The following is a 121,896-nucleotide window of genomic DNA, read 5'->3' as shown; positions in this document are numbered from 1 at the left end:
GGTTTGTGGATGAAGACTGACAGGGTGACAGTATGCTTTATTTGGCAAAAAGTACTCTGCAATACTTTGCCTTCTCTCCAATAAATACCACCTTGAGAGAGATGATCAATTTAAGCAGGTGTAATAATACACTTAATGTAAAAAAACAACACTAATATATGGCAGTCAGTGCTTTATTTCCACTGAATTCCAAAAATTACTATTTCACCCTCACCGAAACTCACAGTCAGGAATTATAACAATCTGTAACTTTCAATTTGAGTCAAAAGTTAGCCCCTGCACTTTACATTTTTGTCACTTACAGTTAGTGCATGTCCGTGGGACAACCACAGAGGTGGAAGAACAGAGCACTCTGGTTGGGGTGTAGGGTTTGAGCATAGCCTGAAGGTAGGGAGAAGCAGTTCCTCTTGCTGCTCTGTAGGCAGGTACCATGGTCTTGTAGTGGATACGAGCTTCGACTGGAAGCCAGTGGAGCGTGCCGAGGAGCGGGGTGACATGGGAGAACTTGGGAAGGTTGATCACCAGGCAGGCTGTGGCATTCTGGATAAGTTGCAGGGGTTTGATGGCACAAGCAGGGAGCCCAGCCAACAGAGAGTTGCAGTAGTCCAGGCGGGAGATGACAAGTGGCTGGATTAGGACCTGCGCCACTTCCTGTGTGAGGTAGGGTCATACTCGATGGATGTTGTAGAGCATGAATCTGCAGGAGCGAGTCACTGCTTTTATGTTTGCAGAGAACGACAGGGTGTTGTCCAGGGTCACACCAAGATTCTTTGCACTATGGGAGGGGGACACCGTAGAGTTGTCAACCATGATGGAGATGTCTTGGAGTGGGCAGGCCTTCCTTGGGAGGAAGAGGAGCTTCGTCTTGTCAAGGTTTAGCTTGAGGTGGTGGGCCGACATCCAAGCTGAGATATCTGCCAGGCATGCAAAGATGCGTGTCGCCACTTGGGTGTCAGAAGGGGGAAGGAGAAAAGTAATTGAGTGTCATCCGCATTACAATGATAGGAGAGACCATGTCAGGATATGACGGAGCCGAGTGGCTTGGTGTATAGAGAGAAAAGGAGAGGGCCTCGAACCGAGCCCTGGGGGACAACAGTAGTGAGAGTATGTGGTGCAGACACAGATCCTCTCCATGCCACCTGGTTTGAGCGGCTTGTCAGGTAGGATGCAATCTAAGAGTGTGCAGAGCCTGAGACGCCCAGCCCTGAGAGGGTGGAGAGGAAGATCTGATGGTTCACTGTGTTAAAGGCAGTGGACAGATCTAGGAGGAGGATGAGAACAGAGGAGAGAGAGTCAGCTTTGGCAGTGAGGAGAGACTCACTGATACAGAGGAGAGCAGTCTCAGTTGAGTGACCTGTCTTGAAGCCTGACTGACATTCTGAGGGAGCTAGCGAGAGAGTTGGTCAGAGACAGCACGCTCAATTGTTTTGGAAAGAAAAGAAAGAAGGGATACCAGTCTATAGTTTTGGATGTCAGAGTGGTCAAGGGTTTCTTGAGGAGGGAAGCGACTCTGGACATTTTTAAGTCAGAGGGGAGGCAGCCAGTGGTCAGGGATGAGTTGATGAGGGAAGTGAGGAAGGGGAGAAGGTCTCCACAGAGATGGTCAGGAAAAGGGAGGAGGGGATGGGTTGATCGGGCAGTTTGTCGGGTGGCCGGACATCACTAGTCTCAGGATTTTATCTGGAGAGAGAGGGGAGAAAGAGGTTAAGGCGTAGCGTAGTTGTTCTGTGTCAGTGGGACCAATAGACTCACTAGGCTGAGTGAATGAGGAGCTGATGTCATCAACCTTGTTTTCAAAGTGGTGACAAAGTCGTCTGCAGAGAGGGATGAGGAAGGGGTGGAGGATTAAGGAGGAAGGAGAAGGTGGAAAAGAGTTTCCTAGGGTTAAAGGAAGAAGCTTTACATTTGGAGTGATAGAAAGTGACTTTCACAGCGGATACAGAGGAAGAAAATGTAGAGAGGAGGGAGTGAAAGGATGATAGGTCCTCCATAAGTTTAGCTTTTCTCGATTTTCGTCCTGCTCTGTATGCTCGCAATAATTTTCTCAGCAATGGAACTGGAGGGGAGGGCTGAGTCGGCCGGGAGGAAAGGGGACAGTACGAGTCATAAGATACGGAAAGGGAGGAAAGTAGGGTTGAAGAGGCAGAATCAGGAGACAGGAGGGAGAAGGATTTAGCAGAAGGGAGAGATGATAGGATAGATGAGGATAGAGTAGTGGAAGAGAGAGAGAGCGAAGATTGTGACAGCACATGACCATCTGGGTAGGGGCTGAGTGGGTTGGGTCGGAGGAGGAGAGGGAGACAGAAAAGGAAATAAAATAGGGATCTGAGACCTGGAGGGGGGTTGCAGTGAGATTAGTAGGCGAACAGCCTCTAGTAAGGATTAGGTCAAGCGTATTGCCTGCCTTGTGAGTGGGAGGGGTCCGGGAAAGGGTGAGGCCAGAAGAGGAAAGAAAGAGGTGGAAAGAAATTAACCGAAGGTAGATGTAAGTAGGTTGAAGTCGCCTGGAGATATCAGGAGTCCTCTAGCTATAGATTGAAAGCTGCTATCCAGTAGTTTTTCCTGTCCAGTAGCTGGCCATGTTCACGCAAGCTTTAGTTCTGGGTCGTGACAAATGTTAGGCTGCGTTTACACAGGTAGCCCAATTCGGATCTTTTCCCACATATTGGACCAATAACTTTGCAAAAGATCAGAATTTGGCTGCATGTGTAAAAACAGACAAAGTATGCATATGATGTTGTGTATTCTTATGAATAAATATAGTTAAATGAATCAACAATAAATTTCATTATTATACTGAAGTCATCCAAATTGAACATGCTCAGAAAGTTAATACATTATCATCTTTATTATATTTTTTAATAACAAAAACAGTACAAAAACATATTTAAGATATGATTGGTTTCAAGGGTAAGACAGGTTCTGGTGGAGTAAGAGAAGATATTACATGGTTTGATTAACACTCTGCACATATGACCCAAAGGGAAATGAATAGACAAACCGTTTCAGTAACAAATTAATCCAAATTTGTAACGGCTTTCTTCCTGGGATGAAGGAGAGGACCAAAATGCAGTTAGTGTTCAACATGTTTAATTAAACAATAAACGATAAACATTACAAAACAACAAACGTGAAAGCCGAGACAGTCCTATCTGGTGCAGAACACAAACACAGAGACAGGAAACAACCACCCACAATCCCCAACACAAAACAAGCCACCTTTATATGATTCTCAATCAGGGACAACGATTGACAGCTGTCTCTGATTGAGAACCATATTAGGCTGAACACAGAAACAGACGAACTAGACACACAACATAGAATACCCACCCCAACTCACGCCCTGACCAACTAAACACATACAAAACAACAGAAAACAGGTCAGGAACGTGACAGAATTGGTGTGGATGTAGCCTACTTTTCTCATTGTATGAAAACGGGCTTGTTAAGTCACTAGATCTACTGGCAGTCCAATGAAAGGATCCTCGTGTAAATCCTCAGACGTTTACAGTATACCTAATGCCCACTAATAGAGATAAAGAGGCACGGTTGAGCTGCTAAGCCTGGTAGTCAGTGACGTCAGTCCATATACCGTCAGAGAGGAGGGGGCTTGCAACCCAAACCTTCAGACAAAACTTACAATAAATAAAACGGGAACATTTGCAGTAAAAATATAATCTCACACAGACAGAAGTCACACGATATTTGTTCTGACATTCATTAGCATGTAGCTAGTTAACGTTGAAATAGTCACATATTAAATAACGTTAGGTATCTGAAATTAAAACATTGTGATAAAGCTTAAAGACTCCCTGCATTGGTCATGCATGTATGGTGTGCACTTTAGACTACCATCTTAGATATAAATGTAAATGTTTACATCACTTTATTTTACATCATAGTTGATATGTACAGCAGGAATCTAATATCTTACTCAGTAAAAAAAGATTTACACATCCGCAGGCTCAGGCTCAGTCCTCTGAGTCTCTTCCTCCAATAACAATGCAGACTCACTCCTCTGAATCGGTTCCTCCAATAATAACACAGACTCAAGCCTCTGAGTCTGTTCCTCCAATAATAACACAGTCTGAGGAAAACCAATAGCTTCACTGTTGCGCCGCATCAGGGCATGGCCCCTCACAGGGTACTGCATCTCTGTGAAGGTCAGTGATGCCACCGTGATGGAACAGCGGCCCTGCACCTTGAAGCCAGACTTCTGGTAGAAGGGAACCAGGAAGTCCTCACACATGAGCACTGCACGGCGCACATAGGGCAGGCAGCGTAGATACTGCAGGTAGCGCCACATCAGGATAGGGCCCTTGCCCTGCTGCCGGAAGGTCCGGTGGACCGCCAGCACATGGATATGAACTGTGGAACCTTTGGGCTTGTGAAGAGTTAGGGCGTCCTGCAGCAAAGGAAAAATGCAAATGTAGCTCAAGTAAAGTTCATTCAATAATGTGTACGGTGATGTAATACAGAGCACCTGATTTCGAAAAACGATCAGTGAGCTAATAAAAACACAGGAAGATATAGAGTAAATGACCTATGAATCAATAGGAAATGATATAACATCATAGGTGTCTTACTAGGGTGAGTCTGTCCTGGTCCCATTGGGACCCAATGATGAAGGCTACTAGTCTCCCCTCCTCAAACCAGCCCATGGACAGCTCTGGACACAGCGTGAGGAAATGACGCACCTCATCAAGGTGGAGCGGGCAGTCTCCTGACACAGAGATAAAGGCTGGCGGAGGAAAAGAGAGACACACGTTTTCATCATCTTTGAACTCACTGTATTTAAGAATGCCAAGGCGGATCCGTATCAGTGCATTAAACCTATAACAAGGGATTAATACAAAGTGTTATGGAAATCAAGAGACAGACTAGCGAGCCCAGTCAACGTGCGTAAAGCCCAAGGAGAGGCTGTTGGCACGAGTTTTACGCGTGACTTGAGTACCCCTGATAACGCTCATACATTGTATATTCGTGCCATTAATTCATAACACATAATACATACACACATTTAGAACTGAATCTATGGACAACTTACCCTCTTTCTCGATTTCGAACACGCTGATGGCATCTTGCGTGTTGAGCGGTCGGAACTCACTTGCTGGCAGTGTGTGTCTTCTTTGGCGCCCAGGAGAAACAGAAGGGGAAAGGCGCGGTTTCAGGAAAGGCAGGGCGCCCACTAGAGACATTTTACAACTTTTATAACTCCAGTTGGATTACTTCGATATTCTTCTGTTCCTTCTATTGTTGTTTGTTTGCGCAAGTCTTCTCTCTTGGCTGTTACACGAGGGTTAATCTTCAGTTTCCTCCTCTTGTTGGGACAGCCTGTGCACAGATGACCAAGAGGGAGTAGAATCCGTATTTATAGGATGTGGTCCATGTAGATGTGAGTCATTTTACCATTTAGAATATGAATAGTACGACGTCGGTGCTCATGAATGAAATAATAGAATTTGGAGCGAGGGGGAGTGGAGAGCAATTAACTAGAACCAGAAATTAAGCGACCTGAGGTCAGCTGCTTTACGCACAAATGGCAGTGTTGTGACAACCTGTTTATTAATTGCCTAGAGAATTAATGTAACACAGAATAGAGAATTAACACACTGAATGTAATGCATTTACAATATGTTTTTTCCTCTGCCATTCGCTATTTGATTGCCATCATGTGCAGATACTCATATGCAGATACTCTGAAATGATATGGTAACCGACAAGAGCACTGTAACTGAAAATAACGTTGCTTTACTTACCTGATGCAATCTCATTCGAACACTCTCTACCTGCCTTATTGTCTTATCTCACCCTCTCGTTATCTCCTCCCTCCTCTCTCTCTTGCGTGCCCTGAAAGACGTCCACCTCTTCATTATAAAGCCAGTGATTATTACTATGTCACGTGACAGATTATAGAAATTGTTTCCACAACTCGACGTATTAGCTTCTATCGTCATCCCTTGAGTTTGACTGACACATGGCAAAGTGGATATTCTCCTGTATATTTGGGAGATATAGTAGGCATGGAGTAATTGTGGTCAACTCTTGCTCCAGCCAAGTTCTCTATACAGGTCTCCTTAGTATAGGCCTACAAATGATATTATTTAGTGGTTACTCTCTCAACAGGTGGATATTTAGAATGGGTATCCATGGTTAGAGGGAGAGAAGCTATCAGCAGTACTGACACTGAAACACTGCTATCATAAAGATAAGATTAGTCTGGTCCTAAAAGCAGAACTATAATACACCCTCAAATACACAACACCTGTAATGGACAATATTAACCCCTGGATTATCATTTTCACTTTATATAAAAACTAAAAAGACAATTAACATTGTTGATGCTCTCTGGAAAAGATGGTTGCTAATGATGAACAAGACAGAACTCTTGAAGAATTTGGGAATTTTATTACCATTCAGACAGTCGATACAGCATGATTCATGTATTTAGTTGTGGTTCTTACTAAATGAAACACTGGAAAAATATAGATCTCTCTCCTACACAGGAATGATGACATAAAAAATGACATGAATGCAATGAGAAGACTACAGCAGTATTTGAATATTAATAACAGTACTATGATGTAGTCACTCCACAGTCCACCCTACCAGACAAGGGTACAGGACACAGAAGATAACAGTAGTTCAACACAATTGCAATTACTCCACTCAGATGTGTTGAGACCGGTTGTTTTTTGTACATATTACATAACAGTCACTAGGGTCAGCCAGGGTCAGCAATGGATGTCCGCTTGTCTGTTCGGTTGAGGAGAGATTATATTCGGTTGAGGAGAGATGATACTCAGTATACACTGTCTAGCATGAGCTACCGTACCAGAGGTGATTCAAATGCAGGTTTTTGATATTCAGATGGAAATATGATAAGTGATTGTTTTCATAACCTGGATACCAGTATGCTAGTGAATCAATGCAACCAAACATACAATGAATGAAAGTGAGCTATCATAAGATTTTATACATTACTACTGTTGTACCATAGAAACAAATGTGCAAGTACTTTGTCAGAACTTCCACCACTTGCACTGCAATGACTGGTTAAGGTAAATCCACTAGGGGGACCCCTCACACTGCATAAAGAGCAGTGAGGCGTCCCAGAACGGGCCACATTAAAATAATTTGCATAGCTAATCTCTCAATTTGGATATGTGCTTTTACTTGTGTATGCATGGTCTATGACCTTGTCAACACCACCAGCAGAGCCTGACACATGAGGATTAGGTAGGTAGATAGGTATGTATGGGGTAAAAGGTACCGTACAGTATGTTTAATATTTTTATCATAAATTATTTATCCAGCATTTCACTGTACTTGTGCATGTGACAAATAAAACTTGAACTTTTATTTATCTAAAGGTATATCAAAGTAAGGTACAGGCACAGAAATGGAAGATTGAAATCAGAATGGGAGAAGTTAATATCACATCTGCAGTCAGCATACCTTCAGGAAGAGTCATTTTAAGCATCCTTTTAGATTCATTATACAGTACATTAAAACCATTCCACCCATATGACATTTTGATCCAAACCAAACCAAGTGTGGGCTCTAGGATTAGTTAAACCAGTAATTGTTATATCTCTGGGGTGAACCCAACCTGGCATGAACTGGTGCGAGTAGAACTGATGATAATGCTCACATCTGCTCCAGTGCACTAAGCTCATCATCTCCGCCCTGACAAGAAAAAGGCCCCAGCAGAGAGCACAGCACTCTGGCCTGGTCGCTCCAACTCTTATTGATCGAGTCAATGTGCAAAACCCACTGACCCATGCAGTGCTGCGTAGTGCAAAACCCTGTTTCCCTTCTTAGTGTGTGCTTGGACAGAAAACAACAGAAATATTTATATTATTTTATCTACAATAAAACCGTTCATAAAAATCGACAATGTGCTGTATCTTCTTCAACTGCTTGTAGTTCTATCAGCTAGTATTTTTCATTCACCCATAAAGCTTCAGAATAAGGACACATTAGGTGCTGATGGCTCCAAAATCTTGTGAAGGAGGACGGAGTACAATCTTAACACAGCTAGAAGAAAGGGATCATATGTAGCAGACGAGACCATCCCCCTCCTTGCTAAGTGCTCCAGATCTGAAAGGGAGAGTCAAGCCTGTGTGTTTGTGTGTCAGGAAGGAGGTGGTCCAAGAAGCATGTTGGCTAGAGCTGCAGCAGCAGCAAGAAGCATGTTGGCTAGAGCTGCAGCAGCAGCAAGAAGCATGTTGGCTAGAGCTACAGCAGCAGCAGCAAGAAGCATGTTGGCTAGAGCTGCAGCAGCAGCAAGAAGCATGTTGGCTAGAGCTGCAGCAGCAGCAAGAAGCATGTTGGCTAGAGCTGCAGCAGCAGCAAGAAGCATGTTGGCTAGAGCTGCAGCAGCAGCAAGAAGCATGTTGGCTAGAGCTGCAGCAGCAGCAAGAAGCATGTTGGCTAGAGCTGCAGCAGCAGCAAGAAGCATGTTGGCTAGAGCTGCAGCAGCAGCAAGAAGCATGTTGGCTAGAGCTGCAGCAGCAGCAGGAAGCATGTTGGCTAGAGCTGCAGCAGCAGCAAGAAGCATGTTGGCTAGAGCTGCAGCAGCAGCAAGAAGCATGTTGGCTAGAGCTGCAGCAGCAGCAAGAAGCATGTTGGCTAGAGCTACAGCAGCAGCAAGAAGCATGTTGGCTAGAGCTGCAGCAGCAGCAAGAAGCATGTTGGCTAGAGCTGCAGCAGCAGCAAGAAGCATGTTGGCTAGAGCTGCAGCAGCAGCAAGAAGCATGTTGGCTAGAGCTGTAGCAGCAGCAAGAAGCAGGTTGGCTAGAGCTGCAGCAGCAGCAGGGTAGGAGACAGGCAAGATATATAAGAAGGCAACCTCAGCTGGCCAGGTTCCTGAACCTCCACGCTGCTTGAACACAACCTCACTAGCACCTAACCCCTTCCACCCCATCCATTAAACGAAGAGGTAAAGTGGAGGTTTTCACTGATGAGAGAGAGAGAAGAGTAACCTAATATCATTGGTGGAGGTCTACAATGCTGCATTCTCCAACGTTGTGCTTCTCCATAGAGAACCTACATCCATGACTCGAACAGTATATCATGAGGTGGGAAGACCTTCATGTCAGGCCCGTGTCTCATCCTCCACAGAATGATTACCCCGGGGCTAGACAGCGGGCGTAGAGCTGGTTGCCTGCCACATCCTCGCGGGACAGAAGAATGTGCTTCTCTTCACGTGTGTCACACTTATTAAGTCAGACAGCGGAGCACACAAGGTACTCCTCAGCCATGGGCTCCTCCCTACTAAACACACCGCTCACAACACACTATCATACACACACACTCTTAGCTGAGACCAGCCAGCTGCAAGAACACCCATGGCTTTGACCCTGAATGAAGCATGGAGAGGAAAGGGAGGATCTCTAAACAACAGGACACAGAGACATTCAGTATCTATATCTGTAGAAAAAAAGAGGGGGGATTTTCCAAAGGCTGATATAATGTCTTTGGCACTTTGTATATACAGTAGACAGAGTAAGAAAGGGAGTGAGAAGTCAGAGCTGTGGGGAGGACAGACTCTCCGAGTAGATTCTCAGCCTGAGATGAGCCTGGCGATTCCTTCATGAACCTGGGCCTGTACTGGCCCGTACTCCACCATCTCCCCGTCCACAGTGATCGCTCCCTCGGGGGACAGAGGCTCCAGGCGAAAGGCCTTCACCCTCTCATACACAAGGTGTGGGCAGCCGATAGCCAGGTGGCCCCCCTTCTCCATGGTCATGAAGAGTGTGAGCAGGGCTAGCCTGGAGATGCCTGCACGCACGTACAACAGGTGGATGAAGCCGTCGTCTGCTGCGGCCCCAGGGGCGGCAAACAGGTCCTCAGCCAAGTGGGACTGGAACATGGCCAATACCAGTACAAAGTCTTCCTCATTCACTACTGTCCAATGATCAGGCACCGGCTGCTCTAAGGCTGGTAGGAGCGAGTCAGGAGGCCCCTTCTGGTTGACTGGTTGGGGCTCGGTCCTCATGGTTGTGATGGCAATGTTGGAGGAGTTGTGGGCGGTGTTGTGGTTGGAGTTTGTGCTGTGGTTGTGGCGAGAGTTCTGATTGGGGGAGCTGTTGGGCCCACAGGGTAGAGAGGAGCAGAGGGAGGAGTTCTGGGGTGTGAAGGTAGGAGCAGGCAGGTATGCCAGCCTACCCTGATATACCTTGAGGGAGGCCAGGCGCATCAGCGTACCCACCAGGAATCGCATGGGGCCAACGAGGCGGTACTTCTCGCTCTCGATGTCGACGTCGGCCACGAAGCCCCAGGCCAGGGAGAGGAAGGAGAAGATGCGCTGGCTGGAGGCCAGGTGGACAGAGACCAGGTCCAGCCGAGTCACCAGGCCTTTACACAGCAGGAAGCCACAGCTCAGCAGCAGCTCCTTACCCCAGGCCGGGGGAGACCTGCAGGGAGTAGCAGTCAGCTCACAGTAGACTGGGGCAGTTCGGTATCAGTCTGTGGTTCAATTGAGCCGGAGCTACTCCTTCACTTAAAAGTAATGACCCTAACCCTAACTCTAGAATGGTAATACATTGTACTTACAGCAGTAACCCTAACCCTCGCCATAACCCTAACCTTAGGTTCATGTCCACAAGCCGGTTAAATCCTAATCCCATTGTTTTAAAGTAACTGTTCAGTGAAAATCTCACTTTTAAATTCATATTCTGCTAACTCATACCCAAATAATGTTGTTGACTTGTCCTATACTCGTTTTTGTGGCCAAAGTATAACTTGGAGAAAAACTCAAAGTGACCGTTTCAAAAAGGCTTGCTATCTCCTCATAGAGTATGATGTCATACTCCTGAGGAGGATGAGCTGGCCAATCAGCAGTCTAGAGGAGGATGAGCTGGCCAATCAGCAGTTTACTCACATTAATATTTTTAATGACCGGTACACTGTACACCCACACCATTCCAACACAGAAAAGCTGCTTTTTAACATTCTTAATTACATTTTTTTTTGGAAGGAACACTATTTAACTCATATTGTAATTAACTATAGGTCATATTTCATAGAGATCTGGAAACGCTGGACAGTTACAGTACTTTAAACATAACCATCTTCACTGTCTGACTGTAAGATAATGGGGTTAGGGTTGAACTGGGGTGTGGACATGAAGCTAGGGTAAGGGTTGTGGCTAGGGTAAGGGTTGTGGCTAGGGTAAGGGATGTGGCTAGGGTTAGGGTTGTGGCTAGGGTAAGGGTTGTGGCTAGGGTAAGGGATGTGGCTAGGGTTAGGGTTGTGGCTAGGGTAAGGGTTGTGGCTAGGGTAAGGGATGTGGCTAGGGTAAGGGTTGTGGCTAGGGTAAGGGTTGTGGCTAGGGTAAGGGATGTGGCTAGGGTAAGGGATGTGGCTAGGGTAATGGTTGTGGCTAGGGTAAGGGATGTGGCTAGGGTAAGGGTTGTGGCTAGGGTAAGGGATGTGGCTAGGGTAAGGGTTGTGGCTAGGGTAAGGGTTGTGGCTAGGGTAAGGGATGTGGCTAGGGTAATGGTTGTGGCTAGGGTAAGGGATGTGGCTAGGGTAATGGTTGTGGCTAGGGTAATGGTTGTGGCTAGGGTAAGGGATGTAGCTAGGGTAATGGTTGTGGCTAGGGTAATGGTTGTGGCTAGGGTAAGGGATGTGGCTAGGGTAAGGGTTGTGGCTAGGGTAATGGTTGTGGCTAGGGTAATGGCTGTGGCTAGGGTAATGGATGTGGCTATGGTAAGGGTTGTGGCTAGGGTAAGGGATGTGGCTCGGGTAAGGGATGTGGCTAGGGTAAGGGATGTGGCTAGGGTAAGGGTTGTGGCTAGGGTAATGGTTGTGGCTAGGGTAATGGATGTGGCTAGGGTAAGGGTTGTGGCTAGGGTAATGGTTGTGGCTAGGGTAAGGGATGTGGCTAGGGTAATGATTGTGGCTAGGGTAATGATTGTGGCTAGGGTAAGGGTTGTGGCTAGGGTAAGGGTTGTGGCTAGGGTAAGGGATGTGGCTAGGGTAAGGGATGTGGCTAGGGTAAGGGATGTGGCTAGGGTAAGGGTTGTGGCTAGGATGTGGCTAGGGTAAGGGTTGTGGCTAGGGTAATGGTTGTGGCTAGGGTAAGGGTTGTGGCTAGGGTAAGGGTTGTGGCTAGGGTAATGGTTGTGGCTAGGGTAAGGGATGTGGCTAGGGTAAGGGTTGTGGCTAGGGTAAGGGATGTGGCTAGGGTAAGGGTTGTGGCTAGGGTAAGGGATGTGGCTAGGGTAAGGGTTGTGGCTAGGGTAAGGGTTGTGGCTAGGGTTAGCTTGGTTCGGGTTGAACAGGGGTGTTAGGGTTAGGGTTGTTCATAGGTTGCAAACCTTTATTCAACTGTGATAGATATCTGATGTTATACAACTCGCTGTGTATTTTTTTTTTTTTTTTCTGTTGATGTTGTATATGTAGGTGGCTCATATTTCACAAACAGCAGTAATAAAGGCGGTCCAGACACTACCTCAGTAGTAGTCCACTGAATTTCTAGTTGCTCTAGAACCCATTACATCACTCCATTAAAAGTAGCTATCAGCAACCGTCAAATAATGACTCTCCTTGGACTTTATGAAGTGTGAAGCTGAAGCAGACACTATCTCTCTCCCTTGTCTCTCGAAGAAATGTGCCTAATCTGCCCAGTCAGATAATTACATCCATAGAAAAGGGATAAATCACCTTCTTTGTCCAGGCCAGTTTTCCTATCGCATTCCATTCTACTGTACTCTATGCATTTAAATGTCTCATTAGTGGACTTACTTAGTGTAGTGGTGGACGGAGGCTGCCAGGGCGTTGCCCGAGCCCCCTGGTAAGATGCCCAATGGGGTCTGGATGGCCTCCTCCCAGTCCTCTCTCTCCAGAAGACCATTCAACACCTGACCGGACAGGCAAACACACACAAACAGCATCAGGCCATGACCCTCCAACTGAGAGTTGTACCCCACAAACCCCACTGCTTATTCAAACAGTCTTAGGGAAACTTTAGACAAGTTAGCTATGCTGGAAATGTGTTCATGCAGTGTCTATACTTTTGGCACCTCGAACAGCAGCCCGTCTCCTGACAGGATGACCAGAGCGTCCCACTGTGACAGATCAGTCTCTCTCACCAGGTCCCTCGCATGGTTCTGGTGCTCTATGTGGGACAGAGAGAAACACCATGAGAGAGGGACAGCGAGAAGGAGGGAGGAAAGAGAGCGAGAATAAGGTCCGAGAGATGGCCTCCCTTCACCAGAAGCCCCCAGGGAGGGATCAGTGGGATGGGAGAGAAAAGAGATTCAATTTCCCTCTATCAGTCCATACATATCACATTAGACCATGCAGTGGCTATTCAACTGGCCGATGGCAGTCTTCAAAGCAGCCAGGCCTTAGTGCAAACATCTGCCACTGCTGTGACGGTTAATGTGACGACTGGGGCCGACTCTGTTTGTTTAGTGGAGTTTTTATTGGAGATGTCCTTGAGACAGTCGCGCTGCAGGGGGTCTTATTGGATCCCCCCTAAGCACACTGTCTAGCACCATTCTGCCAGCTGAGACTCGTGTTCTGCAGCAAATATCAGCTCTGCTAAAGGCAGTACTGTGTTTGTTTGTTATTGCAATTGTGTGTGTCTATGCCTGTGTCTGTGTGGGTGTGTTGAGGCATTGTCATCACAAGGGCATTACTTTTCTGCTTGAGTTACCGTATGTTTTGAGGTTTGAAAAATGACCAGAAAAAACTCCATTACTACATCCACCCCCCTCTCCTCCTCCTCTTCCTCTCCTCTTCTCCTCCTCTCCTCCTCCTCTCCTCCTCCTCCTCTCCTAGCATAACATGTATCTGTCCCCTAGCCCTCCCTCACCCACTGAGTTACCTTTAAGTCCATGCTGTTTTGTATGTATGGGGAGACTGACAGCGGAGTGATGTGGTCCTGTGCTGTCAGGCAAAAGCAGAGGGAGGTTGTTGCGGCTGACTCAGCACTCTATGCTGCTGGCTGGAGGCTGAGGCTGCACTTCCCAGCCCTCTCCTTATTCACGGGGTCAGTGCCACATGCAAACACACATAGACAGGGGCTACCTCACCATCTCTTGACTTTCTGGATTTTACGTAATCCTCTCTTCTGATGAGCTATAGCTTGGTAGCTACTCTCTGTTAATGTGATATGAATCAAGGTCCCTTTTGGGTTAGGATGATACCGCATGCCCAATATAACGTTTTTTTGCTTTCAGTTCCTGAATACATAGCTACTTGAACATTGAACTGTTTTCCACATGAGCTCCCTCAGTTTCTGAGGGAGACACACACATGCAGGTGCACACAAGCACATGAACACACACCACAGAAAACCCCAGATTCACCCCCTCGCTGAAAGACGATCCTCTCAGTGTGCCTTAGTCCTCTGGCAGAGACTAGTAGGTGACATGATAGTTCTGCAGGGCTCCATTCTCTAAGTGGAGGCAGGCAGGGCAGCGAGGTGGCGCTGGTTAATCCACTCAGACAGGCTAGCTACAGTACCCAGGCAGTGGAGGGGGAGCAGTGCTAGCTGAGCGCTAGCTGAGAGAGCCTCTGGTGACCCATATTCTCCCAGCCCCAGCTCCCAGCAGTCCCAGGTCGGCATCGTCACGCCGACTGTCGGTAATTAGACTGTCTTTGTTCATCACCACCCAGATGCTAACCTTCCCCATGTCCCCTGGGACTGAACTCACACTCTTTCTCCTCTCTCTCTGTTCTCTCCTTTTTCAGTTGTTTCAAAGATTAAGAAGGCATTGAACAACTCATAGGTGTCTTGGTGATGGTTTGTAACGTTGGCAGAGATAGCTTCTTGTCAGCTATACCGGGTGATGGTTTGTAACGCTGGCAGAGATAGCTTCTTGTCAGCTATACTGGGTGATGGTGAAGTATAGGTGGTGGTGTTAATATGTAGTTGAAGGGATTTTTAAAAGTCTTTCTGGCTCCTTGGATTGTTCCTGCTGCTCAAAGATACCTGACTTTTATTCAGTGAAAGGTTATGCAGAGTTCAGTGACTTTGAACTCATTGCTACTGTTAGTGAAAAGCAGTTGAGAGTATATAATACTGGGAGCAGGGGATCCAACAAGGCAGTGCCAAACAGTCAAACACTGTGTGTGTGTGTGTGTGTGTGTGTGTGTGTGTGTGTGTGTGTGTGTGTGTGTGTGTGTGTGTGTGTGTGTGTGTGTGTGTGCAAGCAATCAGGGCAGTGCGATAATAGGGTTCAAGCAGGTAGGTGTGTAAGGGACTGAGTGTTGACCAGTGATGACTAGTGTGTAGGGGACTGAGTGTTGACCAGTGTGTGTAGGGGACTAACCAGTGATGACCAGTGTGTAGGGGACTGACCAGTGATGACCAGTGTGTGTAGGGGACTAACCAGTGATGACCAGTGTGTAGGGGACTGACCAGTGATGACTAGTGTGTAGGGGACTGAGTGTTGACCAGTGATGACTAGTGTGTAGGGGACTGAGTGTTGACCAGTGTGTGTAGGGGACTAACCAGTGATGACCAGTGTGTAGGGGACTGACCAGTGATGACCAGTGTGTGTAGGGGACTAACCAGTGATGACCAGTGTGTAGGGGACTGACCAGTGATGACCAGTGTGTAGGGGACTGACCAGTGATGACCAGTGTGTGTAAGGGACTGAGTGTTGACCAGTGTGTAGGGGACTGACCAGTGATGACCAGTGTGTAGGGGACTGACCAGTGATGACCAGTGTGTGTAGGGGACTAACCAGTGATGACCAGTGTGTAGGGGACTGACCAGTGATGACCAGTGTGTGTAGGGGACTAACCAGTGATGACCAGTGTGTAGGGGACTGACCAGTGATGACCAGTGTGTGTAGGGGACTAACCAGTGATGACCAGTGTGTAGGGGACTGACCAGTGATGACCAGTGTGTAGGGGACTGACCAGTGATGACCAGTGTGTGTAGGGGACTAACCAGTGATGACCAGTGTGTAGGGGACTGACCAGTGATGACCAGTGTGTAGGGGACTGACCAGTGATGACCAATGTGTAGGGGACTGACCAGTGATGACCAGTGTGTAGGGGACTGACCAGTGATGACCAGTGTGTAGGGGACTGACCAGTGATGACCAGTGTGTAGGGGACTGACCAGTGATGACCAATGTGTAGGGGACTGACCAGTGATGACCAATGTGTAGGGGACTGACCAGTGATGACCAGTGTGTAGGGGACTGACCAGTGATGACCAATGTGTAGGGGACTGACCAGTGATGACCAATGTGTAGGGGACTGACCAGTGATGACCAATGTGTAGGGGACTGACCAGTGATGACCAATGTATGTAGGGGACTGACCAGTGATGACCAATGTGTAGGGGACTGACCAGTGATGACCAGTGTGTAGGGGACTGACCAGTGATGACCACTGTGCAGGGGACTGACCAGTGATGAACAATGTGTAGGGGACTGACCAGTGATGACCAGTGTGTAGGGGACTGACCAGTGTGTAGGGGACTGACCAGTGATGACCAATGTGTAGGGAACTGACCAGTGATGACCAGTGTGTAGGGGACTGACCAGTGATGACCAATGTGTAGGGAACTGACCAGTGATGACCAATGTGTAGGGAACTGACCAGTGATGACCAGTGTGTAGGGGACTGACCAGTGATGACCAATGTGTGTAGGGAACTGACCAGTGATGACCAGTGTGTGTAGTGGACTGACCAGTGATGACCAGTGTGTAGGGAACTGACCAGTGATGACCAATGTGTAGGGAACTGACCAGTGATGACCAATATGTAGGGGACTGACCAGTGATGACCAATGTGTAGGGGACTGACCAGTGATGACCAGTGTGTGTAGGGGACTGACCAGTGATGACCAGTGTGTGTAGGGGACTGACCAGTGATGACCAATGTGTAGGGGACTGACCAGTGTGTAGGGGACTGACCAGTGATGACCAACGTGCAGGGGACTGACCAGTGATGACCAATGTGTAGGGAACTGACCAGTGATGACCAGTGTGTAGGGGACTGACCAGTGATGACCAGTGTGTGTAGGGGACTAACCAGTGATGACCAGTGTGTAGGGGACTGACCAGTGATGACCAGTGTGTAGGGGACTGACCAGTGATGACCAATGTGTAGGGGACTGACCAGTGATGACCAGTGTGTAGGGGACTGACCAGTGATGACCAGTGTGTAGGGGACTGACCAGTGATGACCAGTGTGTAGGGGACTGACCAGTGATGACCAATGTGTAGGGGACTGACCAGTGATGACCAATGTGTAGGGGACTGACCAGTGATGACCAGTGTGTAGGGGACTGACCAGTGATGACCAATGTGTAGGGGACTGACCAGTGATGACCAATGTGTAGGGGACTGACCAGTGATGACCAATGTGTAGGGGACTGACCAGTGATGACCAATGTATGTAGGGGACTGACCAGTGATGACCAATGTGTAGGGGACTGACCAGTGATGACCAGTGTGTAGGGGACTGACCAGTGATGACCACTGTGCAGGGGACTGACCAGTGATGAACAATGTGTAGGGGACTGACCAGTGATGACCAGTGTGTAGGGGACTGACCAGTGTGTAGGGGACTGACCAGTGATGACCAATGTGTAGGGAACTGACCAGTGATGACCAGTGTGTAGGGGACTGACCAGTGATGACCAATGTGTAGGGAACTGACCAGTGATGACCAATGTGTAGGGAACTGACCAGTGATGACCAGTGTGTAGGGGACTGACCAGTGATGACCAATGTGTGTAGGGAACTGACCAGTGATGACCAGTGTGTGTAGGGGACTGACCAGTGATGACCAGTGTGTAGGGAACTGACCAGTGATGACCAATGTGTAGGGAACTGACCAGTGATGACCAATATGTAGGGGACTGACCAGTGATGACCAATGTGTAGGGGACTGACCAGTGATGACCAGTGTGTGTAGGGGACTGACCAGTGATGACCAGTGTGTGTAGGGGACTGACCAGTGATGACCAATGTGTAGGGGACTGACCAGTGTGTAGGGGACTGACCAGTGATGACCAACGTGCAGGGGACTGACCAGTGATGACCAATGTGTAGGGAACTGACCAGTGATGACCAATGTGTAGGGGACTGACCAGTGATGACCAATGTGTGTAGGGGACTGACCAGTGATGACCAATGTGTGTAGGGGACTGACCAGTGATGACCAATGTGTAGGGAACTGACCAGTGATGACCAATGTGCGTATGGGACTGACCAGTGATGACCAATGTGTAGGGGACTGACCAGTGTTTAGGGGACTGACCAGTGATGACCAACGTGCAGGGGACTGACCAGTGATGACCAATGTGTAGGGAACTGACCAGTGATGACCAGTGTGTAGGGGACTGAAGCCTCGGTGAGCATGGGCTCGATTTGCCCAGAGAAAAGCTGGAGAGCCTGGCCCCGCCCACTCTGGGGGTTCACCAGAACCATGACCCTGCAGGGCCGCCGTACCTCATAGTACTTCACATCTGAGAGCGAGAGAGAGAGAGAGAATAGAAAAACAGAGCAATAGAGTGAGAGATGTAGATAAACAGAAGAGGGAAGAAAGAATAGTTTGTGAGTTGGTATTCTCAAGCTGTCAAGGGAATAATTGCTCCACTTAATTTTCTAGTATCAAGGAAACATCAATCATGCAACTCTCCATTGTCTTTCAAAATGTTTTTCTGACATCAATCTCAGACATGTCAAAGTGGTTATGAAAGGAGTCTCTACCCTCTAGATCTCTTGGCAGAAAACCATTGTTCAAAAAGATAGCATTAAACAGTGATACCAAGGGCAGTGACACCATTCACTCACAGATGGTGCTTGACGTTATTGTTTTTGTGACCCACTTATTTTTCCCCAGAAATGTAAGTCAAACAAAACACATGCCACCTCAACTCATTCGCCTAATGTTGTAGTTGATGATATGCTCTGGAACTTTGGCGAATACTAAGTATTTTTTAAACCTGCCGCTTTGGGCTGGATGTGTCAATCTGCAGTTTTACCTAAATTAGCCACAAATCCCTAGTTTGAAAGCAACAGCTTTTCTGTGCTGCGCTATTTTCCCTACATTTTCCCACAGGTGGGCCAGCCCCCTAGCAATTTGAGTTGCAGCGAATGAGCTTCAGCCCCTCGCAATTTGAGTGAAAGCTAGCAAGATGCACACAGAGCAGAGCGAGAGAGAAAGCATTGACGTGGTGCACATATCTGCACATAAGTGAGGTAACACAATTTTCGGGGACCACTTTTGGCTCATGAGTGCTACTTTCAGAACTACTGGCTAAAAAGTATACAAAACTACCGGAGAATGTGGTTATCTTTACAATTATTACCAGACACCAACGGATTAATTAAAAGCTGGCTGAACTTGTTCAGATGTTGCAGAGCCCCATGAGAGATAATTTCAGGGACAGTTGTTTTTAACTCAGGATGAACTCCTAGCCTCTGATACTGTAGTTACTATAGATGCCCTTGTCTTTCTGCACAGGGGACAGTGTCTTCTCAGAGGCCATAGTAAATCATAAGAGAGATTTAGGGCTGTCCCCGACAAAAACAAATCTTAGTCGAGAGTCGTCTGTTCTTTCGAACAATAGATTGCTCCAAATTTAAAAACATGTGTTTTTCCATTTATAGACACACCCTATGTTTGAATACAATCAACTATATGCAGGCTACTTATCTTGTCTGATGCTTTAAGCACTGCGATTAAAAATTAAGACACACAAATGACTAAAGAGGAAGCTAGAGATCAATAAGCCTAACCTGTTCCTGACCCGACCCTCCTCCTCTCGCTGCTGCTGGGCTTCGCAGATTCTGCCATTATGCTCCTGAAGTTGCCGGTAATAGGATACACCAGCGGTTGGCAACCTTTTCCATTTGGAGTGCCAAGTTATCATACCATTTCTCCTGATCTGCGTGCCAGTTATGATTTTCATATGCACATATTCGTGGAACAGTTTCATTTAATTTATATTAAAGTCCTCATGTCTCAAAATCAATTTCATGTGGTTAATCACAATTCTATCTAAATTAATATTATTCAAATAAAAAAATTACTTCTATTGCCATTGCTAATATGTAAAAATATCCTGGGCTCTCAGAGTTTCCCAAACAGACAAAGCTGTAGGCTATTTGCGCAAGGGATAAGAAGTAATCAGGCAGGCTTATTTTATGACGTTTCAACCGGATCAGAGCATGAGATTTTTTCACCCTTTCATGCTGAGTGGTTATCAAAAGGGAGCAAATTTTTCAATTAGGCTACGTTAAGGAACTATTGTCATTCTCAATGGATGTAAAAACAGACTTTGTTTATTTGCTGTTTGAGGCGAAGGAAAAATGACTTTGAGAAACTCCACAGTGACGGTGAGTTAAGACAATCAGAAATAGTATCAGATCCCCAAATGGGCACATTTATAGGTCTACATTTGTGTGCAGGCCAGGTAGCCTAGGCCTACTTCTATGTGTAATCAGGTGCATGTACTTACTCAAGATTGACAGTTAAGACAATCAGAAATAGTATCAGATCCCCAAATGGGCACATTTATAGGTCTACATTTGCGTGCAGGCCAGGTAGCCTAGGCCTACTTCTATGTGTAATCAGGTGCATGTACTTACTCAAGATTGACAGAAGCGCTTCAAACAAAAGACAGTGAATAAATTGACAACTCGGAAATGGAATGAAATAAACCAAAACTTAGGTTGTGCACCCTGCCAACAACGTTTCCACTCCTACAATGACAAGACTATAAAAATAATATAGTTTTTAGCTTACAGCACCTGGTATTCCCAGGCGATCTCCCGTCCCAGTACTAACCAGCCCCGACCCTAAACAGGCAGTTTGTCACAAGCATATTTTGTTTACCCCGTTTTCTCCCCAAATTAAGTCCCTTGGCTCATCTCTGCAACTCCTCAATTGGCTCGGGAGAGGCGAAGGTCCTCCGAAACATGACCCGCCTGGCCACCTACTTCTTATGACACTGCTCACTTAACCCGGATGTCAGCCGCACCAATGTGTCAGAGGAAACACCGTTCAACTGATGACCGGAGTCAGCTTGCAGGCGCCCGGCCCTGTCACAAGGAGTTGCTAGAGCACGATGAGCCAAGGGAAGCCGCACCGGTCACCCTCCCATACCCCGGATGGCCAATTGTGAGCAGTCCTATGGGGTTCCCGGTCACGGCCGGTTGTGACACAGCCTGGGATCGGAACCCCGGGCTGTAGTGATGCCTCAGTAATGCGGTGCAGTGCTTTTTGACCGCTGTGCCACCCAGGACCAGTAATTATGATAAGATATTGAATGTATTAACATAAATTACCATAACCAAACAAACATTTCAAATGAGAATTTATAGTAATTAACGGTAAATGTACTACTGGTGATACTGTGGTCTGCCATCCCTGCGGCCTCAAAATGGATTAGTCCACATAATTTAAAAAATATATATTTGCCACTGCTCGACTAAAGAAATCTTGGTCAAGCAACAGCCTATCGACCAAACAATCGACCAATCGACTAATTGGGGTCATCCTTACAGAGATTACACTTGTTTGTGGTTATGAGTAGTACTTCAGACGCAAATTAACCTTGTCAGACATTATCAGTACCGGATCAAGGTTGGCAGTTGAGCATTATCCTCTGAACCCTGCATGTGCCACATGCGGAAGCAACTTCCCACCAGTGAATGTGAGTCCGGTTCTGCTGGGCATTGGGACCGGTCCTATGGGCCTAATTGGACCCTTGGGAGCAGTGAAACAGCCATCGCACTACCCTGTGAATTCCATCCTGTAGCCTCATGCCAACAGGACTGGCACCAGTACACCCTTACCCTGCTGTGCCACTGTCCCTCCACACAAGGCCCCTCTGTCTGGTTCATGCCCAGTGCCGTCTGAGCGGAAATGGCCTCCCCTGTCCCTGCCCAGAAATCCAATTACCAGCCGGCTGACCTGGAGTGGCACCTCCTACTCATTTGGCTCCTGTGCAGGGACAGCAGAGGTACCGAAATATCTCAAAGTGAGGTGTAAAACCATCAGAAAGAGCAGTATTAAGACAGTATCAAAACACAATCTTGCCAACTCTTCCATTCATACAAAGGGTTGCCATTGTATTTTTTTCTTCACACTACACAATGTGGCTTTTATACACTAAAGGCTCTGACTTCATGTCTTTCAGACACAATGGTGGATGCTGCCGTTTGGTACATAACTTTTAGGGTCCGTTTTTCCACTCAAGTGAGGTCAAATGAGCTCTATAAAATGCTCTCAATACAATGAGCCAAATAAAGGCTTCAATAAAACAGTTCAGGGATGACAGAACAATCGCTGCCTCCTCAGGGGTCAAAGCCAATGCTGTAGTCCTTGTGCCTCAAATACAGAGGCGGTTTAACATCCTCCCCTGACAGCTTGTGAGTAGGAATTCAGCACCGCCTTAACCACCACAGAACATGAGATATTTCCATGTAAGCAATATCATGCTCTGCTGTATTCTGCTGTGTTTCCTGTCTCCTGACTCCTTCAGTTTCCTGTAGCAGTACATTAATAGTTGCTTGGGGCTAAAACTAAAGACGCAAACTAGACGTTGGTCTACTCATTAACTTGGTAACGTTAGTTTTAAACATAGGGCCTCCCATTGTTCAAAAGCCTTCAGCTCCCAGAAGCCTCAGAGTATATTTCGAGGAAGCATTTCCATGGTTCCTGGGTCAGTAAGAGGTGGGCTCTAACATATGTGCTTACAGGTGATCTAATCAGTCAAAGACCGGTTATCATTATTAGGTCTATTTATGGTACAATTGGGTATGGAAAACATATTAAGTTGACATTAAAAGAAGTGTACGTTTGTGCACCTATGGACTGCAACTAGAAATACTGTATAGCTTGGTGTTTCACTTATCACAGGAAAAAAACTCCTTCACATGGATACAGCACGAAAGCAAAGCTATCCGAATTGAAGTTGGTTATCAGAGCTTGATAGTTACAAAAGTTTCAGTAGCAGTCATACAGGGTTCATTATAGCATTGTTTACACCTAGCGCTAACATGTGATCTGATCAATATGATCCAATAACTAGGTGATCAAGGTTTGTCGTGTCTACACATTGTATTAAAATGTGTCTCTTATCCGTTCACTGTGTCCGCATTGTGACCAGATTAGCTGGTGCCTCCCTGTAAGCAAATTATTTGACAGATATTCTTTCAAAATAACATGAATGTATTTATTTTAAGACAATTACTGATGCCGTAAATCAATGGTGGTATCTGTCAATGATGTTTGAGGCTGGTATAATGATAATTTAAATAGTTTGACCATTGCAGATCTGTTTACACTTGACTGATATCCAGACACAATCCGTGCCTGACTACCCCAGGAAGATCTGATTACAATCAAATCACAATGTGTCTTTTCATTGTCTACACCTGTCTAAAAATGTGGGCACAATCATAATACTGACAAGATCAGTACAAAAGGCGCATGTTAGAACTAGGTATGAACAGGGCTTCTGTTTCAGGCGGTGATCTTCACCAGCCAAGTTGGTTACAGAAACAGTGAGGACCCTAAATAAAGAGCCAGCTCAATATTGTTTTTGATTTAATAATTAAAGCTTTGATGCCCATTCCCTAAGTCATATTTTGTAACATGCTGCCCAGAGTCATTTCTGTGGAAACAACCTTTTAGGCCCTGTGTGTGTGTGTGTGTGTGTGTGTGTGTGTGTGTGTGTGTGTGTGTGTGTGTGTGTGTGTGTGTGTGTGTGTGTGTGTGTGTGTGTGTGTGTGTGTGTGTGTGTGTGTGTGTGTGTGTGTGGCTGTGGTTAAGTGCCTGTGGGCAGATGTGACCCTGACTCATGCTGAAGGGCTGTCTGACAAGCAAGCTAGTGAGTGTGTTTCTCTGAGGAAAAGAGTAAACAGAGAGGTGAGGTGGCTGAGTAGGTGTGAGTACTAACAAGTACTGAGGCTGGGATCAAATTAACGGAACTGATTAACTGATCAACTTTGCTGTGTATAATCACTCTACTACTAAAGCAATAAATATAGTATTACCAAACACATGAATTTAGAACATAATATCTCTCATTATGTCCACACACTATTGCATTATTGCTTTGACACATCAATATAAGTGAAAACTAGCCAGAACACTGAGGAAAACAAAATACAATGCTGGTAGAAATGGCTTTAAGTGAAAGCTTGCTGTCTCAGGTGTCCCCAAGGTGTAACACTACCTCCATGACTCAGACATAGCTGGCATATCTGCAAACAAGCTTGAGTGAGTCCAAGATTAGGGTGGGGGGTTAGACACCCAGCCCACAGAGGTAGAGCCAGGGGCCCTGACAGCCTGTCACAGGCAGGCCTGTCTGAGGGAGCAGAGCAGGAGACGAGGGCCCCGGGGGACCAGCCTGGCTGGGGTGAGAGGCCACTGATGTAGCAGGGGCACTGTTCAGCTCTTGTCTCCATCACTGAGAGACACTGTGGCGCCAGCAGAGCATTGGGCCGTAGGGCGATATCACAGTGACAAATACATACCCTCTCTGTGGAACACACACGGAGAGACAACATTTTGAAGTTTTAAAGCTAATTTCCTGCAATTTTACACATTTTGCCATGGCTTATGACATGTTCTTATGCTATCTGAGTGACTCAAACATTATAACAAAATCAATGGGGGCCATGACGTTTTTTGAATTTTAGATTCTCCCAGAGTTTTTATTTTGGCGATTGTTAGTTATCAAAGATGATCTTATTAAAAATATATAGGTCCATTATCTTTTTTACATACTTCATATCTGGTTTTAGTCGTTTAAGTTCACACTGAAATTGTTTTACCTTCCTGAAAGTCAAGACAGACTGAATTTCTTTACAAAAATGCAGACATTCATTTTATGGTACCTCTAAGCATGGCAAATAGCAGGATATTACCTTCCATGGCCTTTGATGTGCAAAAGTACATCACGTTTGAGGATTTCGTTATTTACACCTCATTCAGTCCGTTATGACCTGGCTGTGACAGGAACTGAATGGTAGACTGCAGATACTTAAACACACAATGTGCAGTCCTTACACAGTCAAGCTGTGACTGAACCACAATAATAAAAAATAAAAAAAGGAATATCTAGCATCTACAGTTTCAACAAAATGATGTGGTATTACGCACTGAAAGTGTCTGATAGCTTTTCCTAAACATTAACCTTATAGCAAAAAAAGCAATTGCCTTCTTAATCCAATTCCAATTCTTAATCCAGATAAAATGAAATTAATTAACATAAATATTCCTTTTGGGATTAGTCGGTCCCTCTGACTTTCATACACCCTCTAGAACAGGGATTAGTCGGTCCCTCTGACTTTCATACACCCTCTGTCCCTCTGACTTTCATACATTAAGGTCACTCCCCTCACCTGGTTGTCTAGGGCTTACTTGAAGGGCAAAACAAAAACCTGCAGACACTAGGCCCTCTATGGAATGAGTTTGACACCCTTGCTCTAGAACAAGGAATTAATGTGGCATATATTGTTGCATCTATTAGCTTCCCATTACTCATTTAAAATACATAATATATTCTGTTGAATACTGTATTATTGTCTGGCCCGAATCTTGAATGCTAAAAAAAACGTATAAATTAATGATATCATTGCATTATGCAGTAGTCACTGTACTACAGATGGAGAAGCCTTCTTGTACTAGAGAAGGAATCCTGAGTCATGCCACAGTTCATCAATTGTTAGCATTTCAATGGCTTATCATCAGTGGCTATCGATAGACACTTCATTAATATACCTCTCAGGTCAGGTTACCATCTGTCTTCTTGGCAAAGCTCTGAAACTCCAACTCCTTTGTGTGAGTTGCCTAAGGTGCAACTCACACAAAGACCCTTGTCTCAGTTGCCTTGGACACCTAAAGGGCAATTCACGGGGCGACCTCATTCCACCAACACCTGACTCCATTTCTGGCAACCAACATTCCAAATCCGTCACTGTCAAATCAAATATCCGTTTCCTCTAGAACTATGCCACTGAGGGGTCTAGAGAGTGCCCCTAAGCATGGGCCCCTAAGCAGATAATAGCCAGGCACCCCTGTTGTATGGACAATTATCTTCACTCTGTCTAATGGGGAATATTTAAGATGAATAAAGTTGATATTCAGTTAAGATAATTAACACAATGCTTAGCATATGTATATGTTTTCCCGTTCTGTAATATATGATTTACAGTGCTCTATTTATGTTACTCATTTGTGTAGGGGTTGATGGTCACTAGTCCTGTCACTGAATGTTATGGATTGTTCTCATATCGTTCGATAGTGATTGACGCCAGAGCTACTGAAGAAACAAGGACCGAGGACACAATGACATTATGAACACTGTGTGATTCTGTAGCGGCTGGCAAAGTCACTGTCTTTTATTTTGACTTCATACAAGGCTCTCGGGCTGATGTTTAGAGAATATTTGGTACTGTCTGATTAATATATAAGTGCCTTCTCAGAGAAGGACTGTTAGATGTTTTTTATGTTTCTATGCTGGAGGGTGTCTCCTTGTTGCAACTTAAACCGAATAGATGTATGATTGACTATATCCTCGACAGCTCTCCTTTTTTATTCAGATGGAAATTCCCTTACATTCTGCCTATTTAGGCCCATGGCACATGCACTCCTATCTTATTTGTGTGACTGTTCTTGTCTATCAGCTTATCAGTGTTTTGTTCCTTGTCATGTTCTATGTTTTTGTGTGGAGCCCAGGAAGAATAGCTGCTGCTTTGCAAGAGCAAATGGGGATCCGAATAAACCAATAAAACCAATCTAATAATGCAATTTAATGAAGCACACAATAATGTGAGACATTTCATCTTGTAGCAATAACTTGGATAAACTCAATTCAAAATAATGTGTGATATTTTGACAGAATGTCAGCATAATATTTTGTATATGGCTCTCCCTGTGGCAGCTTCATCCACACCAAATGATCTCCTCAGTGAGTGATAACTGGGTAACTAGCATCAGCAGCACTCTGTTTCATGTTCAGAACTGAAGGGTCAGTCGGGTCTCTGCACATGGACCTAAGTCTATGACATGGACCGAAGATTTCAAAAGCAGGCATTTGAATACGGTTGTGTTGTAATAAGGGTTTTCCTGATCCAAGACAACCAGCATAAGCACCATTAGATGAAAAACGATGAGTTCAATCACTTGAGTACTTGGGTTCAGCAATGTTGCTTTTGGGATGACTAAATTACCCCTTACAAATTATACAGAAATTTCACAGTTGCAAATCTATGCAAATGATTTCACTCCGAGAAGGGTAACTGGCAGTCATCCTCCCACAGCAGGTAAAGCTGGTTCTTGGGTGTGAGAGATGAACAACATTCCATTTCCAGGACATTCCATTTCCTTCTCCAAGCTTGCCCAGTCAGTTGGCACTTAAGCCTATCCTATTCTATAGAAACCGAGTAAGCAGGTTGTGAATTACTGGACCTTAGGTACAGTATGGGATAAAGGTGATGGAAAGTTACCCTCACATTTTGAACTGAATTTATAAGCCCCATTTCCCTGGGCAGAGTATACAATTCCTCCTAAATAAATGAGGAAACATATAGACCCACAGTATATGGCAATGATGACAGACTTTTCAGATTATCCATATAAATAGCCTAAAGTTTGATGCTGTTTGGCTAAATTAAATTAGAACCTACGCCCTCATCAAACATAACTAAACCAGAAAGAAACAACTGTTTTATTTAAACTATGCAGCCTTGCTTCTCACCATGTCGTCGGGGTATCTGGCGGATAGAAGCCTCTCTGATGGCACGCGCCCATCTCTCTGCCTCTTGAAGATTGGTGAGAGGGTCCTGGACCAGTGCGACCCGAAAGCACTGCTCTACTTTCTGCCGGGCCATGCCTGTGCTTATCCATCGCCTCTTGAACGGGTAGAAATAGGCTGTAAAGAACGCCCCAACGTCCGCTTCGTCCTCCACTTTATAAGCCCGGCAGCCAAGACAGTCAGCTAAATGGAAAACCACCTCATCCTGTCCAGGTGACGATGAGATCTTTTGAATAGTGAGAGCACTCTCAGTCAAACTCACAGAATATCTGACCTTTGCGTTGAGCGAGTCCGTGAATTCTCCATAAAGCCCTTCCACGACACCATTGTGCTGCCGGGATGGGTCCGGTTCGGCGATGTCGTTATCCATCCCGTGGACGATGTGATCCGCAGATCGGCGTGCGGTTGATGAGGATAACTGCGGCTGGCTGCCCCTGCCTGTTTGACTGCTGTTGGACCCGGAGTCAACCAGCTGTTTTCATTGTTGAAAGGTCTCTCCCTAGTGACTAAAAGGGGAATCACACACTGAGAAATGAAAGTTGGACAAGGATGCCCCATGCCAGGAATCCACCTCTTCTCATGGAATATAATAAATGTTTTGCATCTTGAGCAAATATTACCATAACCCATTTTCCTGCAGGCTACTGGTTACATTGTTGATCAATTAGGCCTATTTACCGCTTTGCTATTTACCTCGTGGATAATGAATAGGCTAGGCTACTTCAAGGCCCTATTTTACCAGTAGCAAATAATACGATCTATTGATGTTAGAATATTATTAGGAAAGACGAGATGCAATGCTTTAGATTGATTACTCTCTTACAGCCTCACCAAATGCAATTAGGTATTTTCAAACCAAGGCTCTCATTTGTCTATTTGTAGGCTATATGGTCAGAATATCCTATGTTGTTCAATCATTTAGGTCTAGACTACCGGTATATATATTTCCATTATTATTTCACAAAGTCGGATATATGCCTGCTATGTCCTGGAGTTTATGCCCCCCAGTGTGCCACACGTGCATAAATGTGCACCAAGGGACACTGGCTTGCAACAGAGGGCAAAGAAAGAAGAAAAATATGTAAATTAAATCACAAATATGTATTAATAGGTGCATTCACTGAGACAGATTGCAACCACTGATTAAAACATTGTCACCCAACCCAACCACTGAGAGAGTAACCTTCCTGATATGTGCGCCACTTGAGGTCTGCTCTGGGAAATTCAAACCCACTCCCTACTGGTCCAAGATTGGTCACATGGGGGGTATGACGTATTGAAATGTATAAATACCTACCATGAGCACAATTTCAGTCTTTCGAACGTATGTTGTGCGGAGGCTATGTGGTCGGTAGAATTTTTTTTTTTTGGGGGGGTAACTATCTGCATCAACTCATAGCAAAATGCTTCAAAGACACTACGAACTCCAGTGTCGACCAGCCACCATGAGTGTAAATTGTAAGTTACAACTGTTAGCCATGTGCAGAAGTAGCTAGTTCGCTAACTGCTAGCCACATGGCAAGCTAACGTTAACTAACTTTCTAACCAAAAGTCTAGGCCTGGCCTGTTTAAATAACATTCTAGAACCCTGGCGTTTCTGTAGATCAGGTTCGAACATATGTTACCTGATTTTCCTTATCACGTAACGGGTTTTAGTTAGTGTTCGGATTTTGTTTAGTAATCACTGGTGCAGGTCGCCTGAGGTGTGGGAACGTGGTGGTCTGCGTCAACATTTGCGGCACACTTATGATTAATTTACTAGCGCGGAAACATTGTTTACACTCTATATTGTATCTTATTGCATGTGGTTAGCTATGTATCAGTCTGATCTTTATCTGCACCTTTCAGAACCGTTTGAACGGACTCCCATCTTAACTACGTGGATGGACGTCAGAAGTCCTATGAGCTGTGGCCAGTCAAGAGGTGAAACAATCTCCATGATTACGTTTGACCAGTTCAAAATTGGGCAGTTTGATGACAGTCAGATTTGAACAGGTCTGAAGTGTCTACCTAGCTTAATTAACAAGCCTGTGATGAAACAAGTTATCCCTGTCTGAACAACAGTGTTGACTTACTGAAACCCCTGAGGCTTGATGGAAGAGTCATATGATTTGAATGGGTACGTTTTGGCAGTAGTCAGTTGAGTGACTGTATTGTGTGGCGTAGTTTAATAAGGTTATATGTAGCCATGTTGCTTAGCAAGATCATTAATTGAAGTTGTGCAGTAATTGACTAATTGATACCCTTTCTTGTAGTGTTGTGGCCTCAGAGGGTGAAGGGACAGTTGCTTGGTGAGTACTTAGCTAGAACCTCTATGGGTCTCTTGTGACTCAAACGGAGACATTGATTAGTTTACTTTGCACTGAAGATGCTCTGAGAAATGCACAGCCCTGAATGTGATAATGTTTTTGACCGTTGTGGTAATGTGAACCAAACATGGTAATTTCTTTACAGGTCTGCAAACCTGGGTGATCCCATGAAAATGTTCCAATGAAGTTACTCCCGTGAGAGCAGGTAACTGTTACTTTGGCCATTAAGTGACGGTCAGATTGCTAAGTAAAGGTGTTAAATCTGTGGAGGGTGTAGTAACAAGTCTGTGATGAAACAAGTTATCCATGTCTGAACAACAGTGTTGACCTATAGAAACCCCTGAGACTTGATGGGAGATTCATATTGTGGGATAATGATTCATTAAAGTATTACCATGATGAACACGTATTAATATTTCAAATGTTTATAGTGCCGGAGAGTCAAGAGGACAGTTGATTGGTAAGTGCTCAGCTAGGTTTTAGGTTTACTTTACCGTGGATATAATGGTGGCTGTGGTTTCAGAGATGAAATTGCTGCATAGGAAGTGCCGTCTGATGCGATAACTGACGCCTGATAAAGCTGCTCTGAGAAATTCACAGCCCTGAATGTCACCATGCTTTTGGCAATTGTAGCATTGAACCAAATTAATGTAATTTCTCTACAGGTCTGCCAACCTGGATGTGAACCCCTGAAAATACAGCAAGTAATGCCATTGGAATCAGATCAGGTAACTACTACATGAACTGAATTAGTCTTATGGCTGATAATTAAATGGTATGAGTAATGGCGGTGCAGATGTGAAGAGGGTAACAAGCCTGTGATGAAACAAGTTATCCCTGTCTGAACAGAAGTGTTGACTTATAGAAACCCCTGAGGCTTGATGGGAGATCCATATGTACTGACTTTCTGGTTTTATAAGGTAACAGTTGACTGCTGGAGCCCTTCCTTGGCTTACTAGATGTTTTTCATTTTAGGTAATGGGGTCAAAGACGTTGTGCCAAGGACAGGACTCAAGAACTGAAATTACCAAATGAATGATCAGTGACTGACTAAAAGAAACAAGTTCAATGCAAACATTAAAGAATGTCAAGTTTAATGGTGTACTTAAAACCAGAAAGTCACAGGGCTCTAAGCCCCAAAGTTAATCTGTGTGAAAGGCTGAATTGTAAGGTGCTTTCTTGAGTGCGTCCAGGAAGAACTGCTCGTCCTGCAGAAAGTCACGATCCTAAGAAGATAAAACAAGTACATTGATCGACAATAAAGATTTTGAAACTATTCTGCTTGGTCCATCTTTACTAGATCATCTAGGGTAATTTTCAAAGCTGACTTCTGTTGTAAACTGTTTTGGCCCTCTGAAATTGGCTCACACTGTCCAACTTTAAACTGATTGTAAGCACTCAATTTGATTAGTAATGCATTAGTTACCTTCTCTGCTGTGTGTCTGAGCAGGGCCAATCTGGCCTGGAGCTCTGTAGAATCCGGACTAGAAAACTGGGGTGAGGGCTGGCGAACAGCCTTTGTGGAGGCCATCACTGGTCTGAATTCTGCAGTATTTACAATATTGTAAAATATGCTGTTCTGTGTTAATTCAGTGAAAAATATTTGTTTTGTAAAAGGCTCAGCCCACCTGTGAATATAGGGTCCATAGATTGAGGGAAAGGAGTGATTGGAAGGCTGTGCTTGAGTCTCTCCATTTCTCTAAGCTGCTCAGTCATCTTCATTCTCTCCTGCAGAAGGGGAAATGGTTAGTTGATATACCACTAACATTTCCATGAGTCTGGATATGATTTCTACACAATTCAAAGGCGCTATAGGAGGACTGACTGGAACCATTCCAGATGTGTACCAGCAGAGGCTGGTGGGAGATTGGCTGGTATACCCCCCACTTATTGACCTGATGGAGGTGCTGCTCCTGCTGTCTCAGTCTCTCCATCTGGGAGTGGATGCTCCTCAGCCTGGTCTGGTGCTCAGTCTCTACATGTCTGGACTCCTGTAGGGCCTTCTCCCCCTCAATATATTTTTCTGATGCCAGCTGCAAATACCGAAGCAGGGCGTCCAGTCAAAACATTGTGCTACCTCCACTCTATCGCATACAACAACCAATGATTTATATACATTACTGTCAACCCAATAGCTAGCTAATTGTGATGTTGTGGTCCAGACCTTGCTGAAGGCCTCTACCTCCTGGACACGTGTCTTCAGCTGCAGGCCTGTACCACTCAGCCTCTCCTTTTCCTTGTCCAGTTCCTCCCTCTGTCTCTCCAGAGCCTCCCTCTCCCGTGCTACAGCTGCCTCATGCTGCTTTAGCTCCCCAGCACGCAGCTTCAGGTCCACCTGTTCCTGGTGATTACAGAAGACAGCCTGTTTCAAAGCTCTGCAAATCTCAATTGGTTGAAATGTAATGACGATTGGGTTAAGTTCACTCCATTGCCTGAACATGTTAAAACGCTGGCAGTTTGCATGCGACAATGCTAGACATACAAGCCTCTTGTCCTATCCTAGTCTGCAGTACCTGTGCCATGCTGATGATGGAGCCCTCTCTGTGGGCGTCCCTCTCCAGTGCCCGGCTGGCCTCCCGCTCTGCCCGGTCCTGCCTCTGCTTCTCCTGGGTGTGGAACTGGGTCCACTCAGCCGCCAGCTTCCTCCTCTCCTCTGCACAGCGCTGCATTACCTGCTGCTGCTCCTCCAACAGGGCACTCTAGACATGGAGGGGAGTAGGGGTCTCCTAAGTCAGTGTTTCCCAACCCTGGTCCTCCAGTACCCCCAAAGAGTACACCTCATTCAGGGCTTGATGATTAGTTGAATCAGGTGTACTGTAGGGGGTACTTGAGGACCAGGGTTGGGAAACACTTGAGTAGGTATCTGGCAGACATCTTTAAAACCACTTCTCTCTCAGTATCTCTTACTTTTGCCCTCTCCAGCTCCTCTCTCTCCATGCTGATGTGCTGAGTTAGAGAGCGTCTCTCCTCGTCCAGGCCTCTCTGAGATGAGTCGGCCTTAGCCTGCTCTGCATTCACTCTCCAGCGCTCCTACAACACAATCATATTTAACATTCTGGGGAAATGGAAGGAAAAGCTAACCATTTATGCAAATTAAGACAACCTCTTTGTGAATATAATTGTGACCCTTTTGACTTGGCTGTGCAAGTACATCTTATTGGTGGCACTGGTGCAAGCTGTACATTCTACCTGGTCACCTCAATCAAAACATATTTTTGTTCAACAGTGAAGTGCTTTATCCTCATAAATGTGTCTGCTGTGCTACTGTACCTGCCTGTTTCAGTGGGTCTGGATGCTGTAATGAGCGAGCCTCATGCATTTGCGGGGAAAATAACGAAGCAAGCTAGTTATCCATGTTAAAAATGGAAGGGTCTCTGCTTTCTGTAGGTATAATACACATTTCTTAACGATCATTATTGAGCTCAAAGCGCACTGTTTTACACAGGATCTGATATGGCTCTGAAATTGCGCATCGGCCAAATCTTTTAGAATGTTACATTTACTGTTAGATGAATGTATGCTTCTCGCAATAGGTGTTTATTTAGGTCTAGCTAATGTGTTTTGGGTTTCCATTTCCTCGGGTGAATTAGCGCCAATTGAATTAGGTCTATATAATATTAGCGCTCATAAAGATGAAGGTACATTCATGTCTATATGCTAAAATGTCTGGAGCCCTATTTTTGAACCAAAAATTCATGAATCACTGGATTAGGTTGCATTAAAAAAATAATTTGAATCATTCATTCCTGCTTGGACATGTTAGATGTAACGTATTTGTTGAATAACATCTGTTACACTTAATCAAAGTTCATTTGTCACATGTGCAGAATACAACAGGTGTACAGTCGTGGCCAAATATTAATTTTCACGAAGTCTGCTGCCTCAGTTTGTGATGGCAATTTGCATATACCCCAGAATGTTATGAAAAGTGATCAGATTAATTGCAAAGTCCCTTTTTACCTTGCAAATGAATGGAATCCCCCACAAACATTTCCACTGCATTTCAGCCCTGCCACAAGGACCAGCTGACATGCCAGTGATTCTCTCATTAACACAGATGTGAGTGTTGACGAGGACAAGGCTGGAGATCACTGTCATGCTGATTGAGTTCAAATAACAAACTGGAAGCTTCAAACGGAGGGTGGTGCTTGGAATTATTGTTCTTCCTCTGTCAAACATGGTTACCTGCAAGGACACACGTGCTGTCATCATTGCGTTGCACAAAAAGGGCTTCACAGGATAGGATATTGCTGCCAGTAAGATTGCACCTAAATCAACCATTTATCGGATCATCAAGAACTTCAAGGAGAGCGGTTCAATTGTTGTGAAGGCGGCTTCAGGGCGCCCAAGAAAGTCCAGCAAGCGCCAGGACCGTCTCCTAAAGTTGATTCAGCTGCGGGATCGGGGCACAACCAGTACAGAGCTTGCTCGGGAATGGCAGCAGGCAGGTGTGAGTGCATCTGCATGCACAGTGAGGCGAAGACTTTTGGAGGATGGCCTGGTGTCAAGGGCAGCAAAGAAGCCACTTCTCTCCAGGAAAAACATCAGGGACAGACTGATATTCTGCAAAAGGTACAGGGATTGGACTGCTGAGGACTGGGGTAAAGTCATTTTCTCTGATGAATCCCCTTTCCGATTGGGGCATCCGGAAAAAAGCTTGTCCGGAGAAGACAAGGTGAGCGCTACCATCAGTCCTGTGTCATGCCAACAGTAAAGCATCCTGAGACCATGTGTGGGGTTTCTTCTCAGCCAAGGGAGTGGGCTCACTCACAATTTTGCTTAAGAACACAGCCATGAATAAAGAATGGTACCAACACATCCTCCGAGAGCAACTTCTCCCAACCATCCAGGAACAGTTTGGTGATGAACAATGCCTTTTCCAGCATGATGGAGCACCTTGCTATAAGACAAAAGTGATAACTAAGTGGCTCGGGGAACAAAACATTGATATTTTGGGTCCATGGCCAGGAAACTCCCCAGAACTTAATCCCATTGAGAACTTGTGGTCAATCCACAAGAGGTGGGTGAACAAACAAAAACCCACAAACTCCAAGCATTGATTATGCAAGAATGGGCTGCCATCAGTCAGGATGTGGCCCAGAAGTTAATTGACAGCATGCCAGGGCGGATTGCAGAGGTCTTGAAAAATAAGGGTCAACACTGCAAATATTGACTCTTTGCATCAACTTCATGTAATTGTCAATAAAACAGGCTCTAACCAATAGTGCAAAAAAATGTATTAGGTGAACAATAGGTAAGTAAAGAAAGGCTATAAAAGTAGCGAGGCTACATACAGACACTGGTTAGTCAGGCTGATTGAGGTAGTATGTACATGTAGATATGGTTAAAGTGACTATGCATATATGATGAGCAGAGTAGCAGTAGTGTAAAAGGGGGTGGCGGGAAACAATGCACATAGCCCGGTTAGCCAATGTGTGGGAGCACTGGTTGGTCAGCCCAGTCGAGGTAGTATGTACATGAATGTATAGTTAAAGTGACTGCATATATGATAATAAAGCATTGTGAATGATTTTATAAGATGGTGCCTCAAATGTATACTATTGTGAAGCTGCCAATTAATTTTTTTTTAGGGGCGTGGTGCCACCAACTGAAAACGTTAGTCTGGAGCCCTGTGACACACAAGACCTCAAATGAAGTCACTCGACACGTTTTTATTTCCAATCCCATTTTTTCCCAGGGTGACATGGCAACATTTTTATTTTACCTTTATTTATACAAGTAAGTCAATTAAGAATCGTATTTACAATGACGACCTGTCATAGAAGCACAGTCAACAAAGACCTAACCTCTGAGTGACTCCTGACCTTCTCTAGTTGCCTCTGCTGCTCAGCCAGCTGGGTGTCCATCTTGGCGATGACTTCTTTGAGCCTTGTTCTCTCCTCTGCCATGGCCCTCTGCTGCTGGCCCAGACGGTCCTGCATCACTGAAACGAGTAGACAAGCTGACTTTCACATAACATTCTCACTGACTGAAGGGAAAATAAATAGAAACTACTGTATTGTGAAAATCCTTGTTTTCTTTTCATAAAACTGAGTAGTGGTATGATACCTCGGAGCTGTTCGTCTCTCTGCCGTGCCCCCTGCTCCAGCCCCTGGGCTGTGTTCTCATGGGTGCTCTCCACCCGAGACGAAAGGTCCCCCAGCCTGTGGGAGAAATGCTCCATCTGCTCAATCACCACTGTCAGGGACCTACAACACCAATACACAGAATGAGAGAGGCTATATGATGTCAACTTGTAGTAAGTTACGAGTTTGGTTACATGTAGCATGTCCTCTGTATAATTCTTATGCAAAGGTCGGATATTAAGCAGAGTATGGTTAAAAATGAGTATTGAGTAGAAATGCATGTGTGACCTGGTTTGTGATGTGGCACTGGTCACAGCATCAATCTCCTCATCCTTCAATCTCTTCAGCCTCTGGACCTGATCCTCGTGGTCTTTCTTCATCTCCAAAATAGACTTCCTAGAGGAAGGAAACCGTGACACAGAAAAATTTAAGGAACATTATGGAAATATAAAGATAACATACATTATTTATCCACAAGCAGTGAAAATAGCTGAGCTTTAGGGAGAAAATACAGGCATGGCCACAATCTCTTGTTCTCTAATATGGTATCTTGCAGCCCCTTACCTCTGTAGGTCTCTGAGTCGCTCCACCTCTCGGTCTCTGTCCTGCTGGGTTTGGGCCAGTCTGCGCTGGTGCTTTGCCTGCAGCTCCATACGCTCCTGTTCAGCTATACGTGTGACGGTGGCTAGGCGCTCTGCTAGGTCCTCGCATTCCTGTCGTGCCCGTGCTTCTCGCTGTGCCGCGGAATCGTCAAGCAGCTTCACACGAGCCCTGGTGGATGCACACACACTCTTTTGGGTAAAGAGGTAGTGATTCAGTCTGTGGTGGTGGCAGGACCTCTATAGGTCTCTGAGCTCCTGTCATACCTGTGTGTGTTCTCCATGAGCTCAGTGTCCTGCTTGTGTCTCTGCTGAACACTCTCCAGCAACATCTGGTTCTGGTCTAGCTCCTGCTGTAGAGATCTCACCTGGAAGAGAAGACGCAGTAGTCAGAGCTGAATGTTGTTTATGGAAGTGGCAGAAAGAGGAAGAGCACTGTCAAAAAGACAGTTGATAGATACCTGTCCCTCCAGTTTGATGATGCGGGCCTGTAAAGCTAGATGTCCATTCTGCTTCTCAGTCTCTCTCTTCTGTCTCTGCAGCCCAGCTACATCCGCAGCTCCCCCTAACCCCAGCAGCTGGGACTCCAACTACGGTCAGAGACGGATACCAAAGTCAAGTTACCGAAGACTCTCAAAAGGGAACATCTGATAAAACCTGAGGTATCTGTGTTCACATTAGTAAAACGAATGAAATGCGAAGTGTTTCCATCAAATGAAAAGGTAATTGTGATTGAAGATTTGTTTCACCTGCTGCTGTTGTAGTAAGAGTTGTTGCAAACTGTTGGCTGAAAGAGACACCTGTTTAAAAGAGAGGAAGAGTTAAATAAGTGACTTATGGTTTCCAAACATATGTCATTATGGATGATTTTAGGGCATATAAACGAAAAATAGAAAGGCCTCTACATACCTGTGGTTGGACAACAGGTGCAGTGTTCTGCATCTGGCTTTGCTGTGGCACTGGGAAACCAAGAACAGTATGTGTCAATCAGGACAATCTGCCCATCATCAATGCCAGTGATTGATAAGAAACTAGAGGCATAACTATTAGAAATACGAATACAGTTGGAAAGTTATTCAAATGACTACTGTCCATAAGCTATCCCTATGTTTCCCTAAGAGTACCTACACTGCATAGAGCCAGGCATCATAGCATGGGGCATGGGGCCAGACATAGACTGCCATGGCTGGGCAGGGTAGTTAGGGGGCAGCTCTGCTTGACTTGGCCATCCTGGCTCCCTGTGATCCTGCAGGGCTGGTGGATGGTACTGCTGGGGCAGGGGGAAGCTAATGGTAGCAGAGGTTGGCAGGGGAGAGGGGTCTGGGGTCTGGTCAGGATAGAAGCCTACTCTAGCAGACACAGCTGTGGATAAAAAGGGGGAGACTAGTTGAGAGGAAGGGAAAGGCTGAGGTTTGGTGGGTGGATGTTGGATGACTATTGTGGGGGATTGTGGAGGAGATGAGTGGACTGCTCGACTGGTATCTGTGGGGAGGGGAGAGCTGATGTGTGCCTTTGACATGACTGTGGGTTGTGGATGTGTGACAAGCTCAGTACGGGTCTTAGGTGAGTGAGGGGTGTGGTCTGTGTGTGAATTCTGCCTGATAGGCTCGGTTTCTTCGGCAGTGGAATGAGCTGGTCGGGGCTGGGCATGACTCTTTGTCCCTATTGGCTCAGCTGCGTCACTAGTGAATGTGTGATTGGTTTCCTGTGTCTGCTCAGGAGGGTCAGTTGGGATAGGGGTAGACATTCTAGTAGGCTCTGGGTCAGCCAAATGACTAGAAAGAGACTTGGCTTGGAAAAACAAAACATGTTTGTTATAAAAGATGCTTCCCATGAGGTAGAAGTTGAATAGCACAACGTGTAGGGAAAATAGACATGGTTAGCTGGGTCCTCTAAGACGGGAGTGAGTAACATACCAGGCCTGAACTGGTCCTCTCTCACTGGGGTAGAGTGAGCAGTAGGGCTGGGCTGTCTGTGGGAGGGCTCCCTGGGCAGAGGAGAATCTCTTGAAGAGAAGGAACATAATCCTGACCTCAATGTCCAAAAGCACCAGAACTCATATAGCTCACTGGGGCAATATTGCAGTGGTAGATATTATACATCACAGCTATTTAGATTTAGGTTGATCATACCCTGGTTCCTTGTTGGGGGTGGATGCATCCTTCCTCTTGGAAGCTGGTGAAGAACCACGTTTGCTGAGGAAGTAACAGACAATCAATGTCAACATACTGAGATGTAAGCAGTCACTTCTAATGTAGGTGTTTCTCTAGAACTGTGGTAGTATGACCCAGCCTTCACTGTAGAGTACCCTAGTCCTAGCCTTACCTAGTCCTAGCCTTACCTGAGAAACGACTCCAGATCTACCTCGTCTCCAAACCCCAGAAAGTCTTCCTGGGTTGTCCTCTTTTCCTCTGACTGTGTGGATGATTGAGTCTTCTTCCTGCTCAATGCCCCTGATAGCCAATCCTCTTCGTCCTTTTGGCTTGCAGAGAACTCTACACTGGGTCCTACTGGTTTGGGGGATTTGAAGGAGGTGTTTGGAGTCTCTGTCGATGGCTGTGGAATGCGGTTGCCAGACGAGGAGGGTTTGCTTCCCACTGACGAAGAGGGGGTCTTCAAGGGTTCTGGTACAGGCGGGGGCTCTTCTTCCTGCTCATCATCATCCTGCGAGAGCCCCAGCCAGTCTGCAGCAGGCCGGGGAAAGGTAGGGGTGAGTGTGGTGGGGGTGATGGGTTTGGGTTTCTTCTCAGGAGAAGAGGCACTGTTGTCCTCAGTGGAGAATCTGAAAAGGAGTGGCTAATCTTAGATGGTGGCCATTTCCTTTGTCATACACTCTGGTCCAGTAGCTGACATAAATAAGCTTCAGGAACTCAGATTATATCTAAATATGATGGACTTTTTATTGACCCAACTAAGCATTGATCCAGGCTTTGACCAAAACAAACTGAGGAGGGCTTCTGCTAGAGCTCTGACTTACCTGACCGACTGTCTGCGTGAGTGTCGTCCCTCAGGTGTAGTGACCAGTGTAGGTTGATAGGAACCAAACGTCAGGTCTTCTTCTAGGAAGGGGTCTGACAAAGGGAAACAACAACTCTCATTTAATTCATTCAAGAATACTATATCACACTTTAAATACAAAAACATGGAGTGTTAGCTACCTTTAGTAGTGGGGGTCTCCTGATGATGCTTCTGCTTTTCCTGCTGCTGCGGAGGGTCCTTCCTCTCCCCTGTTGGAGGGCGCTCCAGAAGGCGAGGGGACGTCCCACGCCCCAGAATCTCATCTAGCCTGGTGCGTGCTCTTTGAGGGAGCTCACTGCTGCTAGAGACAGTCAGCGCAGAGGAACAGGGAGGGTGCATTTCAAATGAACTTTTTGTTGGGTTTATCATAGTCCATAGGTTTTGTGATAGCCTTGGTTGGAACTTATGATGTTGACTGAGGCATTTGAGACCCTACCTCTCATTCTTTGGTATGAGCACGGTCTCATTCTTCTTAGGGCTCTCTTTGGGACTCTCCCCAAACCCCAATGCATCCATTAGGTCATCCTCGTCATCATCAAACATAAGCTCGTCCCGCTTTTTTGCAACTGGAGCTGGTGAGGCTACAGGAGAAATATATGCATTTGATACATTCTGGCTCTCTTCTTTTGGGCATTTATAAATGTATAAATTCACAAATAAAACACACAAAAAAGTTCACCAACCTGTTTCTTTTTTCTTTATGATAGGGGAGTCTGGGGGCAGCACTGATTTCTCTGTAGGAGCTTTTTTGGTGATTTTTGGCTCATTTTTGTTTTCTATGGGTAGATCATCTAACAGGTCAGCCAAAGGGTCATCAAAGTCTGTAGACAACAGATATGATACCAGAGCTGGGGATACTGTTTTGATATTGATATGCTTTATGGTGTTAAGAACTCTACACTTAGGGCCACTCTAATGGATTTTACAGTTGGCCTGATATTTTTTGGTCTATACATGGGTCCAACTGTTAGCTTTGGTACCTTTTGTGTCAGTTGTTGGGGCAAGAACGTCATCATCATCTGAAGCAATGCAGCAATAGGGAGAAATAATGTACAATTATGTATATTCGCATTGTATTAATACTAATTTGGTGGCCCGGGTCATTGATAACCAATGGTGTAGCCAGACTAGCCAAAGACCCAGACAGGACAGTCAGCTCACCAGTGAAGCTGAACCTCTGGTAGCCACGTGCTGTCGATGCAGGAGCAGAACTTGGCTTCTTCTCCTCAATGTGTAGCTCATCTGAGATTCCTCCTCCTTTTAACTTGTTTCCTGATTTAGGAGGATTTTTCGTAGGTCCTCCAATGCCGGAGCCTTTACTCTGAGCTGGGGCTGAACTGGGCTTTTTCTTTGATCTAAAGAGATCAGCGTCCATATCATCTATGTCCTATGTAAGGATAGAACAGACACAGCTGGGTTATGAACGTTCACACATAAAGCCTGGAGGCTTACTCCCTGGGGATTTGTCATTAGAACAAGGCATCATTACCTTCATGCTCTCCAGTAAGGCTGTGGGATCAGCCTCAGAAACATCAGAGCCCTGGATTGGAAGTGAATATAAAAGATGTATATGAAGGAAAACATAGTCAACTGCCTCTCTGCCATACTTAATGTATGACCTGCCAACTCACCTCATCATTTTCAGCTTCCTCAGCCAGTTTGCTGAAGAAGTCGTCGTCGCCCAATAGTGAGCTGGAGAACCGAAACGCATAGAATTAGCAAGCAGACTGACAGTATCCTCTATCTAAATAGTCACGAAAGAAAGAGTTGAGACTACTCTCTGATCTGGCAGTAAATTTTTTCAGTCCCAGTTAACTCACCGTTTTCCACTGCGTGATGGTAGAGGAGGTCCTAGTCTGCCTGCTTCACGGGCCGGAGCTTTGGCCTTCACTGGGAAATCTGTACAAATAAACAGGAAAACTTTACCATCACTACACAGTGTGTACGTACAGTATATTATACTAATGATTTGTCAGTTTGAATGGTCATAGATCTGTTGTAGGGATGTAATTACATACCATCATCTCCCAACAGGTCTCCTAACATGTCATCAATTGAACCTGTAGTACAAAAACATCATATTGAATGAATCTGTGAGCTCCATTCAAGTTGTATTGTGCAGGATTTAAATGGGTAAATAACAACATCAGAGGGACTTACTCTTCTGCCCTTTCTTCTGTTTAGCCTGTATCGATTAGGAACACATAGAATAGGGGGTGGGTTTAATTTGTGGAACTTTCCAAAAACGTAGTAAAATACAAGATGGCCAAACAACGCATACAAAGTAGCTCGATAAAATCACCTTGCTAACTAGCTGTCGAATAGGCATCAACTCACCACATAGCTTATTCTTAATGTTTGTCCATAGGCTACCAGAGCGAGGACAGACATTTTTCGGAATAAACGTGGTGAATGAAAAACGTAATGACATTTGTATGCGTTGTTTGTTGACAACCTTGTTATTTACGAAGTTTCTGTAACAGATTCCTGTTGGAACGTTCCATAAATTATACCCACCCAGGTTAGGGGTTTTAAAACAAATTTCACTGCAGTCAATGGGGGTGACTGGCACTTGAATAGTTATAAACTGTAAGCTTTAACTAGACGCTATTTTGTTGTGGGGAATTGGCTAACGTTTGCTCTCAACAACCTATACTGAGCACTATTACATCTCAAGAGGGTTGATCTTGCAGAATGACCAAGAATGTATTAGGAGACTTGTGATAAATTACTCTTATCTTGATTTAGATAGTATACGATACTTACCATGATGTTTCTCTGACTGCAGCAGCGTTAAATCTGAGCAAATGTAATAGCTAATGTTAGCTAGCTAGCTAAAGTAAAGCGTCAAGGTGACTATTGGTAACCACAACGAAGGGAAATCCCAGCAAGTCTGCAAATTTGCTTTGGCTAGACGACTAGAAGCTACTGTCTGTAGCTATTATTTCACAAACTTTAGCTAGTATATTTGGTCACTAGCTACCTTTTAAGCATTTAGAAACAACGGACAAATAATGCTGAGTGTGGACAGCTAGGTGTTGTAACGTTACCACCAGCACTAGCTACATTCAAATGACATGGAAATGCGGTTGTCTCATCAGGAATGCATTAACGTTAACTGTGTAGGTAACGTTAGCTAACGTTAGCTAGAAAGTCAAAACCTACTCCCTCTGATTGACCAGGTTGAATGACTGAATACTAACTTAAATATTTAGAGTAAATCTAACCATCCCTCATTTTAAGTTCATAAAATACCAATCCATATGCTTTTGTCAGTGTGTTTACCTGCAGGTTCCTCTGTTGTAGCATTTTCAACGTACACTCCCTGTTTACCAATGAATTATTGGTAATTAAACGTTCTGTTTGGTCACCACTAGGTGGCGTTTCAGGTTAGAACATTTCAAGATATCAAGATATATTATTGTACAGAATAGCAGAATATAGAATAACAAATATTGTTTTTATCTAGCTAAATACTTTGTGTTTAATTGCAGGTCAGTATTGGTGTACAGAAGCGAAGTAACTGATTATATAACAACATTGTTAATTGGTCTACATAGCTAATCATTCAGTCAATGGTGGTGATGGACTGTATCAACTATACCCAACAAAATCTCAGTGGCACGAACAGATGAATTAAAGGAAAACTCCACCCAAAACTAACTTTTGGTATTTGTTTCTTTAGTCCATTGTTGATTCAGTCCCAAAATGTTTTGCATGTCAGAAATCAAGTTTTCAAGATATATAACTTTCGAAATACAGCCGGTATGATGCATTTTGCATCATATGATGCTGCGTTTTGTATTTGAAAGTTATAGATCTTGAAAACTTTATTGGTTACATGCAAAACATCTTGTCCCCTTCCTATTCCAGCACCAACAACACAGAGCACTTAAATTTGTGAGGTGGGATCAAACCAATTCTATTTGAGCTCCTAACAAGTAGGGCAGGAGAGATCATGAAATTGTGTCAGAAGGTAAGTGTCATGCAAATAACTGTCGGTCTCACGGTAATTGACCGTTAATTAACATAAACACATTTAGCGTACATAGGCTTCCACACATAGCCTACAAGCCACTGATGCAGACCTTTGGAACATCTACATAAAAAAAACTCTTAACAAATCCATTTAATATAGCCTACACATTACAATCAATCTATTTATTTTAGGCAGGTCTAAAGAAAATTATGATATGAAGAAAATGTTGCCTTTTTCAGAAGAACAGAATAGCATATTCTGAGTTGTCCTTATGTTAGGCCATGATCTGGCTATGCAATATGGCTGTAGGCTACACTAGTTCATTTAGCAGACAAGGTTTCCTTATAATTCCCATGACATTATTTTATATAATTTTATAGTAAGAGGAATACAATTGAATATAGCTGAATAAAATATAAAATATATTTTTCCCAAACGATTTCAGAGGGAGTGCGCACGTGCAGCTATTCTGTATTGAGCACAGTTAACAAAGTGATTATTTGAAACAGGTCCTCTTATATCCTTAATTATTTATGCAACTTTAGTTGTGATACAAACCTTAAGCTGTATGTTTTGATTTCTAATACATTCTAAATCAAATCAAATGTTATTGGTCACATACACATGGTTAGCAGATGTAAATGCGAGTGCAGCGAAATGCTTGTGCTTCTAGTTCCGACCGTGTAGTAATATCTAACAATTCCTAACAATTTCACAACAACTACCTCATACAAACAAGTGTAAAGGAATGAATAAGAATATGTACATATTAATATATGGATGAGTGATGGCCGAACGGCATTGGCAAGATGCAGTAGATGGTATAGAGTACAGTATATACATATGATATGTAATGTAGGGTATGTAAACATTATATAAAGTGACATTGTTTAAAGTGACTAGTGATACATTTATTACATTTATTTTTTTATTATTAAAGTGGCTAGAGATTTCTAAGGCTGCATGATGCAACTCCAATGTTCAGAACAGGTCGATTTGCCCCCCCCCCAATAATTACTTTAAATGTTTTTATTTTTTTAGTTAGGGCCCTGCAGGTAGCATATGAACACTTCATAAGCAATGGCAAAATGTAGGAAATTAGCTTTAAAGGTTGACTTTGGGCACAAAAAACAGTCGAACTCCTCCTTTCTCAATTTTCAAACATACATTTATAATTTAAAACATTTTTTTTTAAATTAGGTATGTTAAAAGCAGCTTTTCCGTCTCGCTTTTGGTGGTTCATCGATTTGTCATTCTGGTCATGCGCTCGCGACTGCGGTAGCTAGTTGATTAGCTAAGCTAGCCACTTGTAGCTAGCCAGTAACTCCTCCAGTATGTGTTGAGGTCATTTCACAGGATTTGTTTTTGCACAGAAACTGTAGAGATTGGTAAGAAATCTCACTTCTGTAGCCAAATATCTCATTCATGTTTTGTTTTTAAGCATTAAATGACCTGATATAACTATATTATATATATATATATATATTATATATTATATTTGTGGTTTTGTCCAAAGTCGACCTTTAAAGTAACTGTCCAGTGTTTCCAGATTTCTATGAAATATGACTTATAATTAATTACAATATGAGTGAAATAATTTTCCTTCCAATTTTTTTATTATTATTATTATTAAAGAGCAGCTTTTCTGTCACACCCTGATCAGTTTCACCTGTCCGTGTGTTTGTCTCCACCCCCTCCAGGTGTTGCTTGTTTACCCCAGTGTATTTATCCCTGTGTTTCCTGTCTCTCTGTGCCAGTGTATTTATCCCTGTGTTTCCTGTCTCTCTGTGCCAGTTTGTCTTATATGTCCAAGCCTTCTCTATTCTCTTTTTTTACCCCCTTTTTCGTGGTATCCAATTGTTAGTAGTTACTGTCTTGTCTCATCGCTACAACTCCCGTACGGGCTCGGGAGAGACGAAGGTCGAGAGCCATGCGTCCTCCGAAACACAACCCAACCAAGCCGCTGCTTCATTAACACAGCCCTCATCCAATCCGGATGCGCAGCCACACCAATGTGTCGGAGGAAACACTGTACACCTAGCGACCTGGTCAGCATGCACTGCTCCCGGCCCGCCACAGGAGTCGCGAGTGCGCGATGAGACAAGGATATCCCTACCGGCCAAACCCTCCCTAACCCGGACGACGCGAGGCCAATTGTGCGTCGCCCCATGGACCTCGCGGCCGGCTGCGACAGAGCCTGGGCTCGAACCCAGAGTTTCTGGTGGCACAGCTAGCACTGCAATGCAGTGCCTTTAGACCACTGCGCCACCCGGGAGGCCCTCTCTATTCTTTTTTTGCTAGTCCTCCCGGTTTTGACCCTTGCCTGTTTCTGGACTCTTTACCCGCCTGCCTTCTGCCTTGACCTCGAGCCTGCTTGCCACTCTGTACCTCCTGGACTCTGAACTGGTTTTGACCTTTTGCCTGTCCACGACCATTCTCTTGCCTACCCCTTTTTGGATCAATAAACATCTAAGACTCCAACCATCTGCCTCCTGTGTCTGCATCTGGGTCTCACCTTGTGCTCTGATACTTTTCTGTGTTGTAATGAAGTGTGTGTGTGTCCGTGTGTCCGTGTGTGTGTGTGTGTCCCAACAACAGAATGGTGTGGGCGTATACCAGTCATTAAAAATATTATTGCAGGTAGACCAGGTAGCCTAGTGGTTAGAGCGTTGGGCCAGTAACTGAAAGGTTGCTAGATCGAATCCCTGAGCTGACAAGGTAAAAATTAGTTGTTCTGCCCCTGAAGAAGGCAGTTAGCCCACTGTTCCTAGGCCATCATTGTAAATAAGAATGTGTTCTTAACTGACTTGCCTAGTTAAATAAAAATAAAGACTGCTGATTGGCCAGTTTATCCTCCTCAGGAGGATGACATCATCCTCTATGAGAAAATAGCAAGCATTTTTTAAATGGTCTGTTTGAGATACAAGTTTGAGGTGGGGTGTTTTTTCTAAAATTCATGCTTTGGCCACCAATACCAGTATAGGATGAGTCAACATTATTTGGGTATGAGCTTACAGAATATTAACTTTTAAAGTGAGATTTTCACTTCAAAACTGCAACATTTTCTCTCAGCATCATGGCAAAATGTGAAGAGTAGCAGAATATTACCTTAACTGTACATTTTTCTCAGACTCATGAAAATATGTGTAGAATAGCATTATAAAACTGCAGATTTTTCTCTCTGCCCCATGGCAAACTGTGTTGAAATGCAGGAAGTTAGCTGTTTTCCTAAAACATAACATAAATAGAGGCCAGTCAAAACTCTGTTTTCAGACGAAATTGCCTAATGATACGGGTTTATAAGAATACATGTTTCAACAAGCTCTATAGACTATGGGCTCTCCAACCCTGTTCCAGGAGTCTTGTTTCACCAAGCTCTGTAGGCTATGGGCTCTCCAACCCTGTTCCAGGTGTCTTGCTTCACCAAGCTCTGTAGGCTATGGGCTCTCCAACCCTGTTCCAGGGGTTATTTGGACACTTTAGGTGTGATACAAACATGATCAAAACATATAAGCCTATAGGCTAGGATACAAGTCGCAAAAAAATGCATGCACTGTTTATTTAGACTGCACACCAGGGCCGTTGCCAGAATTAATCCGTTGGACGGGCCTTTGATTTCCGTAGGTGGGCACGTTTTTTCACGGGACCTCCTCTGTGTGCACATGCTTGCACGTTCATAATTTTTTTATGGGTGTTATAGTAAAGACCATAGGCAGCTCCTGAGTTTCAAGTTTGGGGAGGCTTATAATTTATCCTACCATTTCTACCGATCTGTGTGCCAGTTATGATTATTTTTATATGCGCATTTTTGTGGAACAGTTTAATTTCAATAATAACGTCGTCTTTATTCAAAATCATTCTGACGTGGTTAATCATAAAATCTGAAGTAAAATTATACAAATCTAAAAGTTAAAATATGGGCAAATTGATACACTGTGGTCCATTGGCGGCTAGAGAAATTAGTGCATAGATAGCCTATAGGCCAATGCAGCAGTAGACCTATAACTTCCATGTCAACTAAGTAAAATACAACTAAGTAAAATACATAGGCCTAAAGCCGAAAAATAAAAACAGCAGGAAATATCTTGATGAAAATTCTGTTTCTTTCAATCACATTCATCTCTCTATTCCGACTGTCTGCCTCCCTTTCTATCTATCTTGCTAGTGAAGTGCCACATTGTATCAAAACATCAACTTGGTATGGCCCGAAGCCATAACTAACTTGCAACAGTTTCCTACATGCCAGTGAGCTCGCGACATACAGCAGTTTTAATGACTCAGGGCATTCAGAAAGTATTCAGACCCCTTGACTTTCTCCACAATTCGTTACATTACAGCCTTATTCTAACATGGATTAAATACAAAAAAATCCTCATCATTCTACACACAATACCCCATAATGACAATGGGTCCCTTTGCTATGAGACTCAAAATTCAAAATCCTGTTTCCATTGATCATCCTTGAGATGTTTCTACAACCTTGATTGGAGTCCACCTGTGGTAAATTCAATTGATTGGACATGATTTGGAAAGGCACACACCTGTCTATATAAGGTCCCACAGTTGACAGTGCATGTCAGAGCAAAAACCAAGTCATGTGGTCGAAGGAATTGTCCGAGACAGGATTGTGTATAAGCACAGATCTGGTGAAGGGCACCAAAACAATTCTGCAGCATTGAAGGTCCCAAAGAACACAGTGGCCTCCATCAGTCTTAAATGGAAAAAGTTTGAAACCACTAAGACTCTTCCTAGAACTGGCCGCCCGGCCAAACTGAGCAATCGTGGGAAAAGGCCTTGGTCAGGGAGGTGACCAAGAAACCGATGGTCACTTTGACAGAGCACCAGAGTTCCTCTGTGGAGATGGGAGAAACTTCCAGAAGGACAACCATCTCTGCAGCACTCCACCATTCAGGCCTTTATGGCAGAGTGGCCAGACGGAAGCCACTCTTCAGTAAAAGGCACATGACAGCCAGCTTGGAGTTTGCCAAAAGGCACCTAAAGACTCTCAGACCATGAGAAACAAGATTCTCTAGTCTGATGAAACCAAGATTGAACTCTTTGGCCTGAATGCCAAGCGTCACGTCTGGAGGAAACCTGGCACCATCCCTACGGTGAAGCATGGTGGTGTGAGCATCATGCTGTGGGGATGTTTTTCAGCTGCAGGGACTGGGAGACTAGTCAGGATAGAGGGAAAGAACAGAGCAAAGTACAGAGAGATCCTTGATGAAAACCTGCTCCAGAGCGCTCAGGATCTCAGGGTGAATGTTCACCTTCCAACAAGACAACAACCCTAACACAGGAGTGGCATCAACCCCACCACAGGAGTGGCTTCGGGACAAGTCTCTGAATGTCCTTGAGGGGCCAAACAAGAGCCCGGACTTGAACCTGGTCAAACATCTCTGGAGAGACCTGAAAATAGCTGTGCAGCAATGTTCTTCATCCAACCTGACACAGAGCTTGAGAGGATCTGTAGAGAAGAATGGGAGAAACACCCCAAATACAGATGTGCCAAGCTTGTAGCCTCATACCCAAGAAGACTCAAGGCTGTAATTGTTGCCAAAGGTGCTTCAACAAAGTACTGAGTAAAGGTTCTGAATACTTACGTAAATGTTTTTCTAAAATTTTTCTAAAAAACTGTTTTTGCTTTGTCATTATGGGGTATTGTGTGTAGATTGATGAGGAAAAAAAGCAATTTAATCTATTTTAGAATAAGGCTGCAACGTAACAAAATGTGGAAAAAGTCAAAGGGTCTGAATACTTTCCGATGCACTGTATATGGTATCATCAGATCATGATATTATGGTCTTTCATACCAAGGTTTGGTGATTATGGAGGCTGGCGGTGTTGGAATGATGTTTCAACAAAAATATTTCAAATCATTCGCAATGGATGTTAAAAAAACAGACTGACTTACTGTGTGAGGTGAAGAATTTTTTTATGAGAATCTCATTTTATTTGTGGGTGGACGTGGTGAGTTAAGACAATCAGAAATCAGACATTGCCAAATGGGCACTTTCCTACATTAACTTGTTTCTCACAAGTGTAGGAGGTTGTGAATTTTGCAAACAACGTTTCCATTCCGAGAATGAGAACGGTAAATTACTGTAATTAATACATGCATTAACAGAAATGAATGTAACAAAATGACTGGAGATTAACGGTACATTTTCTAGGCCTACTGGTGACATAGAGTTGAAGTCGGAAGTTTACATACACTTAGGTTGGAGTCATTAACTTGTTTTTCAACCACTCCACAAATTTCTTGTTAACAAACTATAGTATTGGCAAGTCGGTTAGGACATCTACTTTGTGCATGACACAAGTCATTTTTCCAACAATTGTTTACAGACAGATTATTTCACTTATAATTCACTGTATCACAATTCCAGTGTGTCAGAAGTTTACATACACTAAGTTGACTGTGCCTTTAAACAGCTTGGAAAATTCCATAAAATTATGTCATGGCTTTAGACGCTTCTGATAGGCTATTTGACATAATTTGAGTCAATTGGAGGTGTACCTGTGGATGTATTTCAATGCCTACCTTCAAACTCCGTGCCTCTTTGCTTGACATCATGGGAAAATCAAAAGAAATCAGCCAAGAACTCAGATTTTCTTTTTTAGACCTCCACAAGTCTGGTTCATCCTTGGGAGCAATTTCCAAACGCTTGAAGGTACCACGTTGATCTGTACAAACAATAGTAACCAAGTATAACACCATGGGACTACGCAGCCTTCATACCACTCAGGAAGGAGACGCGTTCTGTCTCCTAGAGATGAACGTACTTTGGTGCGAAAAGTGCAAAGCAATCCCAGAACAACAGCAAAGGACCTTGTGATGATGCTGGAGAAAACAGGTACAAAGGTATCTATATCCACAATAAAACGAGTCCTATATCGATATAACCTGAAAGGCCGCTCAGCAAGGAAGAAGCCACTGCTCCAAAACCGCCATAAAAAAGCCAGACTACAGTTTGCAACTGCACATGGGGACAAAGATCGTACTTTTTGGAGAAATGTCCTCTGGTCTGATGAAACAAAAACATAACTGTTTGGCCATAATGACCATCGTTATGTTTGGAGGAAAAAGGGGGAGGATTGCAAGCCGAAGAACACCATCCCAACCGTGAAGCACAGGGGTGGCAGCATCAATATTGTGGGGGTGCTTTGCTGCAGGAGGGACTGGTGCACTTCACAAAATAGATGGCATCATGAGGAAGTAAAATTATGTGGATATATTGAAGCAACATCTCAAGACATCAGTCAGGAAGTTAAAGCTTGGTCGCAAATGTGTCTTCCAAATGGACAATGACCACAAGTATACTTCTAAAGTTGTGGCAAAATGGCTGAAGGACAACAAAGTCAAGGAATTGGAGTGGCCATCACAAAGCCCTGACCTCAATCCTATAGAACATTTGTGTGCAGAACTGAAAAAGTGTGTGCGAGCAAGGAGGCCTACAAACCTGACTCAGTTACACCAGCTCTGTCAGGAGGAATGGGCCAAAATTCACCCAATTTATTGTGGGAAGCTTGTGGAAGGCTACCCAAAACATTTTTCCCAAGTTAAACAATTTAAAGGCAATGCTACCAAATACTAATTGAGTGCATGTAAACTTCTGACCCACTGGGAATGTGATGAAAGAAATAAAGGCTGAAATAAATCATTCTCTCTACTATTATTCTGACATTTCACATTCTTAAAATAAAGTGGTGATCCTAACTGACCTAAGACAGGGAATTTTTACTAGGACTAAATGTCAGGAATTGTGAAAAATGGAATTTAAATGTATTTAGCTGAGGTGTATGTAAACTTCCGACTTCAACTGTATGTAGTGGGACATTGATTAAAAAAAATAACAATCAAAGGGCAAACAATTCACATAATGAAACAATTAATGCGCAATAATTGTTAGGAGACCACTGAGCGCATTCTAGAGAGCTGAGTGCATGCATTCTGGAGAGAGACATCTTCTCCACCCACCCTTCCTCTCCTTCTTGTTGCAACATTTTATATTATACTCAATACATATTATCTTCACACATTTTAGTTGCTTGTCACTGACAGACGCATCTCAATCAGCTAAACATATTGCCGTTCATGTTGCCAAATTCCGTGATTCCCAAATAAGCATAGACTTACACACTTGTGATTTGAAACTATCCATAGCAACATTTTTAAAACAAGCTAATGATCCTGTGTGGCTAAGTCATGCTCTCTGGTGAAATATTTTGAATATTTTTATTTAGACAGTAGTAATTATTTACTGAGCAAAAATATAAACGCAACATGCAGAGCATCCCAAACATACTCAATGGGTGACATTTCTGGTGAGTATGCAGACCATGGAAGAACTGGGCCATTTTCAGTTTCCAGGAATTGTGTTCAAATCCTTGCGATATGGGGCCATGCATTATCATGCTGAAAAATGAGGTGATGGCGGCAGATGAATGGCATGACAATGGGCCTCAGGATCTCATCACGGTACAGCATCTCTGTGCATTCAAATGTCATCAATAAAATGCAATTGTATTCGTCGTCTGTAGCTTATGCCTGCCCATACCATAACCCACCATGGGGCACTCTGTTCACAACGTTGACATCGGCAAACCACTTGCCCACACAACACCATACACGTGGTGTCACGCCCTGGCCTTAGTTATCTTTGTTTTCTTTATTATTTTAGTTAGGTCAGGGTGTGACATGGGGAATGTAGGTGTTTTTGTCATGTCTAGGGGTTTTGTATGTTTATGGGGTTTTGTCTAGTCTAGGTGTTTGTATGTCTATGGCTGCCTAGATTGGTTCTCAATTAGAGGCAGCTGTTTATCATTGTCTCTGATTGGGAGCCATATTTAGGCAGCCATATTCATTGGGTATGTCGTGGGTGATTGTCTATGTGTAAGTTGCCTGTGTCTGCACTTGTCATTATATAGTTTCACGTTCGTTTGTTGTTTTGTAAGTCTGTTTAAGTATTCTTCATTACATTATAATAAATAGAAGAATGTATTTATATCATGCTGCGCCTTGGTCCTCCTCTCTTCAATGTTACGACGAACGTGACACGTGGTCTGCGGTTGTGAGGCCAGTTGGACGTACAGCCAAATTCTCTAAAACGACATTGGAGGCGGCTTATGGTAGAGAAATTAACATTAAATTCTCTGGCAACGGCTCTGGTGGACATTCCTGCAGCTAATTGCACGTTCCTGGAAAACTTGAGACATTTGTGGCATTCTGTTGTGTGGAAAAACTGCACATTTTAGAGTGACCTTTTATTGTCCCCAGCACAAGGTGCACCTGTGTAATGATCATGCTGTTTAATCAGCTTCTAGATATGCCACCCCTGTCAGATGGATGGATTATCTTGGCCAAGGAGAAATGCTCCCTAACAGGGATGTAAACAAATTTGTGCACAACATTTGAGAGAAATAAGCTTTTTGTGAATATGGAACATTTCTGGGATCTTTTATTTCAGCTCATGAGACATGGGACCAAAACATTTGTTGCATTTATATTTTTTTACAATGTAGTAGGCCTCGCCTATAGAAAGCTTATGGGATCCTCCTCTTTTTAATATAGGCCATCAAAACTCTGTTTTCATAGTATAGCCTGTAGAAATGTTGTACAACATGGGCTTATATGAACACAATATATTCCGCTCAAACTCTGAATTCCAGGGCTCTCATGAAGTGTTTGATTTGATTTTCAATTGCATTTGCATTTTGCATTGATGCCAGAGTGATTAGCGGGACAACAGAGCGCTGAGTACCAGGCCATTAACGACTGGCCGTTAGCAAGTTTGGTAGGCTGCTAATGACCACCAGCACGCCGTTTTGAAGAAGCCTATATACCTCAACAGTCACGTGGAATTTGACTGTGGTCATGACTCGTGACTGCCGGTGTGGCGGTTGGTTCAACGTAATTTCATTGAAATAACATGGAAACAACGTTGATTCAACTAGAGTGTGTCTAGTGGGACAGTAACAGCCTTACTAACAACTTTCCCCCTTGACCACTTCCCCAGCACTCAAAGGCCCTTTCAGATGTCTCCACTCCAGGCCTTACTCTGAGGAGGCTTGTAGAAGATGGAGGGACCTCTAACCACCGCTTCACGTTTTTTGGGTTGTTCATGGTTGTTGTAACAGCGACTGTTCCATTTATCTCTAGTGGGTATTGCCATCCCTTTGTAGTTTTGAGGGAGGTGGGGAGATCAGAGGTAATGAAAGTCTTCTATACCCTCTCCCAAAGTCTGCATTTGCAAACTATTTATTCAGGAACATCTTGTTATTGTCAGGAAGCTGGTGTTATTAGCAAAGATAATATTGTGTTGTCTGTAACACCATAGGTGTTTTCCTTTGGCTTCTTCTTGTTTTTGTTGTTTTTTGTACCCATTTTTCTCCCCAATTTCGTGGTATCTAATTGGTAGTTAGGGTCTTTTCCCATCGCTGCAACTCCCGTGTGGACTTTGGAGAGGCGAAGGTCGAGAGCCGTGCGTCTTCCAAAACATGACTCGTTTGGCTTCTTTATGGACCTTTTTCAAGGTCCTTCAATCAATTTGTGGGGTCATTTGCCACTCTAATGATTTGATAGTAGCCACTGTCATGTTGACGCCTGGTGAGATTGGAAGTAAATAACACAAGGCTGTTGTGTCAGCAGCAGAGCTATATTTACCTGCTCACGTTTGTGATCAGTATTTTATCCTTATGAGGTCAAATGACATCTTCCTAGGCATCTACTTAATTCTTCTTGTTTGGAGTGGTTCAAAAAACAAGCATGAACAGATTCAATATCTCAGACTGTGTATGTTACATGTTGAAGGGTCTCTTATAAGTGGTAATACAGTAACGGTCATCATGCAGTACATACAATGCAACATTTGGGAGTAGATATCCTACAACAAGGGAAAATTAAAACCAAGGCCATAAAAATATGTACAAACTAAATACATTTTTTCCAATCTCTTTATTTGATCAGGTGGGGAGAGCAAAGAACAGACATCATTTTTGCTTTAGAGAGAAAAAGCAGGTTGTAAGATGACATGTCAAAGGAAAGTCGATTCTGTAACAAACCGTCCTACCAGTAACCACCATCATAACCAAGCTCTGACTCAAGGCAGACGTTTACTAAGGTGACACCTAGCTGCTTTTAAAAATGTAAAGTAAAGTTGGAGCTGTGTTTTGAACATAGGCAGACTAGTAACACACCTCTTTCTGACTGTTGCTCCTTCAATGGGACCAACGGGATGCTAAAGGTGTAGGGAAAGAGGTGATTCATTGCAGGCTTTCTTTCATCACATAGAAATGCATTGTGACTGGAGAGGGTTGACAGAGAGGTACAAAACAGATGCCTCTTTCCATTGCGCTTTAGATTGAGTAGCCATGGCACACACATCTTCACTACAAGACATTTATGTTCTCTGACATTTGGTCAAATATTTATGGGTTCAAGCGATTCATTTTAAACATATTGCTTATCCATAGCTCCTTGTTTCAGTCAAAAACAATATTTAGGTCACTTTAGGAATGTGAAAGATTACCAAAAACATCCTACCATTTAAAGTGCAGAATTTGAAAGTTCTGCCTCTTCTTTAAAAGCCATTATAATTTACTCAATGGACACAAATCTGTATAGCCCTATTTGCTGAAAGACAAAAAATGACAATCAAAGAAAACTACTGTTTTTTGAGGCACGGAACACTTTCCAACAGTTTTACATTGACCATTGGCCTTCTTTAAGCCTTAAGAAAACGTCCAACTCTACAAAACAAGAAACCCACAATAAACCAAGATGTTGTTCTGTAGATTCAGCTCCACCAAGATGTGATTGGTGGAATTCTCCTGCCTCAAGAAGGAGGAGGGAGGGAGGCCTCCTGGGACTGTCCTCTGCCGAAATAACATTAGAGGGATCTGAGGAACAGATGGGGGATTGAAGATGTGATAAAAAAAGATCCTTGTTGTGCTGGCCTGCCCTGGCCTGTTATTAATTCCGGATGCTTTTCATGTGGCAATGCACAGTCTCTGAACACTGGAGAGACAATGGCGCCAGCTGCATCAATTCCAGATGACTGAGATGGAGCTGCTGCTGTTGTCTGTAACATACCCATTTTGGGGTTTAGGTTATAGAATGTTTGCCTGTCAAACTAGACTGAAAAAATACCCAAAGCACAGGAGTTAACATGTTAGCAAGGAGCTTCAATCAACAGTGGTACATTCAGAGGTGGAAAACTACTCAATTGTCATACTTGAGTAAAAGTAAAGATACCTTCATAGAAAATGACTCAAGTAAAAGTGAGACACCCAGTAAAATATTACTTGAGTAAAAGTCTAAAAGTATCTGGTTTTAAATGTACTTAAGTACAGTGGTGGAAAAAGTATACTTGTCATACTTGAGTAAAAGTAAAAATACATAAAATTCCTTATATTAAGCCAGAGGCACACTCCGCCACTCAGACATAATTTACAAACGAAGCATTTGTGTTTAGTGAGTCTGCCAGATCAGAGGCAGGGACGTTCTCTTGATAAGTCTGTGAATTGGACCATTTTCCTGTACCGCTAAGCATTCAAATTGTAACGAGTTCTTTTGGGTGTCAAGGAAAATGGAGTAAAAAGTGTACTATTTTCTTTAGGAATGTAGTAAAGTAAAAGTTGTCAAATATAAATAGTAAAGTAAAATACAGATACCCTCAAAAACTCCTTAAGTAGTACTTTAAAGTATTTTTACTTACTGTAAGTACTTTACGCCACTGGGTAAATTAGCCCTCATGAAAAAGTACTACTGAATTATTATACAAAACCTATTCGTGCAGTAGTGACTATGTAGAGACTTGTAAGGATTGTGTAGATGATGCACTACTCAAGATACACAAGTAGTGTTTTGTAGTGTTCAGCATGAAAACAGTAGTGATTACAGTAGTAATCAGGTAGAGCTTTTTACTACATGATGCATGTAGTAAATATGTAGTCAAAATTCTACAGCTTTTCTACACAGGCTTTTCAATAGTAATCAGGTATAGGTTTTACTACTTGATGTTGGTAGGAAATAAGTCATTTCAACACTATTGCCAGATTACACAGGCTTTTCTCAACCGCAGATGAAGGCAAAATAGGAAGTAGTTGGTTGTTGTTGGCTAGCTACTGTTTTTGACAATTCCGAATGTAATCATCTTCCATCCTTCATCATCCTGTCTTTCATATCCTTTATGTGGGCACCATCTGTAAGTTTAACTCTTGTTTATGTTTTCTGAATAGTTTCATGTTGTTGTATAGCAGTTTATATAAACTTTTTACCACAACAAAAAGATTGCTAGCCAAAACGGTGTTGTGTTTAGCCTAGTTGTTTGCTAGCCCCATTGGAATGTAGCTATGTAGCCTCTGTTTTCGTCATGCTAGCTAATAAGTATGTGTGCTTGTATGCAAATGTTTTTCTGTGTTGTCTTATATGACCTCTGATAGCAAATTATTGATAATGGCTTATATTTTGTTGTCTCTGGTGCTTGTCTTTATTTTCTAAAAGATTACGTGGTGGAGAAACGTGGCTGCAACAAAAAAGAGAATCTGAAGATAGTTAAAAACCTTTTAAGGATCGGACCCTTTTTTTCCAATTTTCACCTTAAATGACATACCCAAATCTAACTGCCTGTAGTTCAGGCCCTGAAGCAAGGATATGCATATTCTTGATACCATCTGAAAGGAAACACTTTGAAGTTTGTGGAAATGTGAAGGGAATATAGGAGAATATAACACGTTAGATCTGGTACCATCATCTTTGAAATGCAAGAGAAAGGCAATAATGTATTATTCCATCCCAGGTGCAATTTAGATTTTGGTCACTAGATGGCAGCAGTGTATGTGCAAAGTTTTGGACTGATCCAAGGAACCATTGCATTATGTTACATTTTTGGATCAAGACTGCCCAAATGTGCCTAATTTGTTTATTAATAACTTTTCAAGTTCAAAACTGTGCACTCTCCTCAAACAATAGCGTGGTATTATTTCACTGTAATAGCTACTGTAAATTGGACTGTGCAGTTAGATTAACAAGAATGTAAGCTTTCTGCCAAAATCAGATATGTCTATGTCCTGGGAAATGTTCTTGTTACTTACAACCTCATGCTAATCGCATTAACGTACGTTAGCTCAACCGTCCCATGGGGGACCCACTGATCCTGAAGAAGTCAAAGCTGAATGAAGACAAGGCCTCAAAGGGATTAACAAAAGTGTAAATATGTCATTTAATCAGTGGCGATTCGTCATTCAGGGCAGTTTTTGAGCACCACACTTTTAGGTAAAATAAATAAATATACAGTATATAAAAAAATTTGGTGGGGCTTGCCTGTTTTGCATATTATTTTGGCATTAATACATGTTACATATCAGTTTGCAAACAATGTAAAAAAAAAAATATCATTGAGTTAATAAAGCCGCATACAAACATGGTCTCTTTTTTGTTTTCATGAGTAAGGTAGCTTCAAAATGCAGGTGTTTCAGCCTGGCTCAGTGCTCTCTGTGGTGGTGGGGCAAGCCAGCAGAAAATAGTGTTGCAGCGTGATTGGCTCAGTGTTCTGTCACTCATGGGGACACTACATCACTGCCAAGTCTAAGGGCAGAGCTAGAAAATTATATCCCCTTGGGTGCTACCATAGAGTTACATTAGAAGTGCCCATCCAAGAAGGCTCAAGGTCATTGGCCACAGGTAAAATGATTTCAAATCACGTTATATGTACAGTAGTTTTGATTGGACTGATCATGTCAACATCATACTTCCAAAATCTTAGCTAGCAGTCATCATCATGGATCAAGTTGATAATCTACTGGCAAATCCTTTTTAATCCTTGTCATATGAAGAGAAATAGTAAAGATAAAACATATCAGTGCTCATCGGCCATTGGACATAAACATTACACAACAAGTTGGAAATCACGAATTCAAAAACGAGTGGTTTGGAAGGAATCAGTGACAGTGGCTAACTGCAACCATTGCAAAGCAATCACCGGCCTGCTATTCAGTGGAGTAGCTGTGTGGTCACAGAACTTGTTCTCAACTGGCCTACCTGGTTAAATAAAGGTTAAATCATATATATTTTTTTAAATCTGGGATTAAGGGGCTCTTTTACAAGTTTAAAATGATAAACATTCAACCTTGGCCATGCTGTCAATGAAGCATGATTTGTGCCGCGCTCAAAACAACTGTTAACTCGGAACTGCGAAAACTTGACATCAGTGAGTTCAAGACAACTGGGAAGTCGGGAATAAACGAGATCCGACTGGGAAAATAAGTTTTGAACGGTCATCCAACTCGGAATTGTAAATCCGGCCTTTTTCTAGAGCTATGACCTGAAGATCAATGTCGTCATCATGATTCTACCTTGTTTTTTACAGAGTCCCCAGTTGTTTTGAAAGCACCATAAATCCAGAGAATGCCAGACTTTGATGACAAAATTTGCCCACGAAGGACCGCCGTGCCCACCTTCCTGTTCAAGTGAGCACAACACAACAAGGTGAGCCCAAAAGGTATTGTATGCTGCTGCGTAAATGATGTAATATGCCAGGGAGATATTTATACTGTAGCTAAGAAAGTAATACTAAGTGTATGTTGTGTAGTAAGATGTTAGTAGCCCATGTGCCTCACCCTAATAATTTGGTCTATTTACCCCTCTTAATTTCTTCTACTTCGTTGTGCACATGTAGCCTATAACCTGTTTTAGAGAAATGTAATCATTGAATAATGTAAGAGCTTTCATTGTCTGCTTATATGCCCCCTTTATTTATCCTACGGTTCTGACTTGGGGTACAGGGAGAACACTGTAAGAACGGCCCATGTTCTGAATTCTGTCCCTGTACATTTCAAAAGTGCAAAACAAATAGTTATATTGACTAGGTCCGTCCTAGCTCGCTCATTAATGTCTTAATCAAAATTACGGATTGCCTCTAATCCGCTTGTCGTCCCCTTATGCCATAGTTTGTACATCTTAATTGTCATTAGAAACCACATTTGGAAGTCAACCATATCAGCTATGGCAAGTCAGCCATATCAGCTATGTTGTTCTAAAAGGCAGTAAATGAGGCTGAATGAACTGTTTCACTGTGAGACTAAGCTCCGCTGATAGCCAGGTGTGGCAGTGGTAAGATGTTGGGACTGCTGTTGAGACAGCTTTATGTAGGCCATTTGTGGGCACTGTTTGCTTCAGTGCAATTAATGTATTGTTTAGTGTTGTGTTGTGTAATGACTTTGCTGGCATGTATCCCACTTTTTTTTCAGTAGTGATCAGTAGTGACATAACACTTCACACACAAATGGCAGTAGTTATTCATTAGGGATTGAGTAGGCATAGAGCAGTAATGTGAAGGCATTACATAGTTATTCAATAGTGAACATGTAGGAATTGTGTCGGTATGTGTAGGTATTAAAGGATCGGACCCTTTTTTTCAATTTTCGCCTAAAATGGCATACACAAATCTAACTGCCTGTAGCTCAGGCCCTGAAGCAAGGATATGCATATTCTTGGTACCATTTGAAAGGAAACACTTTGAAGTTTGTGGAAATGTGAAAGGAATGTAGGAGAATATAACACAATAGATCTGGTACAAGATAATACAGAGGAAAACCAACCATTCTTTTGTATTTGTTTTGTACCACCATCTTTGAAATGCAAGAGAAAGGCCAAAATGTATTATTCCAGCCCAGGTGCAATTTAGATTTTGGCCACTAGATGGCAGCAGTGTAAGTGCAAAGTTTTAGACGGATCCAATGAACCATTGCATTTCTATTAAAATGTTTGTTTTAAGACTGCCCAAATGTGCCTAATTTGTTTATTAATAACTTTTCATGTTCAAAATTGTGCACGCTCCTCAAACAATAGCATGGTATTATTTCACTGTAATAGCTACTGTAAATTGGACTGTGCAGTTAGATTAACAAGAATGTAAGCTTTCTGCCAGTATCAGATATGTCTATGTCCTGGGAAATGTTCTTGTTACTTACAACCTCATGCTAATCGCATTAGCCTATGTTAGCTCAACCGTCCCGTGGAAGGGACACCGATCCCGAAGAAGTTTAAGTAGCAGATACCCAAAAGCTCAGTAGTCATCAAGGAAGAATTATGTATTGACTTGAATAGGAAATATGTAGTGTTCACCAGTAGTGAAACGTCTCAATGTATCACTCATTACTACTTAAATTACTATATAAATCACTACTGGTTTACTACACATCTCAATAGCAATCAAGTAGTAAAACCAGTAGGTTTTGTGTAGATCTCAGGTAGTAGTAATGAGTAGTAATCCAGTAGTACTTCTCCATTTCTGGTGTTTAAGTTTGAGACATAGAATGCAGCCATTGAGAGAACTCACCAGATGTGTAGCCATCAAGGTGAAGACCTGTCTTCAGTTCGTGTCTGGAAGAAAAGAGAGAAAAGAGGGTGCATAAAAGCTTACATGCGGGGGGACATTAATCATTTAGGGAGATATCATGCTATGAATAAATGAATAAACTCACGTCTCTTCATTTGAAAAGACCCGCCTCAGATCTGAGAGCTTCTACGCACAGGTAGGGTGAAAGTTCACACTAATACAATAAAGCCTATTTCATTCATCCTGAGTCTTTTGTGTGTGTTCCTTTATTGACCCATATTTATGAGGCCCTGCACGACTCCATTGAACTGGTAGGCTTGGGGAGGTAATGCATTTATAATAACCTTCCACAGAGCTGATGGATTGTTGTTCTGCCACTAAATCATTTAGTGGGAGCAGCGTAGTGGTGAGTACTTGAAAGCTTAATGTGGAACGGGCATACATCTTCTCACTTCATGCATCTCTACTTCTGCCACATGTTCCATTTTCCCTCCCTCTCTCTTCCCCTCCTCCTCTTGCATTCCTTTCCACATCTTGAAATATCAGACAGCATTCAGTTCTGTGGCTACTTGTTATTTTACTTTTATGTACCATGTAGACTGTAGACTAGAGCTACGTCTGCTGTGAGGGTTGTTATTTCTTAGGGTCCACTCCATTGCTCTTCATGTAGGGCACCTCATTGGCATCATCAACATTGTGCCTGAAATGGGAGATGAGGGACATTCATCAATCCAGTGTTGTTGATGTTAGCACATATTGAAGCTTCATTACAATTCTTGACTTGTCAGTAAGACTGATAAAACTATGGATCCTAATTTGATATAATCAGATAATGAATATTTGTCCATGCTTTTGAGCTTGATATGTTGCTGCAGCCACATGACATTATGTGCTGTTGCCATGTGAGATGTCATGCAGGGCCAGGGGGGCTGAGAGGATTGCACTTAGAGTCAATTAGCAGCCCTCTGCTCAAGAGCTCAGATGCATTTTTGAGCTCAGATGCAAGAGCTCAAGAGCTCAGATGCATCCCTACATTAGATGCAATTTTGTTAATATATAGTCACTCTGTCAGGGACACTCAAATTAGTATGATATGTTGTGTTTTGTGTGGTTACATAAGACAGAAGGTTATTTAAGGAGGGAGGTATAACATGAACGTCTACCAACCCAAAGGTTGCATGTTCGAATTTCATCATGGACAACTTTAGCATTTTAGGTAATTAACAACTTTGCAACTACTTAGCACCACAAATTATAATACATACCATACCAAACGTAGCATATCATACTAATGTGAGTGTCAAAGATTTTTGTTTACTATGTTACGTCTACCCCTGAGTCCAGGTTGCAGCCGCAGCGCTAACCTGGAAACTTTCCACTTGATGTTCGATCAAGATTGTGTATTATTTGAGGAAGACAAGCCATGACTTTCAGGATAGTTTCAGTGATATAGCATAATTTATCTACCATTTAGATGATTACCCCTTAGAGTAATCACATTTTGATCAATGTTTGATTTCATGTTTGATTGGTAATTAGATATCTGTTCAAATAATTTACATTCAGTGCTATTGGGATATTTGCTGTAATTTTCCATGAAGGGCATGAGAACACTTACAAACAGTACACAAATTCCATGGCAGTATCAAAATACACTACCGTTAACAGTTCTGATGCACTGTGTGACATAACACCGTGATGCAAGAGGTAAGTACAAAGCAACCAAAAACTATTAAAACATATATATATATCGAACCAACCAAGATACATTTCACAAAATCTGTCACCCTTACCTGTACATGTGACCAGATACATTTGGCTCTGTGTATTATCAACTAGGTTTTCCCTCAAGAAGTGAACGTGACCAGAGCAAGAGGGAGAGGATGATAAAGAGTAAAAACAAGAGTACTTACGGTTCGACTCGGTTTGAGAACTTTCTGTATAGGATGACAGCAATAGTGGTGAGGACCATCGTAGTGGTGCACATGGTCCTATCACATGTATCCCGTTTTGGGACTGCAGCTGGGTTAGAACACTGGGACCATTCCTCCCATTGAGGGAGAGTAGAATGATTCCTGTGGCTCTCAAGCTAGTGGCAAGATTAGCCTGTGGGATTAGCTCAGATCAGGGGAAGGCCCTGTTGCAGGGGCAGGAGGTAAACAGAAAGTAGTGTTTGTGGTCTGAGCTCAACCTTTTAATCCTCCATCGCCACTAGTGTAGCTTTACAGGGGCGCTATGTACTGTGGCCATTCATGTGGTGTGGGTTGAACTAGCACTGCAGGGCTGTCATGGACCTTGATTTTGCTGTAGTAGCATACTCTCATGCTTAAAGTCATAATGAGTGTTTTGTCTTTATTGTGTAATGTCTCAGGGCTTTGATAGAGTAGAGCGTGTAGCCTATATTAAACAAAGAATGCATGCACTTGTAGGCTACTAGAATTCTTGAGTTTACTTGAACTTGATCTTGTGTAAAATCATTTATGTAATGAAAACCTAGATTAAGCCTTCATCTTGGGGACAAAGCATAGCTGTCTTAATGTTTGTGTGTGTTCATGTCTGTAACGGTTGTTCTCCTCCTTTTCATCCGAAAAGGAGGAGTAGTGATGGAACCAAGGCGCAGCGGGTTGTGAACACATAATTTATTTAAAGACAAGACGAAAAAACACGAACTTCACTATAACTAACAAAACAACAAACGGAGTAGACAGACCTGGACGACGAACTTACATAAACACGAAGAACGCACGAACAGGGAAAATAGACTACACAAAATGACGATGTACAAAAACAAACGAACAGTCCCGTATGGTGCGACAAACACTGACACAGGAGACAACCACCCACAACGAACACTGTGAAACAACCTACCTAAATATGACTCTCAATTAGAGGAACGCCAAACACCTGCCTCTAATTAAGAGCCATACCAGGCAACCCTTAAACCAACATAGAAACAGAAAACATAGAATGCCCACCCAAACTCACGTCCTGACCAACTAACACATACAACAAACTAACAGAAATAGGTCAGGAACGTGACAATGTCATTGTTTTCAGTATCAGATTCGGCATATATGTAAATAACATATCACTAGTAGTTCTATTGCACCTTCATAGAAGTCATTAAGTAATCCAGACTCATTATACTAATGTATTGTTACTGCACCTTCTATTGTGTAATGATATCTATATACAGTAGGTTGGTATGGGGGAGCACATACGGTACACAAGTCTTTATTGATGCTGGTGTGAAAGGCAACGTGTGCACTTGTGTTCCCACAACAATCAATGATGTGCAGGGAGAGGTGGCTGGATTCAGAACTGAGCAACTCTCTCTGAGTGTCTGGTGAAATGGGAGGTATAAATAACTTTAGGCCTCCTGCTAATCCACCTATCGTTAGGACTGCTGACTCACAGGGAGTAGGCCACAGCAGGAAAGAGAGTGCTAATACCTCACAGTGAAAAACAAGGGATTAAGAATAATATGCATGTCATGATTTCATTATAGATATAATCATTGTTTTGGTTTATTATGTTATTATGCAGATACAGGCATTGATTAAAAAAAACATTTACATTGCTTAAATGTGGACACCACACCTCACAAGTTATTTCTCATTTTGTGAGACAGTGAAGTGGATCTGATTCTGAAGGGTGACTGATTCTGAAATACAATATACTGCCCAGGAAACACCAGCAAAGCATCACATGAAATGAACAAAGGTCTTGATGTCAGTGTCAGGGATAAAGAAAGGCACAACCCAGGTTAACAACTGAGTGATTAGCAGAAGACATACTCTCCCCTGTATATCTGTTTTTGGTGTAAAGATAAAAACATGTGTATGAGAGTGTACGTTTAGACTGTCTCTATGACATAATACAGTTCTTATGTCTGCCCATCCTCAATCTTCAACATAATCTCATGGCAATGTACCTGAAGAGACATCCACGATTCTATCAGTCTGTGTAGGGCTTATGCTCTACCTCAAACATAAACGCATACACACATATGGCCATTCACACACATTCCAACCAAAGTCAGCACAAACCACCACCCCATCATTCATAAGAGAGTCCATCAGAAGAACACACCCCACAGTGGGGCATGGGAAAGATACAGGGAGGGAGCCATGATGATACATAGGAAGATTCTATGAGCTCTGGAAAGATACATTTCTTCCCTTGAATGGTCAGACGTAGATCGTCCTCCTCCTAAGCCAAGGTCCAGTAGTAGTCAGTCTCCGGGAGTCCACAGTAGTCACTGACGGTTACTTTGACCCAGACAGACAGATGGTTCACACAACAGAGCTGGAGGCCCAGCCCACCTCCTCATACACACCTTTCACGTGCCAGTAGACGGCATCCAGCAGTTTGGTCCATGCCCCTGCCACCTCTGGAGTGATGTAATCAGGAAAGTCTTCAACCAGCACCTCCAGAATCACCCCACACAGGATCTGAGAAAGAGAGAGAGGGAAATGGAATGAGTGATACATTTGCTTTGGTGTGCCTGTGGATAATGGTTATGTGAAAACATATTGCCTGGTTCTTCCTCACCTTGAAGTAGACAGGCTCCACCTTGTGTCTGAGTGCATGGGCCTTGCCCAGCAGCTTCAGAACAGACACCATCTTGTCCCCGTCATGGAGGTTCTCCACCAGGGTGTTGATGGCGTTCATCACCCTGCGTGAGTGCTTCCTGAGCTGGGCACTCCTCTCCAGCTCCTCAGGGTCCTCCACTTGTTGGAACTGGCTAAAGTACTGCTTGGAGGAGGGGAAGTTCACAAAGAGCCTGTAGAAGAAAGGAGGTGCATTACTTGGCCCAGTGAGATATTATAAGTAAACATAGTTGGAGCGTGTTGACACAGCTGCAGAGCATGTTTTCCCTTTTAATGTTTAACCACTTTCCAGGTTCTGTAAAGGTTATGCTTCATTTACTCAACCATGGCCTGAGCACAAGCATGTGCTATTCAAATACAAGATAACTGTGTTGATAAAAACATACATTTCTTCTAGCTGATAAGGCAGAAGAAATGTTTGTCAGTTTACAAAAAAACTAAGTGAAGAAGAAAAAAAAAAAGCACAATTATATCATGTATCACAGTATCACACCCAGCCTGTGATATACAGTATCACACCCAGCCTGTCATCGTGCTACAGGTCTGTGTACATCCTGGCATTTCGGTGGCTACTGCTATGTTCTCCTAGGTCTAGGAGACCTGTTGGTCCAGGTGATTGATTTATTTGGAAAAATATGCACTGGGTACAACCTAGGCGATAACACGGTATAGCGATTCCACTTGTTTCCAATGTGGTCCCTGATGTCTGGTCTCAGTGGCTGACAGTGACTGTATACAAGCTGCACAGCTCTCCCCTAAAACTCACAAAGCTGGTGTTTCATCATCTCCATGTCTGGCCATAGGATTAGCAGACCAACAGTGAAGTGCGCTAATGAAATTGAGATGGTTAGTTGGTTGCTTGTGTAATTACACATTGAAATAAACGGTCAGAATGGCTGTGTGTACTCAGGCAGCAGTGACTTCATCTGCTGCTTCCCTCTCACTGTGTTACTGTCGGGGTTGGAGACAATTAGCTCTACATCATAGGGATATACCATATGGTTGGTTTGGACGGATGCACCTACACCCACACTCATGTTCAACATTGGTGTGCTACAGTATTTGTGTATTCCTGTCAGCTCTTGTAAACACCCCAACAATGTATTAGGATAAGACATATTCCTTACGTACCACACATCTGATTCTCTACAATATAAAAACAGAATAACTCCAATTCCAATGATGATATAGGGTTTCTTTGTGGCATAAACTGGTTTGAACACTGGAGACCACATTGTGAAAGAGAATAGTATTGAGCAATAAACTACAGCCTACAGTGACCAGGACAGATACAATACAGCTGTCTGTGTGTATCTGTTCCAGATGTCCCATACCTCTATCCTTTTAAAACCCACAACAGAAAATGGAAGCTTTATGGGGAAGCCATTGTGCTTCGATGAAAGCACATGGCTTCCACTACCTTCACCTGTGAAATCAAGTGTTGGCCATAGAGAGGCTTTTATTCTCTATTTTGGTTTGGCCAGGGTGTGACTAGGGTGGGCATTCTAGTTTCTTTATTTTTATGTTTTCTATCTCTTTGTGTTTGGCCGGGTGTGGTTCTCAATCAGAGGCAGCTGTCTATTGTTGTCTCTGATTGGGAATCATACTTAGGCAGCCTTTTCTCACCTGTGTTTTGTGGGTAGTTGTTTTCTGTATAGTTTAGTTATCTTACAGAACTGTTCGTTTTTCTCTTTGTTATTTTTGTTCAAGTGTTCTGATTAAATAAAATATCATGAACATGTACCACGCTGCGCTTTGGTCCAGTCATTTCCAGGAAGAGGAACGTGACAGAACTACCCACCGCAAATGGACCAAGCAGCGTGGTAAGGAGGAGCAGCGTTTTTCGGACTCATGGACTTGGGAGAAAATCCTGGATGGTAAAGGACCCTGGGCAAAGGCTGGGGAATATCGCCGTCCAAAGGAGGAAATAAAGGCAGCGAGGGAGGAGCGGCGGCGATATGAGGAGGCAAGTCATCGAAGCAGGCACGAGAGGCAGCCCCCCAAAAGCACACGGGGAGATTGGCGGAGTCAGGCTATAGACCTGAGCCAACTCCCCGTGCTTACCGCGGGGAGCGAGTGAACGGGCAGGCACCGTGTTATGCGGGTAAGCGCACCGTGTCTCCGTTGCGCATGCACAGCCCGGTGCGCTCGGAGCCAGCTCTCCGTAAGTACCACAATAGAGTGGACATCCAGCCAGGGCGGATTGTGCCAGCTCAGCGCTCTTGGTCTCCGGTGTGCCGTTTCGGCACAGGGTATCCTGCGCCGGCTCTGCGCACTGTGTCTCCGGTGCGCTGTGACTGCTCAGTGCGTCCTATGCCTGCGCTCCGCCCGTGCCGGGCTAAAGTGGGCATTCAGCCAAGAGGAGAGGTGCAAGTGTTAAGCACCAGATCTCCAGTGCTCCCCCACAGCCCGGTCCATCCAGTGCCTCCTCCAAGGACCAGGCCTCCACTAGGTCTCCCCAGCCTGGTTCATCCTGTGCCTCCTCCAAGGACCAGGCCTCCAGTAGGTCTCCCCAGCCTGGTTCATGCTGTGCCTCCTCCAAGGACCAGGCCTCCAGCGACGGTCCCCAGTCCGGAGCCTCCAGCGACGATCCCCAGTCCGGAGCCTCCAGCGACGGTCCCCAGTCCGGAGCCTCCAACGACGGCCTCCAGTCCAGGGCCGCAACGAGGGTCCCCAGTCCGGGGCCCGCAACGAGGGTCCCCGCACCAGAGGCGCCACCAAAGTGGGGGGAGCCAGAGGCGGAGGGGGGTCTACATCCCGCACCAGAGCCGCCGCCGTAAAGGAAGCCCACCCGGACCCTCCCCTTTAGAGTCAGGTTTTGCGGCCAGAGTCCGCACCTTTGGGGGGGGGGGTACTGTCACGCCCTGGCCATAGAGAGGCTTTTATTCTCTATTTTGGTTAGGCCAGGATGTGACTAGGGTGGGCATTCTAGTTTCTTTATTTCTGTTTTCTATCTCTTTGTGTTTGGCCGGGTGTGGTTCTCAATCAGAGGCAGCTGTCTATCGTTGTCTTTGATTGGGACTCATACTTAGGCAGCCTTTTCCCACCTGTGTTTTGTGGGTAGTTGTTTTCTGTATAGTTACCTTACAGAACTGTTCGTTTTTCTCTTTGTTATTTTTGTTCAAGTGTTCTGATTAAATAAAATATCATGAACATGTACCACGCTGCGCTTTGGTCCAGTCATTTCCAGGAAGAGGAACGTGACAGAGGAAGCAGACAAGGAAGACAGAGGAGCGGGTATCTCATTTTCTTCTGCATAAAATGGAGGGTCTATCAATGACATTCAATTGTAAAGCCAGATCCTCTGTTTCACTCATAAGTAGTGAAGACAGTGGTGTTTAATCTCTTCCTTGACCTATGGTGGCTGCATATAAATATCCTCATTAGTGTTTTATAATCATCAGTCTGTTAATCCTACTCTACTCTGGGATAGGGCTGATTTCTGAGATAGTTGCATGGCTGTTCTAAAAGTGACATACTTGCCCTGAGTGGAAATTGTATAGGTATTTGATAAATGCAAATACAACTACATATGGATACCCTGGATTGTGTTACAATGAGATGCATCCGTAGCCGGATACAACACTTTCAGAGAGCTATGGGTATTTCACATTGGATATTTTAATTATTGAGAGAGCTAAATTAACCAACCATAGCTTTTAGTATTAAACTGACAGAGAGAGCAGTTGAGGTTTCAGGTTTGACATTATACTTGAACATGCCTTCAAATCTCCAAAGATAGCTAAAGTTTGCTCCTTGTAAGTGCTCCATGTCACCATGTAATACTACAGGCATTTGGAATGCCTCAGAGCAATTTGAGGCTTAAGAAGTACCGGTATTCAAGTATTGCATCAAATGAAAGCATTGCAATTTATGACCCAGATTATGTCCTTTTAACTATTTAACTAAGTATTTTTTTATTTTTTTTTTATTAAAAAAAAATGTTCTCCCATTTTTCGTGGTATCCAATCGCTAGTAATTACTATCTTGTCTCATCGCTACAACTCCCGTACGGGCTCGGGAGAGACGAGGTCGAAAGCTATGCGACCTCCGAAGCACAACCCAACCAAGCCGCACTGCTTCTTTAACACAGCGCGCCTCCAACCCGGAAGCCAGCCGCACCAATGTGTCGGAGGAAACACCGTGTACCTGGCCCCCTTGGTTAGCGCGCACTGCACCCGGCCCGCCACAGGAGCGCGATGAGACAAGGATATCCCTACCGACCAAACCCTCCCTAACCCGGACGACGCTATGCCAATTGTGCGTCGCCCCACGGACCTCCCGGTCGCGGCCGGCTGCGACAGAGCCTGGGCGCGAACCCAGAGACTCTGGTGACGCAGCTAGCACTGCGATGCAGTGCCCTAGACCACTGCGCCACCCGGGAGGCCCTATTTAACTAACTATTTAGCAGTTTTATGGCTTGTGGTGGAAGCTGTTCAGGGTCCTGCTGGTTCCAGAATTGGTGCATTGGTACCGCTTGTCGTGCAGTAGCAGAGAGAACAGTCTATGACTTTGGTGGCTGGAGTCTTAGACAATTTTTATGGCCTTCCTTTGACACAGCCTAGTATAGAGGTACTGGATGGCAGGGAGCTCGGCACCAGTGATGTACTTGGCTGTCCGCACTACCTTCTGTAGTGCCTTGCGGTCGGATGCCAAGTAGTTGCCATACCAAGTGGTGTGCAGCCAGTCAAGATGCTCTCAATGGTGTGATGTCGGCGAACTACATGATGGTGTTGGAGTCGTGCACAGCCACGCAGTCATGGGTGAACAGGGAGTACAGGAGGGGACTAAGCACGCAACCCTGAGGGTCCCTGTGTTGAGAGTCAGTGTGGCGGATGTGTTGTTGCCTGCCCTCACCACCTGGGGATGTCCCGGCAGGAAGTCAAGGACCCAGTTGCAGAGGTAGGTGTTCAGTCCCAGGGTCCTTAGCTTAGTGATGAGCTTGGAGGGCACTATGGTATTGAACGCTGAGCTATAGTAAATGAACAGCATTCTAAAGTAGGTGTTCCTTTTGTCCAAGTGGGAAAGGGCAATAGAGGTTGCGTCATCTGTGTATCTGTTGGGGAGGTATGCAAATTTGAGTCGGTGGTCTGGTGGTCTGCTAGAAACATGTAGGTATTACAGACTGTTTCAGGGAGAGGTTCAAAATGTCAGTGAAGACACTTTCCAGCTGGTCAGCACTTGCGCTGAGTACACGTCCTGGTAATCCGTCTTGCGGCCTTGTGAATGTTAACCTGTTTAAAGTTTTTACTCACATCGGCTACGGAGAGAGTGATCACACTGTTGTCTGGAACAGCTGGTGCTCTCAGTCATGGTTCAGTGTTGCTTGCCTGGAAGCGAGCATTGAAGGCAATTAGCTTGTCTGGTGGGCTTGCGTCACTGGGCAGCTCGTGGCTGGGTTTCCCTTTGTAATCTGTGATAGTTTGCAAACCCTGCCACCTCCGACGAGCAACAGAGCCGGTGTAGTAGGATTCGTAAGCGGCAGCTGTAGCCTTTAGCTCAGTGCGGATATTGCCTGTAATCCAGAGACTGATGTGAAAAACTCCTCAATGTCATCGGATGAGTCCTGGAACATATTCCAGTCTGTGCTAGTGAAACAGTTCTGTAGCTTTGAAAACAATACAAATTATAATAAAGATCTGCTGGTAGAAATGAGGTAAGATGGATTTCAGTTTTCCTGCCTCAAAATAACCAGCCACTAGGAGCCTCTGGATGTGCATTTTCTAGTTTGCTTATGGCCCTATACAGCTCGTTGAGTGCGGTCTTAGTGCCAGCATCAGTTTGTGGTGGTAAATAGAAGTCTACGAAAAATATAAATGAAAACTCTTGGTACGCAGCTATTGACTCATGAGGGGCAATGCTGTCTCATGGTGCAAACATCACCACTACAAAGGCCTTGCTCATCACAAATGGTCACAGAGGTTAGCAACTGCTTGTCTGCTGTAATATATATACAGTAAGTCATGGACGGTAGTATACCCAAAGCTATCTGCCTTTTAATGGTTTGATACAGTATAATGACCTCCTGTCCACTATGTAATGATGAATGGAGGGAGTGTCCCTGATCACTGATCTTCATGGGGCTCAATGAGGGATTAGACAGAGACGGGTTGTGAGGGTTCAGTGAGTCAGGTCAGAAATCCCTGGTCTGCAGATATGTGAAACATGATCTGCCCTCAGAGAGGGAGCACCTGCAGAGCCAAATATGTCAGATTGGAATAAGCAGCAAGATGGATTGAGCTGCACGCTTTCCCCTCTGATTCTGCCAACTGATAGGAAGGGAGCCAATTTCAGATGCAATAGCTCAGATATGAATGATGGCGCTCTCTCTAACAGACTGAGAGCATGCAAGTCAAGTCAATCGTCATGTTACAATCTTCACACGTTGTTAAAATAACTTTCAGTTCCCTTCACTTATAGTGGGGATCATGCAAGGGTCATGGAGAGATTGTAATCTAGGTTGCAAGAACATTGTGATTTATTACACTCAACTATTGCAACACGATTTGGTAAAACAACTATTGAGCAAGATAAGGAGCCATGTGCAATTGCCATGTTGGCAATGTAATAATTAAGGAGAAGCAAACTTTAGCCTGGTTCTAAATCTGCCTTGGTTGAGGCCCTGAACATCCCTATGATAACAAGATGCTGCTGAGAGTTTTGCTCCCTGTGGTGGCAGAAGCTGTTGCCACTGGTCAGGGGACTGCAATCACCAGCTCTGTTTGTGTGTGAGTGTGTGTGTGTGTGCAGCAAGAACAATATGTGTGTGCTGTGTTGAAACAGTCAGCATGCAGTAAGTTACAGCTCTTCTGTCATCAGCCCTCCACAACTCCCCAAATGGAAATGGGTGCACCTAGGCAAGTTTTTCAGTGTCTTTGGACTGACAATTTCAAGATGTTATAGGCAAGAAACAAGGGAAAGAGAGTATAGGTAAAGTTTACCTGATGAGAATGGCCACCCCGACATCATCACAGTTCTGGTAGACTTTGGCCCAGGTGTCCTTGATCATCTCTCTCTCTGAGTCACAGAGTGGGTCTAGGCGCTCCAGGCGATCTGCCTTTACCTCTCCCTGCTGCCTCTCCATCCAGGAGTCCTATAGTGCTGCAGGAGCGGTGTGTTGAAGACAGGTGATAAGAGTCCCCAAGAACCCAACCCCCACCCAGTTCCCTTTGTTTACACAGTCTCTCTCGTTCAAACAATCACCTTTTTATTACCCTTCTCTTGCTGAGACCCTCTCTCAACCTTTTCTGACTGAGTGAATGAGGAACACACTAAAAAGCGAGAGGAAGAGAGCGCACACAGAGTGAGGAGGAGCCACACACCTCTCTCTCTCTCCCCTTCTCTCTTTCTCTCCCCTCTCCCTCCCCACCCAATTTGGTACTTGCCTATTTTCTGTTTTTGTGTGTTCATCAAATCAAATTTTATTGGTCACATACACATGTTCAGCAGATGTTATTGTGGGCGTAGCGAAATGCTTCATGTTTGTGTGTGAGTGAGTGTGTGTGTGTGTGTGTGTATTGGAGGGGATATTGAGAGGAAAAGCATTCAGATTTTTCAAGAGTAATATGTGAAAAACAGTTAACAGCTATAGGGCATTGTGAAAATGATCTGCATTAGACAAAATGTTATGTTTGCTCTCATATGAACACAGATAAAGGGCATTGCTCAAAAGATTAAGGTACGCTAGAAATGGAGCAGTCTTTTGTTGGTTTAGTTTTCCTCCATAAAAAAGGAAAGATCATATCAGTGACTAGAATTTTGTCCACAGGTACACTCCCTGAAGTATCAAGTTGCACATTTACAAACCTCGACATTTCATGGCCTGTTTACTGTTGGCAGTGTTATCTCCAGACATGTCTTGTTATGAATTAACTTTCATCCTCCTTATTCTTTTGAGATTGTGCTTTGACATTAGTGTAGAAGTGACCTTATTATCTCACAATCTCCTTCTTTCCGTCCTTGTGGTTTGGTAATAATAGATACAGTAACAACATACTTGTGGATTGGATGTGTAAGCAGAAAGTAGGTTACATGGGAGTCAAAAAATCACTATCATATAAGGGTTGCAAGCTTGAGCTAATACATGTTCAACACCTTGCTTTGTGAGGTCCAATTCCTGTAAGAGTTCTTCTAAACTTCTCCATCAAGGAAATCTATGTAAAACATGAACGATGTCCATAGAGAGGACAGTTTTTCACTTGTACTTTTTCATATGAGAGGGATCGATGTTTTGCAAGATATAAACTATAAAGTAGTGTGAACTTGAACACATACCCAAGGATTAAGGGCAGGTTTGCTGGGTGTGGACGTTGTATTGTAAATTCAAAATATATGGGGAATAGGTTAGTCAAGCGGTGAGCAGTGCAAGCTGGAACATGTGCCACTGTGACTCTGTAATTGATATTGTGAATTTGATACACTGGACTGCTTTCCACATGATGCTAATGATCTTCCAGGGTCTTCAGTAGGCTTTAGCTTACACTCACAAGACACGGCTTGCAAAGTGTTTCACATAAAAAATATCTTTGTTACAGCACTGATCTTTCTCCTTATGTCCTGGCATATTAGTGTGTAGCCCAAACTGTTTGGACACTACAGACAGAAGTTGGTAGATCGCCCAAAACGCTTGAGAACACCCTCGTGTTCATGAGAGTCTCATCTTCCCATAGAGGGGTCCTAATCGATTTCTAGGCCAAACCGTTTGGACGCTACAGACGATTTTGTGAGAATACCGATTTTCGGGATATCTCCTGGTCTGACAAAGACCGCTCTAGCTTGGTTACCTTTCACCGCAGATGCGGAAGTGCGACATAGGCAAATGCGGTGGATTGAGACACATCCAATGAAAAAAACAGATCTCTAGCTTAAACTGACAGCTTTTGATGTTTATTTATTTATTATTATGCTAATTCGATTTCCACAGGGGCACTGACATCAACCTTAGGTGACGGATTTTGATGGGCATTTTTTTATTGTGTTACTTAGATTGACGCACGGGTCTGATTAAAACTTGACAGTTGTTGACCTCGAGGTTATTTTGAGCAATTGCAAGAAGAAATCAAGTGAACAGGAACCACCTACACACACACACACACAGACATCACAGGTGCTAAAATGTTTCCATGCTTATTTTATACATAGCCTAAAGGAAAACATGAATGTATTGTTTTTGGGTATCCTTTGTAGGATAGATAGATCAGAGATATCCTGTCAACACAGCAGTAGTGCATCACATCAGCACTATCCGCATGATGATTGCTGCAAGAAGCAAATCAGATGTTCAACTAAACTCTTCACTTCAAGCCCAAAGTTCGGCTGATGGAGATATTGAATAATTTCATTTTACCGACCAAACGCATTGTATGCAGCCGGCAACACATTCGTATCCCTAGTGGACCTTTTTGTACCTGAAACATTCTCCATTAAGGCTGCATAGGCTTCACCTTCCTCATTAGCTTTATTTAATGGAGAGAAGGCGGAAAAGAATTGGGAAAATAGGTGTACTTTCCTTGTAAAAAAAAACATTTTCCACCGCCCTGCTAGAGTGGCTAAATGTTAATCCCGGATGTTGTGTATCGCGTTCAGGTAATCAGGTTGCAGCAGTCTGTTTTTTCACCCCTAACCTAATAGAGCTCCACAGTGGTGTTGTCATAATACAAATAGAACGTAGTGGTCAAACAGGGAAATGGTTCCAATCATTTTTACACTATTCGTTTTTCCCATAGGGGATTTTAGAAACACTTAAAATAAAGGCTGTGTTTCGTGTAGGCTTACATTGGCATGATGTTTTGATAACCATGTACATCTCTCTCTGAGTTTTATCAAAAATATTCGGCTCTATTTACTCTCATATAATCGAAAAAGCTAATTAGCATCAAAGTAGACATCATGCAAGACTACAAATCCCTGCAAGCTCCTGACTGATGTTTTTGACTCATTCAGTCAAAATAACAAATCTTTTGACTAATTTAGTTCATTTGAGTAAGTAATGCCCAGAGCACGCAGGACCACCGACCAGCAAATGATGAACTAAAAACTCCAAAGAGTCATGATTCTTACAAGCCTCTCATTCACATCTCATAAATCCAGCCCAGTGATTATATGATTATATGAGGGCTGCATGTCAGTGCAAGAGGTGTCACTACATTCCCTGGTTCAAATCCAGGCTGTATCACATCTGGCTGTGATTGGGAGTCCCATAGGGTGGCGCACAATTGGCCCAGTGTCGTCCGGGTTTGGCTGGGGTGGGCCATCATTCTAAATAATAATTTGTTCTTAACTGACTTGCCTGGTTAAATAAAATACAACATTAGAATAAGATGGATGGTGAAATGAAACGACTCTGCCGGCCTTTGGGCTACTTGACTCCCAGTGCAGGAATCTATATAACTAATTGATTCAAAAACACATACATTACTAACTCAACTAATAACAGGCGGCAGGTCTGTCAAATAAATAAAACATTATTTCCCCAGATTGGTATTTTGATTCGGGTCAGGATTCTTTTTTTGTGTGTTGTTCATCTCTTCATCTCCAGCCAACCACACACAGTCAGACAGACAGCAAAGCTAAAGAGGAGCTAGCCGCAAGCAATTTATTTCACTCAACTAGCATAACTATCTTGGGAGATTATATTCATACTGAATTTAATAAGGTCTAATAATAACAAAGTGCATTTTAACATCAACGTCGCACGTTTTTGTATCTTTCTTCGTATGACTACCTAACAGTTAGCTTAGCTTGCTAGCAAGCTGCAAGTGTGGTAACGTTAGTTTGAGAAGAAGCTAGCTAGCGGTTTACACAGGTGCTAGCTAGCTAACAAGCTGCCAGAATGAATGTCGCAAAAAGTGGTTATCGGGTATTCTCTGCCAATTCTACTGCAGCATGTACAGAACTAGCCAAGAAGATAACTGAGTATGTATATTTTATTGTTCTAGCTAAATGTATGTGTTATGATAGATAGCTAACCAGATAATGTTGCTAGCTAGCTCGCTAAAATGTGTATGCTGGTGTTTGCAGGTGCATGGCCACAGATGAAGTAATTTGAATTTAGCCAAGGGTCTTGCTTACTGTCATTAATCTATTGGGTTAATGAGTTGGTAATTTGCTAGATGTTGACAATGACATTCAGAGGCTTAAGGGAATTGATTTAATGTGAGACAATGTTGGGTGTCTCGGCTGTGTGAAACTGGGAACTGTCTGTTATTAACGTTAGTGACATTGAAACAGGGAGCGAGTGCCTGTGATCGAGCTGAACTCTTCCCATGTCTAGATATGCAAGGTAGTGGGCCCACTGTCTCTGAATTACAATGTGACACATTACAACATGTTGCTCGTTTGCTTGGGTTTCAAATGGTAGAGGTACAGCAGGCTTAGTCAGATTGGGATCAGTTTCCATGCAGGGCCTCTGTCCTGTCTGAATAAGACACATCACAGTGTCATACCTCTTGTACTGATTTGTCTGGTGTGTTTTTTCACAGACGACTAGGAGTTGAATTGGGCAAGTCGGTGGTCTATCAAGAGTCCAATAGAGGTGAGTTGAAACTAATTATGTATATAACAGGGGAGGCTGCTGAGGGGAGGACAGCTCATAATAATTGTGTTTGTGTTTGATACCTTTCCATTGACTCAATTCCAGACATTATTATGAGCCGTCCTTCTCTCAGCAGACTCCACTGGTATACAGTGCATTCGGAAAGTATTCATACCCCTTCACTTTGTTACGTTACAGCCAATATTCTAAAATGTATTTAAAAAAAAAAATCCTCATCAATCTACACACAATATCCCATAATGACAACGCGAAAACAGGTTTTTAGAAATGTTTGTAACTGTATTACAATTTTGAAACTGAAATCACTTATTTACATAAGTATTCAGACCCTTTGCTATGAGACTCAAATGTTTCTAAAACTTGATTGGAGTCCACCTGTGGTAAATTCAGTTGATTAGACATGGAATGGCACACACCTGTCTATATAAGGTCCCACAGTTGACAGTGCATGTCAGAGCAAAAACCAGGTCATGAGGTCGAAGGAATTGTCCGTATAGCTCCGAGACAGGATTGTGTCGAGGTACAGATCTGGGGAAGGGTACCAAAACATTTCTGCAGCATTGAAGGTCCCCAAGAACACAGTGGCCTCTATCATTCTTAAATGGAAGAAGTTTGGAACCACCAAGACTTTACATAGAGCTGGCCACCCAGCCAAACTGAGCAATCGGGTTGAAGGGCCTTGGTCAGGGAGGTGACCAAGAACCCGATTCCTCTGTGGAGATGGGAGAACCTTCCAGAAGGACAAACATCTTTGCAGCACTCCACCAATCAGGCCTTTATGGTAGAGTAGCCAGACGGAAGCCGCTCCTCAATAAAGGCACATGACAGCCCGCTTGGAGTTTGCCGAAAGGCACCTAAAGACTCTCAGACCATGAGAAACAAGATTCTCTGGTCTGATGAAACCAAGATTGAACTCTTTGGCCTGAATGCCAAGCCTCACGTCTGGAGGAAACCTGGAACCACAGGGGTGAAGGTTCACCTTCCAACAGGACAACGACCCATAGCACAAAGCCAATACAACGCAGGAGTGGCTTCGGGACAAGTGTCCTTGAGTGGCCCAGCCAGGGTCTGGACTTGAACCTGATCGAACATCTCTGGAGAGACCTGAAAGTAGCTGTGCAGCAACGTTCCCCATCCAACCTGACAGAGCTTGAGAGGATCTGCAGAGAAGAATGGGAGAAACTGCCCAAATACAGGTGTGCCATGCTTGTAGCGTCATACCCAAGAAGACTCAGGGCTGTAATTGCTGCCAAAGGTGCTTCAATAAATTACTCAGTAAAGGGTCTGAATACTTATGTAAATGTGATATTTCTGTTTTTTTATTTGTAATAAATTTGCACATTTGTAAACTTTCTTTTGCTTTGTCATTACGGGGTATTGTGTGTAGATGGGGGGGGGGGGGGGGGGAAATTTAATCAATTTTAGATGAAGGTTGTAACGTAACAAATGTGGAAAAAGTGAAGGGGTCTGAATACTTTCCGAATGCACTGTATAAATCATTGGTTGAAACAAATTATTTTCCAATCGTTTCGTTCTGTACAGAACCATCAATTTTATTTTTCGTTCTGTTGCACTGTTCTGACAGCAAAATTAATTTGTGAACCGTTTCTAACCCCAAAAAACGTTTTATATCATTCCTTCCTTTTTAAACCTCTGAAATGGAAGATTTAAAAAAAACATTTAGTTCGAAATTAAATCACCACCAATTAGTGCGGATAGAATAGCTTGCTATGGAGCGGGCAAGCTATTTACATGGATTGGACAGACAAGTGTAGGGTGCGAGATGGGACTGAAATTGAGAGCGAGAGAGGGAGGGCTTTGCATAGGCACTTTGTTGCATTTTTTGTGGGACTGGAAAAAAATGCTTGGAACATAAAATAATGTTATTAACCGGTTCCCATACTTTTAAAATAACTGTTCTGTTCCAGAACAGTATAGATCACGTTCGTTACCGATTCTGTTCCTCCAAAAAAAAAAAAAAATGGTTTTGTTCCCTGAACCAGTTCCAACTCCTAGTTGAAACCCAGTCACTCTGCCTACTCTTCTAATACAAAGGACAACTTATTTGTTTGGCCTGATACAAAGCATTTTTCTCTTTTAGATAAAATGACATGTTACAGATAAGTGTTTACAATGGCTTGATAATTATGTCTGAACTGAGTGTTATGCCCTAGTTGACATAAACAAGTCTAGGCACATTTGGGGAGCTGTAATTGTAAAGTTAGCATTTTACCCACACTTGCTGTTGATTCAACTTTATGTGACCCTTGATAGAGACCAGAGTAGACGTGAAGGAATCTGTTCGCGGCCAAACTATCTTCATCATCCAGACCATACCCAGGTGAGTAGACTGAAATATGTAATCTCCTCCACACTTCTGTTCTAGGACACACACACACCTATACTGTGTGTGTAATGTGGTGCAGCCTTTAGGACTATGCATATCAATCTATGTTGTAGGAGGGGTATTCACACAGTCACATCACGTGTTAGGTTGCATTACCCATATTCAAACCTGTTTGATTCACACATTATAAATCAGGCACAAGCTCATCTACCATAATATGAATAGCTACCAGTGTTATTAATAGCCATCCTCTTATCTGTCATCTGACTTGGCGTGCACAAGCTGTACTGAGCATATGTTGTTGCCCTCTGCTGGAGAGTTGCTCAGCATGAGTTTGCACTGACCGCACCATAAATGTGACCATTATTTGTTATTGACACTTTTCCCTTGTTTTAACCAGAGATGTCAACACGGCCATCATGGAGCTGCTGGTCATGGCCTACGCCCTTAAGACCTCCTGTGCAAAGAACATAATTGGGGTCATTCCCTATTTCCCCTACAGCAAGCAGTGCAAGATGAGAAAAAGGGGTTCCATAGTGTGCAAGCTGCTGGCTTCCATGCTAGCCAAAGCAGGTAATTACAGCCTGTATGCAAGTGTTAACAGTTTACTGTGTTAAAGGAAAATGTATACATTTTTCAACTTCATATTTGTAATCTCAGCCCCACACCAACATCAAAATATGTGAAAATGGCACGTTTTTTTGTTTTGTGGAAAAAATATAGAGGAAGATAAGTGTTTCCAATGTCGTCAGCGGTGTGCATCACGTGATTTTAACCAATAATGAGTAGGCATTGACTTCTAATTGTCTACTAATTGGTTGATGTCATTGGAAGCACTCATCCACCTATTTATCTTTACTACAAAATAGAAACGTGCCATTTTCACATGTGTTGGTGTTGGGGTTGTGCTGGAGAAGAATTTGAAGTGGAAAATGTTTTACATTTCCCTTTAAACTTGCCACTGTGGCTGACTTCTCATTCTGCACCCTCTCTTAAAAGCAGTCTGCTGTTTCTTCAGTCTCTTTTCTCATCCTCTCTCTTTCTCCTTCCAGGTTTAACTCACATCATCACCATGGACTTACATCAGAAGGAGATCCAGGGCTTCTTCAGTTTTCCAGTGGACAACCTGCGTGCCTCCCCCTTTCTGCTTCAGTACATCCAGGAGGAGGTAACCATCTCACTGTAGCTCATGTGCCATGCCTGGTAGTAAAGTTGTAAGATAGTAAACTACACACAGCAGCCTATTCGATGTAAAATGTGGGCTCCTCTCACTTCCCTTCAGGTCCCAGATTACAGAAACGCCATTATTGTTGCAAAGTCACCGTCTGCTGCTAAGAGGTAACATACTATTTAGTTACGGAGGCCTGGAGTGTGATCATCTAATGTAAATAATGTAAAAGGGTGTCTACATTTCTCCAGTGTTTTCTTGCTGTTGTCTTTCAGAGCTCAGTCCTATGCAGAGCGACTGCGTTTGGGCCTGGCAGTGATGCATGGCGAGGCTCAGTGTTCAGAGTCTGACATGGCGGACGGACGACACTCTCCCCCCTGTGTCCGTAACACCTCAGGACACCCTGGGCTGGAGCTGCCTTGTAAGACCTCTCTAGAAGCCCTATATAGCTTATAGCTTGGTAACTAGCCAGGTGTAGTTGTAGTCAGTCTGCCATCAGATCAAATTGAAACTGTATCTTTGTCTGTAGCTTCCCCAATTCTTTAGTGTTGGTCAGGCTGTGTCTGTAAGATATAGATGGATGCATAGATGCCTGTACTCGTCAATGGTTGCATCCAAAAATATGTTAAGTGTAGTGTGAAATGTTCAAGTCTCTTGAATTATTTGAAGAATTATTTCAACCCCCCAAAATATCCATTGCAAAATCCTCATCATATGGATTTAATGTCAGCACTAACAGCTTCATAAGTGATGATTCTGCTATAACCATTTTAACACCTGACATTATTTTTTAAAGGATCTTGAATTGTGTAGCCTATTTACTGCACGTTCTAATTCCACAGATAAACTGTCTCTACTAATGTTGCGACCTTAGCCTCCCTAAAATGTAAAGGCATTCATACCAAATTGTTTTAGAATGGTTTGCATGTTTAAAAATGACATTTTGTTTTTCATTTTGAGAGAATGACACTAACTTGATATTGAATATGTCTCATTTTCTCAGTACATTCGCGGTAAGGCTGTTAAAACAGTTGGGTCTGACAAAACATGGTCAGACTTTCTGTCTGGGCTTTGTGTCATTGGCAAATGACTCCAGAGTATTTATTATGCCCAACTGGCTGTGTCCCCCTTCAGCTTTAGTGTTTGTAATAATATTTGTATTATTTACTTAATTTATTATCCTTGACTTAAAAAATCCTCTTATTGTAAGCCTGGGTCAGTTGTGAACTGTCCTACACATTTCTTGAATGAATAAGCTTAGAGGAATGGTTTTGGATTCTTCACGGGTTAGCTTTAACAATTTTGCTTCATGTAAGAGGATTTTCCCAGTCCTGGCTTCATGTCTTCGTAGTCTGTTATGTCGAGTCTCTGTGGATGTGTGTTAACGTGGTGTTTATTTGTTGATAATAGCTGGCAGCAAACAACAAGCTCCGTTCCCAGGCATAGAGCTCCCAAGTACGACCGTAAACTTAATTCACTTTTGACCACCAAATGGTTCCTCTCCAAATGGTTCCTAAATGCGTGCATGTAGTGATCAAGGGTTTTCGAATCATCTTGCCAACAAACAGTCTTAAGTGCAAGGTCCTCAGTTGTGATTGAGGAAAGCATAACAAAGACAATCAATGGTCCAATTACAAATGATCTGGATCAGTTAGTTGATGTGGTCCAGCGGTACAGATCCATAGTGGATGTACTGACGCCTATGTACCCTCACTGCATACTGTTGAGATCCTCATCAGGAATGGATCAATGTCTTCCTTGATCCACAGTCACGTCTCCAGCAGTGTGCCGGTGTCAGAGGCAGAGACTTCAGATTGTTCTGCAAGATGGCCTGAAAGCCCTCCGTTAGTTGCTTTGTGAGACTCTCTTCAATCATCTGACAAATGGAACCATTTCTCCCAGATACATGTTTTTATTTTCATCCGGACTCATCTTGCCAATCAACACATCATGCTTCCCTATTGAAGCCTCGCCCGAAGGAGTCTGGTTTACACCTGGCCTTCAGAAATGCATGTTTTGAATACTAATTAAGCATGCCTTTGATATGTAGGCCTAATACATCATGATAGGAAGAGGAAACAGGATAATCCTTTTTTTCAGAATCTTAAGCAAATATTCAGATTTTTGGGTGGGTGGCAGCATGTTGTTCTTGTGTGTGCTGCTGAACACACAGTACAGTACACCACAGTAGGTCAGGTCAGGGTTATGTTGTGTTCACCCTCTTCCCTGCTGCCCATACAAACCAGTGGGCTGCTGTGTCACGCACCTTGGGCCTTCCCACATTTAAGTAACTATAAATCCTAAACGTGGACCCTCCATGTCAATAACAACACATCTACTGGTTTGGGTGTGAATATGAAATCTGATTATAACCTCAAACCATGACTATCACATATTAGTTGTATTATAGCTTATGTATTCCTTAGCTCAGCAATGCTGGCTTCTAGCTTCATTGAGAGGATTGCTGAGATCTTCAGGCTTTTCAACTCTTGCCTCACATATCCAAGACAAGTTTATCTCTAACATATGTGTAGGCCTAACTATAGTTTTTACTAGATCATTTTGATTCATTTCTATATTCTACCTGAAAACATTCTAGGTAGTACCTCTTTAAGACTACAGAAGGTTTTAAGACCTAGTGGTGATGTTGATGCATTTTGAAAAGCTGAAATGTTCCAGTGCTTATTATTGCTTGTGTGTGGTCCCCTGTAAGGAAGGCATGTGTTCCAGGAAGGAATGTGTTCCTGGCATGAACCTGTGTTCCCTGCTCATCTCTAGCTTCCACTCCCACAATCAGCTTCCCCACTCTGGCTGGCTGATTGTCCATCCGCTGATTGTGCGCTTCCCCCATTGACTGACAACAGTGGTGTTCAATAAGACAAACCTGGAACATTAGTAAGCGTGTGATTACCTCATCAGTGCTTGTCTGCCTCTATCGTTTTTGATGGATTAACGACAAGATTAGGTTGTGCATATTGCTATATGCAAACTGTTGCCAAATGTCTGCACTGAGCTCTGAGCAGACAGTGTGTTGTGGAGGCAATTTAATATCAGCGTCTGATTGGGTATGCTGGGCAAAAAGTCTGTCATTTTGATTATCCTTGTGCTGGAATGAGTTTGGCATTCCATTTAAATCTATAAGGGTATAATTGGGACAATTGACAGAATTTATCTAATTTCCCAAATACATCTCATTTTGAAAAGAGAATGTTAGTCAGTTACCCAGAAGGGGGGGAATTGCATGGAACATCAATTATTAATTGAAGAATACATAATCATAACAGTGATTGAAATTGGACTTTGTAATTGTAGAAAGCTCATACTTTTTAACCCCTTTTACCCAATCTACTCTGAGATGTATCCTCATTAGTTTTACTGTTTATGCCTATGGATACTGTATGTGATCACTAGCAGTGACCTATTCATTCTTCCTTTTCAGTAATGATGGCCAAGGAGAAGCCCCCGATCACTGTTGTAGGAGATGTGGGAGGAAGAATCGCCATCATTGTTGTAAGAAATGTGCCCCTTTGTTTGGGCCATTTGTGGTTTTGTCCTGGAAGGCCTGTGCTAAAATGAGCCACTTGAAATTCATTTTCAACATTTTGCCACATTGTATTTAATAACAGAATATGACAGCCTTAGATTATGGATGAAGGAACTACAGGCGTACATCATTTCCAATCCTGTGGTTGCCGTTCTTTCCCAGGATGACATCATAGACGACGTGGAGGACTTTGTGGCGGCAGCTGAGATTCTGAAGGAGAGAGGAGCTTATAAGATCTACATCATGGCTACACATGGGCTGCTGTCTGCCGATGCCCCCCGTCTTATTGAGGAGTCCGCCATCGACGAAGTGAGATACAGATGTAGGATCTTCATTTCAGAGTCTGCTACAGCAGGAAAATAATCCTGCAGCAACAGGAAATGTGAATTATTATGTGGATTGTAATTAATAGATGTTTTTGTAGGGGTTGATACATTTTTCATGAGGGAAAATCAATTGGAAATGACAAACTTCAGAAGCCTTTTTAAACTTCAAATACACTACAAGTTTTAGATTTCCTGCATTACATTTCTTGCAACAGGGTGATCAAATTAAGATCCTACATCTGTAACAGCAGCCCTGTGTTCTGAATTTATCACTACATCTTGAAAGGGGAAGTGCTCAGTTCCTCATCGTAAAAGCTTTTCAGTCACTTTACAACAGAAAGGCAGTGGCAACACTTTCTATGTACCACCTGTGTGCAAGGTATTGCAACTTGATTCGTAGGATGTTTCGTCGTCTGTATAAAGGCTGTTATAAGATACGGTAGTCAGGCACAGTTCAGTCTGGGAATGAGACAAAATAGACCACGCCGACGAACGGTTGAAAGCAGCGGGTGGCCCGACCATCCTATCGCCTTTGACCACAGTACATTGTCCATCATTTTCCATTTATTTCCAAGCGATTCCACATGTAATATCAACACTGTTCGTGGACACCCACCAGGTGATCTACTGCACACGGCCGACCTTCGTTATGGTGTTTCCTCCTCTGATCCCTGTCTGTCTGCCTCCCAGGTGGTGGTGACTAACACCGTCCCTCACGAGGTACAGAAGCTCCAGTGTCCCAAGATCAAGACAGTGGACGTCAGTATGATCCTGGCCGAGGCCATCCGCCGCATCCACAACGGGGAGTCCATGGCCTACCTGTTCCGCAACATCACGGTGGACGACTAGGCCAGAGACATAGGGTTGAGTCTGTGTTGGAGGTGAGGTGTTTGGAGAAAGGCTGGTGGTATACACGCTATGGTCCCCTCCTCTCTCCACAGTGCTAGAAGTGCATACTGTCCCTGTTGTCTGCACCTTCACATACAGCCTAGTTCAGATGACTAGGACAAGGGGGAGTACCGTCATCATATCCCCTCTTACAAACCAATAAAATGCATTTTCATCAGCTTTTAGTGCACGAAACATAGCATGAGTTGCTCAATAAAAGTGATAAAAGAAACAAAAAGCAATTAAGCAATACTAAAAGGTTGATTTAACGTGCATATTTGTTGTCAGGTCATTTGTGTTTTTTTTTGCCTTACTATGCTAAGGTCTGGCAAACCAGCAATGCATGAATTACTGTACCTCACCTCCATGGTAGTTTTGATGTCTTTTTTAATTCCTCCATGCTTCAAGATAGGAAGGGATTTGTTATTTTGTTGCTTCACGTTCACTGTTTTCCCACCTGAATAAAAGGTGTAGGGTGAGTGTTACGATGAAAACTAGCTTTCCTTGTCTAGCCCAGGGGTGGGAAAAATATGTATTTTTTGAGGGGGGGGGGGGTTATTTTGGGTCAAAAAACTCCAGGCCACTCTTGAATGTCTGAAGCTAGATAGAAAGTATGTAGATATTATAATGGACCGATATTTTTTTCAAACAACTGCCCTTTTTCTGGCCCACAAATTGCTTTTGAAGAAAATCTGTGCCGCCTTCTGATAAATGTTGAAATCCCGATGTGGCCCTCGAGCCAAAATGATTGCTCACCCCTGGTCTAGCCACTGTCAACATATCTAATGATGGCTTTTTCTTCAGTTCTCCGTTATGAAGGAGGGTGACCGTATTTCACTCTGTTGAAGTATCTTCCCAACAACATCACTTATTGCTTGAATCATTTCCCCCCCACCTCTGGCCCTCCAGGCCTACCGAGCACTGTGACTGCTTTGCATTTAGATGCAGGTGTGTTAATGCAAAACCTACTGAGAACAAAGCTAAAGGAACCCTAGTACAGCAGCTCCCAACCAGTTCTGTGTTCTGTGTGACACCTAAGCCTCGTGAATTCAGGCTGACTCACCAAATATATCTAATAAGACCACATGTATTGTTTACCACCACACATTAGGCCACAGATTAGGAACTTTTGACCCACCATGTTTGAATCCCAAACAATGTCCTAGTCATTGTTACTGTATTGGTCCAGTCAGTCAACTATTCTCTGTGTAACTGTAACAAATGTCATGATTGCCACAGATCGTTGGGCAAACTGTATAACATCAGCTGGATATCGGAATGGATATAACCTTTTATATTAAAGGGGGATATGACATCCTGACTCTGAAGTAGACTTTCCTATATAGTCTTGTTGCTTCTCATTGGCATTCAGAAAGACTGACAATATATGCATTATGTGTCCATGCTGAGGTCATGGTTTTGAATATAGAAATTGTAATCGTGACCCTTTACTGTATGATGTATGGAATTGTGGCGTCAACTTGCTGATCAGGAGGACTGAGATCTGTCATGATGGATGCTATTTAGTGTCCCCTGTGAAAAGATGTGGACTAATAGTCAAACTGATGTTCAAGGGAAGTTGTGTCTGAACACTCTGTTGGACCTTTAAGCTCAGGGAGATATGCTTCTGAGGCAAATGCATAATGTATGTGAAGAAAAAACGCTCTTAATGCTTGTGCCTATGTCTCTGGTACAGCAAAGTCTGCAAATGTAAATGTGTTGCATTCCGTTCGGCAGAACTTTCTCTTTACCATTCTTTGTTACTTTTGTTGTTGACATTCGTTCTTTTGTTATCCTGTAGGATGTGATAATTGTAAACCGCTAACTATACCTGTGTACAGACATGAGGAAAGGTCCGTGGAGAGAAATAGCTGTTGCTATGCCAACTCATATCCATGTCTTCCGATAGCACGTTGATTTGTTACTTCACCCTCATTGTCTGATCTTGATGTAGCCTATTTGTGAGTTTATGATTAATCGAATAATTGGTGTCTGCATCCAATTTTTTGTAAGTTAAAATAAACCTTTGGCTTCATTTGTTTTTTGCCAGACTTTTTATTGATGAACAAAATTGTAATGTGTTTAATAATGTAACCAGTTACATTTTATTCTGGAGAATTCTAGTATCTCTAGTCTTAACAATCAATTGACTCTTCTGTTAAAATGAACCCTTCACATTATTCAGGTCAACCTTCATCAGATCCCAGAACTATTGATTTGTAGTTACACAATTATTTGACCATCGCACAATCCCAATATTGTCAATTGTTATACTTGATCAGGGGAAAATACCACTGAGTTTTATCTACGCTTTGATCAGAGAACATTACTTCTGGTTTGTGTTGTTGTAGTATAGCTACCTAATGCAGTGAGTGGACAGTACAGTGAGACAACTTCTTCAGATGAAGTCAGGGACCCTTTACTTGTTCCAAACTTCTCAGGTTTCTACTCATCACTGAGGAGCTTTGACCAAGTCGAGGGGCAGAGACGGACTAGAAAACTCTTATCCCATGCAGTGGAGGCATTGGTAAGGATGCACATGCTAAAATACTTCACCACTCCTAAGAACTGTAAAAAGGTATGATAGAGACATTATAGACTAGTAATAGAATCTCTTTTAACTAGAAGTGCTGACTTCTGATGTTGGCCCTATGAAGTCTTGGATAATTTGCATGCATAATATTTAGGAGCTGTAAGTTAGCCCATCACCTATAAAATAAATTGTACATTCTTTAAGTTTTGATAGATGGTAAACGGAAGCCCTTCCAACCCCGGAGAGAGTGGTACGCACCTGAGTGTGGGTCTCTGTCGGTGCGGTGGTGAGTGTGAACCAGCTGGTGCATTGACAGCTGAGTGTTTAAACAGGACTCAAAGAGGAACTAGAGTGTCACAGATCATAGGTCACTTCCTCGTCTGGGCAGAGGGAAACAATGCACCATGTTTCTGTGTGTGGCTGGAAAGGGGAAACATATTTCTATGTGCATGTGTGTGCACAGTACTATATATTAGAATTATCACTAGAGCACAGTTGTTACAGTCTTAACTTTCATTAAGTACACTTATACTGGATTCTGATTGTTACTATGGAAACATTATCTGCAGGTAATTGTTGATATAGATAGCTACAGGAAGTCATATGCTAAATCTGAAATGTCTATGCAACCATATTATATAACTGAAATTATTTGTGGCAGTGTCAGGTTAATGATGCATTGATCAGGAAAGTAGAATTTCACAATCTTTTCATATGGAACCTAGACATGATTCCCTGCAGAATGTTTTCTGTTACTAGCCATGTCAATGATCTGGGCATTGGAGGAACAAGTTGACATCCTGCCGAGCAGCACAAACAAAGGTCTTTTGTCTGGCACAGTGAGATGTTCCCTAGTATTTTATTTCTGCTCTGGGCAGGTTTTGTATTTACTAACGGGTTTCCCCATAGATTTCAAGGTGCGTTGTGTGACAGACAAGCAATGTCAAAAACATATAGGCCTACCACTAGAGGGTAATGTGAGACAACTTACTGTAACTGGTGACATTTTAACATTTTTTATTTAACATTTTATTTAGCTAGGCAAGTCAGTTAAGGACACATTCTTATTTACAATGATGGCCTACCAAAAGGCCTCCTGCGGGGACGGGCTGGGATAAAAAATATAATATAGGACCAAACACACATCACGACAAGCAACACCACAACACTACATAAAGAGAGACCTAAGACAACATAGCAAGGCAGCGACACATGACAACACAGCATGGTAGCAACACAACCTGACGACAACAACATTGTAGCAACACAACATGGCAGTGTAGTATCTGGGATCTACATCTGTTTATATTAGTTACTATGCTGTTACTAAGCAGTGATTATTACGACAGTGTTACGTTACTACACCTAATAGGAAATGCACATGCGCACTAGTGTGCCCGGGAAAACTGTAGAGCACGAGAGGTTTTGACTAAACGAAAACTAACTGTACTCCGTCTCCTGCCTGGTCATTTCTCCACAACACAAATATTACAGTGGCGACGAGGTGATTCAACTTCTTTAACGGACATTGCTTGAAGGGAAGAATGTTGCGTGAGTAATGAAACTCAAAATAATTATGTAATTCGTCAGTTATTTTTTATTTTCTTTCGCCAGTAAAAAACGGCTAAGCACTGCTAGCAGGTACAGTGTTCAGGAGCTGCCAAGTAGCAAGACTATTGGAGTCCAGAATAGCGACACTGCCCTCTGGTGGTTAAATAAAATAAAATAAACTGTCATTGAACCCATTGAAATTAGGCGATCTCGGTGGAGAAATATTGTCAAGAAGAAAAAAAAAAAAAGGAAGAAGGAACGTAACATTATTACAAATGAGTGCAGTGAACGGAGTAATTGCAGAAACTTCTGAAGTGAAGAATTAGATGAAAATTAAAGAATACAAGGAATAAGGAAACTGAACAATTAACTGTGAAAATGGCAACCATTGGTCGAGTACCAGAGTTTGAGGCTACAAAAGAGGATTTTGATTCCTATTTGGAGCGTTTTGAGCGTTGGCTGGCTGCAAATGAAATCAAAGATGAAAAGAAAGCAGACGTATTTCTCAGTGTTTTGGGTCCAACTGTGTATGGATTGCTGAAAGGTCTCATTGAACCAATAAAAGCAGTGGAGTTGACCTATGCAGAACTGACTGATACTCTTTCAAGGCATTTCAAGCCTAAGCCAATTCTCATTGCAGAACGTTTCAGATTTTACCAACGTCACCAGAGTCAAGGGGAAACCGTGGCTGACTACATCCTTGCTTTGAAAAGGCTGGCAAGTACATGTGAGTTTGCACAATTTCTTGATGATGCTCTTCGAGACAAGTTTGTATGTGGTCTCACAGGTGAAGCATATCACAGAAGGCTTCTGTCAGAGAAGGACCTGACCTTTCGGAAAGCCTGTGATATCGCACTTGGACTCGAGCTTGCCCACAGGGATACTATTGAGCTATCGGGATATGCAGAACGTCAGAAAGGTGTTCATAAGGTCAGTGATGCACGTGGTGAAAAAGGCTCACAAAAGTCACACTTTTCTCAGTCCTGTCCTCAAGGTTACACAAGAACAAAGCAGCCCACATCTCAAAGGTCTAAGCCAAGTTGCTACAGATGTGGGGGAGATAATCATCAGCACAGTGAATGTCGATTCCAAAATGTAAAGTGCCACAATTGTGGAAAGGTTGGACATTTACAGAAAGTGTGTAAAGCCTCAAAACGCACAGCAAGAGCGCACAAAGTACTGTCCACAGTGTACACAGCTCAACAACAAAAAGATGGAATCTATCTCAACATGGAGTTAGCGGGAAAACCGGTAAAAATGCAGCTGGACACCGGAGCGTCTGTATCTCTGGTTCCAGAGAGACTCTACAAAGAAAAACTGAAAGAGTGCCCTCTTCAGCCAGCGTCCATCCGCCTTTCTTCATACACTGGTGACACTATTCCTGTGTTAGGGCAGATCCAGGTACCAGTCCGGTATGAGGGGAAGGAGTGGACGCTACCGCTTGTCATTGTTAAAGGAGAAAAATCAGCCTTGCTAGGCAGAAACTGGCTACAAAAGATCAAGTTGAACTGGGGAGAAATCTTCAGTCTGAGAAAGGACAAACCAGTGAGTCAAGCTACACTCACTAACATGCTGGAGAAGCACAAAGAACTTTTCAAAGATGGCTACGGCGAAATACAAGACTTCACAGCAAAAGTCAGAGTGCAAGAAGGAACCAAGCCTATCTTTCACAAACCACGTCCAGTTCCCTATGCTCTTAAGGAAGCAGTAGAGAAGGAACTGGACCGCCTACAGAAGAATAACATAATCACGAAGGTAGCGAGGAGCGACTGGGCCGCTCCGATTGTTGTAGTCCCAAAGAAAGACAAGACCGTCAGAATGTGTGGTGACTACAAGGTCACAGTAAATCGCTGCATACTACCAGAGGAATATCCACTACCAAACGCTGAAGATCTGTTTGCCACTCTAGCTGGTGGGAAGGTTTTCAGTAAGCTGGACCTGGCATTCGCTTATCAGCAACTGAAGCTGGATCCGGAGTCAGAACAGTATCTGACCATCAATACACACAAGGGGCTATTCAGATTCAATCGCTTGGCCTACGGAATCTCGACAGCTCCAGCGATATTCCAACACACAATGGATCAGATCTTGGACGGTATAGACAACATTGTGTGCTTCATGGACGACATCCTCGTGTCAGCACCAACCGTTGGAGAGCACCTTGTAGTGCTGGACAAAGTGATGTCAAGACTGGAGAAATACGGAGTGAGAATGAAACGCAGCAAGTGTGAGTTCCTCCAGGACTCAGTGGAGTATCTCGGTTACAAGATTGATGCACAAGGCCTGCACCCAACCAACAGCAAGGTGGAAGCAATCGTAAACGCACCAGCACCCACAAATATCTCAGAGCTGAGGTCATTTTTGGGGCTCCTGAACTATTACGGAAAGTTTGTGGCAAACTTGTCCACATTGTTGCATCCGCTTCACCAACTGCTGCAGGCCGATACAAAATGGAATTGGTCCCCACAATGCGAAGAAGCATTCAAGACTTGCAAACAGCGTTTGCTAAAGAGCAAGTGGCTTGCCCACTACAACACAGAGATGAAGCTGAGACTGGCGTGTGATGCATCTCCATACGGAGTAGGAGCCGTCATCTCACATGTTCTATCGTCAGGTGAAGAACACCCTATTGCATTTGCATCACGGACTCTGTCACCAAGTGAGAGAAATTATGCTCAAATTGAGAAGGAAGCCCTGAGCATAATATTCGGAGTGAAGAAGTTTCACAAATACCTGTACGGAAGGAAGTTCCAACTGCTGACAGATCACAAGCCTCTGTTGGCCATCCTTGGACCAAAATCAGCTATACCAACCCTTGCTGCACTTCGAATGCAACGTTGGGCTCTGATATTGTTAGCCTACGACTACGAGATTGAGTACAGACGATCCAGTGATCACGCAAATGCAGATGCACTATCAAGACTACCATGCAATAGTGACTCCGACAGTGAAGATGATAGAGCAGTCTTCCAGATCTCTCTCATTGACGAACTGCCCATATCTGCTTCAGACATAGCAGAGGAAACAAGGAAAGATCCAGTGCTTTCCAAAGTCTTGGACTTAACATTAGGAGGTTGGCCAAACTTCGTAAATGACGATAACCTTCGTCCATTCATCGACAAGAAAGACCAGTTGTCCACTGATCAAGGATGTGTTCTGTGGGGATCAAGGGTGGTGGTACCTCAAAAATTCCAGAGGAGACTGCTATCTGACCTGCATGAGGGACATCCAGGGATCACTCGAATGAAAGCACTCGCTCGCAGTTATCTGTGGTGGCCTGGACTGGATCAGGACATTCAACAGCATGTAGGCCACTGCTCACCTTGTGAAGCTGTTCGCAACAAGCCTGCTGCTGCACCTCTTCATCCATGGTCCTGGGCTGCGACACCTTGGGAACGCATCCATGTGGATTACGCCGAGATTGACAAGCAACATTTCCTTGTTGTCGTCGATGTCCATTCCAAGTGGATGGAAGTGTTCCCTACTCAACTGACCACAGCTGAGAAGACCATCAATCTTCTCAGACACCTGTTCGCATCCTTTGGACTAGTCAAGGAGCTCGTATCGGACAATGGCCCTCCTTTCACGTCAAACGATTTTGAAATGTTTCTCAAGAACAATGGGGTAAGGCACATCCGGTCACCACCTTACCATCCGGCATCAAACGGAGCAGCGGAAAGATCCGTGCAAACCTTTAAGAAGGCCTGGACTAAACTCGAGGTTCAGTCTGTGCCCACCCACCTAAGGCTTCCCCGGTTCCTGTTTACTTACCGCAACACACCACACACAGTAACGGAATGTACACCAGCTGAACTGTTTCTGAGACGCCAACCACGTACCCGCCTGACATTGTTGAAACCAGACTTGTCAAGCACTGTGGCAAAGCACCAGCTACAGCAGAAGAAAGCTCATGACAGACACTCAAAGACTGTCAGAGGATTCAAAGAGGGAGAGAGGGTGATGGTACGTGATTTCAGACACCCCAAGAGCCTGTGGAACTCAGGTGTGATCTTGCAACGCAAAGGACCTTTGACTTACCAAGTCCAAATTGGTCATCGCCAGGTCAACGTTCATGTGGATCATCTGCTACGGTCCAACGCCCCAGCAGAGACACGCCGAGAGAACAATAACGACCCCCAGGACTATTCTCCTGACTGTGGACGTACGGGAGAGACAGAGCCTGACCTTCCACCCGAACCTGGCCCACTACCGGAAGCCCAGGAGGAGCGGAGATATCCTATTCGACAGCGAAGGGCACCTCAAAAGCTTGACCTGTGAGTTGAACTGTTTAAGGTAACAGACAGTAAAACAAACAAACACTTTAATATGTCCTAGATAAAAGGAAAGAAAACGGACATTACCTGGGTTAGTTATTAGGACACAAACTCCATCTTCGGGGCAGAATAATCCCCTGGATTTGTGCTGGGCTCTGAAAAGTCTGCTTCAACCCAGTAGTTGAAAAATGTTAAGAATGCATTGTTCAAATATTGCATTAGTAGTTCCCTAACATATTTACCTTGTTCTCTGGGAGTTAAAAACTATGGGGGGAGGAGTGTAGTATCTGGGATCTACATCTGTTTATATTAGTTACTATGCTGTTACTAAGCAGTGATTATTACGACAGTGTTACGTTACTACACCTAATAGGAAATGCACATGCGCACTAGTGTGCCCGGGAAAACTGTAGAGCACGAGAGGTTTTGACTAAACGAAAACTAACTGTACTCCGTCTCCTGCCTGGTCATTTCTCCACAACACAAATATTACAGGCAGCAGCACAAAACATGGTACAAACATTATTGGGCACAGACAACAGCACAAAGGGCAAGAAGGTAGAGACAACAATACATCACGCAAAGCAGCCACAACTGTCAGTAAGAGTGTCCATGAATTAGTCTTTGAATGAAGAGATGGCGATAAAACTGTCCAGTTTGAGTGATTTTTGCAGCTCGTTCCAGTCACTAGCTGCAGCGACCTGAAAAGAGGAGCGACCCAGGGATGTGTGTGCTTTGGGAACCTTTAACAGAATGTGACTGGCAGAACGGGTGTTGTATGTGGAGGATGAGGGCTGCAGTAGATATCTCAGATAGGGGGGACTGAGGTCTAAGAGGGTTTTATAAATAAGCTTCAACCAGTGGGTCTTGCAACAGGTATACAGAGATGACCAGTTTACAGAGGAGTATAGAGTGCTGTGATGTGTTCTTTAAGGAGCATTGGTGGCACATTTGATAGCCGAATGGTAAAGAACATCTAGCCACTTGATTTCACCCTTACCTGCCGATCTACAAATTACGTCTCCGTAATCTAGCATGGGTAGGATGGTGAAGATGCTTGAAGAGGTAGGATACTTATTGAAGGTTTTGGGAGGAAGTGATTTTTGAGGAAGTGGATTTGTGATACTGGTATGATGTTTTGGGATGATTCTACACCCCTGGTAATGAAACTGATTTTATTACCAGCTTGTTGATTGTATGCTTGTTTGTGTTCTTTTTATTTATTCCAGAGCTTGGCCAGGTCTCTGCTGCAATCATACTGGAAATTGACAGATTTTTTGGTGGTATTGCTTTGTAAGTTGTTCTAAATATCATCTCTGGCTAGTCTGTTATACAGTCTCTGGCTTGTTGAGTTTTGACTTGAGTAAAGAGATTTGATGTTTGCATGATAAATGAGTCCTTGTCACACCTCATACCAGATGTGTTATTACTTGGCCATTAGTTGATTGCACTTTTGTTTCCAATAAGCACCTGTCAAAATGAGTCCACCGAAAATGACCATGACTAATACTTTGATATATAATAATATTTTATTTATCATGAATAGACAATATATATACAAGTAATAAAACCATAATGTATTTGTTATACTGTTTTGGTGAATAAACATGATTTAATCATCAACATGTACTTCAAATTGTCATAGATAAACAATACACTCTATATAATTTATATTTGAACACATTTTGTACGTTTTTTAATAAATAATATCTGTGCAAAATAACTCCAAGTGCATATGAATATTGCCAAACAACAAATTGGTATTATAGAATGAGGAATGCAACCAGAGTTGATTCAGACAATGACAAGCAAAATAAAGATTTGTCACAAAGAAACTTCACTTGATGAATAAAAAAGCTCTCATGACACATTGTCCAAATTCAGCTTTTGCCCAATTAGCCACAACTGTCTATCTTCACAGCTATTGCAAGTGAACACTGTCGACACTTACAAAAGGCAAATACAACAGTAACATAGTAGGACATAGATTGAAAACTTGACAAAGTACGCTCATTGACACTTTTGCACTGTCACAGTATATTTTTTAACAATGACACTACCCCATTCAGGACATTCAGTGTTCTTGCACTTCTTTCATTTAGTTTCAGCTTTATCAATGTCCCGCACCTGTGTGATGTCATTAGTTCCGGTTCCCCTTTAACAGTCAGTGTTCCTTTCCTCTACTTCAGTGGAAATGCTGTGGTGGAGATACTTAGGATGGTTAGATGAGGAGGCTTACAGGGAATTGAAGCCGTCAGACTCCAACTCAGCAGCACGGTCTATAGCAGCAGCAGTAGTAGCACATTCAACACCACTGTGTTTGTCTGTAACACTGACCCAGCTTCGGGTCCCCATCCTCAGCCTCTCTGGCCCCTGTCTGTCTTTGTCTGTCTGTCAGACCCCTCCAGCCCCTCTGCCTTAGGAAATGAGGCAGCTGTTGGTCTTGTTCATGGGGGGCCGTTTGTTGCCGTCTTTGGGGAAGGTCTCCCTGCGTCGTCTCAGTGCTGGGCTCAGCCGGCTGGGCAGGTTGGCTTGTTGCAGCAGCTCCCTGAACACCTCCAGGACATTGTTGTTCTCCTTGGCAGACGTCTCCAAGAAGCTGTTGTTCCAGTCCAGCTCCACAGTGGACAGCACGTCTTCGCTGGACACTGTCCGCTCGCCATGCTGGTCCGTCTTGTTGCCGACCACCACGATGGGTGTGAACTTGTCTTCTTTGACCGCCAGGATCTCGTCTCGCAGGCTCTTGACAGCCTCCAGGGACTCAGGGTCATTGATGGCGTACACAAGGGCGAACGCGTCGCTGTTCTGAATGCAGAGCTTCCTCATGGCCGGGAAGGAGTAGCTGCCGCTGGTGTCCATGATGTGGATGGTGACCTTGGCCCCTTCGATGTCGAACTCCTTGCTGTGCAGTTCCTCCACGGTGCGTCGGTGCTTGGGTTCGAATGTGTCCTGGAGAAAGCGGCTGATCAGGGCCGTCTTCCCCACGCCGGCCGACCCCAGGAACACCAGACGCACCTCAGTCTTCTCCTTCACTTCTAGAGACATGATGACTTCCTCTGACACACTTCCTCTAACACTGGCTCTCTCTCTTCCAATTCTGCTATTGTTACAAAATAACTCTCCTTGAACCTTTAGAGATGATGGAGAAGTTGGACTCTGCTGCAGAAGCTGCTGGAGTTTTTCAGTGAACAGGGACAGTGTGGTAGTTTGTAGTAGTAAATCACTGAGAGTAGCTGGCAGTTGCATCTGTGTATGTCTGGTTGCCTGTGCACGTTATTTATGGTCTTTCTCAATCAGAGATTCCATGCCCCCTCCTGCTCTCATCCAATCAGGAGAGTGGAGTGTCTCTTTGAGTGAATTCAAAGCAGCCAATCAGAAAGACTCATGCAAATGACACAGAATCAGATTGCGAAGGAGGGAGGTGACGGATAGGAGTGAGCCCAAACCAGCGGGTGTATGTAGGATGCATTGTTTGCAGTCAGATGATTTTCGTATACCCATGATTGTATACTTTCATAAGACCTTTTGCACACAAAAAAGCAATTGTCTGCTCTGTGTATGGGATTGTTAAATCAGCCTATGTGTTTGTGTACTATAGAATGTATGTTGACTGTTATTTTATTCAATATGTATGTTCAGATGTATTATCTTAATTTGACCTGTTTCTCACAGTAGGAAAATGAATCCTGCAGCAACAGGAAATGTGAATGATTATAATTAATAGGCGTTTTTATAGGAGTTGATACATTTTTTGTTAGGTCAAATCAAGTTTGAAATTGTTAAGTGGAAATTACAAACTTTTGTAAGCCTTTTTAAACCTCAAACAGTACAAGTTTGCATTCCACATTCTCTGCAGCAAGAGATCAAATTATGATAGCACAAGTTGCATGTTAATTTCTTATATGACATCATTGGTATGCCATGCTGATCATAAAGGACCAGCAATTAACCACTCATCTTTTACAACACTTGGGACCTTGAGTGAGCACGGCAGAATTAATTTATGAAAAGCTCACTTACTTTAATGCCTACAAAAGGTGTTGACAAGGGAGCTTGCATGTTTGATGCATTCCAATATCTTTGTGAGGATGGCTTCTGCCTTAGTACATACTGTGCTTTGAGCTTTTTTTAAATTACCTTTATTTAACTAGGCAAGTCAGTTAAGAACAAAATCTTATTTTCAATGATGGCCTAGGAACAGTTAACTGCCTTGTTCAGAATGACAGATTTGTACCTTGTCAGCTCGGGGATTTGAACTTGCAACCTTTCGGTTACTAGTCCAACGCTCTAACCACTAGGCTACGCTGCCGCCCCTAATGATAGACATAGATACTATACCAAAGAGTACATATGTGTATCTATGGATACAGCTACTTCTTTACCACAGCCTGGTTATCAAGTGGTTATCAGGCTTCTGTGTCCTTCTGCTCTCCATTCCTCAGCTCAGTGTGAGAGAGAGCCTTCAGTTTAAAAAAATAAATAAAGCAGCTTTACTCATTCTCTAGTAAGACCCAAGCTTTTCCTGTAAACCTCTCCAGCAGTCTGTGTGGTCAGTCGAGCTCAGCCCTCCACCTCCCATAGGATCCCGGTTAGTTATTTGATGCTCATCACACCAGACCCAAACGGTCAGCACGTTTCGAAAAGTTGTGGTCTCAAATTAACCACACCACTCGAGGAAATGCCGGTACCGTGTCACTGTCTCAGAGAAAATGGCATAGAGATCTGTGAAAGAAAATAGTGTTAAATATGCATGAATTCCTCTCCATTAGAGAATTGTCAATGCATCTAATAGCCAATCCAAATGAACAGCTGATTGAACAGGTGAAGTGGAGGTTGTTATAACAGGGCTGTAAAAGGGATTCTGTCCTGGAAACGTCTGTGTTAATCACTATTACTGTTTATAAGAACTTGTTGAAGGATCCAGACTTTGACTTAGTCAAATCCCAATGCATTTTTATGCAATTTGTCTTGCATGCAATTTATCTCTATGTCTCTGTCATCCTGCTGTGTCCCAGTTAAGCCAGAGTCACAGTGGGAGTTCCCCTTACATTGAGAGGGTATTGCATCACTCAGTGGGATTGCTCATCATAGGGGGCATTCCATGGATTGGTGTATCCCAGTGCCCAGCTCACATGTCTGGCACTGAGGACCAAGTCGAGTGGCTCTTTCATCTCTCCCTTTGGTCCTGTGTGAGGCGGCCTGGACCTGGGAGCCCCACTACGTACGCCCTCGACTGGCCATGGCGTAGGAGGCTTTCTCTCAAATCACCCTCATGGCCACTTAGGCTCTCGTTAAGCCACATAGACACTGAGTGAGAATTTGCATGGAATGACAATGAGTGTGTTGTGCAGAGAGGGCTTTACTTTCCTTCATCGGCTGGCTTTGTAGTCTCTTTCCACTAAAGTTCTCTTCTGGAGGACTTCTGTCTTCAAAGCTCAGCTAAGGAGTCTGTTTGTGTGCCTTAATGGCTGGATCCTCCTGCTATATTACATGCAATGGAACACTAGTCACTTTAATAATGTTTACATATTTTGCATTACTCATCTCATTACTCATGCACATACTGTATTCTATCCTATTCTACTGTATCTTAGTCTATGCCGCTCTGACATTGCCCATCGAAATATTTATATATTCTTGATTCCATTCCTTTACTTTAGATTTGTGTGTATTGTGTGCATTGTTGTGAAATTGTTAGATATTATTTGTTAGATATTACTGCACTGTTGGCGCTAGAGAAACAAGCATTTCGCTACAGCTTCAATAACATCTTCTAAACACGTGCATGTGACATAACATTTGATTTGAATTGCACTCAGCTGTCATACTCAATTATTCACTTGAAAGAGCCTCATTACAAAGTTGTATTTATTTATTTTAATCGTTGCAATCGTTGGTTTTGGTTTGGCATACATTTTAAAGTGAAAAATCTCTGTTACCGTGGAATTGCCCATGTACTTTAGCTGGCTTCGCTCGCTCACTCACTCACTCACTCACTGTGCTGTGATCATCACATGTTGCCATGATACAACAGCTACAATTATTTAATGAGCAGGGATTTGTGCCTTATTAAAGGCATCATTATTCACAGCATTGATTACTGATGTGCTGTTCTGAATTATTGTAATTTTCAGTAGCATTATGGTAGCATTGTGATATGAGGGGGTTATAGAGTGATTGCCATCTCATTTGAGTACTATTGTGCTAAATGGGATTGAGGCTGTCTGTAGTAGTCTTATCACAGTTTCTCAAGTTTCATGACTAGGGTAGAGTTCAACTCTCAGGCTACTTACTAGGTGAAAACCTTCCCTTTTTGAAGATCTTATGAAGAAGTTGAGGAACTGGTAGCTAAACAAAACATCCAGGCTGGTTCTCAAGGCAGATGTGATTACTATTACTAATGGTGAGTGGAGTTGGGTAGAAAGTGTATGCCTTTAGCTTAATCTAGCAGCCTTGCTTCGCACTGTTGTCTCAAGTCATCATCTCTGTCATCCAAAGGCATGTTTTATATATTTTCTGGTGCAGAGTTGTCACATACAGGAAGTTGTCAAATAAAATAAGTCCTCCCTGGGCTCCAGACATTCATCCTGAAGGTCAAATCTAGTTGAATTAATCTCCTGTTTAGTTGAATGTTCTACGTTGCCTTGCTTAGTCTGGACTCATTTCTATTACTTTTTGACCCTTTCAAAAGTCCTGTCCTTTCCAGACCGAAACTTGTGTTTACTGATGGCTCGGTGTCCCCCAGCAATTCAGCTCCCTCTCAACTCTGTCAGTTATTAAAGAGTCCAGAAAGTAATATTAGAGTCCTGTCACTGTATGTGTTTACTTAGAATTTCCCCCTAAATTCCCCTGTATGTCTAACACTACTAGGAGAACGACAGCAAAATAGAATATATAGTCCCCCAGCTGCTGTGATACTGAGCTGGTGTGTTGCTCTCACGGCCCCAGAGGTGTAAGTGATGATGCATGGGTGTGAATGGCTGATGTTAGGAACAGGCTGTTCTAAGAACACACTGTTGAAGGGGGATGGGCTCTCAAAGCATTCAGCAAGAAATCATTTTGATTTATTTATTTTATTTGTATTTTTTTATTTAACCTTTATTTAACTAGGCAAGTCAGTTAAAACTTCTTATGGCTGAGATCCCATTAATGGGATCAACTTGACAACAGCCAGTGAAAGTGCAGGGCGCCAAATTCAAACAACAGAAATCTCATAATTAAGATTCCTCAAACATACAAGTATTATACACCATGTTAAAGATAAACTCGTTGTTAATCCCACCACAGTGTCCGATTTCAAAAAGGCTTTCAGACGAAAGCACACCATCTGATTATGTTAGGTCAGTACCTAGTCACAGAAAAACACAGCCATTTTACCAGCCAAAGAGAGGAGTCACAAAAAGCAGAAATAGAGATAAAATTAATCACTAACCTTTGATGATCTTCATCAGATGACACTCATAGGACTTCATGTTACACAATACATGTTTTGTTCGATAAAGTTCATATTTATATCCAAAAATCTTAGTTTACATTGGCACGTTATGTTCAGTAATGTTTTGCCTCCAAAACATCCGGTGATTTTGCAGAGAGCCACATCAATTTACAGAAATACTCATAATAAACATTGATAAAAGATACAAGTGTTTTACATGGAACTTTGGATAAACTTCTCCTTAATGCAACCGCTGTGTCAGATTTTTAAAAAACTTTACGGAAAAAGCACACCATGCAATAATCTGTTGTCCAAGACGGAGTAGAGAGAGAGCCATGGTGGAGTGGAAGCAGGGAGAACCATCTATGGTGATGTTGTTGTCCAGACAGAGTAGAGAGAGAGCCATGGTGGAGTGGAAGCAGGGAGAACCATCTATGGTGATGTTGTTGTCCAGACAGAGTAGAGAGAGAGCCATGGTGGAGTGGAAGCAGGGAGAACCATCTATGGTGATGTTGTTGTCCAGACAGAGTAGAGAGAGAGCCATGGTGGAGTCAATAATCAATAGTCAATAATCTGAGTACGACACTCAGAAACAAAAACAAGCCATACAGGTACCCGCCATGTTGTGGAGTCAACAGAAGTCAGAAATAGCATTATAAATATTCACTTACCTTTGATGATCTTCATCAGAATGCACTCCCAGGAATCCCAGTTCCACAATAAATGTTTGTTTTGTTCGATAACATCCATAATTTATGGCCAAATACCTCCTTTTTGTTCGCACGTTTATTTCCAAAATCCAAATTGATGACGCGCAGGCCAAACGAAAAGTCAAAAAATTCCATTACAGTTCGTAGAAACATGTCAAACGATGTATAGAATCAATCTTTAGGATGTTTTTAACATAAATCTTCAATAATGTTTCAACCGGAGAATTCCTTTGTCTGTAGAAATGCAATGGAACGCAGCTACCTCTCATGGGGGCGCGCCTGAGTGAGCTCGTGGCACTCTGCCAGACCCCTGACTCAATCAGCTCTCATTCCCCCCTCCTTCACAGTAGAAGCATCAAACAAGGTTCTAAAGACTGTTGACATCTAGTGGAAGCCTTAGGAAGTGCAACATGACCCCATAGACACTGTATATTGGATAGGCAAACCTACAAACCTCAGATTTCCCACTTCCTGGTTGGATCTTTTCTCAGGTTTTTGCCTGCCATATGAGTTCTGTTATACTCACAGACATCATTCAACCAGTTTTAGAAACTTCAGAGTGTTTTCTATCCAAATCTACGAATAATATGCATATCTTAGCTTCTGGGCCTGAGTAGCAGGCAGTTTACTCTGGGCACCTTATTCATCCAAGCTACTCAATACTGCCCCCAGCCATAAGAAGTTAAGAACAAATTCTTATTTACAATAACGGTCTAGGTTAACTGTCTTGTTCAGGGGCAGAACGACAGATTTTTACCTTGTCAGCTCTAGCAACCTTTCGGTTACTAGCCCAACACTCTAACCACTAGGCTACCTGCGTGTGTGTGTGTAGCTCACGATGCTCACACGTACAGAACATTGGCATTGAGAAACAGGGGGTGCACATGTATGTCAGGGAAATGGAATGAATGTGGTAGGCTAGAGGATCAGTTGCAGTAGCAAGCAGCTGTTCCTTTGCTGAAGATGGAGTGCAATAGTGCAAAGGATTTGAATTAGGTTGTTTCTTATGTTAGGTAGGCTATACCTGATCTAGTAAGCCAAAATACCAATATACACAGGTGGTGAAGTAATGTTTAGCTGATAGGATTATAGGCCTTTTTTATAGGATGTTATTTTGAGTGCTAACAGGATGTATGTATGTTGATGTGAATACACCACATCAGTCGCACGCTCTGTCGGCTCTTATTGTTCCATTGTGTTTGTGTACTTGGTCCTGTTTCACTTGTGTTGGCAGAGGTGACCAGGCTTTAAATTAGGGATGGGGGAAAAATCTATACAGTAGAGTACCGCAATATTAATTTTGCCGATTTAGTATCGATCCTGTGACTTCAAGTATCAATTGGTAAAAAATACCTTCACTTTTTTTCACACCTTCACTTTTTCCACATTTTGTTACGTTACAGCATTATTCTAAAATGAATTCAATTGTTTTTTCCCCTCATCAATCTACACACAATACGCCATAATGACAAAGCAAAAACAGGTTTTTATAAATTGTTGCAAATGTATTAAGAATTAAAAACGTAAATATTACATTTACATAAGTATTTACAGAGTACTTTGTTAAAGCACCTTTGGCAGCGATTACAGCTGTATTTGGAGAGTTTCTCTCGTTCTTCTTTGCAAATCCTCTCAAGCTCTGTCAGGTTGGATGGGGAGCGTTGCTGCACAGCTATTTTAAAGTCTCTCCAGAGATGTTCGATCAGGTTTAAGTCCGGGCTCTGGCTGGGCCACTCAAGGACATTCAGATCCTTGTCCCGAAGCTACTCCTGCATTGTCTTGGCTGTGTGCTTAGGGTCGTTGTCCTGTTGGAAGGTGAAACTTCGCCCCAGACTGAGGTCCTGAGTGCTCTGGAGAAGGTTTTCATCAAGGATCTCGCTGTACTTTGCTCCATTCATCTTTCCCTCAATCCTGACTAGTCTCCCAGTCCCTGCCGCTGACAAACATCCCCACAGCATGATGCTGCCACCACCATGCTTCACTGTAGGGATGGTGCCAGGTTTTTTCCAGACGTGATGCTTGGCAATCAGGCCAAAGAGTTCAATCTTGGTTTCATCAGACTAGATAATCTTGTTTCTCATGGTCTGAGAGTCTTTAGGTGCCTTCTGGCAAACTCCAAGCAGGCTGTCATGTGCTTTTGACTGAGGAGTGACTTCTGTCTGGCCACTTCTGTCCGGCCTAGGAACAGTGGGTTAACTGCCTTGTTCAGGGGCAGAACGACAGATTTTTACCTTGTCAGCTCAGGGATTCGATCTTGCAACCTTTCGGTTACTAGTCCAACACTAGGCTACCTGCCACCCCACATGTGCCGAATACAACAGCCTTACAGTGAAATGCTTACTTACAAGCCCCTAACCAACAATGCAGTTTAAAAAATACGAATAAGAATAAGAAATAAAAGGAACAAGTAATTAAAGGGCAGCAGTAAAATAACAATAGCGAGACTGTATACAGGTGGTAACGGTACAGAGTCAATGTGCGGGGGCACCGGTTAGTTGAGGTAATATGTACATGTAGGTAGAGTTATTAAAGTGACTATGCATAGATAATTACAGAGAGTAGCAGCGGCGTAAAAGAGGGGGTGGGCAATGCAATAGTCTGGGTAGCTGTTTGATTAGATGTTCAGGAGTATATGACTAGGGCCTTCCTCTGACACCGCCTGGTATAGAGGTCCTGGTCCTGGATGGCAGGAAGCTTGGCCCCAGTGATGTGCTGGGCCGTACGCACTACCATCTGTAGTGCCTTGCGGTTAGAGGCCGAGCAGTTGCCATACCAGGCAGTGATGCAACCAGTCAGGATGCTCTCGATGGTGCAGCTGTAAAACCTTTTGAGGATCTGAGGACCCATGCCAAATCTTTTCAGTCTCCTGAGGGGGAAAAGGTTTTGTCGTGCCCTCTTCACGCCTGTCTTGGTGTGTTCGGACCATTCTAGTTTGTTGTTGATGTGGACACCAAGGAACTTGAAGCTCTCAACCTGCTCCACTGCTGCCCCGTCGATGAGAATGGGGACGTGCTCAGCCCTCCTTTTCCTGTAGTCCACAATCATCTCCTTTGTCTTGATCACATTGAGGGAGAGATTGTTGTCCTGGCACCACATGGCCAGGTCTCTGACCTCCTCCCTATAGGCTGTCTTGTTGTTGTCGGTGATCAGGCCTACCACTGTTGTGTCAACGGCAAACATAATGATGGTGTTGGAGTCGTGCCTGGCCCTGCAGTCATGAGTGAACAGGGAGCACAGGAGGGGACTGAGCATGCACCCATGAGGTGCCCCTGTATTGAGGATCAGCGTGGCGGATGTGTTGTTACCTACCCTTACCACCTGGGGGGCGGCCCGTCAGGAAGTCCAGGATCCAGTTGCAGAGGGAGATGTTTAGTCCCAGGTTCCTTAGCTTAGTGATGAGCTTTGAGGGCACTATGGTGTCGAACGCTGAGTTGTAATCAATGAATAGCATTCTCATATAGGTGTTCCTTTTGTCCAGGTGGGAAAGGGCAGTGTGGAGTGCAATAGAGATTGCATCATCTGTGGATCTGTTGGGGCGGTATGCAAATTGGAGTGGGGTGTAGGGTTTCTGGGATAATGGTGTTGATGTGAGCCATGACCAGCCTTTCAAAGCACTTCATGGCTACAGATGTGACTGCTATTGGTCGGTAGTCATTTAGGCAGGTTACCTTAGTGTTTTTGGGCACAGGGACTATGGTGGTCTGCTTGTAACATGTTGGTATTAGAGACTCGGACAGGGAGAGGTTGAAAATGTCAGTGAAGACACTTGCCAGTTGGTCAGCGCATGCTCACTGTACACGTCCTGGTATTCCGTTTGGCCCTGCGGCCTTGTAAATGTTGACCTGTTTAAAGGTTTTACTCACATCGGCTGCGGAGAGCATGATCGCAGTCGTCCGGAGCAGCTGGTGCTCTCATGCATGTTTCAGAGTTATTTGCCTTGAAGCGTGCATAGAAGTAGTTTAGCTCGTCTGGGAGGCTCGTGTTACTGGGCAGCTCTCGGCTGTGCTTCCCTTTGTAGTCTGTAATGGTTTGCAAGCCCTGCCGGAGCCGGTGTAGTACGATTCGATCTTAGTCCTGTATTGATGCTTCGCCTGTTTGATGGTTCGTCGGAGGGCATAGCGGGATTTCTTATAAGCTTCCGGGTTAGAGTCCTGCTCCTTGAAAGCGGCAGTACTAGCCTTTAGCTCAGTGCGGATGTTACCTGTAATCCATGGCTTCTGGTTGGGGTATGTACGTACAGTCACTGTGGGGACGACGTCATCAATGCACTTATTGATGAAGCCAGTGAATGATGTGGCGTACTCCTCAATGCCATCGGAAGAATCCTGGAACATATTCCAGTCTGTGCTAGCAAAACATTCCTGTAGTTTAGCATATGCTTCATCTGACCACTTTTTTATTGACCGAGTCACTGGTGCTTCCTGCTTTAATTTTTTTTGTAAGCAGGAATCAGGAGGATAGAATTATGTTCAGATTTGCCAAATGGAGGGCGAGGGAGAGCTTTGTATGTATCTCTGTGTGTGCAGTATAGGTGGTCTAGAGTTTTTTTCCCATCTGGTTGCACATTTAACATGCTGATAGAAATTTGGTTAAACAGATTTAAGTTTCCCTGCATTAAAGTCCCCGGCCACTAGGAGCACCACCTCTGGATGAGCATTTTCAAGTTTGCTTATGGCGGAATACAGCTCATTGAGTGCGGTCTTAGTGCCATCATCGGTCTGTGTGGTATGTAGACAGCTACAAAAAACACAGATGAAAACTCTCTTGGTAGATAGTGTGGTTTGCGCCTTATCATGACATACTCTACCTCAGGCAATCAAAACCTAGAGACTTCTTCAGATATCGTGCATGCAGGTTGCTACTCAGACACCTCCACCTCTCCTTTCCAGGGGGAACACTCAGAAAAGAGTGGAATGAAACATATCGTTTTAGAGACAAACTAACAATGTTTCTCAGGTTTTTAGTGTTTTTTGGAATAGACCATTTAAAGAAATTGGGACGATCACTTACATATGTCGGATCTTAACTTGGTGCATCAGGAAATTCAAATGAGCCCTGTGAGTGCCTGAAAAAGAGCAGTTCTCTTGCTATCCAAATGATTTTCTCTCTCTCTCTCGCTCAAACGCTAGGCCTAGGTCCTATTACCGAAACATTGAAGTGTACAAAAATGAAATGCAGCCATACACATCAACAACCGTTGTTTTATAATAATTGAAAACATTTTGATTTGCCGTGGTAAACAATTAAATACGTTACAAAATGCTTGTCAAATAGATAAATCACCCGTAGTCTGTTCAAAAAGGACTCAGTTCCGATTACAATACCAACCAGAGGGCAAACATATCTTAAGAATTTGGTTGCAAGCAGGACTAAGGGTAACACCGACATCATCTTTTAACGAGCGGTAATGAGGTGACCAATAATGGTATTGATGGTATAACGAGACATCAGCTGATGATAATTTAGTGCCATCGATGATTGCAATAGGCCCCTTGTTATTTGATTATATGCCAACAGGCTACATTCTGTAGGCTACCCGTTAGCCTATCCATTGTCACATAATGAAAGGTGTGAAAACCCATAATAGAATTGGGCTGCCTGTGTAAACACAGCCTATATCGCCCAGCATTGGGTGCAAACTCATGAGGCTCGGAGCTGGAGCGTGCTGCTTAGACCACTGCGCTACAATGCTCTAGCAAGCACTAAGAATACTAAACTCAGCAAAAAAAGAAACATCCCTTTTTCAGGACCCTGTCTTTCAAAGATAATTTGTAAAAATCCAAATAACTTCACAGATCTTCATTGTAAAGGGTTTAAAGCCTGTTTCCCATGCTTGTTCAATGAACCATAAACAATTAATGAACATGCACCTGTGAAACGGTCATTAAGACACTAATAGCTTACAGACGGTAGGCAATTAAGGTCACAGTTATGAAAACTTAGGACACTAAAGAGGCCTTTCTACGGACTCTGAAAAACACCGAAAGAAAGATGCCCAGGGTCCCGGCTCATCTGCGTGAACGTGCCTTAGGCATGCTGCAAGGAGGCATGAGGACTGTAGATGTGGCCAGGGCAATGAATTGCTATGTCCGTACTGTGAGACGCCTAAGACAGCGCTACAGGGAGACAGGACAGACAGCTGATTGTCCTCGCAGTGGCAGACCACGTGTAACAACACCTGCACAGGATCGGTACATCCGAACATCACACCTGCGGGACAGGTACAGGATGGCAACAACAACTGCCCAAGTTACACCAGGAACGCACAATCCCTCCATCAGTGCTCACACTGTTCGCAACAGGCTGAGAGAGGCTGGACTGAGGGCTTGTAGGCCTGTTGTAAGGCAGGTCCTCACCAGGTATCACCGGCAACAACGTCGCCTATGGGCACAAACCCACCGTCGCTGGACCAGACAGGACTGGAAAAAAGTGCTCTTCACTGACGAGTCGCAGTTTTGTCTCACCAGGAGTGATGGTTGGATTCACGTTTATCGTCGAAGGAATGAGCGTTACACCGAAGCCTGTACTCTGGAGCGGGATCGATTTGGAGGTGGAGGGTCCGTCATGGTCTGGTGCAGTGTGTCACAGCATCATCGGACTGAGCTTGTTGTTATTGCAGGCAATCTCAATGCTGTATGTTACAAGGAAGACATTCTCCTCCCTCATGTGGTACCCTTCCTGCAGGGTCATCCTGTCATGACTCTCCAGCATGACAAAGCCACCAGCCATACTGCTCATCCTGTGCGTGATTTCCTACAAGACAAGAATATCAGTGTTCTGCCATGGCCAGCGAAGAGCCTGGATCTCAATCCCATTGAGCACGTCTGGGACTTGTTGGATCGGAGGGTGAGGGCTAGGGCCATTCCCCCCAGAAATGTCTGGGAACTTGCAGGTGCCTTGGTGGAAGAGTGGGGTAACATCTCATAGCAAGAACTGGCAAATCTGGTGCAGTCCATGAGGAGGAGATGCACTGCAGTACTTAATGCAGCTGGTGGCCACACCAGATACTGACTGTCACTTTTGATTTTGACCGTCCTTTGTTCAGGGACACAATTCCATTTCTGCTAGTCACATGTCTGTGGAACTTGTTCAGTTTATGTCTCAGTTGTTGAATCTTATGTTCATACACATATTTACACATGTTAAGTTTGCTGAAAATAAACGCAGTTGACAGTGAGAGGATGTTTCTTTTTTTGCTGAGTTAATGAAAACTGATGCGTTTTTCATTATTTTGTTTTAAGCCTTCCCCAAACCATAGCCCTAACCTTAACCACTCAGAATGAATGACTAAACTGTTAACCTTTTGAGTTGTTTCTGTTTTAACCCTGTAACCACACGGAATTAATGTGTCAGAAATATACGTTCATCCATAAGTCAAAGGGAAGTGAGCCAGATTCAAGCACATTCCGGTATGGGCCAGTTGCTGTAACCACTGGACCCACAGGCACTGAGGAAACCAATCATTTATTTTGCTTATTGCTTGCCTTCAACATATAATGTAACAATTGATATAAAAAAACTATTTTCCTTAACAAAATATACATCTACCTCCAACAAATATGTTAATTTATTATAATCCACATAAGAATTCACGAGCGACGCACTGTAGCCTGTACTTAGCCTACAGAAGGTACAATGGAGGTATGGTACTGCATTGTATACAAACACTACTTCCAGCTGCCCCCTGGCCCCCAGATATTCAAATATTCCTGCTGCGGGATTATTCTCCTCCTGCGATTAAAGGGGTCAAATTAACATCTGACATCTGTAGGTCACTCACAACACCCAGAGATGAGGAGAGCAGGAGAGCCTGCTATAGAATATGTACAATAATGAGGTCATTCATCATTAGTCACAGACTTGAGAAGCTCCATGATTCTGAGTAGTTATCTCCTTTTTGGTGCAAGGGATGATATAAAGCACACTCTGGAATCTTCTCTATTCCGCTGGCAGGGAATTGACCCAGTATGAATCATCCAGAATGTAACGTCAGAACCATCACGTGAAGCCGCGCCTCTCTTTAAGACTGACCCACTTTGGGATCCTATGAAGACTTCTAGTTTTAATTGGATTTGTATGATATAAGTGTTGCAGTCTGGAGTCCTGATAGCACGGCAGCGTTATTAGAAGGACTTGAAAGGCAGTCTGGTATTGACTGAGCCTCCATCCACAAATAGATAAGTTACTGAGTGTCAAGAAGAGTGTTATTTTTTACAATACAAAACATACACATACAAACGACAACATAAAGACACACATCCACAACATCACCCCTGCCCAGACCCACCTGCTCACACTCCCTTCTCCAGCACCCGCATCCCTCTCTGCCGGATGGCCTCAAACCGCACCATTTGGGTTCTTTCTCTCTATTGCCCACACTCTTTCAACATTTAGATAATAAAGCATTTGACCTTTCCATTGTGTTAATGATGGAGGATTGGTTGATTTCCATTTTAAGTATACGTTTTTTCAAGATGATTTACGAAAGAAGTATCATCCAAGTCATCGGGTATCTCACTGCACCCTTATATGCCATGTCTTTAAATATGCAAATAGACGGATTAAAAGTACATTTACATTGTAATACTTCTGACAGCCAACTTTCTAAATCTGTTGGACTTTAGCATTCCCAGAAGGCATGAATTATTGAGTCATTATTAGTTGTACTCTTAAGACATGACTCTGCCATTGTGCTGTAGAATTTGGTATCTTGTGTAATAAATTCTATAAATTAGTTTATACTCGATTAAGCGTACATTTTCGTTAACTGTAATTTCATTAGTTGTGTTCCAATATTCCCTCCATCGTGCCAATATCAGTTATTTTCTTTGTTCCAATAGTTTATATTTTGAGATTTTCAGTTGGATAGGCTCTCTGCAAGATTTCTATATCTTACCTATCATATGAATATTATTTTCTGACTCATAGTATTTGAGTTTTCTTGGCATGAAATGTGAAACTATTCTCTATTAATACATATGAGAAATGCAAGGAGAACGTTTTCAAAAGGAAGAAGTTCTCAATGTTGAGTTCATGGTTAGTTTCTTAAAACCTTTTCTCAATAGGGGGTGCTGTTTGCACTTTGTAAAAATTTCGTTCCCAAATTAAACTGCCTCGTACTCAATTCTTGCTCGTACAATATGCATATTATTATTACTATTGGATAGAAAACACTCTCTGGTTTCTAAAACCGTTTGAATTATATCTGTGAGTAAAACAGAACTCGAGTTGGAGCAATCTTCCTGTCAGCAAGTGAGAAATCTGAAATCAGCCAGGCTGTTCTGAGGTCGGTTTATTAATTTGCATGTCTTCTATTGGTTGAGATGCACTGCATATGCCTTCCCCTGGATGTCAGCAAATAGTGAGAATTGGAATGGAGTTGCTAGGCAGATCTGAGGCCATATAAATGGGCTGGGAACGTGGGGTCCTCTCTTTCCTTCATTCGCCATGACGCAAGACAGACCTCAGGATGGCGTTCTAGAAAGCTCCCGTTATAGCCCTTAGATATATCCGGCTCTGATTTTATTCGATATAGGTGTTAAAGACATCATAATGTTGTTATTTTAAACCGAGTTATATCAGTTTATATCAGTATATTGCGATTTTTGGATATTTATTTGTGCTGCGTTCTAGTGAGTTGGGCATGTCTGGGCCACATGGCTAATGTTTACTGCTAATTCCAAAGTTGAAGGCGACAATCTACAACCGAGCAACGATTCTTTTGGACAAAGGACAACTTGCCCAAGATTCTGATGGGAGCTCATCAAAAAGTAAGAACTATTTATGATGTTAATTCGTTGTTCTGTTGAAAAATGTAAAACTCATATTCCGCCATTAATTTCGGTGCGGTCTCGCTTTAACGCACGCTGTATGTCGTAGTAACGTTAATTTTAAAAATCTAACACAGCGGTTGCATTAAGAACTAATGTATCTTTCATTTGCTGTCCAACCTCTATTTTTTAGTCAAGTTTATGATTAGTTACTGATTAGATTAGGTGCCTCTCCCAACATTTCTCCCGACATATTGTTGGCAGCTTGGCTACTAGTCTCATTGTATAACCACGATTTGTGCCGCTAAATATGCACATTTTCGAACAAACTCTATATGTATTGTGTAATATGATGTTATAGGACTGTCATCTGAAGAAGTTTGAGAAGGTTAGTGAAAAAATTTATATCTTTTGCTGGTTTATTCGTTATCGCTATTGTTGGCTTGAATCAATGCTGTTGTGTGGTTGGCTATTGTAGTAAGCTAATATAATGCTATATTGTGTTTTCGCTGTAAAACACTTAAAAAAATCTGAAATATTGGCTGGATTCACAAGATCTTTGTCTTTCATTTGCTGTACGCTGTGTATTTTTCATAAATGTTTTATGATGAGTATTTAGGTAATTCACGTTGGTCTCTGTAGTTATTCTAGTTGCTTTGGTGAGAGTTGTGATGGTGGCTGCAATGGTAAACTATGATTTATACCTGAAATATGCACATTTTTCTAACAAAACATATGCTATACAATAAATATGTTATCAGACTGTCATCTGATGAAGTTGTTTCTTGGTTAGTGACTATTTATATCTTTATTTGGTCGAAATTGTGATAGCTACCTATGCAGGAAAAAAATGGTGGAAAAAAAAGTTGTGTCTTTTGCTATCGTGGTTAGCTAATAGATTTACATATTGTGTCTTCCCTGTAAAACATTTTAAAAATCAGAAATGATGGCTGGATTCACAAGATGTGTATCTTTCATCTGGTGTCTTGGACTTGTGATTTAATGATATTTAGATGCTAGTATTTACTTGTGACGCTATGCTAGGCTATGCTAGTCAGCTTTTTTACTGATGGGGGTGCTCCCGGATCCGGGATTGTGATGAAGTAGAAGTTAAAGAATAATGTTTATAAATTCTCAACTGCAAAACATCTGATAATGTAGTCTATTTTCTACCTTGAGTCTGTGATAATTAATCTACACAGAGTATATCAAACATTTTGCCATAAGAACAGCCTTAATTCATTGGGGCATGGACTCTACAAGGTGTTGAATGCGTTCCACAGGGATGCTGGCCCATGTTGACTCCAATGCTTCCCACAGTTGTGTCAAGTTGGCTGGATACCCTTTGGATGGAGGACCATTCTAGATACACACGGGAAACTGCCTGAAAAACTCAGTTAGCGTTGCAGTTCTTGACACACTCGAACCGGTGCTCCTGGCACCTACTACCATACCCCGATCAAAGGCACTTCAATATTTTGTCTTGCCCTGACTCTTCCTTTTCATCTATATTGATTGAAGTGGATTTAACAGTTGACATCAATAAGGGATCATTGCTTTCACCTGGATTCACCTGATCAGTTTGTCATGGAAACAGCAGTTTAAAAAAATGTTTTGTACACTCAGTGTATATTGTTATGCTGAACCCAAAAAGCTAAAGGTTAGTAGGTTGAAAAGCAGAGAATTGAATTCGCCTGAATATCCGAAATCATTAGAATTACATAGATTAGCTCTGTAAAAGTGACATAAGGAATGGTCAAATGTACTGATTACCACCAACAGCTTAATATATGACAGGGCTAGTTTGTATTTTGCCTATTGTGATCCACCCATCCTTCTGACTAGTGTCTTTGTGAATGGGGGAGGTAAATGAGGGCGCACAAACCACAACCGTTCACTTCTTGGTTCCATCTCTGTTGACATAGTGCTGTTGCTTTAGTGTGTCACATAATGTCCTAGGAGAGAGGGATAGTGGTGGTCTCATTACAACAAAGGGGATTTCCCTCCCTGCTGTTGGAGGTAGGTCGAGTTCTGAAGCGCTTCCAGTGTACAGTATGTATTGAGGCTAGTATGTTGATGCCCTGCAGCCTGACTTAACAGACCAGGTGAAAGAGGAAAAACAACTGACCTTTGAGCTGAATGACTGAGTGCTTAGGTGTAAAGAACATTTTACTGCACCTGATTAATGATGTTCCCACAGTGCTGTGACTTTGATTTAGTACATTTTTCAACTCAGATTATTAGTTCCCTGTATTTCAGTACTACTTCTTCCATTATTGATATCTAAGTTTTATTTTGTCTCTGATATCCAACTGTTTTCCCCTCACTTCTTCAAAGTTGATCTGTAAGTACTTAGGCCTATATCTACAGCCTAGTGCTCAGATAGAGGAAATTGCATGTTTTTATACAAGTTAAATCTCTATTTTCACAAAAATAGTGAAGCATTCACAACTGTAAATTGTCTTCATCAGACTTCTCTAATCTGAGAACATTGTGTAGAGATTGTTTTGGAGTCTGTGAAAACTTGTATGGTATATCTGCAGGCTAGTCTAAGTACCCAGATCAAGGAAAATGTATGCATTTTGTCAAGACAAGTAATTATATTTTCAAGAAATATCAATGCATTCAGAACTCCAAATTGTCTTCATCAGGCTTCCCGAAATTTGTGGGAGCCGGTATGGTAGTCTACTCTCTTCCAGGTGAGCCTCTGATCTTTTCTCCTGACTCATCTGATCCAGGGACAGCAGGTGTTGTCAGAAGGAGTGTTACCAGTCAGGCCTGATGACCTCTGTGCTGTATCCAGGTCAGTAAGGGGAACCTTTGTGTATCAGCAGCCCTCTACTAACTCATCACGAGAGAGCCCAGAGGGACACTCACGGCTCCTTCCTCTACCACAGGAGATGGCCCCTCCTCCTCCCTTCTCCCCATTCCCTGTCCCACCTATCCCGTCTTCCATGCACTGTGAACATCTGAAAGATTGAACCTGAAATACCCTGCGCTGGGCGGTAGAAAGAGCCTCTTTGTGTTCCTGGGTCTTGGAGTGGATGTGACAGGAAGGTAGCCCATCCTCTGATGCCCATGTCTATACCCAAAGCACCCTTGGCAAAATGGGGCATTCACACAATGTATAAAGGGCAGAATTCTTATTTTTCAGAACATATTGTCCTCAAAAGAACTCAGATCCTGTGTGCTTGTTATTCCAATGTCACACAATCCTATCAAAATACTTTTTGACCCTTCAGATTTCACTACATTAGTGCTGATCCATTTTAGTATTTCACATTATATATATTGTATATTCACATTATATGTGAATGGAAACATGTTAAGTCATTCCTCCCTGCGCCACCAATTACTGCTAAGGTCAGTGTATGTTTACTATATCTGTGTCACATTCCTGACCTATTGTTCCTTTTTCCTTTTATTTATTTAGTTGGTCAGGGCGTGAGTTGGGGTGGGTTGTCTATGTGTGTTTTTCTATGTTGGGATTTTGTGTTCGGCCTGGTATGATTCTCAATCAGAGACAGCTGTGAATCGTTGTCCCTGATTGAGAATCATACTAAGGCAGCCAGGGTTTCACTTGTGTTTTGTGGGTGTTTGTTCCTGTGGAGGTTTTGTTGCCACACAGGACGGTTTCGGTTTTGTCACGTTGGTTGTTTTTGTATTTTGAAGTGTTTTGTTGACTTTTATTAAAAGAATGAACACTAACCACTCTGCGTTTTGGTCCACACCTTCTGTCAGCGAGGACAGCCGTGACAATGTGAGCCTGTTTCTGTGTGATTTACAGTGTTCTGCTGCATGACCACAGGTCCCTTGAGTTATGTTCATGTTTGTTTGTGTATGGCTTTTATTTTCAGTGCTGAACACAGTCAAAGAGGACCATTTTTGCATAAGTGTTTACATTTTCACCTCCAGACTGCTTTTCAGTCACTGCAGGCCTCCCTTGATGGTCTCAAACTGGTCTTGAATGTACAAAAAAACTAAATTCATGGCCTTTACCAGAGCTAGAACTTTGCCAGAGAAGGTTAGCATTGTCACATCTGGTGGCTTATCCATTGCAAAAGTGTCATCCTACAAATACCTAGGTATTTGGTTGGATGACAAGTTGTCCTTTAAAGTTCATGTGGATAATCTTGTGACAAAGCTTAAATTGAAATTGGGTTTTTATTTTCGTAATAAGGCTTGCTTCCCGCTTATGGCTAGAAAGAAGCTTGTTCAGGCCACTTTTCTCTCTGTCATTGATTATGGTGACTTGTTGTATATGCATGCAACCTCCTCCGTCTTACAGGGACTGGACTCTGTTTATCATGCATCCTTGCGCTTTATTACAAATGCCAAGTCACTCACCCACCATTGGTAGGTTGGACCTCACTTTATATGTGCAGAAAGATACATTTGTATGTGTTCATCTACAAAGCCCTTTTGGGTAAACTCCCTCTTTACCTCTGTAGTCTGGTCTCCTTCACCACCTGCAGTTACCATACCTGGTTTGCTAGGTGGTTGCTACTTAAAGTCCCCAAGACATTCACAGTATTAGGCAAGACTGCCTTCTCTTCTTGTGCACCAGAGGCATGGAATAGTCTACAATCCATGCTTCATCTAGATATGTTAGTGCCACTGAATGAATTAAAAATATTGATGGGAGACTCTGTTACGGAGGAGTGTAAATGCTTTTTTTAGGCTGGATTGTGTTGTATTGTTGTATATTTTAATTATGTAATGTATTGATTGTTGCTGCCTTGTTGGCCAGGTCTCCCTTGAAAAAGAGACTCTGGGTCTCAATGGGCTTTTCCTGGTTAAATAAAGGTTAAATAAATAAAAACCAGGACAGCTACACGACTCATTCTGTCAGAGGAAGTGCTGGTTCCTGAAGCTCTAAATATTTAATGGGTAAGAAAACATAGACATGTATGACTGACAGCCCAAACTCAGATGTGTAGGGTATGGATTGACTTTTAAGGGTTAATGTATCCCCAGGCTTTTTCCAATGTCTTTGTCCAAAGCATCATTAGTACCAATATGGAACAGTCTTCAACTGTTCCCAGCCACCCTAGTCATAGACTGTTCTCTCTGCCACCGCACGGCAAGCGGTACCGGAGCGCCAAGTCTAGGTCCAAGAGGCTTCTAAACAGCTTCTACCCCCAAGCCATAAGACTCCTGAACATCTAATCAAATGGCTACCCAGACTATTTGCATTGCCCCCCCCCCCCCCCCCCCTCTTCTATGCTGCTGCTACTCGCTGTTATTATCTATGCATAGTCACTTTAATAACTCTACCTACGTGTACATATTACCTCAATTTCCTTGACACCGGTCCCCCTGCACATTGACTCTTTACCGGTACCCCCTGTATATAGCCCCGCTATTGTTATTTTACTGCTGCTCTTTAATTATTTGTTATCTTTGTCTCTTACTTTTTTAAAGGTATTTTCTTAACTGCATTGTTGGTTAAGGGCTTGTAAGTAAGCATTTCACTGTAAGGTCTACACGTGTTGTATTCGGCGCAGGTGACACATAAAATTTGATTTGATTTGAAAATGTGCAGTTTTGTCACACAACACAATACCACAGGTGTCTCAAGTTTTGAGGGAGCATGCAATTGGCATGCTGACTGCAGGAATGTCCACCAGTGCTGTTGCCAGAAAATGTAATGTTCATTTCTCTACCATAAGCCGCCTCCAACGTCATTTTAGAGAATTTGTCAGTACATTCAGCTGACCTCACAACCGCAGACCACGTGTAACCACGCCAGCCCAGGACCTCCACATCCAGCTTCTTCATCTGTGGGATCATCTGAGACCAGCCACTCGGATAGCTGATGAAACTGAGGAGTACTTCTGTTTGTAATAAAGCCCTTTTGTGGGAAAATCTCATTCTGATTGGCTGGGCCTGGCTCCCAAGTGGGTGGGCCTATGCCCTCCCAGGCACACCCATGGCTTGGCCCATGCCCAGTCATGTCAAATCCGTAGATTAGGGCCTAATTTATTTAAATTGATTGATTTCCTTACATGAACTGTAAATCAGTAAAATTGTTGCATGTTGCGTTTATATTCAGTATTGAATACAGAGTGCAAAAGGGTGATTCAACATTCATCTGCAAAATCTGTCAAGTCTAGCGGGACTCCTTGAACTATATCAATATTCACAAAATGTCATATCGGGTGGAACCTGGGTTCAAATATTGATATTGAAAAAGTATTTTCTAACAGCCCAAAGTTTACACTGAAATGTCTGTGGTTTGACCAGCAGCAGTTTCATACTGTGTTGTTTTGCTACTCTATTTCAATGTAGAAATTATTCAGAAAAAATCTGAGAACATGAAGTCAGTGCTGTTGTTTTTCCATTGTATTTTATTAAACAAATTGTGACCAAGTTTTTCTGTGGAACATGTTGAGGGAGGTTACTCCAGCACAATAGACAAATGTTTCATTTCCCCCTCAAACATTTGAATGAATATATATAAAAACTTTGGGATCATTACATAAAAATAAAGCTGCACATTACTTCTGATTAAACGGAAGATGGACAAATTCACAGTCACCTCACTACCACTTAATCAAAAGTTGTCTTGCAGCCTAGTTCTCTTTAAGACCCCGTGGCCACTGAGCCACTATAATTAGGTCATTATAATGTTTAGAATAGTATTATTCCTCTGAATGTGAGAGAATCTAGTGCTCCGTCTATGACTGATCTCAGCCTGTGCCGTTAAATTAGCCTGTTCTGACTAGGAGCCATTAAATGATCCGACATCGTAAGATAAAGCTCCCCGTGACCTCTGCTTCTCTCACTTTCATTTAGATAATGATCTGAACTGATGTGGTGTCCATGGCGCCCAGCCGTTTGTCATAGCATCGCCATTTTCATTTCAATTACTTTGTATTGTTCATTTCAAAACATTTATTCAATCCCCAGAAATACATACAGTGGTAAAACTGTATGTGTGCGGTCTTCCAAACCCATTTGCCTCTGCCCTCCTAGTCCTCATACAAACCTTCCCCAATCACGATAGTAGTAAGACAGTACAGTAGCTCAGAGACAGTTCTCACAGACAACATACAGGTCTTTACAGTGCCAATCAGCATTTGAAACAATAACAAACCATTCTCCTGCCACTGTTTCGGTAAAAAGCTCAGGGATGGGGCTGGAGAAATGTAAACATTCAAATTCATAGATATAGCTATGGATGCAAGGACTGACCTTCCATGATATCAAAATTATACTTGAACATTCTTTTTTACATAAAAGACGGGGAAAACACCAGCAATTCAGCTACAGGTGATTTTAATTTTGGAAATCTGTTGCAAAGTATTCCCACGCATAATAGAGATATATATATACTGTATGTGATCGTATACAAATGTACATTTTAGTCATTTAGCAGACGCTATTATTCAGAGTGACTTACAGTTAGTACATTCATTTTAAGATAGCTAGGTGGGACAACCACATATCACAGTCATATTAAGTATATTTTTCCTCAATAAAGTAGCTATCAGTAAAGTCAGGGCTAGTTCGAGCCCCCTGACATTCCGCTCAAGACAAATTCATCCCGCGGCTGAAACTAGTCGATGATCCCTGCTATAGTGTTTGTTTACATTTACTTTGTTTACAAACATTGGAGTAAAACAAACTTATTTTTTGGTTCTGATGGGGTACGACAGTTGAACTAAGCGAATGAGGCATTCACAAGTTAATTCTTCAATAATCAATGGGTACATATTATTAATTTATTAGTCCAAAAATGGAGGCAGTAACTTCAGATTGCCCCTTTAACATTCCAGTGAGGGTTAAATACATCACACCAGCTCAATAGGAAATGCCATGGGCCCCAGGTTACTATGTCAGTTTGGGTTGATGATGTACTGTACTGAATATAACCCCTTTTGATTAGAGATTTGCTGACAGTGACTTCTCTTTGATTTGACTCCTCGTGAGGGTCAGTTCTGTTGTTAACATAAAATTTGGCATGAGCAAAAAAAAATCAAAACTGCCTACGAGGGAATAGAGACCTCATAAATGTCAATGGTATGTTGTTGTCTGTTTGTGTCTGTGTCTGATAGGGCACTACCGGGAGCTCTGAGACACAAATGACCTTCCTTTATCCCTCTCACTCTGTGGAACCTCAGGCCCTCACCACGCTGGCTCACATGTGGGTACTTAGGGGCTGTGTGTGTGTGTGTGTGTGTGTGTGTGTGTGTGTGTGTGTGTGTGTGTGTGTGTGTGTGTGTGTGTGTGTGTGTGTGTGTGTGTGTGTGTGTGTGTGTGTGTGTGTGTATGTATATATATATATATATATATATCAAGTGCTGAGATGTGTTAATCGGTAATGAGTGCCTGCTGGGTGATTTCATTGTCAAGCCCAGATCCTGAGGACTGTGTTGCCATGGTACCTGAACAACAGCAGCAGCATCTGTTTATCTGTTTGCCACAGGGATCAACATTTCATCTTTATTTTCTTTTACAATTTCTTGCTATAGATGTGAAGATTTTGACAATGCCATAGAAAATATATTACACAATGCATTTCTGTATCTCTGAAAGTTTCTCCTTGTTGATAAAGGAATGCTGATCAACATTTCAAAGATGGTGAAACTTTGCTATTCAAGGGCTAACATTCTGTCCCTGTGTTTCGGTCGTCCTCGTCCAAGGATGTATCATAAACATGCAACATTTTACGCTTCTATCCAGTTTATAAGAACACAGACGACTCAATCCTCACTGCCAACACGTCAATACACTCATTAGTTGACATATGAATATGTTTTGAAGAGGCTAGGCAAGTAAAGGCTGACAAACATACTAGTCCTATCTCTAATATGTTCTTTGATGAATGCTAACCCTTGACTTGGACCATAGATCACCGCACAGGGGAGGAGGGTTAGGCATATCACTGTGATACATTATGTACATCCAATGCTCTAATATCCTATGAAACCTGTATAGTTTGTGTGTTTCGAAAAGCTGGTTTCTCTCCAAGAGTGATGGCATCCCCTGCTTCCTGTGTAATGGGTTGTCCCACTGAGTGATGAGAACCATGATTGCCTGCGCAGACCAAATGGGACCAGGGGGGATTACTCTGACAACTTGATGTAGGTGTACCCCACCCCCCACAGATAGCAGGCCTCTATATCTATAAAGTTAGAAAGCTGTCTTGCCTTTTACCATATATTTTTCAATGTCTGGGAGGTGACAGCATGCTGATGAAAGAAATAACAGCACCACTTGTCTGATTCCCTATAGGCTCTAAGTTTCAACAGCTGCACTGCTTAGAAAACACGGGGAGAGGAAATGTATCAAGAGCAGGCTAGGCAGTTGAACAGAATGGAAACACTGTAACCGTGATCCTTGGGTCTTGAACGAACAACAGACAGGTAAGAAAAAGGTGCTATCTAGAACCAAAAAGGCTTCTTTGGCTGTATCCATAGGACAACCCTTTGAAGAACCCCTTTTGGTTCCAGATAGAACCCTTTCCACAGAAGGTAATACATGGAACCCAAAATAGTTGTAAGTGGAACCAAAAAGAGTTCTCCTATGGGGACAGCCACAGAAGCCTTTTGGAACCCTTTTTTCTAAGTGTGTATACATTGTGACATACAGGTGCTATATGTCCTGAGGTATGGTAATGTAAAGTATTGAGTTGTCAGATTTCAGATGCGTCACCTCTACAGTTATACTCCAAAACAGATGACAAAGGAAAGTTTGATCAAACATTTGCCCTTATCCACCTTACTCCCTGAAGATCAGAAGTACTTCCACATTATTTTTAAAGACCGGAGGGATTTTCATCAATGTTTTATATCTCCTCACGTTTAAACCTGCCTGCATATGTCTACATGTCAAAGGTAAACAGACTAAAGCTCACACAGCAGGCGCTTGGTATGCAAGGACGGTCCATGTCATGAATCAAACATGAGTGGGAACTGCCAAAGCTGCAGTCTTCTAGGTAGGAGATACATTTTCCTGCAGGCCCAGTGCGATTTATTGCATTTGGTGTTGGGACTACATTTTGCCCTGCTTATCAGAAACAGATGTTTTCAGCACGCCCGTATTCTATTAGAGTCTTAAGACATGGACTGACCATCAGCAC

At 43.2% G+C, this 121,896-nt stretch overlaps 7 protein-coding genes, 2 long non-coding RNA genes and 3 other non-coding genes across 20 annotated transcripts; 6 read left to right on the top strand and 6 right to left on the bottom strand.

The window, feature by feature from the left end:
• Window positions 1-3,949: 3,949 nt before the first annotated feature.
• LOC120034465 (serotonin N-acetyltransferase-like) lies at window positions 3,950-5,198 on the bottom strand. Its single transcript, XM_038981038.1, has 3 exons — window positions 5,048-5,198; window positions 4,587-4,741; window positions 3,950-4,405 (listed from the first exon to the last, which is right to left on the bottom strand). Exons 1-3 carry the CDS (start codon window positions 5,196-5,198, stop codon window positions 3,950-3,952), a joined length of 762 nt encoding a protein of 253 aa, XP_038836966.1.
• Window positions 5,199-7,228: 2,030 nt separating this feature from the next.
• Window positions 7,229-8,778, top strand: LOC120034003 (antigen LPMC-61-like). The gene is made up of 2 exons (XM_038980402.1): window positions 7,229-7,239; window positions 8,142-8,778. Exons 1-2 carry the CDS (start codon window positions 7,229-7,231, stop codon window positions 8,776-8,778), a joined length of 648 nt encoding a protein of 215 aa, XP_038836330.1.
• Window positions 8,779-9,051: 273 nt separating this feature from the next.
• LOC120034002 (sphingosine kinase 2-like) lies at window positions 9,052-18,425 on the bottom strand. Its single transcript, XM_038980401.1, has 6 exons — window positions 18,305-18,425; window positions 13,035-13,129; window positions 12,757-12,872; window positions 10,093-10,421; window positions 9,573-9,981; window positions 9,052-9,187 (listed from the first exon to the last, which is right to left on the bottom strand). The coding sequence occupies exons 1-6, from the start codon at window positions 18,414-18,416 to the stop codon at window positions 9,052-9,054; spliced, it is 1,197 nt and encodes a 398-aa protein (XP_038836329.1). The 5' UTR covers window positions 18,417-18,425.
• Window positions 18,426-29,084: 10,659 nt separating this feature from the next.
• On the top strand, window positions 29,085-31,348 carry LOC120034088. 3 transcript variants are annotated; one of them, XR_005474005.1, is made up of 7 exons: window positions 29,085-29,110; window positions 29,612-29,686; window positions 30,019-30,054; window positions 30,218-30,277; window positions 30,504-30,532; window positions 30,738-30,800; window positions 31,048-31,348. It is a non-coding gene; the product is annotated as an uncharacterized LOC120034088 (long non-coding RNA). The 3 variants fall into 3 exon arrangements; XR_005474004.1 differs by having other exon boundaries at window positions 29,103-29,221; XR_005474006.1 differs by lacking the exons at window positions 29,085-29,110; window positions 29,612-29,686 and adding an exon at window positions 29,693-29,882.
• Window positions 29,786-29,857, top strand: LOC120034616. The gene has a single exon (XR_005474056.1). It is a non-coding gene; the product is annotated as a small nucleolar RNA R38 (small nucleolar RNA).
• LOC120034617 lies at window positions 30,591-30,663 on the top strand. The gene has a single exon (XR_005474057.1). It is a non-coding gene; the product is annotated as a small nucleolar RNA SNORD49 (small nucleolar RNA).
• LOC120034614 lies at window positions 30,883-30,954 on the top strand. The gene has a single exon (XR_005474055.1). It is a non-coding gene; the product is annotated as a small nucleolar RNA R38 (small nucleolar RNA).
• On the bottom strand, window positions 31,150-43,097 carry LOC120034087 (fas-binding factor 1 homolog). Of its 7 annotated transcripts, none has more exons than XM_038980513.1 (29): window positions 43,061-43,097; window positions 41,936-41,960; window positions 41,794-41,835; window positions 41,596-41,674; window positions 41,407-41,467; window positions 41,265-41,315; window positions 40,937-41,162; window positions 40,459-40,596; window positions 40,212-40,356; window positions 39,916-40,076; window positions 39,735-39,828; window positions 39,099-39,539; window positions 38,890-38,952; window positions 38,674-38,762; window positions 37,667-37,716; window positions 37,507-37,557; window positions 37,219-37,347; window positions 37,025-37,125; window positions 36,723-36,929; window positions 36,447-36,554; window positions 36,142-36,281; window positions 35,880-36,016; window positions 32,980-33,102; window positions 32,586-32,771; window positions 32,237-32,413; window positions 31,920-32,105; window positions 31,701-31,800; window positions 31,499-31,617; window positions 31,150-31,298 (listed from the first exon to the last, which is right to left on the bottom strand). In XM_038980513.1, exons 1-29 carry the CDS (start codon window positions 43,082-43,084, stop codon window positions 31,215-31,217), a joined length of 3,537 nt encoding a protein of 1,178 aa, XP_038836441.1. In that variant the 5' UTR covers window positions 43,085-43,097; the 3' UTR covers window positions 31,150-31,214. The 7 variants fall into 7 exon arrangements, with proteins under 7 accessions (XP_038836441.1, XP_038836448.1, XP_038836443.1 ...); XM_038980520.1 differs by having other exon boundaries at window positions 31,968-32,105; XM_038980515.1 differs by having other exon boundaries at window positions 35,898-36,016.
• An 11,647-nt stretch (window positions 43,098-54,744) lies between these two features.
• On the bottom strand, window positions 54,745-63,226 carry LOC120034567. The gene is made up of 4 exons (XR_005474045.1): window positions 63,010-63,226; window positions 61,688-61,796; window positions 61,097-61,140; window positions 54,745-55,837 (listed from the first exon to the last, which is right to left on the bottom strand). It is a non-coding gene; the product is annotated as an uncharacterized LOC120034567 (long non-coding RNA).
• Window positions 63,227-64,076: 850 nt separating this feature from the next.
• Window positions 64,077-72,967, bottom strand: LOC120034383 (cytoglobin-1-like). Its single transcript, XM_038980916.1, has 3 exons — window positions 72,651-72,967; window positions 65,651-65,882; window positions 64,077-65,550 (listed from the first exon to the last, which is right to left on the bottom strand). The coding sequence occupies exons 1-3, from the start codon at window positions 72,791-72,793 to the stop codon at window positions 65,392-65,394; spliced, it is 534 nt and encodes a 177-aa protein (XP_038836844.1). The 5' UTR covers window positions 72,794-72,967; the 3' UTR covers window positions 64,077-65,391.
• Window positions 72,968-76,267: 3,300 nt separating this feature from the next.
• Window positions 76,268-87,571, top strand: LOC120034382 (phosphoribosyl pyrophosphate synthase-associated protein 1). The gene is made up of 10 exons (XM_038980915.1): window positions 76,268-76,623; window positions 77,190-77,242; window positions 79,538-79,604; window positions 80,011-80,183; window positions 80,663-80,778; window positions 80,893-80,948; window positions 81,054-81,199; window positions 84,218-84,288; window positions 84,485-84,631; window positions 85,339-87,571. The coding sequence occupies exons 1-10, from the start codon at window positions 76,541-76,543 to the stop codon at window positions 85,495-85,497; spliced, it is 1,071 nt and encodes a 356-aa protein (XP_038836843.1). The 5' UTR covers window positions 76,268-76,540; the 3' UTR covers window positions 85,498-87,571.
• An 8,534-nt stretch (window positions 87,572-96,105) lies between these two features.
• LOC120034100 (ras-related protein Rap-2a-like) lies at window positions 96,106-96,939 on the bottom strand. Its single transcript, XM_038980535.1, has one exon. It carries the CDS (start codon window positions 96,937-96,939, stop codon window positions 96,313-96,315), a length of 627 nt encoding a protein of 208 aa, XP_038836463.1. The 3' UTR covers window positions 96,106-96,312.
• Window positions 96,940-121,896: the final 24,957 nt, after the last annotated feature.

This window comes from Salvelinus namaycush, chromosome 41 (genome assembly GCF_016432855.1).
Source record: "Salvelinus namaycush isolate Seneca chromosome 41, SaNama_1.0, whole genome shotgun sequence".
Taxonomy (NCBI): Eukaryota; Metazoa; Chordata; class Actinopteri; order Salmoniformes; family Salmonidae; genus Salvelinus; species Salvelinus namaycush.
This window is presented reverse-complemented; position numbering and strand designations above follow the sequence as displayed.

Coding starts and splice junctions, on each gene's coding strand:
- LOC120034465 (XM_038981038.1), bottom strand. CDS start 5,198: ATGTCTCTAGTGGGCGCCCTGCCTTTCCTGAAACCGCGCCTTTCCCCT. Junction 4,742..5,047: donor GTTCGAAATCGAGAAAGAGG/GTAAGTTGTCCA, acceptor TTCCTCCGCCAG/CCTTTATCTCTGTGTCAGGA. Junction 4,406..4,586: donor ACCAGGACAGACTCACCCTA/GTAAGACACCTA, acceptor CCTTTGCTGCAG/GACGCCCTAACTCTTCACAA.
- LOC120034383 (XM_038980916.1), bottom strand. CDS start 72,793: ATGGAGAGGCAGCAGGGAGAGGTAAAGGCAGATCGCCTGGAGCGCCTA. Junction 65,883..72,650: donor GGGGTGGCCATTCTCATCAG/GTAAACTTTACC, acceptor TTTCTTCTACAG/GCTCTTTGTGAACTTCCCCT. Junction 65,551..65,650: donor TGGAGCCTGTCTACTTCAAG/GTGAGGAAGAAC, acceptor TCTCTTTCTCAG/ATCCTGTGTGGGGTGATTCT.
- LOC120034100 (XM_038980535.1), bottom strand. CDS start 96,939: ATGTCTCTAGAAGTGAAGGAGAAGACTGAGGTGCGTCTGGTGTTCCTG.
- LOC120034382 (XM_038980915.1), top strand. CDS start 76,541: ATGAATGTCGCAAAAAGTGGTTATCGGGTATTCTCTGCCAATTCTACT. Junction 80,949..81,053: donor TCACCGTCTGCTGCTAAGAG/GTAACATACTAT, acceptor GTTGTCTTTCAG/AGCTCAGTCCTATGCAGAGC. Junction 84,632..85,338: donor AGGAGTCCGCCATCGACGAA/GTGAGATACAGA, acceptor TCTGCCTCCCAG/GTGGTGGTGACTAACACCGT.
- LOC120034087 (XM_038980513.1), bottom strand. CDS start 43,084: ATGCTACAACAGAGGAACCTGCAG. Junction 38,763..38,889: donor ACCCCCAACAAGGAACCAGG/GTATGATCAACC, acceptor CTTCTCTTCAAG/AGATTCTCCTCTGCCCAGGG. Junction 37,126..37,218: donor TCATCAAACTGGAGGGACAG/GTATCTATCAAC, acceptor CTTCTCTTCCAG/GTGAGATCTCTACAGCAGGA.
- LOC120034002 (XM_038980401.1), bottom strand. CDS start 18,416: ATGGTTCTGGTGAACCCCCAGAGTGGGCGGGGCCAGGCTCTCCAGCTT. Junction 13,130..18,304: donor CTACACACTGGTCATCACTG/GTCAGTTCCCTA, acceptor TGTCCCACATAG/AGCACCAGAACCATGCGAGG. Junction 10,422..12,756: donor TCCGTCCACCACTACACTAA/GTAAGTCCACTA, acceptor TACTCCCTGCAG/GTCTCCCCCGGCCTGGGGTA.